Source organism: Halichoerus grypus, chromosome 5 (genome assembly GCF_964656455.1).
Source record: "Halichoerus grypus chromosome 5, mHalGry1.hap1.1, whole genome shotgun sequence".
NCBI classification, from domain to species: domain Eukaryota; kingdom Metazoa; phylum Chordata; class Mammalia; order Carnivora; family Phocidae; genus Halichoerus; species Halichoerus grypus.
In genome coordinates, this window is record NC_135716.1 from 133,511,827 (window position 1) to 133,623,677 (window position 111,851).

At 38.0% G+C, this 111,851-nt stretch overlaps 2 protein-coding genes and 1 non-coding gene across 3 annotated transcripts; 1 reads left to right on the plus strand and 2 right to left on the minus strand.

Moving 5' to 3' along the window:
- Positions 1–13,063: 13,063 nt before the first annotated feature.
- IL23R (interleukin 23 receptor) lies at positions 13,064–76,519 on the minus strand. The gene is made up of 10 exons (XM_078071730.1): positions 76,424–76,519; positions 72,914–73,210; positions 67,885–68,008; positions 54,492–54,652; positions 49,653–49,798; positions 43,126–43,282; positions 23,537–23,626; positions 20,533–20,638; positions 17,753–17,843; positions 13,064–14,052 (listed from the first exon to the last, which is right to left on the minus strand). The coding sequence occupies exons 1-10, from the start codon at positions 76,491–76,493 to the stop codon at positions 13,399–13,401; spliced, it is 1,896 nt and encodes a 631-aa protein (XP_077927856.1). The 5' UTR covers positions 76,494–76,519; the 3' UTR covers positions 13,064–13,398.
- Positions 57,721–57,820, minus strand: LOC118526454 (U6 spliceosomal RNA). The gene has a single exon (XR_004912631.1). It is a non-coding gene; the product is annotated as a U6 spliceosomal RNA (small nuclear RNA).
- LOC118526424 (large ribosomal subunit protein eL42-like) lies at positions 59,601–59,918 on the plus strand. The gene has a single exon (XM_036077673.2). It carries the CDS (start codon positions 59,601–59,603, stop codon positions 59,916–59,918), a length of 318 nt encoding a protein of 105 aa, XP_035933566.2.
- Positions 76,520–111,851: the final 35,332 nt, after the last annotated feature.

Here is a 111,851-nt window from a genome sequence, read left to right on the forward strand (position 1 = left end):
AAGCTGTATGGTAAAGTTGGTGTCTATCAACCCAGTCTGTTTTTATACCTTTATGATGTATTTTAATGTCTGAAAATTTTTATAAATGGAATCATATTAATGGATCCTTTTGCAGTGTGCTTTCTTTCCCCACTCATTCTTATATTCTTGAGTTTATCCCTGTTGATACATGTGGATTAACTCTAGAACAAGCTTGTATATGAGCACAAGGAACCATGTATACAGCTGCTCACTGTGGCAGTTAGTAATCGTGAAAAAGTCAAAACTACTCAGTGTAGGGGAATGGATGAGCTAGTTCCTATAATGGAATGCCAGTCCACATTTAAAACAGAACTTCTGTGTTTTACATGGTCCAGAGAGGTTATGTGAAATGACACGTACCACTCAGGCGGGTAACGGGAAACCTGAGCCTGGACCCAGGACTCTGGGTTGAAACCTAGTGCTCTTTTTTTTTTTTAATTAATCTTATATTTTGAAATAATTTCGGACTTAAAGAAAAATCATGAAAACAATACATACAAAGAATTCCTATATACCTTTTACCGGATTATTTTTAACATTTTGTCACTTTGTTCCCCTCCCCCCCCGTCCCCTCCTCTTTCTCTTGATGCAATTTCTCTCTTTTTTAAAAAAATGTTATCCGAGTATAGTTGACACAGAATGTTACATTAGTTTCAGGTATACAATATAGTAATTCCCCTTCTCTGTACACTATGCTTTGCTCACCACAAGTGTAGCTACTATGTGTCACCATACAACGCTATTACAACATCACTGACTATATTCCCTGTGCTGTGCCTTTTATTCCCATGACTTATTCATTCCATAACTGGAAGGCTGTTTGTTATAATTTCTTTCCTAAGCCATCTAAGAGAGGTTGTTTGCATATATTATGTCCCTTTAGCTATACTCCAGCATGTTTTTCATATAGATAAAGATACATTTTTAAGTATTCATATTACAGGTATCAAATGCAGGAAATTTAACATTGATACAGCATCTTAAAAATAATCTACAGTTTGTATTAAGATTTTGTTGAAATGTTCTAATAATAATCTTGACAGCAAATCTCCCTTCTTACTTGCCTTTGATATAGGATTCAATTCAGGATCATCTGATGCATTTGGTGGTCAAGCCTAGATTTTAAATGATTATTATTGCTGAATCTGAAAATAGTTCACGGGTGTGCCTTTTGTAATTCCTCTATTACACATATCTGCTGACTTTAATATATTCTTGGTGTAACTGCTATATTCTTTGTGCTGTACACATTATTATTACCAAGAAGATTCTAGCCTTGCATGGCAAATGTTAATTTAAAGAAACAATTTAAACAGCACCTCCCATATGTTGAAGAATTCATACTAGGACACAGTGCTAAATGAGGGACATGGTGGGAGTGAGGTGACCTATGTTCAGAAGCTAGATACAAGATGCAGGATCTCTCTGACTCAGTCTCCTCAGCTGTAAAATGGTGATGATAATGCCTCACAATTTGTTGGGAAGTTATGTAAGGCATGGGAAGCACCTGATATGAATTTGTAGAACTCACTTATGGCAGATACTTTTTTTCAGTTTGTGCACTGAGATTTAGTGTTATGGCAACTAGTAGCCCTTAAGTCTATTCACACTAGGAGACGTGAGAGGTGACAGGTCATTTCTTCCCCAGTTTATGACAAAGTTACCTGGTTCCTGTGCAAACACAGATAAAGTGCTTTCTCTTTTACGTGTTATACCACATAAAACTTGGTTCTGTGCAAAAGATTTTTGTTTATGTCGGCATAGAAAAGGAAATTTGCATCACTTCACTTGAACATTTTGGTTAGCCATGCTTTACTTACATTCTGAAATTCAGTCATGTAATTTATTTATTTATTTATTTATTTTTAAAGATTTTAAAATCTTTAAAAGAGGTAGAGAGAGAGAGCACAAGTAGGCAGAGAGGCAGAGGGAGAGGGAGAAGCAGGCTCTCGGCTGAGCAGGGAGCCCGACATGGGGCTCAATCCCAGGACCCGGGGACCATGACCTGAGCCAACTGAGCCCCCCAGGTGCCCCTTAGTCATGTAATTTAAAGGGATTTTCCTCTTCTCAGATAACGTGCAATATCTTTATCGAGACATAATTATTGAGATGGAAAGATAACAATTATATACATTTATAAAAACAAAAACATTAGAACTTGGTTTCTATTTTAGTCTTCCAAATAGGATGCAAAATGAATTGATAATGCAATCTAGTGGTCCTTCATAGGCTTTTAAAATTTATGGTGTTTTCTTTCAGCTGAATTGCATTTATTGCCAATTCCTCTGTCTGTAATTGCAAAAAAATTGATGTAGGGAGAAGTTGTCAGGATAGCTTGAGATTTAACCCCAGTAACAATTTACCCCAGTAACAATCAAATACATCTTTGTGTTATAGTCCCTATTCAATACCAGGTAAATTAGGATTCAAGATAAAACAAACGCCATCATTGCTAATCATCACTAAAAGAAAGTGATATAGATTCTAGGAGCAAAATACAGTGCTCTTTTCTTTTGAATTCTAGGGGATTATAATAGGACTCTCAATCATAAATAACAGAAATACAACTCTAAGAAGCTTAAGCAAAAAGACTGTATGATAAATGTTTCTCACATACTATAAGTCATGGAGGTGATTGAACCTTATTAAAATTAAAACCAGGGATTCAGGTGCATTTAGGGTTCCCATTCCATCTCTCTTTGCCCTTTTCTGTTCATCGGTTTATTCTTTTTGCTCTGTCTGCAGACCATCCTCCTTTTATTCTGGCCACACAGAGAAGAACATGACTGACAACAGCTTCTGAACTTTGCATCTAAAATTCTGTCACTGGAGAGAGTCTGTTTTTTTCCAAAATTCCTGAGGAGAGCCTTTGATTGGTCCAGCTTAGGTCAGGTGTGCACCTCTAGCCCAATTGTTATGACCAGAGGCAAGTCCTGGGGCAGGACTCATCCACATTGAATGAGGATACCTCATACCAATCAACTGCAGCCAGCTGACCAAGGTGACACCAAAGGAACACGTGGAGAAAGAAAGGGGTAGTTTCCAGAAAACAGGAACTGGGGAGACAATATATGATCACCATAGGGGTATACTCCATCCATTCTTTGAAAAAATAGTTTCTGATGGCCTATTGCATCCGTTATGATTAATTCAGATATGGATAGCAAGACCAACAATAATAGTCATTTAAAAACATTATTCTCGGGCGCCTGGGTGGCTCAGTCGTTAAGCGTCTGCCTTCGGCTCAGGTCATGATCCCAGGGTCCTGGGATCGAGTCCCACATCGGGCTCCCTGCTCGGCAGGAAGCCTGCTTCTCCCTCTCCCACTCCCCCTGCTTGTGTTCCTGCTCTCGCTGTGTCTTTCTCTGTCAAATAAATAAATAAAATCTTTAAAAAAATAAAAAATAAAAAAAAATAAAAAAAAATAAAAACATTATTCTCAGGGTGCCTGGCTGGCTCAGTCTGAGGAGCATGTGACTTTTGACCTCGGGGTCATGAGTTTGAGCCCCACAGTCAGTGTAGAGATTACTTAAATAAATAAATCTGTAAACAAACAAACAAACAAATAAAAATATTAGTCTCATCTAAAAGTGAGAGATAGGGGCGCCTGGGTGGCTCAGTTGTTGAGTGTCTGCCTTCGGCTCAGGTCGTGATCCCAGGGTCCTGGGATCGAGCCCCGCATCGGGCTCCCTGCTAGGTGGGGAGCCTGCTTCTCCCTCTCCCACTCCCCCTGCTTATGTTCCTTCTCTTGCTGTGTCTCTCTCTGTCAAATAAATAAATAAAATCTTTAAAAAAAATAAAAAAATAAAAATAAAAATAAAAGTGAGAGATAAGTGCTCCAGGACAGCTCCTCAAAATCATCTGGGACATGGCCTTCTTCCATCTTTCCGCTCCACTATCCCCAGTGCATGGCTTCTATCTCCAGATCACCTTAAGGTCCCAGATGGCTGCAGGAGCTCTAGCTATTATGCCCAATTGCCAGTCAGGAAGGAGAAAGGGGGAGGGAGAAGGGGGGTAAAGATTTATCCATTCGTCTCCCTCCCCCTTTAAAAAACCTTCTTGGAAATCCTTCTAACAGCTTCTGTGTATATTTCATTGAACAGAACTCAGTCACATGGCCACACCTAGTGGCAAAGGAGGCTGGAAAATGTATCTTTTAGGGGGGTGCATTGTTGCTTCATTACTGGAGGAGTTCTGTTAGTAAGAATGTGAGAATGGATGTTGAATAGACACTTCGAAGTCTCTACCACATTTACTATGAGACAGATACTGCTGAATGGGAACAAGATGAGTATGATATGTAAATCGATACCCATAGCCAGTCCCTAAGGAGGCACAAGATGAGGGGAAGAGTCCAGTGCTAGGTGGAGACATCAGCCTGACCAGGGAACTATGTACCTCTTTTGTTTTATGGAACCAAAGGAGAGAAGATGGGTGAAAGCAAGTTTGTAGCTGGGGTATAGTGAGGTGTCTGATTGATCCACAATCTGTTGTGTCTGAGAAGAAGAGGTGATGGAAGAATCGCTGCTAAATAATAATGAACAAAGGCAAAAAGTTCTTTTTATAAGAAGGAACAATTAAGTGGGTGGTTCTCAACCCTGGCAGTACATAAAATACCCCTGATGAAAAAGTATCAATGAGGATGGCATGGTGAGCAGGCTTTGGTAGTTTGTTGTTGTTGTTGTTTTTGTTTTTTAAGTTCTCCAGGTGATTCTAATATTTAGGTAAATGAGAACCACTGGTCCATTTCTAAACAGCTAATTTCCTGTAGGTTGTAAAAGAGATCTGGACTAGGAGTCAGGAAAGTGAGAATTGTCCCCTGCACACACCAAGCCAACCCCAGCTTCATTTAGAAAATGAAGATTTTCTAGATTGAAACACAATTACATGGCATTTGAAACAACAAATAAACGAATAAGTACATTCTATGCATTATCTCTACTTGGCTATTTTAGGTAGAATTTACTGACATTTCCTTAAGCCAAAGTCCCTATCAACTGTGAGAATACCCAGTCTTTTGGAATTCAGCTGTTGTTTTTTACGAGCAAGCTATTTAATTAATGTTCTATAAGGTGAAACCCCTGTTTGCTCATTTTCTTTAATACATCACGCAATTCATCTGGCCCCGATTATCAGCCAGAGAGCTGTCTAATTAGTGTGGTGGCCCAAAACCTTTCCTCCTGAAGAAATGAAAGATACTGTTTGCTCACTGAGGTGTTGTTAACTCTGCCATATACATCTCTTTGAAATAACAGTTTCAGTCAAAAGTAAAAAAGGTGGTTGAAAAAACTGTCATGTTGAAATGATCTGAGGAATAAAAGAAAACTGCACAGTCAAAAGGAAAAATGCTTATGTTTACATCATATTGCTTTCTCATCAATTAACACAGTGGCAGTTTAGAGAGAAGCAACAATGATGGTGATAAAATAATAGTGTTATGGAAGAGCTTCAGAAAATACACTGAGGTCTGAAAGTTCTTGGACACCTTCGTGTAATATTGATTTCCTTCTCATGTGAAGCAGATGGAATTAATAGATTAGACCATTCTTAATTTATTTTTTCTTTTAACAAACATTTGTTGAGCATCCCACTGCTTGGCAGGCACTGTTCTAAGCATTAAAGATTTATGGGGAGAAAAAGAAGACAAAATTCCTGCCCTCTTGGATCTTATATTGTAGGTGACAGTGAACAGATTAATGTCTAAAAAGTGCAGCGTACTTGATTTTAAGTGGTGGCGAGTGCTTTGATGAAGGAAAAGCAAAGGAAAATAGGAAATATGGGCTGGGGGGTGGGGGGTTGCAATTTTAGATAAAGTGACCAGGGAGGGCCTAAAGGTAGTGTGTTCATGAGCAATGCAACAATCTTGGGGAAGAGCATTCCAGGAAGAAGGAATAGCAAGAGCAAAGGCCCTGAGGTACTTGCTAGGTGGCCAGTGGGACAGACAGAGGTAAACTAGGTAGGGCCTCGTAGGTCACTATAGTGACTTAGACTGCTGTTGTTTATGGGATAGAAAGCTGTTGGCAGGTTTTAAACAGACAAGTGTTGTTTCAGCAGGATCATCTAGGTACGTACAGTTGTGCTATTGAAGATGGACCTTAGAAGGCTTTTGCAATAACCCAGGCAAGGGATAATAGTGATTGAACTAGGGTGATCAAGTTGATGTGGTAAGAAGTGATTTAATTTCTGGATATGTTTTGAAGGTAGGGTGGATAGGATTTCCTGACAGAATAGACATGAAGAGTGAGAACAAAGTCAAGGATAATACCTAGATTTGTGAGCACTGGAAAAATGGCAATACTATTTACTGAGATGGGGATGTCTGTGAGAACAGAAGGCTTGGAAGGTCATCTCATATGGGTGTGAGGCCACGAGGATGTGCAAATGGATATGTCAGACAGACAGTTGAAGAGTCTGGAATTCAGAATAGAGTCCGGACTAATCTGTTGTCATGATGTGTAGATAGATAGTGCTTAAAGCCACAGGAATTGATGAGGTCACCCAAGGAGAAAGTAAGGCCTGAGCTGTGGGGTCTCCAATGTTTATGTGACAGAGATACTAGGGGAAAGCAAGACAGGAGGCTGAGAATGAGTAGTCAGAGAAAGAGGTCATGGGCTTGTGGTGTCCTTGGAGTGAAGTGAAGAAAGTATTGCAGGAAGCAGAGAGGGTCAGCTAATCGCATCTTTTTTAGCAAGGTACACCAAGGTCAGTATCCCTGTCCCAGAAAATTAGACAAGGAGAGAACACCTGAAACTCCAGTGATTGCCCAAAGTCACAGAGTTGGCATGGGGTAGATCTGAAATTCAAAAACCCTGATTGTTTGACCTTAATCCAAGGGAAAATAAAAGGAGAAAATAAAGGGAAAATAAAAGGAGAAGGTTTAGTCCAACTGCAGGTATATTTGTAGTTCTACATGCTTTTTTGCAAATTTTTTGCTAAATGAGGATTTCCATTGCTTAGTAAAACAAAAGAAACAAAGTGGAAATTTAAAAAAACACAAGACTTTGAAAGAGGTTTTTAAAAATGAACATTTCATTGAAGTGCTGAAGATAGGTTGAATCTATCATGTATTGTGTTTCCAAGCACTTCTGGGTTTGTCTCCACCCCGCCCCCCCCCCACCCCCCAGCATTACAATTGCTTTTCTGCATTGCTCTGGGCTTTAGCACGCTCCCTCCCATCCCTCACAGGGTTCTGCATAGGCTGCCTGTGTTCAATCAAATGCAGTCTCCAAGTAGCACATTGAAGGGAATGTGCAATGAATACTAAAAAAGGAAACATGAACCTGCAAATACGTGGCAAGCTGGCAGCTTCTTAAAATCCTAATCTCCTCATTTAATGAAATACAAGTGATTTTCAATTTCAACAACTAAGACAAAATAAATCTTCTACATTGACTACCAAAGTAAAATGAGGGCCGAACTTCATTTAAATCCAGATAAGAAGAGGTTTGGGATAAGTATCACATCATCTAGTATCCAGTGAATATCAAATTCTGCATGTTTACTAGGAAGTCCTGAACACAAGCAGGAGTAGGGTGGGAATTGAGGGTCAGTGCTATTTACTAGGTGGACAAGACTGGCCCTGCACTACCTAACAGTGCATCTTTGCAGGTTCTCTCGTGCTCTTTCCTCACCTCCTCTTTACTCCATACATCTACCACCTACCAACATTCCCTGCTTCTTTCTCCTCTCGTGTACCTCATATTCCCATACTTGCTGTGTCCATTTAGGCATCTATCCCTCCCCCCACCATTCTTATGTGTATGTAAGGATCATCTATACAAAAGGAATTATTACAGGAATGGGTTTAATAGTGAAAAATTGTAAACAATCTAAATGTCCGTAAACAGAATAGGAAAATATATTAAAACACATTTATTCTATGAAATACTATTTAACTGCTGAGAGGAATAAGATAAAGCTATATATAACAACAAGTGAAGATTTCCAACATATATTGCTAGGTGAAAATAGCAAGTCACAGAGCAATACCATATGTTAACCATTTGGGTTAAAAAAATGGGAAAGAAAGACATTAACTTGTTGAGAGTCACTACTTTAGATGATGGGGGTGAGGCACAGGAAGCAGGGGTGTGAAGAGGTACTGTCACTTTTCACTCCATTTACATTGGTATTACTTAGATTTTTTAAAGTGTTTTTTCATGAATTAGTGTGTAGCTTAAAAATTAACTTTAAAAATGTCACTGTTGTATTCTTTCTCACTTCTAATAATATTCTCAAGTAGGATATGAACAGAAAGAAAACAGTCAGGTTTATTGACTTCCGTATCTCACACTTGGGCTCCAGTGTTTGACTATGATTTCCTTCCTGTGCTCTGACAGAGTCACTAATTTTAGGTATGCCTTTATGGTTAGAAACTGCATTTTGTTTTGCTTGAATTTTTGAACCAATAATCTCAGGAAAGAACTATGTTTCTGTAATACTTGTGTAGTATAGTGTTGTTTTTTTTTTTTCCTTTTCATAAAGCTAGGCCAGAATCCTCTTACCATCCCAAATAAAAAGAGACCATTTAAGAATAAGTTCCTAATTTGTTGTTAAATGCTAATTATGAGAATTAGACAGTAAGTTGTTTTCCTGAATATAAGCATAAAGGAAATGCATCTTCAGAAAATTGATGGAAATACTAGATATAAAAGATGCAGAGTGTTTATCCTAAATTAAGTTGAAAAATGAAATTAGCAAAATGGCTAAAGGAGGTTTAACATGAAACATTAATTGGGATTTAATGGTATAATTTTAGCAGTGGGAAAGAGACATAATAACATTCTATCAATCCTTTGTTGGAGTTCCTTGTAACATTGCCTTAACTGTAGCTTCCAAGAATGTGTTACACAATCCACTCTATGAATCAGAATCCAATTATTTTATATTGGTTTTTCATGCTTTTACCCAAGAGAAATTCATAAATTGTTTTTAATCACTTCTTTTATTTTAAATCAGTAGTGTCTGCCTAGTGGATAACATTTCCCATTAAAACATCACCTCCTATAATTGGTATAATTACTTTGTAAAAAGATAAACCGCAACACAATTTGACAATCTTTGGGTTTATAAAATCTAATTATGTTCACTACACAATATTTTATTCTCAGCGATCACAAAAAGAGCAAAATCTTGAACAAAACCCAAACATTTATGATAAAGTAATTGGAAAGAAACAAGTTAATTATTGCATATAGAACTGCCTCTGTGAGCAGTCTTTGAGAGAGAGATCCTTTTTATGCAGCTGTTCAGGAAGTAAGGAGGTTTGAGGGTGTTCTGGTCCCCTTCACCTGGGCTGGCAGTCTTCTGGCTGGAGATGGAGGGTTTGGTACAATCCCCAAATACAGGTTTTTCAAGGAGGGCCAGGACCCAGGTCACGCAGGTTTGGAAGAGAGAATCCCCAGCCTGGGATTTTCATCCTGCAGGCATAGGCTGATGCAGAAGAGGGTTGTTGGAGACAGGCATGACCTTCAACATCTGTTTCAGCAATTGCTTTCATCTATTTTAAATTTTGGGCTTCTGCAACAGATTTCATTTGGAGAAAGGGTATCAGTTGCTAAAATTTATTTTTGAAAACCTCTTCTCTATGCCACGGTCACTTGCTGCCTCTATGTCAAAGGGAGAATGACTGGAAATATAAGAAAAGAAAAAAAGCTGGGAAAATGCTTTGATTGAACCAGGAGGGCAAACAGTAACCCACATTACATGAGAACCACATGCTAAAACTCATAAGCCTTTTTATATCATCAATTGTATATCTAACTCTGGTAAAAACACATTCCTAATTTAAAAAATGATAAAACACACACACACATACACCAAGAAAACAACCCCAAACTATACTTCACTTGTGCCTCCCCCTATTGCTTCTATATAAGAAAAGGGAGGTAAAGTGTGAGGAAGATTCTAGAACAGGAGGAAATTGGATGTCCCTTAATCAGCTTTAGTATTGTCTGGAACTGGGGTTCCATTTTCCTTCAGCATTACTGAAGATTAATCTGCTTTTCTGTTTTTGTATTTCTCTCCCCTTCTTCCCTTTCAGTGGTATGTTGAGAGACTTTTTCTGCCTCTTTCTTTCTTCCTCCTGCTCCTTAACCCATACCAATAAGCGTGACATCTCCATTTAGGAAGCGGCAGCTTACAAACATTGTGAGACTCAGAGAAAGAAAGTTAATAATAAGCCAGATGGAAAGATAAAAAGATATACATTTGTCCCCCAAATCTACAGAAGATTCTGGCTGAGAATGGAGAGGTGGCAAGGGGGTGGGATTAGGGCCAACTTGTACAGGAGACAAAGAAGTAGAGATATTAGCCACTGGAGAATTTTTCAATAGAAGGAATTTAAAGTGGCAAGCTGATTCTCACACACTGGCTCCTACCTGTGATTCAGACGGCAACGTCAGTGTCCTTCCCTGGGAGAGAGCTTCCCTGACTGCCCAGCAAAAAGTGGCCATCAAATCACTCTCCACTATTTTACCTCATTTTACCTCTCTACACAACATTTATTATTATCTGGAATTTTTCTTCTTTATTTTTTCTGCCTCTCTCCAGCCCTATCCTTATCCCCTTCCCGACTAAAATGTAAGCTCCTTGAAGGGCATATATTGTCTGTTTCTTGCCCCTAGAATATAAGCCGCAAGGCTGCAGGGACTTGGCTGGTTTTGTTGACATCTGTATTGCTCAACGTGCCTTGCACATTCAATACTTCAGGGGATAGTTGTTGAATAAAAGAATCACGGAAAGAAAACCGTTTCTTACTGACAAGGTTGCATTGTGATGAAACAATTGAAACTTTCCCTGAGTTGGAGCAATGGCAGGTACGTTGCCTCCATTATAGGGATAGCCTCTGTGTTTAATCCATTGGGACCAACAAGGGCTAATGGCAGAGATGGAAGTAGAAGTATCTTCTCTGTGCTAAACAGTGATGTGGGTATGGAAGAGACATCATAGGAAGAGAAAGGAACCTCCTTCTCACTCCAGGGGATAAGAAGAAGTTCTAAAGGAAGCGCTCACTACAGTGGAAGCATACGTAGATCAAATAATGCTGCAGTCCCTTAAGCTTGACAAAAGCTTTTTTGATGTGTGGCAGATTACAGTTATACTGAAATACACTATGAAAATATTCTTCCTATGTTAACTGATGTCTTCATCAGGTTGGTAAACACCAAAGATTTGTCTCAGTCTTTTGCTATTTCTATCCCAAGTACGACCTGCCTTTTTGCTTCATTATATTCTCCCTTCAAAGAAGAATAAAGGAAAGGCATATGATCATTTACAAGTCATGCTTAATATTAGCATTTCATTAGTGATTTAAAATATATTCCTTTTAGAATATGTAAAGTACAACAAATATACACATATTTTAGGATAAATAGAATAGAAATTCATAGCAAGGGAAACGTTTTTTACATTGTGAATAGTAATGTTCCATTTTGGAGGAAATGGCTTTAGTACATGATATAAAGTAAAAGAAAGATTGTCAATACAAAAAAAAGTGAATTATAACAAATTGCTTATATGCTGGACATTAAAGTATTCATAGATAGAGCAACCATATGATTTATCCTCCAGATGGGATGCTTCTAAGAGTGAAAGGGTGCACTGGTCATAATTAACACTGGGGCAACAGACCATAAACCAGCATAAACCGGGGAGTATGGTCATCTTCCTCATGGGGACACTTAATGACAACACAACTGCTTTTAGGGTTTTTTTACAAAACAAAATAGCTTGTTCATGTGCTAAACACACAGTAGGCAACTGGTCCTTTTTTTTTGATTAACTGCTCAATTTGTTATAATAAAATTAAACTATTTAATCTGAATATAAATTATTATTGTTGACAACTGTTTAGAAGAAAAAGAGAAACTCAGTGCATAATCTACCCTATTTTCAAATTATTCTGATCATTAGAACATTTTTTTCCTTAGACCATAAAAATTAATCAGAATAGAGAAGTCTGTGGGAGGCCTGGGTGACTCAATCCGTTAAGTGACCGACTCTTGACTTTGGCTCAGGTCATGATCTCAGCGTCTTGAGATTGAGCCCCATATTGGACTCCTCACTAAGTGTGGAGCCTGCTTGTGATTGTCTCTCTCCCTCTGCCCCTCCGCACCTTGCTCACGCACTCTCTCTTAAAAAAAAAAAAAAAATAGAGAAGTCTGCTGAGTACCATTTTCCGCTGAAAATATGCATTTCATATTTTAAGATCACCTATCTCTCAGTATTGACCTGGGTGGCAGATACAGTTCACTTCCAGTCCTAGACCTTATTGAGTGTAGCTGTCAGGAGCACCATGTTGAGAGGATTCTGAGGTTACCTTAAGGCTTAGCAGAAAGGCTTGTGGTAATCAGTTAGTGATGTCTGCAGGAGACATGGGCTATGGGGCAATGGTAGGTGTGGCAAGAATTGCCATCCCACTTTTGGACAAATACTTGTTTTAACAATAATTTTCTGACATATATCTAATATATAGTTGATTACAAAAGGAATAATTACACCTTGCTGATACTGCATCTGCTACTTCAGTTCTGCCATAGTGTAATTAATACACCAACTACACCACAGGACGACAGTGCCATCACGCTTAACTTGAATGAAGACAACAGTTTCATCATGTCATCACATCATTGTTTTATAACTCTCTTAGTCCAAAATCAAAATAAAGAAAAATCAAATCCCTAATACCTGAAAAGAAAGTAGTAGAAAAAAATAATACAACAAACATGCTAATTAATGCTCTCTGATTCTATTCTTATTTTGTTGTTGGGGACTATATTTTTACCTACCCAAGAGAATTTTAAGCCATAAAATGAAAATTAAACTTGCTTTTCCCCTTGCAAACAAACACTAATGTCTCAATTTTTTTTGAAAGATTTTATTTATTTATTTGACAGAGAGACACATAGCGAGAGAGGGAACACAAGCAGGGGGAGTGGTAGAGGGAGAAGCAGGCTTCCCACAGAGCAGGGAGCCCGATGTGGGGCTGGATCCCAGGACCCTGGGATCACGACCTGAGTCGAAGGCAGACACTTAACGACTGAGCCACCCAGGCGCCCCATAATATCTCAATGTTTAAGAACAATTTTCAACGTTTATTTCACCACCACATATCTTGTATTATTTATACTTCGTACAACAGAGAGATCTGTTCTGTGCCTTGCAATGAGGGGAAATAAAAAGGATATAATTGTTGATACTTTTTAAAAAATACAGAAGGTGTACCTAATATTGGTGCTTCCTTTGTGACTATGAAGTATGTTCCATCTTTGGATCTTAACTCTCTAACTTTAAAAAATAGGGCAGAATTAAACTAAAGAGGAGACCCAACTTCAGATTGCAAGGCAGCTTTCCTATATTAACTTTGACTATGCAGCTCTATTTTTCCAAGAGTGAAATCGTATTGAAGTGGTTTTCCAAAATATTTTGTGGAAAATAAGAATTAATAGATGGCAACTCCTCATTCATGACCCCCAAACAGGAAACAAATTCATCGGGCAACAGGGTCTGTTCTGGAATAGTTTCATTGGGTGAAGCATTTTCCAAAAGCATGGCAGTTTCTCCCTCAACTGAGTTTTGTATGTCCAGAGGACTGCATTCTCCTTGATTTAAAATGAGGCTTAATTCTTCAAGAAATAATGTGTTGCTTAGCGAATTCCTACTTGAGACAGAAAAAGCAAAATTAGGGTATCTTTTAAACCTGGCATTTTCCCCCAGGTCTAAGGTATCAGCCGGTGGTTTGAGAGTTGAGGAAGATGTGTCATCATTTTTGCTGAGATGGTTTCCTCCAGTGAGAAAATTTGAAATCTGGGGTTTATACCCAGTGCTGAGACCAGGAATATACACAACTGTAGTGTTGGTGAGTAGTGACTTCTGCAAGCAGTCTGTTGTCTCCAGGGATCCCGTATTCTTTTCTGTCTTGTAGTCCGTGGGCTTGTTTTCTTCTGGGAGAAAGATTTCTATCTCTGTAATCACTGGATCAACATATAGGACCTGCTCGCTGGAATTATTATTCATAAATTCACTTTTTTCCTAGGAAGAAAGATTTTATTTTTATTTTACAAAAGGCATTTAAAGGAGCTAACTGGATAATTAAATAAGGACTGGACTCCTGCTTTCCCTCAGCTTTCCTTTCCCCTCCCTCTTCTGATATTGTTTCTCTTCCCATACAGTTTCCTCCTTTTGTTATCCTCCTCTATTCCAAGTCTTTATTAAATTCTCCCACGAAGAGACTGAAGAAAGGAATAATAAAAATAATCCCTGTTTTGCGCACATGTCTTGGTTTAAAAATTTTAAAGAGAAAGATGTATCTTGCATATTAACTTGCATATGATTTCAGGGCCTTTTAATATTTGGAAGTTTAATGTGTTGGAATATTTCTTAATATCATGGAGCATTACTACAAGAAAATATCTCGTTGCTTAAATAAAAGAAAGGAAGGTGGGAGAATCCTGTTTTGCTTTTATTTTCAAATAAGGTAGTAATAAATGCTTTGTGCTGAGGTTCTAAAGGTGTGCAGCTACTTACAATTCAGACAGGAACAGGAGGGTCAGTGAAGAAGGTTTTCATTTGTGTAAAAGCCTGATGACTCTTCTGGGTAAGAAAATGACTCGAGGCCTCACACCTGATGGCTGGCTTCTGAAGGCAAATAACTCCCACCCAATGCTGTTATAAAATTATAGCCACTTGCTATCGACTGAATGTTCGTGTTCCTACAGAATTCATATGTTGAAGCCCTAATCCCTAGTGTGATGATATTAAGGGGTGGGGCCTTTGGTGGGTAATTAGGTCATGAGTATGGAGCTCTCATGAATAGAATCAGTGCCCTTATAAGAAGATTGTGATCTCTCCTTCTGCCCTGTGAGGATACTGCAAGATGGTGGCTATCTTCAGGAGAGCTCTTACCAGGAACTCAGCCTCCTGGTGTCTTAATCTTGGACTTACCAGCCTCCAGGTCTGTGAGAAATAATGTTTGTTGTTTAAGCCATCCAGTCTATGGTATTCTGTGATAGCATTGCAAGCTGAGTAGAACACTACCCCTTAGTCTTTTGGCAGAAAACAAAACTTCATCTGAAGGTTTCTTTCTAATTCCAGGAGCCCAGAATGGGAAGGAACTCTGGCAAAAAGAAAGACCTTGAATAAAGCAGCATGAAGTGTCATTCAAATTTTCTTCAGGCTCAGCCTCCTTAGGGAACATGCCAGGTTTGGGTTGGGAAGGGCAGACATGTAGTCAAAGGTCTGATGAAAGTCAAAGAAACTAGACATGCAATAAGAAACGAAGAATGCAAGGTGGCTGTGTTCCGTAGAAGGAGGTATTTTCCTTACTTCAGGCTGGCAACTGAGTGATGTGGGTGGGAGTCAGACTGCAGTGAAGGACACAGAAGAGCAACAGGGACCATTCCAGAATGAAGGCAATAAAGGAAGAAGAGGACCTGACCACAACAAGGTCAGGGACAATTCTCTGAGCCACAGAAAATCCGCAGTCCCCTTGGATAATAATTAGTGGAGGAACAAGATAGAACTACCAAGTGGAAGGAATATAAGATTACAGTATTTATTATCTGTAGTTTGATGAACGTATGCTTGTCCTTCAGTTACTTGTTAACTATGTACTTAGTCACATATGTGGGTTCAATTGTTCTAAATCACCCCTCCACTATTAGGCAACATTACCTCCTTCAAAATCAGCCATGTGCACACCCTTTCTCACCTTCAAGTATCCAGAGACAGGAATCCTCCCTTCTGCCTGAGGCGAACCTTTCCATCTCACCCCTTTAGACCATCCCCTCCCCCCTCTTCACAGTCTTGTTTGATCAATATTCCCTCTTTGTAATAGTCCCTCTTAAGCCTGTCCAATTTAGTATAAACATGCTTCTGACTCACGTCCCTCCGAAGCTACTATTGTTCATTCACTGCACGAGGATATGAGAGCTGACCACATGTCAGCATAGCTCCTTTCTCTACTCCCTTTTAGAAGAATGTCTTCATTCTCAACCTCTGCTTCTTCACTTGCTAATCACTTCTCAACTCACCAGTGACCTCCCCCTTGCCACGTTCCATGGAATGTTATAGACCTTCTACAAAGTGGTCAGCACCATGGGTCCTTGCTTCTTGACGCTTTGCTCTTAACCACATGATGCTCATTCTCTGACCTTCCTCTTCTGCTTCTCTCCTAGGACCTTGTCTATTCAAGTGGAAAAGGCCTTAGTTACTCCTCATTGTCTTTAGCAGTAGTTTTCAACCCCTTAACAGTGTTCTCAACCTCAGCTGCATAGTGGAATCACTTGGGAAGCTTTGGATAATACTGATGCCTGGGTCTCTCCATGCCCTCCCTCTCTCAGAGATCCTGGGATGTGGCCCAGGCATCAGGATTCCAATATGTAACCAAGGCTGAGAACTACTACCTTAGGGACTTCTCTGGGGTTGGGTAAGGAGTTGATTAATGGGCTCATAAGAGTGCCAAACAAAGCTACTTTTATTTGTTTTATAAATACTTGTCTTCCTCACATCTTTAGAACAAACTGTTTCTAGGGGTGTCTGGGTGGCTCAGTCAGTTAAGTGTCCAACACTTAGTTTCAGCTCAGGTCATGATCTCAGGGTTGTGAGATCAAGCCCTGTGTTGGGATCTGTGCTGAGCATGGAGCCTGGTTAAGATTCTCTCCCTCTCTCCCTCTCTCTCTCTCTGCCCCTCCCCCTCCACTCGTAAAAAAAGAAAGAAAAGAACAAAGGGTTTCTAGGGCAAAATTAATTTTTTTTAAAGTTTGAACGTTGTTGTCAACAGAATGAAGTCTGAGTTCCATAACAGGACCTTCTATGATCTGATCCCAGTCACCATTCCAGCAATATACCAACCACTCCTCACATCAAGCTTTTCAATAAAGCAACACCTAACAAGCTCTTCTCACTCTGTGCTTTTGTTCATGCTGTCCTCTCTATTTTGAATGTTTTCTGTTTCTCCTAAGCAACTCCTTCTCATCTTTCCATGTGCTTCCTGTATACCCCCATCATGTTTGGTCTCATTTCTGTCACTGCACTTACATCGATGCACTGCAATACTTGGATGATATGTCTGTCCCATCAGCTGGGTTTTGAGCCCCTTAATGGTGGAACCAGACTGCCAAAAAGTAGAAGGAGCACACATAGCAGAATCTTTTCCCTTCTCCATAATCAGCAGCAGTTCCTCCATAATTGGCAAAGTCCCCTATAGTCTCCGGGTCTTCCCAGCACCCCTTTCTCTTCTTTTTGAGATGGAAACCTGGCCCAGCCCTGGTGACACCATCTCCCACAGTCCTCTCACATCTATTTTCTCAAATCCATTGGACCTCAGGAGTGAAGCAGATCTCACCTGCTTCTCCAATTTCATGTAAAACAGAAGCCTCTTTGTGTCTTTGAGCCTCATTTTATTGAGCTTTTCTACCCTTCTCCTTTTGTCCCCAAAGTCATCTATCAACTATTGGCCACCAGGTGACTGACACCTGGCCCACAAGCTTCCTCTTCTCTTTTGAATAGCGTTGTTTCTTTCTTCCTTCTCTCTTTCCTTCCCCTAACTTCATGCCCTCATCTCTCTTAAGTATAATTTGAAATATGTATAATTCTGCCTTGACATATGTTTATACAATTATGCTAAAATGTACACACATTTATATATTTGAACAGAAATTCTATTCTAATTATTGGATTGCACTTTTACTCTTAGCCGCCACTTAGTTTTTATTTGATGGTATTTGGTTACCTGTAGCATTTTTACAACATTACTGTTTTCCATATTAGGAATATCTTCATGAAGCCACTTTGGTATTAGCAATAAGATTCTTCTTTTAATTCTAGGAAATAAAAATGACACATTAGAAAAAGCATTTTACTTAAAGATTGGTGCAGGCCATCACATAGGAGGCCAGGAAATCAACTGGAATGGAATGCATAAAACTTCCTGATGCAGATTTCCATCTCCTACTTTAGAAAGTTAAGTGGGAAGTTGATTCAGTATCTTTTCAGATTTCCTCCTCCCTCTATTGCTCTGCTTTTCTCTAATGAGCCAGAACATTTCAAAACACTCACACTAGATTCAATAAGTGGGAGAACCACCCTGGAAGTAAAACTGTACGCATGTTAAATATGGTTAACCATTATAAGCAGATATCAGTGTGGAAAGGTTTGGAAAATGTAAGGGATATTTTGCAGAGCTTTCCAAGTTGACCATAGCCACAGAAAAATATTGAAGAAGAGAATGCTATATAATAAAAAGGTATAATTCTAGCTCCTCTAATTCTGAATTTGTACTGATTCCATATAGGGTTGAGGTGATAGGGGTACGTCCAAACATTGTTTATGTGGATAGAGTAGGAGGCTGAAGAAGTTGTCTTGCAGTTGTGTGGCACAGTGAGAATACTGGTTTTTCCTTGGGCTGTGTGTTTATTAAGGACCACTGGGGTGGGGTGATGGAAAGAAAAGGGAGAAGCTGTGAACACGCCACCTCTTCCCCAAGCTACCCTTGGCCCTGCCACTGTGTCAGAAGCACTTTCTGTATTTATAGTACAAATTGACTTGAGCAGAGGTTGCAACAGGAACTTAGACTAAACTGATCTCTAGCACATTTTTACGTGTAAACAAAGGACCTGTTAGCAACAGGTCAGACTTGTTTATCTGTTTAAGCAGGTTTTCTAAGGACTTCTACTGAGTAACAACCAAAATGCTGAATGAACTTTGCTCACTCGATTTGACCTTGAACTGTAGGGTAAAAATAATTTCTTTACACATATTTATATAATGTTTTATGATTCAGCTTTTTTACTAGTTCACACTCTCTTTCTATACTTAAAATTAGACCAGATTAGTAAGTTCATGCTATTACAGAAAAGTTTTTATACAGCCTGCTGATAACAGTGAGAACATCTATATATATATGTGTGTATATACACACACACACACACACGTACATATATATACACATATATATATTTACCCATTTTTGGTTTCAGTTTAAAATGTTCTCCAGTTTTGTTTCTGAAGTAAGGCTTTTATAAGTAATGTATAGTTATAGTAAATAACAGTGTCTGTTTATATATAAAATAGTTGTATTGAAATGGTCTCGTTTCATTTATCTTTTTAAAAGGAATACTTATTTAAATAATTAAATTAGCAAAGAATTGTCCTATTTTCTTATTTGTCATTGCCAACTGGAAATTAATTTTTAGGTTATTATAACAAGCTTAATGCTATTTAAAATTTCACAGTATCTTTGGACAATAACATAAATACTAATATTTTTATGTCATACAAGTTCAAACATTAAGAGGGGCTTTATAATCAAGTATGTTTTTAAAACTACCTGAAACGAAGTTTTACATTAGTTTGCCCACCTCATAATGATATCAGGGATATATTTATTAATGGGTAATTTAAATTTTGAAATATCACTAACTTCTGAAGAAAAGCCAAGTAAATTTAAAAAATCACAAGTGCACCTTACTTAGAATAGCTCATTCTAAATCTTCCTACTGCCTTTTGATTATAAATTTAAAAGAAAGAAAAATAATCTCATGAAGCAAGTGATGGCAAGAAGGATAAACTCAGTGCCATCAGTTAAAGAACATTCGTACGGTTAAAATTTGTGAGTTGTTAGCTGTGCAGGGAGACGGCCACATCAAACAGCTGTCTATTCACAGACCAGAAATACTCAGCGCATCTAGTGAAATTTAGAAAATGGAAGGCTTCGCTTTCCTCAAAGCCTCATTTATCCGTAACTAGGCATTGATCTTTACTAATTCCATATTGGAAAACAGTGACCGAAGGCCAAGGAGAACGGTCATGGGAGCTGGTTGCTAATACACCAGCACACCTGGTATTAAAGTGATGAATTCAGATGCTGCCACACTTCTCCTCACACTGATTCAGAGGATTTGTTTGGGTAGGATTTGAGGCAGGTTATGACCTAACCACTTTAAAGAATCCAGGCACAGTGAGCAGGCTGTGTGGCGAAGGAGAGAACGTGGGTTGTGATGTCAGCCGGGTCTGGGCTCTTGACTTAATGCTTAGTGACCGTGGGCCGACCACTTAACCTCTTGAAGCCTAAAGTTAGTGATCTGTAAAATAAGCCTTTGGGTTTTCCCGGCAGGGTCATCATGAGGATTAAATGAATGACATGTGTCAAGAGTTTGGCATGGGTTGGTAATCATTAAACACTGTGCATTTTATTTTTTTCTTTCTCTGACTAAAAATGTTGATGGGTTGGGGCGCCTGGGTGGCTCAGTTGGTTAAGCGACTGCCTTCGGCTCAGGTCATGATCCTGGAGTCCCGGGATCGAGTCCCGCGTCGGGCTCCCTGCTCGGCAGGGAGTCTGCTTCTCCCTCTGACCCTCCCCACCCCATGCTTTCTCTATCTCATTCTCTCTCTCAAATAAATAAATAAAATCTTAAAAAAAAATGTTGATGGGTTTTCCTAGTAAATAACTGAATTGACTAGGTTTGCTATATATGGTCTAAATCAGAAAATAGAAATTCTACAGAAACCTACCCAGTTCGGAGTGATTTGTTAAATATCCCAATCAAAGAAAGAATTGACAACATAACAGCAAAGAAGACCATTCCTGATAAAAGTCCAATGTCTTGTTGCCTGTTGTCTGAAAGAAAGAAAAAATAACTTTAGCTAAGCATTAGTGTCCGTGCGATGTCAGAATCATTGTTCTCTCTACTCTGTGCAAAGCAAAATTCATTGATCTCAAAGGAAAAAGGGAAGGGGTGAACAAAATTAACTTTTACCTTGGGCTGTGTGTATAGTGACTGTCCTTCCAAAATGCACGACAATACCTTTTTTTCTGAGAAAATTGGGCCGCACGTATCTGGTATCAGTGGGTTTCTAGAAGTGCATCTCTGGCAGATGTGGTCAGCATTAGACATTTTTTCTGAGCTTGTGCATGCATATTTTATATAAAAGGGTTTAGTGATGAACCTCATTTGTTTTGTCTGACACAAGTGAGAATTCCCAATTGCTGGTAACAGAGTCTAAAGCTGGCCACAATCACAACTGAGGTTTATTGGGTTTTCTTTTTAACCTTTCGAGCAAGACAGAAGTTATGTAGAACTTGTCACCATTCTTCAAAATGTATTGTTCATGAATTTTTTCTGCCGAGAAAGGACATTTGCTCTACTTAAAACAATATATGAGAAAGAAATTCAAGTTGCTATATATCTTGCACTCACATTTTATCTTAAAAACAATGCTTTTCTTGCGTTTTGAAGCATCGCTTAATCACCCCAAATCTTTAAGTAATTAATATGATATATTCAACTATGTTACCTACTAGGCTCATCACATTTTCTCCCTAGTTTGTAAAAAAAATCCTGTTTTCTATTTTTTTTTTAAAGATTTTATTTATTTGTCAGAGATAGAGAGGGAGAGCACAAGCAGGGGGAGTAGAAGGCAGAGGGAGAAGCAGGCTCCCCGCTGAGCAAGGAGCCTGATGTGGGACTCGATCCCAGGACCCTGGGATCATGACCTGAGCTGAAGGCAGACGCTTAACCGACTGAGCCACCCAGGTGTCCCTTGTTTTCTATTTTCAAATATAAACTATCATTGAGACATGACTATCACACTGGAGTTCTGAGTGATGATGGATATTGGCCTCCTTTCCATCTCTCATTCCTTCCTTCCTCATTCCCTTTAGCAAATATTTATCAGATACTTACTATGTGGCAGACACTTCACTGGCCCTGCCCTCATTATTTCCCAGCTGCACCTGACATGCACCTGGGGGTCTCCAGGCTGCCTGGTCCCTCTCCTAAAGCCAACTGGTGAGCAGGGGCCAGGCCAGTGTAGCTTAGCTTACTCCAAAGTCCTGGGGGTGGGGGTGGGGGATTCTGGGTGGCTCAGTCGGTTAAGCATCCGACTTTGGCTCAGGTCATGATCCCAGGGTCCTGGGATTGAGCACTGGGACCGTCCTGTGTTGGGCCCTGTACGGTGGGCTCCCTGCTCAGTGGGGAGTCGGCTTGAGGATTCTCTCTCTCCCTCTGCCCCTCCCCCAGCTTGCATGTGCACGTGCTCTCTCTCTCTCTCTCTCAAATAAATAAGTCTTAAAAAAAAACCAACAACAAACACCCCCCCCCCCGCCCCACCAAATCCCAAGGGAGATATGGAATTAGTGTTTTTCTTGGACTAAAACTCTATTGCTGAAGATCTCATACAACTAATGGTGCCACATACCTTTGGGCATTAGTGCCTGGGAGAGAATAGAGAAGTCCCACAATAACTGGGGCCAGGCTGCCAGGCATAGGGGTCTAAGGATATAGCAGAGTCATCAAGAGACAACCGGAGGTATGTGGGTTCACATTGGGCTCTGCCTCTTACCAGCCCTGTAACCTCAAGGCATAATTATAAACTCACTGAAACTCAAGTGCTCTGTAACATATCTTCTGTAAAATAGGGATCATAACACCTATCTAATAGGGCTTCTGTGAGCTCCTGGCCTCCCCAGTTCCCACAGAAATATCAAGGTGCAGACCTGGTAGGTGTCTGTATGGGGCCTAAGCACTTTGCTCATTGATTTACATGTACACATTCAGAGTGGCCTCACCTTGCTTCATGTTTCTTTATAATACTCAACTGCCACCTGACTCTTCTCTTGTTGTTGTTCTGTTTATTGTTTTTCTCCCCATCTGTCCAAAATGGAAGCTCCATGAAGACAGGGCCTGTGTTCATTTTTTTTACTGCTGATTCCCTACCCAGAACAGTGCCTGGCACATAGTAGTTGCTTAATGAATATTTGTTGACTAAGTGAATGAAAGTCCCAAGAATGTCAATGTAACCTGCAAAAATTCTCGTACTATTCCTGCCAGATTTCTATGCAGGGAGATAAATGGTCTACCAGTGGTCAGAGGTGAAATAGTTATGCCTAAAGTTTTTCAATTTGAAATTTCTATTTAGAGTTATATTTGTCCATTGCACAACCTGATCTCATAACTTTTTATGCCTAAAACATTTAGGTAAGCTAATCAAAGGAAAATACTAAGTCATACTAACAAAACAGGAGCTGGTTTATACAAGAGAAAGAGCACAGATTTCAGAATTTGAAAAATAGGATTTGAATTTTAGTCTGTCACTTAGTGTGACCTTGGACAAGTTCCTTAGCCTCTCTGAGCTCCAGTTTTCCCATCTATAAAATAGATATATGACACTTGTCTCATCTGATTGTTTTGAAGATTGAATAAATGATTTATACAACCTCCTAGCACATGGTAGACACTCAAAAAATGTTTTTTTTAAGAAGGAGTTTAGGGGTCTTGAGCCCCAGCACCCATTGAAATGAAAATGTATTCAACCCATAGCAAAAGCTGGCAAAGTCCACCTAAATCATTCTTTAAATTCAGTTTTAAGTGGATCTTTATTGATTATTTTCCTATAGAAATCATATAGCATATCTTATTATCAAGAAATTTATGCCTGACACATGATTTTTCAGTTGGAGGATTCAAATGGATGATTAGTAAAGACTACCCAAAAAACCCAAGTAGTATTTTCTTACCAGAAGTAAGGTGTCCTTTAAAGATGGACGCAGTTAGATGCCCAGAATTCTGAGTATCATGTTGGAATGATTTCCGTGTGACCTGGGGAACTTCAACAAAACGAAAATAGGGTGAGCTTCTTACATTTTGCATTCACGTTACCCACATTCTTATAAGGGTTTCTTCACTTGTTTGGAGATGATTAAAGTACACTTTAATAGGCTTGAAAGTTGAATAAAAGCAAAGGCCTTCAAGTATGTGTTGTGTCTTTTCTTCTCCTTTTTATTTAATTGGGCAAATCCTAAAGAAGGAAACACTGAAAGGACAATAAAAACTACCTAGGGTTTTTAAAACTTCAAGGTGTGTACTCTAATTTCATGAGGCTTCTAGGCAACAAATACCAAGGAGCTTTATTTAGTTCACTGACCAAAAAATGCACAATAACTGGTCTCTACTTGATTCCTTCCAACAGATGATGCAATAAAGTTTAGGTTTCCTAAAGAGCCTCCAAGATGTGTCACTTTTGTCTTTGCACAATCTTTGACATACTGTTGGTGAGCAGTATCTTGGCTCCATAGAAGAAGCCCAATTTTGATTAGCAGACACTTTGAGGTTATAACACAGGGGTGGAATGCTATTAATGACTTCCCTCTGCTCCTTTCCCACTGGCTAAGATCCTGGCCAGTCCTGTCTAGTCATAAAGACTGTCAGGACACGGCTAATGAAAGCTTCTGACTGGGGTGTGGTGAGCAGCCTTGGCAGCTAACTCGCTTTCAGTCTGAACCCAAAAGAGTCCTGGAGCTTTCTTACTCATCTCCTCCCTCCTGAGAATTAAAAGCTTCCAGAGGTGACTTCAAGGACACTATTCTTCCAGCTGACAGAGACATTCCTGAAAATGGTTCTAAGCTCTGGATTCCCAAGAGTGCCTCAAGCCCTATTTATTCAGTTATTGTGATTTTAGTGTTCAGATTTTTCTTTTTGAAGAATTACTCATGGGGCCAGGGAGAAATCACGACTTGAGGCAGCTTTAACTGCCACCATGGTATCACAGGCTTGTATAACAAGCTAAGTGGCCCAGACAGCTCTCTTTGAGAAAAATATCATGGAGTTTCAATAAAAAGATTCCTATGGTCTTTGGAAATTTTTGAAAAAGGTTGACCTGGGTGCAGGCATGGGCTCAGTAGTTTTCTAAGAACAATGGGTAGGGAATTTTAGAAGATGAAAACATCAGAAGAGCCAAAAGTTCTTTTCTGTGTTTTTATTCTGTCTTCTCTACAGTGAGAGGAAAATGTTGCACTGTGAATTGTGACAAATCAGAAATTCTTTTTGGCTTCTCAATGCTTCACTAAGTCTCTTTTGTTTCCAAGTATGTGGTTCCATCAAACTCTGGGAGCAAGGTTATGCCCCAATGGTCACCAGCCAGGTTTATTCATCTAAATTAGTATTTTGTAGGCTGATGTTCAGTCTTCGGGAGCCCAAGCAGGAGTCTGCATCTACATTATTTTGAAATTTTAAGACTAGACATATTACATTAAAATGTAACACAATTTTCAACTTGGCAAGATCATGGGTTTATAGCATATGTTGCTAGATTATTTTTGTTTTCACTTTCATTATTTTATAATTAGCATTTTTATTTAAAAGTAATATGTGGTGCTGTGGCTTTTAATGCAGGTTAACTTAATTCTGTTGTATAAAGTACAGGTGATTATTTAGCAGTGAAACTTCAGTTATTAACTTGTTTCACATAAACATAATGTTCATATCTAACTAGGGCTTTATTAGCCCTGATAGGGAGAATAAACACAATCATCCTTTAGGGTCTTTTTGTTATCATAGTTTCAAATCAACCAGGTGCATTAATTTAAATTAGATTAAAGTCATTTAAAAGAGATGATTAATTATCAGAGGGTAATTTCACAAAGAATCAGATATCTGAAGTAAGACAATTTGCAAACAAGATTGTCAGAGAAGAAATCAAGCCAATGACAAAATTTTTAAGCATAGGACTGAAATGAAGCTGTATAGTGTATATTTTTCATGGTATACTGCCACCAAGTGGCTAGGGTCATTTCTTTTAAATCATACCTAATACTTACATTATAAAAGCAGTAACCTTAATAGAGAGAAGAATTTTAAGAGGAAAAATAAAAGGGAGAGAAAAAGAACCATCCCTGATCCTATCCTCTTAATCCACTTGCCGTGAGTATTTTATAGTATTTCCAAGTATTTTGACACAGAAAAGCATTCGCAGACGCAGAATGATGTACACACACACACAGAAACTTTGTAACTAAAAAACATTTATGTCTATCAGCTCTAATCATCAGTGTGTTGCCTAATGTGCTAGAAAAATCTCATGATATTTTCATTATTAATTTAATATCTATGGTGCTATATTCATAATGAGACAGTTCTGTCCCTGCTTGTTTCCCTCACAGCACATACCTGAGTATACTCAGAAACTCAAATTATCTCTAATTTGGTAAGAATTTTTATACATCTTATACAAACCGGTATCAGACTTTAGAATTAGTCTTGCCAAAGACAGTGCATTTAAACGAAATTTAGAGAGAAGTTAGAGTAGTTTTTAAACAAAAATATGTAGTCTCCTATTCTTGAACAAGACTAGAAACATATAACATAACTACATTCTGTACCCTATCAAATGCCAGCCTATTTTAATCAAATCTGCTCAAAAGTACTTGGTTTTAGTCATAATGTATTTCGTCTGTATCTGAGGGATGATACCAAATCCGTCTCCTGAGTCTTTTCACTCTATGCCTATACCATGAGGCAAAGTGTATTTTATTATTCTTTTTAAGTGACCATTCATTGAGTACTAAGTATTCTCCAGGTAATGTACTAGACTTTACATGCTTTCTCTCATTTAATCCTTACAACAACCTAATCAGGCAGAAAATACTATTATCCTCATTTCACGGATGAAGAAACAAAGGTGTAAAAAGGATAGATGGCTTAACTGAAGTCACCTAGGTAGCGGTCAAAGAGTGAAAATTCCCATCCAGTCCTGACACGTAGTTTGTGCCGGTCACTGGCTCCATTAATTAATAACCTCACTTCCACAGCAGGATGGCTCTGGATGGGGCAGCTCAGTCAGTCCTGCTACAGCTGCCCCCATGCTGAGACTTACCCATTGCTCCTCTGGGGGCTGGCCACGGTTTGTTAGAGCTGCTTGGCCTTTTAAGACTCCAGCCCACACCACAATGGGCTCTGGTGACCCATGCAGCACGGATTCCTAGAATCTTCCAGCCTACAGTTACTTCCCTTCTGAAAGCCAACTATTTTCTTTGATTATACAAGCAAGGCACACTAATTGTAGGATGCTTGAAGAGTATGGAAGAGTATGGAGAAGAAAGTACAATTTTATATTTGTTCACAGACTAGAAGCAATCATTTTTTTAAAAAAATATTTGTTAACAGTCTTTTGTGTATCTCTGTACCCTAGTGAAGATCATTCTCTTCACTAAGTGTTGTGTCTTGTTTTTTTCTTTCTTTCAATATTATGTCATGAACATTTCCTCATTTTATTAAAAATTGTTCAAAACTGTCATGCTAATAACGATTTAATATTTCATCATGTTTGTACTGTATTTATTCAGTCATTGCCCTGTTGAGAAACTGTCTGGCTTGGTGGTTTCAAATGCCATCTTTGGATTCAGACAAAACTCACTTCAAATCCTGGCTCCACCACCTGGAGTTGCATGGCTCTGGGTAAGTTGCTTAACCCCTCTGTGACCAGTGTCTTCATTTGTAAAACGGGATAATAACAGCACTTCACCCCTGAGATCTATGGGATAGTTCATATCAAGCACTTAGTACCGTGCCTTACACAGATTGGAAGCTTAATAAGCATTAGCTATTGCTATTATTGGACTTTTAGATGGTTTCCAAATTCTTATTATATAATTAGTTTTTGGATAAATATCATTGTACATAAATCTTTTTTCTATATCTCTCCTTATTTCCTTTTTTTTAAAAAAGATTTTATTTATTTATTTGTCAGAGAGAGAGAGAGAGCACAAGCAGGACAAACTGCAGGCAGAGGGAGAAGCAGGCTCCCCACTGAACAAGGAGCCCGATGTGGGACTCAACCTCAGGACCCTGAGATCATGACCTGAGTGGAAGGCAGATGCTTAACCGACTGAGCCACCCAGGCGTCTCTCTCTTTATTTCCTAAGGCTAGATTTCTGTTAGCGGAATTACTGGTCCAAAGGGTATGGACATTTATAAGTCTTCTTTATTTACTTTTGCCTTTGCCAATCTTGGTGTCAAAGCCATGCTACCTGAGGCCTATATCTTAAAGGCTTTGACCAGAGCTGACACAAGAACCTTTCTAGATCCTTCTTTCAGTAGGTTCTAGATATAAGAGGTGTCATATTAATAGAGACAACGGGTGTTTTTCAAATTATTTTTCTTAAAACACAAACATCTCTTTTTGTGTTCTCTCTTTCTAATCTCCTTCTTCTAATAATCTCAGCTGTTTCACAGTGTTTACATGCTATTTCCCCAGGCCAGTTTAGTTCTAGGGTTGGAATTCAACATTATTGGGCTAAGGGTAAGGATAAGGATTTGACACTAGTCTGAGTCAGTTGGCAAAGCAGAAGACAATGGGCAGACGTATCGAATAGGCACCGGAAGCACAAGGCAGGGAAAATCATATGTCAGAACAAACTCATTACCACACCTAGAAAAATAAGTCAAACGATGAATCATTTAATGAGTTACAGTGTCATCCTTGTGTATTAAGGATAGGAGGGTGTGCTTAGATGTATTCAAGGGATTATCTTCATGCTTATGTTCCTAGGCTCTAAGTACTTAGTATGTATAGGGAGAAGAAGGTAAGAAAGAGAAATATATGTATTGTGATCACATGTTTAAAGAAAAAGATTAAGAAGAGGAAAAAGTAAAAAGCAGCGGCAAACCCAGGAAATTTTCCTAAGTGACATGGAATACACAGAGGCATGGGTCTGATGTCAACGTGTAACAAAACTCTATGTGCAGGAATGGGCAGCTTCCAACTCTTAGTAGTTTAAGATTCTTCAAAAGTGCAACCTTGCTCTCAAGCTAGCATGTGCCTATTCCTGAGTCTGAATAGTCTAGTGGACATTTATCATTTTTTAGTTGCCCAGCACCTGGACATACTTCTTTGTGGGCATCCTAAAATAGGTAAGAAGCAGGTAAGGCTTCCCACTGTGGAAGCCTCAATGGAACAAAGACTCCCTCTCCCCATTGCCAGCAAGTAGCTACAAGCAGATGACTTAAACCTACCCGATCAGATGCTTTCCTCCCTCCACTGACACAGAACACTCAGCTCCAGGAAATTTCTTATAGCAGCATCTATGTTCAGGGTCTGGTAACAGTAACACCATGGGGAGTCCAAGCAGGGCACAGGGCAGGCAGTGGCCGTGTGCCAGCTGCAGGGTCCTCACCAGATTCTTCATGGGCTGCAGTTTTGGCTGTGGTTCTGGCTCCTGCTCTCCCTTGTATCCTACTTAGTACCATTTTGCCCGCCTTTCTACTGGTTTCTAGCTATCTTTCCAGTAATTCCTTTTCTGTTGAGAGAATCAATTTATTTATTATTATTTATTTATTTTTTTTGCTGGCATCAAATCACAATGACAGTAAAAATTGCAGTAATAGGTGCTGGGGTTAGATAGGTGAGGAGATGTGGTAGGACAAATAGTGATCATCCTACCTCCCCCAAAATGTCCATGTCCCAATCCTTGGAACTTTTGAGTTTATATACATATTTATATAATTTATATAGCAAATATTTATTTGTTATATTTATATTTAGCTATATTTATAATTATTTTCTGTGGTTTTATTAAATATTTATAAATAAATATATATTATATAATTTATATAGCAAATATACATTTATATATATATTTATATAATTTATATAGCAAAAGGGACTTGAGATTGGGAAATTATCCTAGATTGTAGGGGTGGGTCCAAACGAAATCACAAGAGTCCTTACAAGAAGAAGGCAGGAGGTTCAGAGAGAAAGAGATTGGAAGACACTATGCTTCTGGCTTTGAAGATGGCAGATGGGGCCACAAGCCAAGAAATGAGGGCAGCCTTTAGAATCTGGAAAAGACGGTGAAACTGATTCTCTCCTAGAGCCTCCAGAAAGAACATAGCCTTGCTGATATCTTGACTTTAGCCCAGTGATACCGATTTTAGATTTCTCACCTCCAGAATTATAAAATGGTAAATTTGTATTGTTTTAAGCCACATAGCATGTGGCTTATGTTTGTAATAACTTGCTAAACAGCAATAGGAAACTGATACAGAAGATTATTACTTTGTCATAGAAAAGCATAATCTTTATTCTTTATTAGTGGATATCGTGAACCTCAGAGAGATTGTAAAACTCTTATGCATTATTTTTTTTATTCTACAGAACTCTGATTCTTCATTAGGAATAGGACATGAAGAAGATTAAATAAATCCAGATGATTAAACTGATAGTATTTCAGGGAACACTGTGTGTCTGTTTAACCTGGTTTAGTAATCATGAATCTATACATTTATAATCCATCTCAATGTGAATGAATCCGAAACCTCTAATTACAAGTAACAGAATTTTTGAAAAAGTACAATTCTGTGTACCAGCCTCTAATCTGCGTTCTATTTAATATCACTTATATTTAGTTCCATTGACATAACTTTTGTTTTTTTTTTCCTCTTGTAGTCCCTAAAAGTTCTGAAAAATTAATGAGACTCTTTAAGGAGTCATTAGTAATGCAACAACCAATGGTGTTGGGTGAGAACAAAACACAGTGTGGTTTAATATCTTGCTCATACTTGCCTTCCTCTGGAGAATTGTCAAAAAAAGAATAATATGATTTCTCTGGGAAACTTTCCTACTTCAAGTAGCAGTTCAAGCAAGTTAATTAATCATTATGAAATATGACTGCCCTTCCCTCAGGCCTCTGACTTGTCATTAAAGGGATTATGGAGCCTGTGCCTTTCCTTCATTGCAAAGAGACTTTATACAGCAGAGCTGGACGACACTCCTGCTCAAAAGTCATCTGTTCACCTTTTTTTTTTTTTAATCAGTATTATTGAATTTAGGGAACTGACTTTCACATTTTCAGTGTTGGCTTTCTACACTCACAGATTATCTTCTCCCCTTTGGGGCTCTTTCTGTACTGCTTAAAGACCCCAGGAATGTTTTATAGTGACTTTCCAGGTTGGTAGCCTAGAAGCTCTGACTTCAGCAGCCCTCAGTGGTTCTCAGAGCTTCAACCAAAGCTTCACATCCAGAGGCAGGGCAGGGTCTGGGCAGAGGGGGTAGCATGGGACATGATGGTTCAGTGGCACAACGGTCCTGCATCCTGTGCTTCTGGGGATCCTGGGCTGCCCAGGTGGGCTGGGGTGCTCAGTAACTCAGGAAGCAGTGGGCAGGAGGAAGAGGAAGCAGAGGGGTGACCAGATAGTACTAGAGATAATGGCCTGAAATTCTCATGTACCCACCCTGCTCTGACCCCCAAAACCAGTTACTAAGGCAATAGCTTGGGCAATCAGGTCTCCCCATTTCTGTCCACATTTCCTGCCCACACCCTACGTCATTTTTCATGATGCTTCTCTCTCTTAAAGGGTGTGCCTAACCCCTAGAGCAGTGGTCCTTACACTTCACTGCAGAAGTATCACTTGGCTAGAGGCTCAGCAATCTGCATTTTAAACTTGTACCCAAGCATTTCCAGTGCAGATCGTCCGCAGACTCCACTCTAAGAAGCACTGCTTTCTAGACATTTTATTGGACCAGGACCAGCTGGAAAAACACATTATGAATTGCCCATGGAGGTCCTGTCTTTAAGAGAACCACTTTTTCCACCTATACTTTATCTCAGACTGCTCCATCCTATTCCCTATTCTCCAGGTTCCTGGAGTCCTGTGGTTTCATTTTCATTGCCATAACACAAACCTGCGTCCACATCTTGTATTCAGGCCAATATAGAATTAGTCGATAGCATCCTGTGGTTCCCTCTTTTCTCATGTATTTGCATTTTCATAACAAACATTACATTAAAAGTGAACTTCTCCTGGCATTGTCTTATTTTTAGCTAATGTATAGAGGAGGATTTCGTTCAGTGGCTGAGGGGAGGAGGTTGGCACAGGACGCTCTTAGGTCTCTGAGGAAGACCAGCAAAGCTATAGTGCAGGTGCTGGAATTGCCCTGGCTTTACTGTTACCAGCTTTATAATGTTTGGCAAAACTGCTTAACCTCCCTGGGCCTCATCTTCATCTGTACAATTGAAATAAAACTTTTATAGGGCTTTAGTGATAAGTAAAGGACAATTCATATGTAAAATGCTTACCACAGTACCAAACACATGGTAAGCATCCAATAGATGTTAACTATTATCTATTTATATTATATTATTTATATTTATATATTTTGTAGATAATATAATACAAATTATGTATTATATATAATTCATATTTATATCTTATAATTCACATATACTATATATAAATTATATAATATATAAGTTATATTATACTATTTTATTTTCTATTATTTGCATACACTATTTATCACCAGGATAAAAAGTATGCATCTCCAATCTAGAGAAACTTCTCCTGTGTGTTTGCTAAAGCCTGATATTATATTCTGAGGTTTATTTCTTTCTTTCTTAGTATAAGACTTTGCTTTCCATCAAAGCCCAAATACACGGGGTGCCTGGGTGGCTCAGTTGGTTAAGTGTCTGCCTTCAGCTTAGGTCATGATCCTGGGGTCCTGGGATGGAGCCCCACAAGGAGCCCCACATGGAGTCCCCGCATCCAGCTCCTTGCTCAGCAGGGAGCCTGCTTCTCCCTCTCCCTCTGTCTGCTGCTCCCCCTGCTTGTGCTCTCTCTCTCTGTCAAATAAATAAATAAAATCTTAAAAAAAAATAAAGTCCAAATACTCTAAGGAAGAAAAAGAAAATAAGGCTAATAAACCATTTAACTCTTACTATAAATGTGTTTGTTTGTTTGTTTGTTTTTTTGGAGACTAGGTTTTTAAAGACCAAGGAAAGCGATACAGAAGAATGCTGGGGGGTTTGCAGGACAAGCCATATCTACTGCATGATTTGCCCTGCAGTACCATCTCAGCATAACTTTGAAAACACATTGCTTTGAGATAAATCGCCTCAGTGATACATACATAAGGATTTTAGAAAGTAAAATAACAAATTCCTACAGAAGGATCATTATTGTCTGAGCTGTCTTTCTTCATAAATAAATGAACCTTTAATTAGTGGGAAAACTGGCTGGTCAAAAAGCCCCATTATCAAACAGGTTGGTTAATTAAAGTATTACAGAAATTATATCTTTTAATTTTTTCAATTGTGAAGCACTTCAAACTTCAGTTGTGAGGTTTGATTCTTACTGCTTTTATTTATAAGGTATTTATAGTGCTATGTAATTTATTTTTTTATGATCATTTTTACTGTCTTCTCTAAAAGTCAGAGATCTTTGTCTCCTTTGTTCACGGAGATTCTGCAAGTACATAGCAAGTGGCTGGTGCATGGTAGAGGCTATTTGAATATTTCATGAATGACTAAATGAACGACTGTCTTTTCCTAGATATCTTTTTAAAAAGCAATTAATATTAAAGATTTATTAAAAAGCAATTTGGCAACTTGCATCAAGCATCTTAAAATGTGCTTAAGTCTTGATTCAATAAAATCTAAACACATAAGGAGAGTTTATATAAAGAGCTATTCCAAGAAGTTTATTGATAATGGAAAAATTGGAATAACCTAGATATTGTTGAAATAGGGAAAGGATTCAATGTATTATAGTACATCCATACACTGTGTGGCCATTAAATAGATTTTTTAACTTAACAAGGGAGACTAAGTAAGAAAATCAGGATATAAAACAATATATACACCACAACACCAATCATTTAAAAAATGACAAGAGAAAGACACATACCTATGATTTTACTTATATGTGGAATATAAAAAACACAACAAATGAACAAACAACCTCTCTCTTAAATACAAAGAACTGGTGGTTGCCAGAGGGGAGGTGGGGGGGTGGATGGATAAAATAGATAAAGGAATTAAGAGGTACAAACTTCCAGTTATACAATAAATAAGTCATGAAGATGAAAATTACAGCATAGGGAATATAGTAAATAATATGATAAAGATGTTGTATGATGACAGATGGTGACTACACTTATGGTGATTAATGTGTAGAATTGTTGAATCAATGCCATACACCTGAAATTAATATATCATTGTATGTTAATTATACTTCAATAATAAAAATATGTGCACAGGAAAAAACATTAGCTAAAAAAATGTAAACAGCAGTTATTTCTAGGTTGTAGATTACAATAAATTTGCATTGCTTTTACTAACAAAAAAAAAGAAATTTCGAAAAGATTTAATATTAGCACTTTCCCTACACATAGTCACCATTTTTCATTTAATGTGTCTTAGAAGAAATTTGTACCAGAAGTTTATGGTTCCTCTTAGCTACGTATTAAATTGGATAGATGCAGGTTTTCAGGGATATTTAATTTTAACTAGCATTTTTGCCTCTTAAGTGATTTTTTTTTCCCATTAGGAAACAAAGACTTTACATTTAGACTCATTGTAGGGTGGCTGTGGTTTCTATTTTCTTCCACCTGAGATTTAGGACCTTTGCCTTTAAAGGAGAACATTTGTGGTCCTATATTTAACTTGTAGAATATTTTAATAAGCTGTTCCTTTACTTTGATGTAATCAGTTAAAGAAAGAAATTGATGAAATTGCTGAGAGCTGGTGATGACTAAGAAAACGTGTGTTCTTGTTTAGGCACTATTAGTCACTAGCAATGTGCTATTTAGCAAGTCATGCCTCAGTTTTCTCATTTGTAAAATGGTGCCAAGTTGACTACCAAATATGGCTGGTGTAAAGATCAGACAGGCTTATACATAGTAGTACTTTGCAAGTGGTAAGTAAATATTAGTTATGAATTTGAATCATCTTGATGGACAATTCTAAATTTCATTTAAAAATAACTGACTTATCGAAAAAAGCAAGATGGCGGAGGAGTAGGAGACCTGGATTTCGTCTCCTCTCAGGAATTCAGCTGGATAGGGATCAAACCATTCTGAACACCTACAAACTCAACAGGAGATCAAAGAAAAGAAGAGCAACAACTCTCTGAACAGAAAAGCGACCACTTTCTGGAAGGTAGGACGTGCGGAGAAGTGAATCCGAGGCGATATTCGGGAGGATAGACGGCGGGGGAGGGGCCTCCGACGGCCGCTTCTGGCAAGTGATAGAGCTGCGGAGCACAAAGTCGGAACTTTTAGAGTCTGCTCCGCTGAGGGACGTCACTCTGGTGGCGAAGTGGGGGGTGGAACCCTCGCGGGACAGTGTGGTCTCAGGACCCTCGGGGTCACAGAAAGACCGGGGGTGCCTGAGTGCGGCAGAGCTCCCAGGTATCGGAGCAGGGAAGCCGGCTGCAGAGACGGAGCCCAGGCGCGGGCTCTCAGCTCGGGGTTGTCATAAACCGTGATCCGCGGCACAGTCGGGCCACTGCTCCTCCAGCAGGGGCCCAACAAGTGGCAGATCCGGGGAGACTCACCTTCTTCCCCCGGGAGGAGAGGTGCGGGAGCGCACCGCAGGGATCTGCTGGGTTTGGAGACTCCACCCGGGGTCGGGTGCCGGATAGAAAGGCGCGGTCACAGGCCGGGTGAGCACGGAGTGCGGCCGGAGACCGGGGAGACGGGAGTGACTGACTGCTTTTCTCTGGGGGCTCGCTGAGGAGCGGGGCCCCGAGTTCTCGGCTCCGCCGGGGCGGAGACTGGGAGGCCGCCATTTTCACTCTCCGCCTCCAAAGCTGTACGGAAAGCTTGCAGGGAACAAAAGCTCCGGAGAGCAAACCCGAGCAGATTACTTAGCCCGGACCGGCAAGGGCGGGGCAATTTTGCCTCCGGCAAAGACATTTGGGAACCACGGCAACAGGCCCCTCCCCCAGAAGATCAGCGAGAACAGCCAGCCAAGACCAAGTTTACCGATCAATGAGAACGGCAGAACTCCAGCGCTAGGGGAACACTGCACATAGAATTCATGGCTTTTTTACCATGATTCTTTAGTCTTTCAAAGTTAATTATTTTTTTTAACTGTCTTTTTTTCTTTTTTCCTTTTTTCTTTTTTTTTGAATTTTTCTTTTTCCCTTTTTCAACCAACATCTTATCAATCCCTTTTTAAAAAAAAAAACATTTTTATTTTTCATTTTTAAAGTCATATTCTATCCCTTCATAGTAGTTACCCGTATTTTTGGCATATATATCTAAGTTGTTCTCTCTTTAAAATCTTGAGATAGTTTCTTCTAACAGATCAAAATATACTCTAAATATCTAGTGTATGGTTTTTTTCTACTCCCCTGCCTGATCACATTCTCTCCCTTTTTTCTTTCTTTCTTTTTTTTTTTTTTTAATCCTCTTCTTTCTTTTTTCAAACAACTTACCAAATCCTTTTTTAAAATTTTTTATAATTTCCATCTTTACAGTCATATTCCATCCCTTCATCATATCAACCCTTATTTTTGTACATATATAAGTTTTTCTTTCTTTAAAATTTTGGGAGGGACTTTCCTTTAACAGACCAAAATACACCCAAAATCTAGTGTGTGGCACTGATCTATAATCCAGCCTGATCATATTTGATCACATTCTGTTTTTGTTTTGTTTTGTTTTGTTCTTTTGTTTGTTTTTATCTTTATCTTTTTCTTTTTTCTTTTTTTCTTTCCTTTTCTTTTTTCTCTCTTTCCCTTTCTTTTCCCACTGCTTCAAGTCTTTTCTGATTTGTTTAGAGTATATTTTCTGGGGACGTTGTTACCCTGCTAGCATTTTGTTCTCTCATTAATCTATTCTCCTCTGCACAAAATGACAAGACGGAAAAAATCACCTCAACAAAAAGAACAAGAGGTAGTACCGACTGCCAGGGACCTACTCAATACAGACATTAGTACGATGTCAGATCTAGAGTTCAGAATCATCACTTTAAAGATACTAGCTGGGCTTGAAAAAAACATGGAAGTTATTAGAGAAACCCTTTCTGGAGAAGTAAAAGAACTAAAATCGAACCAAGTAGAAATCAAAAAGGCTATCAATGCGGTGCAATCAAATATGGGGGCGCTAACTGCTAGGATAAATGAGGCAGAAGAAAGAATCAGTGAGATAGAAGACCAAATGATGGAAAATAAAGAAGCTGAGAAAAAGAGAGATAAACAACTACTGGATCATGAGGGCAGAATTCGAGAGATAAACGATACCATAAGACGAAACAACATTAGAATAATTGGGATCCCAGAAGAAGAAGAAAGAGAGAGAGGTGCAGAAGGTATAATGGAGCAAATTATAGCAGAGAACTTCCCTAATTTGGGGAAGGAAACAGGCATCAAAATCCAGGAAGCACAGAGAACCCCTCTCAAAATCAATAAAAATAGGTCAACACCCCGACATCTAATAGTAAAACTTACGAGTCTCAGAGACAAAGAGAAAATCCTGAAAGCAGCTCGGGAGAAGAGATATGTAACCTACAATGGTAGAAACATTAGATTGGCAACAGACTTATCCACAGAGACCTGGCAGGCCAGAAAGGACTGGCAGGACATATTCAGAGCACTAAATGAGAAAAATATGCAGCCAAGAATACTATATCCAGCTAGGCTGTCATTGAAAATTGAAGGAGAGATAAAAAGCTTCCAGGACAAACAAAAACTAAAGGAATTTGCAAACACGAAACCAGCCCTACAACAAATATTGAAAGGGGTCCTCTAAGCAAAGAGAGAGCCTAAAAGCAACATAGACCAGAAAGGAACACAAACAATATACAGTAACAGTCACTTTACAGGCAATACAATGGCACTGAACTCCTATCTTTCAATAGTTACCCTGAATGTAAATGGGCTAAATGCCCCAATCAAAAGACACAGGCTATCAGATTGGATTAAAAAACAAGACCCATCGATATGCTGTCTGCAAGAGACTCATTTTAGACCCAAAGACACCCCCAGATTGAAAGTGAGGGGGTGGAAAACCATTTACCATGCTAATGGACACCAAAAGAAAGCTGGGGTGGCAATCCTTATATCAGACAAATTAGATTTTAAACCAAAGACTGTAATAAGAGATGAGGAAGGACACTATATCATACTTAAAGGGTCTATCCAACAAGAAGATCTAACAATTGTAAATATCTATGCCCCTAACATGGGAGCAGCCAATTATATAAGGCAATTAATAACAAAAGCAAAGAAACACATCGACAACAACACAATAATAGTGGGGGACTTTAACACCCCCCTCACTGAAATGGACAGATCGTCTAAGCAAAAGATCAACAAGGAAATAAAGACTTTAAATGACACACTGGACCAAATGGACTTCACAGACATATTCAGAACATTCCATCCCAAAGCAACGGAATACACATTCTTCTCTAGTGCCCATGGAACATTCTCCAGAATAGATCACATCCTAGGTCATAAATCAGGTCTCAACCGGTACCAGAAGATTGGGATCATTCCCTGCCTATTTTCAGACCACAATGCTTTGAAACGAGAACTCAATCACAAGAGGAAAGTCAGAAAGAACTCAAATACATGGAGGCTAAAGAGCATCCTACTGAAGAATGAATGGGTCAACCAGGAAATTAAAGAAGAATTAAAAAAATTCATGGAAACCAATGAAAATGAAAACACAACTATTCAAAATCTTTGGGATACAGCAAAGGCAGTCCTAAGAGGAAAGTATATAGCAATACAAGCCTTTCTCAAGAAACAAGAAAGGTCTCAAGTACACAACCTAACCCTACACCTAAAGGAGCTGGAGAAAGAACAGCAAATAAAGCCTAAACCCAGCAGGAGAAGAGAAATAATAAAGATCAGAGCAGAAATCAATGAAATAGAAACCAAAAGAACAGTAGAACAGATCAACGAAACTAGGAGCTGGTTCTTTGAAAGAATTAACAAGATTGATAAGCCCCTGGCCAGACTTATCAAAAAGAAAAGAGAAATGACCCAAATCAACAAAATCATGAATGAAAGAGGAGACATCACAACCAACACCAAAGAAATACAAACAATTATAAGAACATATTATGAACAACTCTATGCCAACAAATTAGATAACCTGGAAGTAATGGATGCATTCCTAGAGATGTATCAACTACCAAAACTGAACCAGGAAGAAATAGAACACCTGAACAGACCTATAACCACTAAGGAAATAGAAGCAGTCATCAAAAATCTCCCAAAACACAAAAGCCCAGGGCCAGATGGCTTCCCAGGGGAATTCTACCAAACATTTCAAGAAGAATTAATACCTATCCTTCTGAAACTGTTCCAAAAAATAGAAATGGAAGGAAAACTTCCAAACTCATTTTATGAGGCCACCATTACCTTGATCCCAAAACCAGACAAAGACCCCATCAAAAAGGAGAATTACAGACCAATATCCCTGATGAACATGGATGCAAAAATTCTCACCAAAATACTAGCCAATAGGATCCAACAGTACATTAAAAGGATTATTCACCACGACCAAGTCGGATTTATCCCTGGGCTGCAAGGTTGGTTCAACATCCGCAAATCAATCAACGTGATACAATACATTAACAAAAGAAAAAACAAGAATCACATGATCCTCTCAATAGATGCAGAAAAAGCATTTGACAAAGTACAGCATCCTTTCTTGATCAGAACTCTTCAGAGTATAGGGATAGAGGGTACATACCTCAATATCATAAAAGCCATCTATGAAAAACCTACAGCGAATATCATTCTCAATGGGGAAAAACTGAGAGCTTTCCCCCTAAGGTCAGGAACGCGGCAGGGATGTCCACTATCACCACTGCTATTCAACATAGTATTGGAAGTCCTAGCCACAGCAATCAGACAACAAAAAGAAATCAAAGGCATCCAAATTGGCAAAGAAGAAGTCAAACTCTCACTCTTTGCAGATGATATGATACTTTATGTGGAAAATCCCAAAGACTCCACCCCAAAACTGCTAGAACTCATACAGGAATTCAGTCAAGTGGCAGGATATAAAATCAATGCACAGAAGTCAGTGGCATTCCTATACACCAACAACAAGTCAGAAGAAAGAGAAATTAAGGAGTCGATCCCATTTACAATTGCACCCAAAACCATAAGATACCTAGGAATAAATCTAACCAAAGAGGTAAAGGATCTGTACTCAGAAAACTATAAAATACTCATGAAAGAAATTGAGGAAGACACAAAGAAATGGAAAAACGTTCCATGCTCATGGATTGGAAGAACAAATATTGTGAAGATGTCAATCCTACCTAGAGCAATCTACACATTCAATGCAATCCCCATCAAAATACCATCCACTTTCTTCAAAGAAATGGAACAAATAATCCTAAAATTTGTATGGAACCAGAAAAGACCCCGCATAGCCAGAGGAATGTTGAAAAAGAAAAGCAAAGCTGGCGGCATCACAATTCCAGACTTCCAGCTCTACTACAAAGCTGTCATCATCAAGACAGTATGGTACTGGCACAAAAACAGACACATAGATCAATGGAACAGAATAGAGAGCCCAGAAATGGACCCTCAACTCTATGGTCAACTAATCTTTGACAAAGCAGGAAAGAATGTCCAATGGAAAAAAGACAGTCTCTTCAACAAATGGTGTTGGGAAAATTGGACAGCCACATGCAGAAGAATGAAACTGGACCATTTCCTTACACCACACACAAAAATAGACTCCAAATGGTTGAAAGACCTCAATGTGAGACAGGAGTCCATCAAAATCCTAAAGGAGAACACAGGCAGCAACCTCTTCGACCTCAGCCGCAGCAACTTCTTCCTAGAAACATCGCAAAAGGCAAGGGAAGCAAGGGCAAAAATGAACTATTGGGACTTCATCAAGATAAAAAGCTTTTGCAAAGCAAAGGAAACAGTCAACAAAACCAAAAGACAACTGACAGAATGGGAGAAGATATTTGCAAATGACATATCAGATAAAGGGCTAGTATCCAAAATCTATAAAGAACTCATCAAACTCAACACCAAAAGAACAAAGAATCCAATCAAGAAATGGGCAGAAGACATGAACAAACATTTTTCCAAAGAAGACATCCAAATGGCCAACAGACACATGAAAAAGTGTTCAATATCGCTCGGCATCAGGGAAATCCAAATCAAAACCTCAATGAGATACCACCTCACACCAGTCAGAATGGCTAAAATTAACAAGTCAGGAAATGACAGATGTTGGCGGGGATGCGGAGAAAGGGGAACCCTCCTACACTGTTGGTGGGAATGCAAGCTGGTGCAGCCACTCTGGGAAACAGTATGGAGGTTCCTCAAAAAGTTGAAAATAGAGCTACCATATGATCCAGCAATTGCACTCCTGGGTATTTACCCCAAAGATACAAAAGTAGGGACCCGAAAGGCTACATGCACCCCGATGTTTATAGCAGCAATGTCCACAATAGCCAAACTGTGGAAAGAGCCAAGATGTCCATCAACAGATGAATGGATAAAGAAGATGTGGTATATATATACAATGGAATATTATGCAGCCATCAAAAGGAATAAGATCTTGCCATTTGCAACGACGTGGATGGAACTGGAGGGTATTATGCTGAGCGAAATAAGTCAAACAGAGAAAAACATGTATCATATGACCTCACTGATATGAGGAATTCTTAATCTCAGGAAACAAACTGAGGGTTGCTGGAGTGGGGGGTGGGGTGGGAGGGATGGGGTGACTGGGTGACGGACACTGGGGAGGGTATGTGTTCTGGTGGGCGCTGTGAATTGTGCAAGACTGTTGAATCTCAGATCTGTACCTCTGAAACAAATAATGCAATATATGTTAAGAAAGAAAAAAAGAAGAAGAAGAATGTAGCAGGAGGGGAAGAATGAAGGGGGGGAAATCGGAGGGGGAGAAGAACCATGAGAGACGATGGACGCTGAAAAACAAACTGAGGGTTCTAGAGGGGAGGGGGTTGGGAGGATGGGTTAGCCTGGTGATGGGTATTGAGGAGGGCACGTTCTGCATGGAGCACTGGGTGTTATGCACAAACAATGAATCATGGAACACTATATCTAAAACTAATGATGTAATGTATGGGGATTAACATAACAATAAAAAAATTTAAAAAAAGAAAAGCTAATAGGAACAATGTTCCCTGGGTTTTTGCATATTAAAAAAAAAAAAAAAATAACTGACTTATCAACTAAATTCTCACTGTTATAAAATGGCACCTAAAGTCCTAAGAACTTTTAGCAATATAAATTTAAAAAAGAATATTTAATTTAAAAACTAACTTTTAAAAAGGAACTGATAGGGCGCCTGGGTGGCTCAGTCAGTTAAGCATCTGCCTTCAGCTTAGCTCATGATCCGTGCGTCCTGGGATCGAGTCCCACATCAGGCTCCCTGCTCATCAGGGAGCCTCCTTCTCCCTCCCCCTCTGCCGCTCCCCCTTGCTTATACTCTCTTTCTCTTACTCTCTCTCTCAAATAAGTAAATAAAATCTTTAATAAAAAATAAAAAAAAAAAGGAACTGATGGCATTGCAAATTATTCCCTTGATAATGCATTTCTAAGATTTGGGCATTAGGGGGCGCCAAAAGAATTGTTTAGTCTGCCATTTCATTCCCTCTGCTGATGTGGCAGCCATCAACGTTTATAATGTATGCCAAAGTGCTTAAAAAAAAAAAAAAACAACCTCAGTTCTAAGATGCTATATTATTATAATAAAGATGGTATTAACAATCCTGTGATTATAATTAAGTGCTTCAGCTCTGAAAAGAAAAATTTCAATCTAAGATATAAGCTCCCTATAATAAACATCATGAGGTTAATGGGAGCCATTATGGAGTATTACGACACTTAATAGATTCACTTTGTTTGCTTACTATTGAAGTCTATTTAGCCAAGATTTTATTGAATGACATGTGTAACTGGATAGAAAATTAAACTAATCATATTAAGAGCAGGGAAATATCTAAACAATAGGTCAGCTAGATTTTGCTGAGAAGAGAATTAAATAATCCCATTAACTTTCTGATTACTTTGCACACAGTAGGTAATCAATATTTATTGATATGATTTGATTTGTGTCTCTCTTAGGAGAATATATTTCATCAGAGTGGTCTAAGGAGTTTAACGTAACTCTTAATAATGTGTTTCAAAACAAAGTCTTAGATAATTACATGCTTCATAGTCAGTCCGTATGTTTGTAAGAAATGCTTACTCTTGAGCACCCCCACCCACCCACTCCCTTAGACTGGTGGACACAGACCCTCTGGGAGCAGGGACAATGAACATTCATACCAGGTGGTTTTAATTGGGTTTTATGCCCAAGAATGTTTGAAACCATTACATAAATTGTAGTCAGCCTTAACAAAATCAAAACAAAATGACAATTTAAATGTAACCACCTGCCTGACAATAGTTTTGTCAATTTTGTTACGTCAAGAAGAAAGTATATGTATATATATATATATGTATATATATATATGTATATATATATATATATAGAAAAGACAGAGGTCAAAAGAAAAGCCTAAGAGATTAAATATATAAATACACTCACCTGTTTCAGCTGTTCTATGAGAAAAGGGTGAACTCCAGGGCTGCCAATACTTTTTACCTGTTTCTTGGCATCTCACTTGAAATATATAATTAATATTTGACTCCAAGGAGAACTCTGACTGTTGCTCATATGTAAAATTGGTGTCAAATTCTTTAACCTAAAATGAATGAATAACTACGATGAAAAATACAGTGTGCTTTGAAAACAAGCAATTATTGCATTTAGACAGAAATGTATGGAGCACCTATTATGTTCCAGGCACTCCTTTGGACCCTGGGAAAACAAAGAAGAGGGCACTTTATATAAAACATGACCATAAATAATCAAATACATGTTATTTAACATTAAAAGTGAAATATACATTGCTTTGTGTTTGACAGTGCTCTCAAGCTTTTAAATCTCAAGTCAAGTCCAAAATGTAATATATTCTTAGTTTTGGAGTAGCTGATTTTAATGGGATGGAAGAAGTGGGGGACCTAAGAGCAATCGTTGGAATCTAGACTCTCTTTCACCCTGCCCCTCAATCTCTCTCTCTCATTCCCTCTGCAGTTGGATATTTACATCAATAATTCTTCATGAATGATGAAATAATTTCACTTTCTAGTGATGACTTTTGGAAAAAATTATTCATAAACTAAGCTCTTAAATTGGTCCTCATTGTAGACTTTTGTTGATTCTATAGAGCCTATTATTATATATATATATGCTTGTGTGAGAGAGAAAATAAAACATTTAAGAATGTTGAGCTATGAAAACCCAATGGAAGATAGTCATGAACATAGCTGAGGTCTAAACTTACAAATCATTTTCTGGGGCACTATGATTTGCTATAAAGTGTAATGAAAGACAATCCCTTAACAAGCTGGTTCAAATAGGAGAGAGAAACCAGGGTATTTACATACCTTCCGTATGTTGTGATAAGTGGATTGACTGAAAAAAAGTAAAGCACGATTGAAAATAACCATAAAATATTTCTAGAAATGCACTTAGGCAACAACCAGGAGGCAACAGTTACCAGACACTCATGAAAAAGAAAGTTGAAACTGTCAAAATTAAAAAAAAAAAAAAAAAAAAAAAGAGCAAACTATCAACCCTACTGAGGGATTCTTCTGTGAAAACCCAATCTTTTTTTTTTAAGACAATTCTTTTTTTTTTTTTTAAGATTTTATTTCTTTATTTGACAGAGAAACGAGAGAGGGAACACAAGCAGGGGGAGTGGGAGAGGGAGAAGCAGGCTTCCCGCTGAGCAGGGAGCCCGATGTGGGGCTCGATCCCAGGACTCTGGGATCATGAACTGAGCCGAAGGCAGACGCTTAACGACTGAGCCACCCAGGCGCCACCTGTGAAAACCCAATCTTAACATAAATCTTTAAAACCTTTAATGTATTGAAAATGTAAAATTCATGAAAATATCTGTTTGGGGGATGTCATGCTCCATCTAAAGTACCATTCAGAGTTTCCATAAGCTATGTCTCCACCCTTGGTCCTTGGAATTTTCTGCCATGTAAGTATGACAGGCAGGCATCTAGGGTCTCTTGGGATCCAGGAAAGATTTTACTCGTAGCTGAAGTTTGACTTTCAAATGCACTCTGCTTCTATTTGCTTCTCTTGGAAGGGAGTTGTTATTCTCTAATATGTCTCTTGCCATTACATTTATAGATAAGTCCCCTTGAAGAAGAGAAATACACTAAAGCACAGCCAGAATTCTAAAATGGAAGAATTTTATAGAACTGTTAACAGACTTGTTTCTACCATGAGGCAAGCCAGGTGATTAGGGTCTTGTAGGCACAAGATGATACCTCAAGATATTTTCGGAGGCTAAAAAGAAACATTGAGAGAGGTAATTGAGTGCCTATGTAGAGGGTATGATCTTGAGTGCAAGAATGACTTTATGTTTTATAGCAGTTAATTTCTACTTAAAGCCTCAATTCTGAATGGAGGTGAGGCATAGAAACTTATTCTCCATCAATCTGAGGTACCCTCTTCTCTTAGGGTTGCATTAAGTTTCTGGGAGCATCATTGGGTGGAGGGAAGGAGAATCTCCTACCGAGTCAGGCAGTTCTCTAATCCCCACTTCCTCCAGCCCCCTACCTGGGGCAAGGCCCAGGGTGAAGGGGTCCTTCTCAGGGACCTACCACTGTCTAAACTCTTCTGGTTCCTTTTCCTAACTCCCTCCACCCTTCCAACTTCCCCTGCTCTCTGCCCAGTTAATCTTTACCTAGTGTTTGGTGGAGGAGGGAGTGGGGTGATGATTAAGAAACTTAGTCGTGACTAACCACAGTTCTTCCAAGTCTTCGTCTTACACCAGCATTTACACTTTTGAAATGTGAAGGTCAGAGGTTTGACCCTTTGCTATCTGTGTACTGTTCTATTAGCCTTACCTGGAAAAGAATGAATGCTTGGTTTTATGCACTCCATAAACTAAGAATCATTTTTACATTTTTAAATGGTTGTATGAAAATCAAAAGAATATTTTGTGATGCATGGGAATTATATGAAATTCAAATTTCCGTTTCCAAAGTTAAAATTTTACCATGCCCATTCATTTGTATATTGCCTATGGCTGCTTTCACACTACAAAAGCAAAGTTGAGGAGTTGGATCAGAGACCTTATGGCCTGCAAAGCCTAAAATGTTTACTCTCTGGCCCTTGAATAAAAAGTTTGCCACTTTCTGTGCTGATAGTTCTCTTGCAAACATGGTGAATGTTTCTTTTTTTTTTTTTTTTTTTTTAGATTTTATTTATTTATTTGACAGAGAGAGACACAGCGAGAGAGGGAACACAAGCAGGGGGAATGGGAGAGGGAGAAGCAGGCTTCCCGCGGAGCAGAGAGCCCGATGTGGGGCTCGATCCCAGGACGCTGGGATCATGACCTGAGCTGAAGGCAGACGCTTAACGACTGAGCCACCCAGGCGCCCCAAACATGGTGAATGTTTCTAAAACCCACTGAGTTTTCGGTAAGAAGTATAGCAAGCATCTACCCCACAAAGTGATACAATACAAGAAGGGCAATGATTCTCTCTAGGCCCAGGGAAAGTGGCTTTATGACAGGAAATAGAGTGGCAATGATGGGCAGATGAAGCTGATTTTTTGGGAAAACACTAAAAAGTACAAAGAAGATTGTGCTGAGACTTGAACGTGTTGAGCCCAACTGCAGATCTAAGAGAATGCTGGCTATCAAGGGATGCAAGCATTTTGAACTGGGAGGAAGGGCCAAGTTCTAGTTCTAAGTTTCACATTTTGTTTTATTATGAAGACAATAAAATCTTGAGGTTATGTTAAAAAAAACAAACAAACAGGTTGCCAATACCCTAGTCGAGCTTAATTAGAGAAATGAGCCACCATTAATCCACTTACTTGAATGTGCAGCAAAGACTTTTCTGCCTTACCGTCACTACTGTTGGGCACTTATTAAAGGCAAACAATAATATCAATAGCTAAGGTTTCAAATATTATCTACATGAACTACACATTATAAAAATCAATGGAGATACAAAAAACGATTATGGAACAGCCTGCCTTTCAGGGGCTTATAGTTAAAGGATGAGAAAATAGAAGAGTGAGCCAGTAAATACATACACAATGTGGTAATGCTCCTGAGATGGGATACACAGAAGTGGGCAAAGATTACTGGTGAAGATTGTGAGCTTTATTTTTAACACAAGTTTGAGGTGCCAAAGAGAAGGTCCATGAAGATAAGCAACAAATAGATGAATATTTTCCCCGTGGTGTCACCCTTGCAGGATCACCTGAAGGACTGGCTGGTTCCCGTTAATACCTCAAAGTCTATGTAGCTTAGTTAAAGGGGGATGAAAAGCAACCTCAATTCAGTAATTTTAATTTTTCGGGAGGGCTTCCTTTGCTCTACCAAACTTGTTGCATGGCTCTCCTGGAGGTTAAGATAAACAGTAACAACAGCTAGTATTTACTAAACTTGAAGTCTATTCCAGACTCTGAGCTAACTTCTTAGATTATTTGATTGTCCCCACAACCATATGAGGTAAGTTATTGTCTTATTCCTACTTTAGGTATGGGAATAATGAGGCACAGAGAAGATAAGGAACTTGTCCACGGTTGCATAACTAGAAAGTGGCAGAACCAGGCCTTAAATTCTAGAACCTGTGTTCTTAGCCACATGGCTTTCCTGCATGGCTGCCTCTCTCTTTGAAGTAAAGAGCCTCCCTCAAGTAATATCTGACGGAGGCACAGGTGAAGTAGAAGATCAAACCTGTAGTCCTTTATATCTCCTCCTCTCCTTGCCTCTGACTTCCTGTCTCCCTACAAGGAGGCAAAGACAACACTTTATGCATGACCCAGATGAAATTGATAAGGTAGTAAATGTTAAAAATCAAAGTTTCATTCTGGCTCTTACTGACTTGGGTCATCTGGATAGAAATGGTAATTCACATTTTTCTGTTCAATGGTTATATTTAGAGGAAACATGGTAGAAGGGATAGGATACAGATTTTGGATTGAAGCCTGTTCTTTCATTTCCCAAATATTTTTGGGGTGCCTAAAGTGACAGAGGGTCTGTGAGAGGCATTTAGTTACTAACAGTGTAAGTGTGAAAAAACCTGGCTTGAGGTCTTTCGAGCTCTACATCCTCATTTGTGTAACGGAGCTGATACTTACCTGTCCCAAAGGATTGTTATGAACATTGGATGAGATAACAAATACTCTTTCAACTCCTTGATTTGCCTGCTTCTGAGTTACCAAGTCTCACAATGGCCCTAGTAGCACCAGCAGGGGGAGCAGAGAACAAGAGTTTGAACCAGAAAACGGTTTCTGAAAACCTATTGAGTTACTGATAGTGTAATTACTTTCTATTTTCTAAACATTCTCATAGCCTATAATCTCCTCCTAATTATGCCAAATAAGGGAGTTTTGTATTATCAATATCATCCTATGATCATGACACTAAACAAAAGGCCCCAGGTGTCCTATTAGAATAAAATCCTATTGACTCAATATCTAAGACTCAGAGGATTTCAGTTGGGTTGTTTTCAAATTTACCTAAATTCCACATTTGCAAGAAGATTGACTGTGGAGTTGTGTTTTGTTTTTATCCCGCTTGTCCCAGGCTTTAAGCACGGGCTTGCTGGGCACACAGATGCCACAACTGTTTAGTCAGTGAGTCCCACAGGATCTTCACTTGGTAATTGACCAAATGATGCGGAACATGGGCTCACATCTAAATGTAATCTAAACTGTAAAGTTCATATCACATTTCTGATTTAAATGAAGGGCGGTAAATAAACAAGTTGATGTCAGGGATTTATTTTTAGAGAACAATCTTTAAAGTATGTCATGAAATCAGTATAGTTTTACCTTCACCTTCTTGACACTCTAAACACATTGCTCTGCAGCAAAACTGATGGTTAGCATGACTCCAAAGATTAGTATTAAATATATACCATTTTTTTAACTCCCTGAAAACAGATAAAGTCAAACATGTTACATAACTCTTAATTAAACAAAGCTAGAAACTCCACTCCTTAATTAGTTTGACTAAATGGCAGTTTATTGTACTTAAAAATAATAAAATGGCATTTCTTTTAAAATACACCAAAATTGGAGCTTTTTCCTCAGACTAGTGTTCTTCCATAGTTCAAATTAGTTTTTGTTATAACGTTCACAGGTGCTGTCACGTGACGTGATTTCATTCATGAACTTGTACCTATGCCTCTCCTAAGTCAATTGGTAACTTACCATTGGTATTTAAGGATAGTTAGTTTGTCTAGACATTCACTTTTTACCTTAGCCTCATATAAGACTGAGGCCTATATTAGTAACAAATCTTACATTTTGAGTTGCATTTTTAATTTAAAAAGAGACTCTCATAAATCTGAAGTCCTTTTTTTTGAAGTTATTACTGGAGATGCCTTTAAATTTCAGCATGGAATGCTTACATCTTATATATCATCACTGATGTAAATTTCACTCTAGGAGGCACAGAATTACAAGGAGCCAAATAGATCCCTCTTAGTTGGACACTTGTCTATTTAGCAACTTAAAAAAGGTAAGAGGACATTTTTAGGAAACATCTCTCCATTTGGAAGCATATGGTAATGATTATTAAAACTAGAGTGGTTTAGGGCCCCTGGGTGGTTCATTCGGTTGAGTCTTGGCTCTTGGTTTTGGCTCAGGTCATGATCTCGGAGTCATGGGATCTAGCCCCGAGTCGGGCTCGCACTCAGTGCAGAGTCGGCTGCAGAGTCTCTCTCTCCCTATGCCCCTCGCCTTCTTCCTCTCTCTCTCAAATAAATTAAATAAAATTAAAAAAAAATAAAACTAGAGTGGTTTAAGGAGCGCCTGGCTGGCTATCGGTAGAGCATGCAACTCTTGTTCTCGGGGCCATGAGTTCGAGCCCCATATTGGACGTAGAGATTACTGAAAAAAAAAAACAAACCAACAAGCTAGAGTGGTTTGAGTATCAGACAAACAGATAAAAACATGTAAAATAGATCATGTGGGTTGGCTTTTCTTTCATTCACTTATGGGCTAAAAAATAGTGGAAGTTAGCTTACCTTCCAAGTTTGGTTTGTTGTAGTCCTGTATCTCATTTCACAGGAAACCTTTTCAATTTTTGTTTGACTATGCCAGTGAATTACAGTCTTAGGCACTGTAGTATTTATATCCTCAGCCCTGGAAATGATGGATGCGGAAGGTATCACTAGAAAAATAAATAAATAAATAGTCAGCAGTTTAAAACTTGCCTTGGGAGAGATCAATATCTTTTCATCAATATATAGACAAATTAAAACTAAACAATTTCATGATCTAATTAACAATTAATGAATTTTTTCTTGTTTTCTAAGCTATTATGTAGGAGAAAACTTGTTAAGTGAAATTCTATTCAACCTATTTTCCATTTCTTTTAAGTGGCACTCTTATAGTCCACCTTTCCCCCACCCCCTATTCCCTTCTAATCCTAACTAATGAAATTCCAAAGCCTGGCCTTATTAACAAAAGAGAGTGAAAAAGAGATAAAGGAGATATCTTTCTTCCTGCATCTGTTTAGGGAAAAATGATGTTTTGCCTTCTAAATTTAGTTCAGAGAATCTGATTTGATAAGATATTAAATTGAGACCTTTCACAATAATATTTTTATTCTCTTGTGTCATAGGGAAACTTATGTGAATAATTAAATCTATTGCTAACTTATTTTGTTCTCTATTAAAATAAATCTGTACTTGAAAGTATGATTTGAACAAAGCAAGTCTCCTAAGACTGTAAGACTTTACAAATTATTGCCATGCTCTGTGATAATAATTTTCAAAAGGAAACTAAAATTCTGATGGGTTATATTACTATCGTTTTGTTGTACTAGGAGTAATGGTGTAACTGGAATCTCTGTATTTCTAAACTGTATTAATTCTGTTCTGCATGGAGCACTGGGTGTTATGCACAAACAATGAATCATGGAACACTATATCTAAAACTAATGATGTAATGTATGGGGATTAACATAACAATAAAAAAAATAAAAAAAAAAAAGAAGTCTCATTAGTGTTGGTTCAGAAAGTAAAGAATAAAAATTTCAAGTTATGAATCTTTAGAGTTGAAAAAAAAATAAACTGTATTAATTCTTATACATTTGTTCTGTCTGAACAGAATGAAATCACTGGCGTTTCCCATTTCTCCTATGGCACCACAGAATGATGAAAACCTATGGTTTTGTTAGACATATTATTTAACAAAGAACTGAAGAGCCTACGTATGTGTTTTTAGGGACCATTATTATAGCTTAATATTCTCTATGGATTAGTTTCCTTTTCATTTACTCTAGATGTATAAAGTATTCTTTGGGAATATGATTGTTTTATTATTAATGATTTATTATCTAAAATTATATGCCCTGGTATATGATTTATAGAGAAATATAAAAATTACAGATTTTCTGTTTAGTAGCACAGTGCTATAATAAAATCCTTGGGCTAAAGCTAACATAGGAAGGAAGTAGCAAAATCAGTCTAATTAAAGAGCTTACTGTACTTAACTTCTATTATCTGAATGCCACAGTTGATTTCCTTTTGGTAGTGTAGGCTTCTTGTAATAAGGATCAGTATTTGCAGATTTCTATAGTCAGGGAAGTGTTTCCCAGGGCTCTGAGACCACTTGGGACCATTTAAGCACCCTGAGGCTAAATTACCCACCCAATCTTCTCTCTCATCTCTGAGTCTGGCCTGCTCTTGGTAGAGTAGCACAAGCATTCCTGAGACCCTTCTGCAGAAAGAAATACTCTGGGGACGAAGCAAAAGTCTGTTTAGTCCTATGAGAAATGCAGATGGAATAGTAAGTCCTGTTTAGGATAGAGTCTTAGCACAGGGCAGGTCAATGCAGTAGAGAACTAAGCTTTTAGGTTTGCATGACCTCATATGTTTTCAAATAAACATGCTATATAATAAATACTTGACTATGTACTTTGTTAAATGACTCAAATGTTGAATGTTTACTCTCATTGCTTAGGTTTCAAATGTTCCCATCATATCTTAGGTTTTTAAAAAACTGTCAAATCCATCATAGATGCCATGTGTTTAGTTTTCACTTGTATTGAAATGAAGAACCAGATTTATAGTTGTTTGGTATCTTCCCAACAGCATATATTTACCTACATGAGAATTAACGTTCAAAAATGGCAGCTGGAAGACACTGCGGGGCATTTATTTCTCCACAGGAGAAGCTGAAGCATCCCTCTCACAGTCACTTAGGCACAGTGTTACTGCGCTATGAGCTCGGGACTGCCTTTCAGCACAGCCTCCCTAACTTAATTAAAACCCAATCCTGTAGCTGTTATGTGAAAATTGTTCTCAGGAGAGTCCTCTGTCCCCAGCTTCATAGAACAGTTCATTTATCTAACGTGCAGTGCAATGTCTCATTCTTTTTTTTTTTTTTTTTTTAAAGATTTTATTCATTTATTTGACAGAGAGAGAGACAGCGAGAGAGGGAACACAAGCAGGGGGAGTGGGAGAGGGAGAAGCAGGCTTCCCGCGGAGCAGGGAGCCTGATGCGGGGCTCGATCCCAGGACCCTGGGATCATGACCTGAGCCGAAGGCAGACGCTTAACGACTGAGCCACCCAGGCGCCCCGACAATGTCTCATTCTTAAAAGTGTCACAAATGAGTATAGCTCATTTATTATATAGCATGTTTATTTATCTGGTGGCTTTGTTGGGTGGAACATCCTACATAATCAACCTGTTTTCCCACCTGAGTTTTGAAGAGTCTGTTTTGAGGTTTAGAAAAGAAAAAACAGGTGGAAGAACAACTCCAAACAAGAGGCTCCCCGGTTCGCAGTGTGAGAAGTCAGATTTGGAGGTGGTGGCCAGATGAGATTCTCCCTTTGTGGGAGGCGGGGTGGTGATTAACCTTATTCGCAAGTCAGCAAGTCTGCAAGGAAATCTGGCTGTCCTCCTTACTAGCTGTGGGACCTTGAGCAAATTGTTTTATCTCTTTCTTTATCTGTAAAATGGGCACAGTAGTACCATGTATGATTGTCTCCAGAATTAAGTGTGATTTGCATGCTAATTGTCTGGAACACTGTAGGTGTTTAATAAATTGATTGATGATAGTTAAGATCATAAGATCACAATGGTAATAATAGCAGTAATACTACTACTAATACATTAGTTCTAAAAAATGATATTGCCAAAATGATACAGAACATGGTAGCCTTTAAACATCATTAATCCACTGAGGGGAACCTGTTTTAAGAAAAGGACATTTTATGGCATCCTACCTCTAATGGTAAATTTACAAAAACATGTGCACCATGGTCAAGAGAACTATACATGGAGAAATATATCATCATAGTGAGCGGTGTTTGTTTTCAAATCCAATATTCAGAGCATAAGGACAGACTTTTAGGCCAATCCTGTTAGCTGGAATAGTTGAGTTTGGCTGAGGCAGAAGTTGAGAAGTTGAGATATTAGTTCCAATGAAAGACCCCAGTGGTCCCCAAAGGATACCCAAGAAGGTGTCACATCCCCTATATCACTAATCAGCAGGGAAGTTGTCAGACACATAGCATGCTTTTAAATAAAGTTTGAGGATAGAAGATGAGGATTTGGAATTAGAGCTTCCTAGCTCCAGTCTCAAAATTTTTAATGTCACCTAGCCTTGGTTCCCTCAAGTAGAAATTACAATCTCTTCTACTAGGGTTGTTGTGGGAGGTTAAATGAGGTAATTTATGTAAAAGCAGTTAGCACTGAAAAAATGCTCCATAAACGTGAGCTTAACTGAAATCATCCTTAATAATAAAAACAGAAATAATTGGTACTAGGATGTCCAAACAGAGGGTGATTCACTTGGTGCTCTTTGGCTGAACTTTGGCTTTAGGACTGGGATGTAGCTGTAAAAGGCTCAGGGGCAATTACATTTTGGAATTTATCTTAAGGAAAAAGAAAGCAGGGGTGCCTGGGTGGCTCAGTTGGTTGAGCAGTTGCCTTTGGCTCAGGTCATGATTTCAGGGTCCTGGGATAGAGCTGCGTTGGGCTCCCTGCTCAGTGGGGAGTCTGCTCCTGCCTCTCCCTCTACCCCTCCCCCCCCCATGCTCTCAGGCACTCTCCCTCTCTCTCTCTCAAATAAATAAATAAAATCTTTTTTAAAAAAAAAGGAAAAAGAAAACTACTATGAAAAAATTTATCCAAAAGGTTGTTCATGGCAGTATAGTTTATAATGGTGATAATTTGAAAACAACCTAAATCTCCAACAATAAGGGACTAATTAAAGACATTCATTAAAAATTATACTGTAGATTAAATCAATAGAAGTATTTATTCTATATTATAAGTTTTAGAAGGCAAGGTCTAAAATATCTGAAGCAAAAATGTTAACATTTGTAAAATCTGGCTGGTAAAAACAGAGATGTCCACATAATTCACCATTTTTTATGATTTTTGTAAAACTTAAAAAAAAAAAAAGCCCATAACTTCCAAAATAGTATGTTCAGTAGAATCATTTATTATGCTGTACTTCTCACAATGTAAGACTCATCACAGTTTATTATAATCCTTGTTTCTTTCCATCTTCCCTGGTAGATTTGCAAGATATTTAGGGCAGCAGATACCTTGCTTATCTTACTCTCCCTAGCCCTTAGAACAATGCTTGAACATAAGAACTTCTTGATAAATATGTGTAAAACCACAGGCACCCCTGTAGAAATAAGACTGGAAGGATATACAACAAAATGGTAGCAGTACTTATCTTTGAGTTGTTTTGGGCTGGTCAATAATGGGTAATTCTTGTTTTCTATATCATGACCTGCAGGAACTTCAGGGGAACTCCTTTCAGATCTAGACTTCATTCGTCTAGGTCAGCACAAATAAATTGTTTAGTTGTAAAGACATACTATTTCTCATCCTTTACCTATATCATCCAGATTAATTTGCAGTTGTTTTGACTTCTCCGTGCCCAGTGCATTTGCAGCTTGGACCCAAACCAAATATTTCTTGCCACCTTGCAGTGAATCAGTGGAGATGTTAATATAACTTGAAGAAAGATATTGTTGCTCTTCTTCTGTCTCTAAACTTAAAAAAAAAAAAGATTATGATGACCAGTTGCATTTAGTTTGAATGAGTTATTCCTCAATTTTTTAATGCTACTTTTTTAGCCTGCTTTCAAAATACAAAAATGATTTCATTTTGAAAATTTTAAAAAATAAATTCAAGACTGTTCAGAGTCACACTATGACTTTCATGGGCCCTAAGTCGTTTTGCCTTTACGAACTCATTCTTCCATCAAGAAAAAAATAGTATATATGTGTGTGGGTGTGTGTACGTTTATATAGATACATATATATGTTCATATAGATTATGTTTTACAACAGTTGATATAAAAGCAAATATATTAATATTACATCTTAAACATTTTCTTTGACCTAATGGTTTATTTTTTCTTCTGATTTTATTTTATTTATTTTTTAAGATTTTATTTATTTACTTGACACAGGGGAGGGGAGAGAGCAAGCACAAACAGGGGGAGCGGGAGCGGCAAGCAGAGGGAGAAGCAGGCTCGCCGCTGAGCAAGAGCCCGATGTGGGGCTTGATCCCAGGACCCTGGGATCACGACCCAAGCTGAAGGCAGCCACTTAGCCAACTGAGCCACCCAGGTGCCCCTTTTCTTCTGATTTGAAATTAAATTAAGCATTTTCATGGACTCCTGAAAGTATCATGGGCCCTGGGCACTGTACCCACTATGCCTACTAGATAAGTCGACTCTAGACAGAGCTTGAAATAAATGAGTACCCTCTGGGAAGGAGCAATGCATAGGAACTCAGTACAAGGGCTTTGAGTCAGACATTTCTACCAGGTGTAGAGTGAGGGGTAAGAATGGCAGGAAGGATCAGGATAGGGTGAGAGATCTGGATGGGGTAGAGAAAGACCGATCTTCTGGGGGAAAACAACAACAACATCAACAACACCCCCCCCCCCCGCCCCCTGGCATGTTCTAAAATGAATAAATGAAGTGGCATGCCATTTTCAAGGAAGTTCAGAAAGTTCATCCTTTGGAGCATGAATGTGCAAGAAGTAACTTCAAGTAGAGCAGACAAGATCAAAAAGACTTCCTGTGGACTTTGAAACCAGAACTGACCAGATCTGGGGGCTGATTAGGTAAGGGGAAAGGAAGTCATTTGCTGCCAAAGAGGATGGAGAAGATAGAGGGGAGAGGCACAGTTTGGAGTGAGAGATAGAGCTACTAAATCATCACTTCAAATTATGTTCATTTAAGTTTTTATCATTGAATGAGTGAGGATCTCTAATCAGCCAATTTAGCTTAGTGAAATTTCAAATGTCATTGTTGAGGCTAAAATTTTAAATTTTATTAATTTCCATTGACTTTGGCTAGCAAGTTTGAGCCTCTTTGCTATGTCTGTTAAAAATTTCTGGGGCACCTGGCTGGCTCAGTCAGTAGAGCATGCAACTCTTGATCTGGGGGTCCTGAGTTGGAGCCCCATGTTGGGTGGAGAGATTACTTAATCAGTCTTAAAAATTTCTACTCCACAATATTTTTAGGGGGTAGGGGCTGGAAGTAGTGGTGAGGGGAGTATTGGGAAATGTTTCTTCCATCCTTTTCTGGTTTCTGGTTTCTGTGAGGAGAAACTGTCCTCAAAACTCCCCTGTTCTGTCTTGTCCCTCCCTCCCTCATCCCTCTTGAAGGTGGGCATGATTCTACTTATGAAGAACTGGACTGCATACCTCACAGTCCCTTCCTCTCTCCCGTTTTCCCTTGGGAGTCAGAAGACCACAGAAATGACCTTTTCTGGTCTTCTCCAATAAGCTGTAAGATTTAGAGGAGTTGGCCCTCAAGTGGGGATGTGCAGCTGTCTAATATTGGCTGTGATTGAGGGCAAGGGCAGTAAATCTGTTTAGTCTGGGAAGATCAGTATTAGAAAGTTCACTGTTGCCACATACCAAAACCATGCCCTCCATTAACAAGCTTCTTCAGTAATAAATATTATAAAATATTTTAAATGTTTAGTTATTTAAATATATATTTTAAAATATTTAAACATAACTATTTTTATATTTCTATTTTCACCTATTGGCTTTTTGATTTCTCTCAGTTGGTTTAGAACTCATGAGGAAAATCTGCAGAGATAAATATTGAGCCACCTCAGACTCTTATACACCATTACCTATAGTCAGATCCATTCATAACATGAAAGTGGTTTTCACTAGACTTCACTAAGTTTGCATTTTTTGAACCCTTTGAACTACCAACTCTTTTTATTTCCTTTTCTTAAGCTTCTCAGTCAGATTTTCTACATCCCTGGTAACTACATCCAAATTACCATTTCCACTTGTTCTTTAAGCTTTTTGTTGTGATTTCTGCCTTCACTTTTCCCATGAAACTACTCTTCTAAAATGGCATCCTTTCCAAGGTGAAGTCCTCTGAATCCTCTTTGTAGCATCCATCCCTCTTCATAACTTACAAGTCTCCCTTCCCTTGGCTACCCAGACTCTGTCTTCTGGGTGAGAGAGCCTACATCTTTTTCTCACACCTGCTTAGTGATATCTTTCCTCCTCCAACCCTCCACTTGGGTTGCCCTCCCTACTCCTCTAACCCCACCACAGTGAGGGTCAGCTCTTAGTGCTTGCCTTTTCCCTCAGCTCACTCATCTTCCTGGTTTCAATCACAACAATGGACAAAACATTCCACACATACAGCTACTGAGTATCTGCACTCTCACTGGGAGCTGCATTTGGAGATCTGCCTGAGACCAGAACTGTAGCATATTTACAACTTGTAAATTCTTCTTCTTGCCCATTTCTCTGTTGTTGTCAACAGCATGCTGCCTTTCTGATATCCTCAGTTTGCCATTTTTAACAACTTTTCCTCCATCACTTAAGAGCCAACCAAAGAAGGTGAAGTATTTCCTTAGCTATTATTTTCTTATCTTTTGTTCCTGTTTTGATAGCTGTGGCCATGGTCTAAGCCTTAGCTCTATATTATCTGTTTGGTATATTACTTGTAGATTCCTACGTTAATTGTATTACATGTGAAACCTAACTTAATATACATCTACTAACTTGGAGGGAAATAACCTTGGAATTTGAACAAAAGTGAAAAGACAAGTACCCTAAATTCTTACATTTAACAAACAGAACGCTTCACGAATTTGTATGTCATCTTTGATTAGGGGTCATGTTCATTTTCTCTGCACTGTTCCAATTATATATAGCATTTGTGCTGCTGAGGCAAGCACTGCTTGGTTTCTTTATCTAATACCATCAACTTTTTTCTGTCCTGGGGGACTGACTTGATAGGATTTATGGGAAAGGAAGAGTTGAAAAATCACAATCATTTCATCTCTACAGCTGCACTTCAGGTCCTGTTACTACTATGCATCTATATAGCAATGCCCCGAATTTCTCCAGCCCCACAATACCCCAGCCCAGATTATAACTTGCTGGCCACTATGATCTGTTAGAATCCAAAGTGGCATGCTTGCTGAGACACAGAACTCCAGAGGGGAAAAGAGGAACCAGCCTCACTCTACCAAGCAATAAATGCATTTATGTATCAAAATACTACAGAATTTACATATCTGTATTTTAAACTTATTGCCACCACCAGAGCAGGATAATCTCAGCAGGCAACCAAGGAATCTCTCTAAGGCTGACAGGGATACGTGGATAGGGGTGAGGGGTCTACCTGGAATGAAGGTGGCAGCAGCTACTCTAGTTCAGCTTAGGTTTTTAACCCTCAGTGCATATTTTCCGGTGCTGCCTCTTTCCTCTCAACAGCAGGGAGATCACTATGAACACCAGGAGAGGACAAGGACATATCATAGTGATGAAAAGCAGAGGGCTTGGGTTTTAGAAAAAAAACCTAGGTTCAAATCCCAGCTCTGCCCCTCAATAAAATGTGGGACTTGGAGCCAGTTACTTAACCTCTATGTACTTCAGTTGACTCATCCGTACAACAGAAAGAATAACATCGATGTAATCATGAGTAAATAAGATAAGTGAGTGAGATAAGGAAGCATGGAGCCGATGGCTTAACAACAATAAAGGGCTTATTAAACACACAATTATTACTGTGGATTAAAAGGTATTTATGATAAGACTTTTACACATTCTAAAGAATACAAATGAAACCTTAAAAGTTGTTATATTTCAACAAGCAAAATTTCTTTTATATTACTTGTATCTGAAATAAAATCCTTCCATTAAATTCAGGTGTTTGCATAGTTCCCTTATATATTTTTTTGAAATAAGATGGAATGTAAATAAATTACAGAGAGTTTGTTTTAAGGTATGCTAAACTCATGCTCAATAAGATTTCAAATGTGAAAATAAGAAAATGGCAAATATGGGTTAAGTAGCAAGTAGGGCATCTCTGAGTATTTTCCAGTTAGAGAAAACCACATGCATGTCCTTGGTTTGTGGCTAATTCTTTTATCTTTTATATTGAGACCACAGTCAAAATGGAAATATATTCTTAAACCAACATTAACCATAGTTATTAGGTAATTTAATTCTGCTTTTAAAGTCTAACTTCATGTTAGCACCTAGATCACAAACACTGTTTTAGATGAAGAATCAGTAATAATGAATAAATGACTATAACTTTGGGGCTATTTTAACATAAAACCATATATTACAGAGTTTTCAAATTTCTTATTTCTATTTCTGGTTTCAGTGTGCTTACTAATACATACCAGATTGTTTTTTGAAGGGAGTCAGCATGATTTATATGTCTCTGAAGTTTCCTATGCATCTCACCCTAGTTGTTTTTAATAGATTTTCAATAAACACTGACAATTTATGATGATAATGGTGAATAGTGTTTTCCATTTATTTAGCCACTCATTCAACAGATATTTATTTAACATCCACTATGGTCCAAGCGCTACTTTAGACACTGGGAATACAACAATGGACAAAACAGATAAAAGTCCCACTCTTTCTTTCTGAGCCCATAGCGCTCTCACAAACATGGTAAATGGCGAGAACATTCACCATTCAAAACATGGTGAATGTTCCTAAAACCTGCCGGACTTTCTGCAAGTGTGGCAAGGACCAACCCCACAAAGTGACACAGTACAAGAAAGGCAAAGATTCTCTTTATGCCCAGGGAAAGCAGTGTTATGGCAGGAAGCAGAGTGGCTATGGTGGGCAGACTAAGCCGATTTTCTGGAAAAAGCCTAAAACTACAAAGAAGATTGTGCTGAGGTTTGAATGTGTTGAGCCCAACTGCAGATCTAAGAGAATGCTGGCTATTAAGAGATGCAAGCATTTTGAATTGGGAGGATATGAGAAAAGAAAGGGCCAAGTGATCCAGTTCTAAGCTTCATATTTTGTTATATCATGAAGACAATAAAATCTTGAGGTTATTTTTACTTCATTTGGTTGCAGTTGGTCTTTTAAGAGGGAAATAAACTAGTGCCATCAATAAAATTCCCCTTGTGAGGCAGTTTATGCTTGAAAAAACAAAAACAAAAACAAAACAGATCAAGTCCCAACCTTCATGGAGCACACATTCTGGTGGAAACAAATAAATATATGATATACCATGTGGTGATAAATGTTTAGAAGAAAAATAAAGCAAAAAGGGGTTAGGAAGTGCTAGAAGTAGGAGTGGGGATTTTTTTTCTTTTTTTAAGGAAGATGAAGATGAGGAAGGCCTGTCTAAGAAGGTGACTTTCCTTCTCTCTGGAGGAAGAGCTTTCTAGAGATATGCAAAGACACTGAGGCAGAATCTTGCTTGTCCTGTTCAAAGAACAGCAAGGACATCAGTGATGTTTTTTGGTGTAGGTGAGGCAGATAGAAAGAGATTAAAGATGAGATCAGAGAGTCTGGAGGAGGGAGAGATTTCAAAGTTATTATAAGGTCACACCATTGAAGGACTCTGGCTTTGATCTGTGAGAGAAATGGGAGGTTTTGAGCAGAGGAGTGACATGATCTGAGCTGCATGTGAAAAGAATTACTCTGGCTACTTGCATATAATAATAACTGTAGGAAGGCAAAAGTGGAGGGTAGGGCACCAGTTAGGAAGTTTTTACTAACCTGGATGAGAAATGATATGGTTTGGCTCAGGATTGCAAAGTGGATAGTGAGAAGAGGTCAAATACAATAGGTTTTGCTGATTAATTTTGTTAAGGGCATGGTAGGGAGGAATCTAGGAGGACTCCAGTGATTTTGACCTAAATAATACGAAGATGGAGTTGCCATTTACTGAGAAGGGGAATGCAGTGTGGGTAAAAGAAACAGGGTGTTTCGTTTTGAACATGTTAGCTTTGACATATCTTTTGGATGTCTAAGAGAGTGCTGAATAAGATGTTAGATATATGGTAGCTGTGGGAAGGGGAGATGTCTAGACTCAAGGTAGATAAATTAGGAAGTTTTACACTATAAATTTGCATTATGTCTTTTAGGTAATGAGTATAGATAGAGATAAAAGGAGATCCTAGGAATAAAGCTATGGGGACCTATTACTTTACTAGAAATGAAGAGGGGGGCGCCTGGGTGGCTCAGTCGGTTAAGTGGCTGCCTTCGGCTCAGGTCATGATCCTGGGGTCCTGGGATCGAGCCCCGATTCCGGCTCCCTGCTCAGCGGAGAGCCTGCTTCTCCCTCTCCCTCTGCATGCCACTCTGCCTACTTGTGCTCTCTATCTATCTGTCAAATAAATAAATAAAATCTAAAAAAAAAAAAAAAAACGGTTAGAAATGAAGAGGCATCAGCTAAAGAGTCTGAGAAAAAAGCATCCAGGAAAGTTGGAGGAGTGGTGTCCTCTAAGCCAAAAGAAGGAAGTGAAAAGCTTAATTAAATGCTCCTGATAGGAAGATAAGGACTGAGAGAAACCACCGAATTTGCTAATGGGGAAGTCGTCAGTGACACTGATAAGACCTGTCTCAGTGTACAGCAAAAAATTGACTAAACTAGATTCAAGAAAAGATGAGAGAGGAAGTAGAGACAAAAAGCACAGACAACTCTTGAGTTTTGCCATAAAGAGGAGCAGAGAAATAGGATAGTGGAGAGAGGAAGGACCAAGGGATTTTACATTTTTCAAGAGGGCAGATGCTGCAGGTTGTTTGAAAGTTGGTGGGAATGATCCAGTAAAGATAGAAGAGGTGATCATGCAGAAAAGAGAGGAGCATTGTTGGAGCAATTTTCTCCAGGAGACAGGAGGGGTAAGATCTAGCACACAAAGTAGAGAGTTGGCCTCAGGGCAACTGTAGTTCATCCACAGTAGTAGAAAGGAAGACCAAGTATATGGGTACAGATATCAATGCATCAGTAGATGGGGGAGGCTTATGGTATTTCTCATTGCTTCTGTTTTCTCAGTGAAATTAGAAAGCAGGTCATCAATAGAGAATGAGGAGGGAGAAAAGCCGCGGGAGACCAGAAATGAGAGAACAAGTAATGAAATAATTATTGGCTTAGTGGAGGAATGACTTGGCCAGTGATAGGTAGCAGGATACTGGGTGGCTATGTGGGCCCCAATGAGATTAATGGTTATGAATATAAAGTCGCATCAGTCAGTAAGTCTATGTTTGTCCCCAGCCAGAATTAGCTTTCCTAGTATAGGTGCAGAATCAGTGAGGACATGGATTTAAAAATATGAACTGCTTAAGTCCTAGAAGAATTATTGAAATATAACATCACAGCCTTAAAAATATTTGGAATCATGCCAAAGAACTCTTTCTGATTATTAGGAATATGCATATAGAGGAGAAGAAGAAATGGCAAAAACAAACAGGTCATATGAATTGACAGAATAGGCAATTGACCCTAGGGGGTCTAAAATGATATCTCATCTAAAAATAATTGCCCTACTGGCCTTTCACAGTGCCTGAAAATTCTATCATTGGTGTTATTCTAATAACTTTATGACCTTGTCATGCACAGAGATGGTGCCTATCCACAAAAAAATCTCTAGAGTTTAACATAGTAACAAGAAGGCACAAAATGTTAAATAAATATTTGCTAAATTGGCTTGAATGGAATAGAATGAAGGGCCATCATGCATTCATTTTTATTCAGCAAGTATTCATTGAGTAGAAGACACTACAACAGACATTGCAAGAATTTCTAAGAAAGAACATATTTACATGAAGCTGTTGAGGGTAATAGACAATAGTCAGTAGATGTTTATTAGCAGAGTTTCTTCTTCTTTGGTTTCTCCTATCACCACTTATTGTATAAGTATATATATATACACATATATATATATAGCAAAATACAGAGGGTAGAGGAAGGTATGTGAATGGCCACGCAGCTCTGCTGGTGGGGTCACCACAAAGATACTAGGGGGAAAGAAAGCTCTTGAAGCAACACAGATAAATTCCTCTGTTTTACAACTTCAACCCAACACCGGAAGGGAAGGCCTGATGATCTGTAGGCTGCAATAGAGGGAATGCCACCTTTCTGCCACTAGTGGAACAAGTGGGTGGACTGAGGTAAAGTACCTCTCCTGTATATGTGATTTTACTGGAAAACAGAACCACATGGGTTGGAAGTGAAACCTTGCAAATGCTGATCTCTATACCTATCTGCCAAAGTGGAAAATACCCTAAGAACCAAGGATCCAGAATAACCTTTTTAAACTACCTCAACCATAAACTTTTTCCTGGGGGGAAAGACCTTTTGATAGTTAGAAAAATTAACTTTCTTTTCTCTATTTTTTTCAACTCATTGGTGTGTTTTTAATTAATTTTAAGATGAACAGATGTTTATTCCCTTTTCCAATTTGTGCCTCTATGAGCTCATTCTTTGAATTTGCTACAGAAGAACATTCGCTTTTATGCTAATCCTTCACATCTTTTAGGTCCTTTTTAAAATATAAAATTCCATTAATCTGGACTTAATTCAGAATTTGAGTTAGGTTTGTCTGAGTTTGACTATAATTTACTGTTGGATTTTAGAAAATATGGTGAAAAAGTTTTTCTAATGGGTAAGACTTTGTATTATTATTATTTAACTAGACTGTGAAGGGAGAATGTGGGAAATGTCTATTTCTACTTATCAGAGTAATCACTCAATAAATATTAATTGAGCAGTTACAATGCACCAGGCCTCATCCTAGGCTCAAGTGATACAGCAGTGAACAAAATAAAAATTCTTGCCCATATTGAGTTTACATTTCTAGTCTGAATGAATGAGTTTACTATTGACATATGCACAACTGCTAAAAAATTAGTCTTATTTGTATTTTTTTAGTTTATTTTTCTCCAGGAAAGTCTTGCTTTTAGAGCACATTTAACATCTCTTTCTAGATAGTCATCTGCTTAAAGTTACTGTTACTTGAAAATAATGTAGTAAAATTATTGTTTATAATATCCTGTAAATGATCATTTTTTAATGGCCTTATGTTAATCTCCTCACCTAAATCAGTCAGGTTTTGATGTAAGAACAAATCAAAATCAAACAAGCCTAGGATGTCAGCCTTGAGTGTCACCATAATACTCTGCCTTTTTGTTGTTGTTTTTAAACATTTCCTATTTGCAAGTCATTTTTTATAGCTTGTGTCGTATAAGCTTTGGAACACCCAGTATGGTATTATCCTCATTTCACGGGAAGATACGGCTTGGCAAAGCTAAATAACTTTTCCAAGATCACACAGGTAGAAATTATGCCAGATACTGTTAGATGACAGTGCTAGATTCTATCAACAATGCCGTTCTCCTAGGTTCCCATCCAGATAGAGTAGACATGTAACCCAGTTCTGGCCAATGAGATGCCAGTGGAAGTCCGTGGGGGGACGTTCTTCTTCCTTCACCACTTTTCCTGCCTGGGACTTGGATGAGAAGCCTAGAGGTGCAGCTTCTGAGGATTAAGGCCAACACACTAAAGCTTATAGAGGAGAAAGGTGGAAAAAGCCTTTGGGATATCAGTGAGTAATCATGCCAGCTCTGTAATTCCTACCACTATGGCTTGATATAAGTAAAGCCCCATCTGTTTAAGTCACTGCACTTAGGTTTTCTGATATTTGCATGATAAAAAACACCTAACGGATAAATTTCAGAACTGGAAATCAAAAGTAAAACTCAACACAGCCCCCACCCCCTCTCCATTCTTTCCAATGGATAGTTCTGGAAGCATGCTCTTTTATAAATGTATTCTTAATACTTTCAAGGTGACTTTTTGAGTACTGAGAACAATCTCAACACTCATAACTACTACAGGTATTTCTCACTTTATAAGCTAGATGTATTTCTCAAAAAAGCCACGTGTAAATAATTTAAACATATGTAACTGAATGCATTAATGGATTTTAAGAAAAATCTATAATAAATAGGCAAAATACTTGGAGAACATTTTTTTTTTTTATGATACTAAATAGGAAATTAGGTGGTGGTTGGCAAGTTTTTGTTTAACAAATATATCTTCTCAAATTGTGGTATGCCTGTTCCAAATTTATAATGCAATTTTATTGTCAGGAACTTGAGACAGCAAATAAGTGGGACCTGAAAGAATTAACTCATACCCACTAGGTTGGCAATAACCAATAAGATAATAATAAGTGTTGGCAAGAACGTGGAGAAGTTGGAATCTTCATATACTTCTGGTAGGAATGTAAAATAGTGCAGTTGTTTTAGAAAACAGTATGGTAGTTCCTCAAAAGGTTAAACAGAATTAACGTATGACCCAGCAATTCTATTCCTAAGTATATGCCCAAGAGAAATGAAAACCTGTGTCTACCGAAAATCTTGTACATGAATATCTCAGAAGCATTACTCATAATAACCAAAAAGTGGAAACAACCCGAATGTCCATCAGCTAATGAATGGATAAAGTAAATGTGATATATTCATACATTATTTGGCCATAAAAAGGAATGAAGTACTTATACATGCTAGACTAAGGATGAAACTTGAAATCCTCGTGCTAAGTGAAAGAGACAGTCGCAAGAGACCACGTATTATATGACTCCTTTTATAAGAAGTGTCCAGAGCAGGCAAATGCTCAGAGGATGCCTCGGGATGGGAAAGTTGAGGGAAATGGAGTTATTCCTAATGGATACAATTTACTTTTGGCATAAGAAAATGTTCTAAAATTGTGGTGTTGGTTGCACAACTCTGTGAATATACTAAAATCATTGAATGCTATACTTTAAATAAGGCGAATCGTATGGTATGTGAATTATACTCTATAAAGCTGTTATATTAAAAAGAAAGAAAAAAACCAACCAGTGAGGATCAGTGGGCCCATGAGGTAGTAAAAGTTCCAGGAGATAGTAAAATCCTCAAGGTACCATGCTTTCTCTGTCAATCTGGCACTATCTAGCTTTTCTGTGAGCTTCCATTGTGGGAGCTGCTTCCATACTGCTTTCATTTTCAAAACTAAAGTTGACTTTATAAGGAGACTCTTAAGTTTTCTTGTCCTCTTTTCATCTCAAAAGGACTACTTTGCCCTAGAAGCAGAGGGTAAAGGTTAAGTCTCTGACCTGTGTTAGAACCCTGGCTTCCTTACCATCTTAGCTAAGTCACTTGGGAGAGGTAATATGAGCACTGTAAAATGGGGACAGTAATGATAGTTATTTCACAAGGTGGAGTTGAGGACTGAAGATGTAGTGCACATGACAACATAACCTATGCCTAATCTCCATGTTTCCATCATCTCTTTGATACCCGACCTTGCCTCTGTGTAACCCCTGCTTAGAATGAAAGGTGTGAGCGTCTTGCCCGTGGCATATAGCTGGTGACTGCAGGCTTAGCAATGTATTCATAAAATCTGCCCCGTTTTTACACAGAATTTCTTGAATGGAGAAGTGTTACCTTTTATATTTCAATCAAAATTATTCTGAGTATGTCACAGGTGGAGAGAGAGAGCACGATTGGAAGATTATTCTCTTCTACTGTGATGAGACCTGGTTATCGTCTTTCAAACATGCTCTGTGATCTGGTTCCCATGCCACATCAGCAAAAAATAACTAAATTGGGAAGAAGGCAGTCAGGCCAGCCCAATTTCAAATCCCACCTCACCCTCTCTGTAGCTATGTGGCCCTGGATGTATCGCCTAACCCCATCGAGCCTCAGTCACTTCGTCTACAAAAATCAGAAAAATAATCATATATACCTCACAAGATTGTGTAAGGGATTAAATGAAGTAACACATATAAAGCTTTTGGCTGAATACTTGGCAAATAGTAAGGGCCCCATACATGCTTTTTAAAAAATAAGTAGTTTGGGAAATTTTTTGAGAGTTACAAACAGAAAAAAAGTATACTTCAAATACACCATTGAAAGCATTCTTAAAAAAAAAATAAACTAAACAAAATGAGAAACATGGGTGGGTGACCAACTTAACCTTTTTTTTTTTTTAATTGATGGTTTTATTTCCAACTTTAACACTAACAGAGGATTCCAAAACAGACTAATATATGTGAGAATAGTTTAAATGTAACAAAGAAAGAATTCAGCTATGTACATTGGAGGGAAGGGGATTTTTTCATATCAACCTCTTCCGATTTTGCTGTTTCTGAACAAGTATACATGTTTTCCCAATTTAATTTAGTACAAAGTAGTACAACTTTGATGACCAACGATTTTTCTGTAAGCATAAAACTTAAGAGATTTTGGCTGTGTGGTCATCTTGGCTCCTGAAGTCTGGTTATGGTAAGAATGTGACAAAAGAGTATTTCCTCAAAGCCCTTCTGGACTCCAAGTAGAAAATTATCATTTTCACTCAGTTATTACTTTCACTTTTAAAACTGAAAGTCCTGTGTCCTGGGAACTTCCTTTAGTCTCAGACAAACCAGAAGAGATGGTCAGCCTGTACAGACACCAAATTTAAGATTTCGAGATCATTATTAATAACTAATGGATTCCATGAATTTAGTGCTAATGGTGGACGTGGCGCTGTGCTACATGCTTTAAAAACCAAATTCCACTGAAATAATTAGAAAAATCTGTGCATTAGGTTCTGTTCTTATGCCCGTTTTCAAGATAAAAGAAAGGCAATTTGGAGAGGTTGACTAAGTTGCCTAAACCCTAGAAAGAGGATAGAGCTGAGATGAAAGCAAAGGTCCTTTTAAAACTATTCTGTGCTATATTCCCATTAGGTTTCTGCCCCCAGTTACATACCAATGAATCAAAGGACAGAAAGTTTATAGACCGCGTTGTCCCAGAGAGTGAAAATATGAGTGGCCCTAAAAGGGTTTGGGTAGCTTCACTGATGATAATTAGGGAATTGGGGGAAATCAGTGTGTACATTTACTGTTTATGGTTCGTTTTTTTGGATCCCTGCTGGAGGCAGAACACTGGCTGGACTGGAGTAGAATTGCTCATGTTAAACTGTTGTAGGAACCTACCTCTTCACATACACCACATACTTTGTGTCTATGTAGGTGGGCTTCCCGGAATTCCAGGTACAAGTCATGTTGCCTGAGTATTCATAAATGACACAGGTTACCTTGTCAGGAACATCTGGTGGATCTGCAACAAAATGTATCACTTAGAAGCCACCCTAGAAACATAAAGTTCTTTATCAAGTAGTTAGTTGATAAACTTTCCATTTTATTTAGGAAACCAGCCCAATCAGCACTCAGTACCTCCCTCATTCCATCCCGTTCACCTCACCTTACTACCTACTTTGCCATCAGGCATCGCTACTCTCCTTTGTAATACTTTACTATATTCTCCACGCCTCTGGGGATACTAATATGATCAAGTTTCTCCCATCCCCCCCCACAAAAAAAATCACTCCTCAAATCCTCTATCCTCATCTACCACTGTATCTCCTTTTCTTAACAGCTAAACTAAGGGCCCTATATTATACTGGTCTTTTACTTCATCTCCCATTTGCTCTTGAACCCCAGACAATGAAGAGTCAGACCTACAATTCCATCAAAACCCTGTTGCTAAGGTCATTAATGACTTTCTAATCAACGAATTCCAAGATATCTGTGCAATCACCATTGAGCTTGACTTCTACAGCATATGTAAGTAAACTATAATACACTCTTAAAATACATCCCCCAAAAAAGTTGTAGATGATAATTTAAGTAAGCACTAGAAATATGTTTAATTAAGGAAGTTCTGGCCATATGATAAAGTGAAAAATGCAGGTTGCAAAATAGTGTAATATAGTGATCTCATTCGAGAGAGAGACAGAGGGAGAGGGGTTGGGAAGGAGGAGAGAGAGGGAGAAAGGGAAGAGAGAGAGAGAAACTAGAACTTGAAAGACATATTTCAAATTATTAAACCGGGGTTGTTAGTAGTGAGATTATGGGATTATAGAGATAATGGGTATTTCCTTTCTGCTGGTCTAAATTTTTAAAAACTTTCTATGTTGTATGCAATTTGATTTTATAATTAAAAAACAATTTCAAGCAGTAAGAACATACTAAAGTACTTTAAAACATTTTGATGAGTTGTAACATTGAGTTACAATGGGGAGAAACTGGAATCCAAATAAGTGAAAAGAAATACTTAAGTTTTATTTGAGTCTTAAAGGAGGTAGGTCTGGAAACATAAATTTAAGTCATTTTGAATATTGATTGAGTTGTGGTCCCTCACTGATTACAGTGATTTGTGCTAAAGTTATTTTTCCCTTCTGGTTTTAGACAGAATACAATTGATTTGGCCATCATAAAAGACAATGGTCAATCTTTTGGGCTATGTTATTCCACAGCATTCTATATAAAGTGAATGCTCAGAGTTATAAATGACTCGTGGTTAATTAACTTTGCAAAAGATCAAATAGATTATATACTCACATGCGAATAAGTGCAATATTTGTTAATGTGAAATATATAAAGATGGGAGTATGATTAGTTATGAGAGTAAGACCGGGTTGTTGTTAATCTCATTGCCAGTTTATCCAACGTCAAGGAGAAAAACCCGCTATCCAGCCAGGTATCAGAGAATACTCTGAAATATACAAGGATGAGGCTTATGTGTTTTTTTTTTTTCTACCAATCCCATCCCTCCCCTATTATTGGAGCACTTACTAATCACGGGCCAGATTTCTTGTTAATTCAGAGTCTAGCCAAGGATCATTTTCTACTGAGAGTTTCTTGAAGGTAGAATCCCTCTTCTTTGAATTTCTAGCATTTAAGACATTTTTGGTGCATGGCAACCACTCAGTAAAGTTTTTCTCATAATTTGATTGGCTTGATTAATAAAATGATAATGAGGAGAATTTAAAATGAACAGAGGCACAGTGCTTCTGGCAAAGATCACTGCAATTCTTTTCCCAAAGAGAGCACAGGCCAGCCTAATTGTGCCAGGAATGATACTAGATAGCAATGTTAAAGACAAATATTCAGGGACTTTTATTGGATAAAAAGTATGCTTTCCTCACAATAAGTAGAAATCAAAGATGGTCAAAATTTAAGTCAAAGATATTTAAACTTTTAAATAAATGATTAAGTGGAAACAGATTGTTCCATGTATGGTTTACTTTAATTTGGTATTTTTAAATGAATAAAGACATCTTATAATATTTTATCCCATGATTGGTGTGAAACTGATAAAACAAAATTCCCATAATATGTGTGCATTTAATCACAGATGAGATTCTTGGAAGTGTTTAAAATGATGACTAAAAATGGAAATTGTGATAATAATAGTTTATATTTCACAGGTTACATATTAAAGTACAGAAGCTTTTAAATATATTTGGATTTCTCTTCAGGGAAAGCACTGACTCATTTATTTTCTCTCTCTTTTATGCTTTGTTTCCAGTCTAAAAAAAAATACACATAATCATTTTATTCAAAACAGTGATGATAAGTTAACATAGTAAAGCTCACAGGACAAATATCCTGTGATCAAAGTAACCCAGTGAAAGCAATGTGATTTCTAGAGTACCACAAAAACCCTCAAAAACCTTTTTTTGACCTACTTAAATAGGAAGTTTTGTTTGCTAAGAATGCAGAGCCCAAGAACATAGGGGCTCTTGGGTCCAAGAGTTAGAGTAAATTCTTACCTGGCATTTATAATGTCACACTCATAACCAGAGCCCTGTGTAAGAAGTTACAACTCACAAAGTAAATAAATGGAAAGAGTGATGTTCTTTCTAAGCAGCCAGCAGCAGAGAATCTAAATTCTTCTATGATGTCGTCCCAGAAGGGGAGCAAAGGCTGTTCCCTGACCCTAAACATGACCTGGTGGTTGTGTTTGGGGGCAACACTAGAAGAAGCTGTTGGGGGTAATTTGTCACTCAAATTGCAACTTAAGGAAGGAGGCCATACTTCTTTTGCCTCCTTTCTTCCTCTGGCTCAAATTAAAAGCTAACCTTTGCCCATAACTGTGAAAATTGCTTTGCCCTCCAAAGAAATTGTATCTTCTCTCAACACCCCACCTCCACCCACCAAAGGATAAATAGTAAAATATTTAAGCATTAAGTGTTTATGTTTCCTGAGGATGTGGACAAGCTAAGGAGTCCTCATACATCAGATAAGATGTCCGCCTATGGCTTCAATTCCCATAATTTAGGGCAAGTTTAGTATGCTATTATCAGTTTAAGTCATGAGTTGGCCAACTTTATTCTTTGACCCCAGAAGTTACTGCGGTCCTTCCTCAGTTCACCTCTACCACCTCCCATAGCTCTTCTTTCTTTTGAAAATCATGCAAGATCAGGTTCCCAGAATTAAGTACGACAATGGCCTTATTTAGAACAAGGAAGCCTCTTGCTTCTCAGGTGTTCACTCTAGGGGCAAGTGGTGACCACCAGGTGGTCTTGCTCTTGCTAGTTAAGGTCTGGAGATGAGGAAGAATAAGAACTCATGTTTGATTGTCAAAAGTATGGATGAAGGGAACATGACAAAGACCCCAAAGCCCTCTATTGTTCTTCACTGAAGTTGGGTCCAGATGCTCTAGGGAATGAATCTTTGGGTTAAAACAGTGCTGAATTTATTGATCTATTTCTCATAATACTAGAACCAAGAATTAAGTATATAACTATACAAGTGAGCTCATATTACTATGATAACTTACACATCTTCAGAATACTATAAATACAAATTGAATTTAGCAATTATTTTTAAGATGAACGTGATTTTTTTCTTTTTTTTTAAGATTTTATTTATTTATTTGAGAAAGAGAGAGAAAGCCTGTGTGCATGTACATACTGGAGCAGGGGGAGGGGCAGAAGGAGAGGGAGAAGCAGATTCCCCGCTGAGCAGGGAGTCTGATGCAAGGGCTCTATCCCAGGACCCTGAGATCATGACCTGAGCCGAAGGCAGCCGCTTAACCGACTGAACCACCCAGGCGCCCCCTAATTTTTTTTTTCAATAATTACTGTTACAAAAAATGATTCACATTTGAGGCATTGGGACTAGGAGCAGGGAATTATATCAGAATCTCTTCATGTTTTATCAAAAGCATGCAATTTTAAGTGCATTTAACACACTGGTGTACTTTAAAGTGTATTAATATGCTTTCAAATAGTTTATTAAAATTTGGTGCTTACTACAGCTGGAATAACTGGCCTCATTTTACAGACATGGAATCAAGGCTCAGACAGATTAACCGGTCCAAGATCACACAGCTCGTAAGAAGTATAGCAGGAACACAAAGCTAGTTTTGCAACTATTTTTTTCTCCCTGAATCTTAGCCTCAAAATTTCTTGATGGGATCTGCTTCAAGGCAGATGATGTTAGTTTGGAAAGCAAATAAACAAAAAATATAAGTGTAGAGCCGATGAAAAGTACAACACTTAAAATCATGTATGCTGTTTGGACAGGCTAGTGTTAAAATTTTGTTTTTTGAATGCATCAGCAACATTTAAAAATTAGTAGAGTTGATACTGAAAGTTTATATTTCTGTCTTCTTTCAAAGACTCAAAAGATTTAGGAATACAAGATCCTCATAAATGATGGAGTTGGGCAGTGGCTGTCCCCAGTAGACCATCTATGTGCTTTCCTCTCTGCACAGATCCCATTAGCCTCCTTGACTCGTATTTTACCAATCTGGCCCCTGGAAGCATTTGGGTTTGCAATTCCTATATTAAACTCATAAAAGAAGTAAACTATATTAATTTGTCTCTAATTTTAGACAAGATTTTATTTTTTTATTATTTTTTAAGATTTTATTTATTTATTTATTTATTTATTTGACAGAGAGAGTGTGCACAAGCAGGCGGAGCGGCAGGCAGAGGAAGAGGAAGAAGCAGGCCCCCCGCTGAGCAGGGAACCTAACCTCCCCGCTGAGCAGGGAGCCCAGCTGAGCAGGGAGCCTGATGAGGGGCTTGATCCCAGGACCCTGGGATAATGACCTGAGCCAAAGGCAGACACCCAACCAACCAATTGAGCCACCCAGGCACCCCGACAAGATTTTAGGCTAGTTTGCTAGATGAGCTTTCATTTGAATTTTGAATGCACCCCCAACACTTACATCCAGAAGAAATGTCTTTTCCACATATCAGTGTCTCTTGAAAATATCCAGGACATTCAGCAGTGCAGTACATAGAGGCATGTGGCTCCAGAAAGTTGTTATACCAAAGCCGAGCTGTCGTTTTATTAATTCTTGTGATTTGAAATCTTTCTTTAATGCCATTTTTATAAAAATAAAGTTTCCTTGGTTGGCAGTTCTTGATTGCTGCTTGACAGTATATAGAGATATTCATACCCATCTTAAAAATTGTGGCTGGTTCTACCCAGATGTGGCCAGAGCAGTTTATATTTGTAATTCCTGGAAACAAATAGATAAAATTTTTAAAATTCCATGTAAAACATTAAAACAAGAGATTCAAAAGAATATACTGTTGCATTTAAATTTTATTCTTTTCTATTAACTAAATGATTTTCATTGGAAAAAAGTTTTAGGGTTAACTGTATCTTTTAACTGATTAGTTTATTATAATGTGCTTTTTACCGTGCTTCTCTTGATGCTCAGCAACATGATACAAAACTAGAGTGAGCCTTTAAGCTACTCTGTCTAAAAAGCAAATATAATTAGCTCTCCTATTTTAAAGTAGAGAACTGAGGCATTATGAGGCTATGCCATTTTTCAAAGGTAAGATTAGAAATAACACTTGGCACTGCAGAATCCAAACCCCATTCTCAAGCTACTCAATCAATCTTTCATTGTTCTGTAGATAATGGCTACTTTATCAGAAAATTAGGAGTTTAGGGGCGCCTGGGTGGTTCAATTGGTTAAGTGTCTGCCTTCAGCTCAGGTCATGATCTCAGGGTCCTGGGATAGATTCCCCAATGAGGCTCCTGCTCAGTGGGGAGCCTGCTTCTCCCTCTCCCTCTGCTGCTCCCCCTGCCTGTGCTCTCTCCCTCTCTCAAATAAATAGAATCTTAAAAAAAAGAAAATTATGAGTTTAATGAATAAAATCATACTCTTACTAATGACAAAAATCTATTGCTTGATAACCACTTAAAATTCATCATTAATTGAATAATATGGGAAAATGTTCAGAATATATTTTGTTAAAAAGCAAATTGCAGAACAACATATTTAATATAGGCTCAATATCAGAAATAGAAGAATGAATGAAAAGAAATACACTAAGATATTAACAATGATAATCTCTGTGTGTTAGACTAATTTTTTCATTTTTAATTTCATTTTTCTGTGTTTTAAAAATTATATAGTGAATGTAATTACTTTTATAACCCAGAATAATAATTTAAAGTCGTTTTCATAAGCTCAAATGACAGTGCAATGCAGTATCAGTTAAATTAAATTCACATTAAGGAAAATTTATTATTGTCTTTTTCTGGAAATACTTGCATTAAAATATCTTAAAATCTTATCAAAATAGTGATAAAGGTAAGTATTTGATTTTAAAAGGTCCTATCTTTAGACTTCAATACTTAAAGAATTAACTTGTTGTATAATACAAATGTAATTGAATATTTCCATTTACGTAATGAACATTATGTATAAATTATAAGTATTTAAATACTGAAGTACTGATAAAATAATTCCATCATTATTAAGAGGATATTGAAGCCAAAGACATGAAAAGGAAGTTTTAAGAAAGCATCCGACTCGGGGCGCCTGAGTGGCTCAGTCGTTAAGCGTCTGCCTTCGGCTCAGGTCATGATCCCAGGGTCCTGGGATCGAGCCCCGCATCGGGCTCCCTGCTCTACGGGAAGCCTGCTTCTCCCTCTCCCACTCCCCCTGCTTGTGTTCCCTCTCTCGCTGTGTCTCTCCCTGTCAAATAAATAAATAAAATCTTTAAAAAAAAAAAAAAAAGAAAGCATCCGACTGCTTTAAATAAGGTCAACAATTCAATTTTAGACAAACTGAATCCCCAGGACTTTAAAAAAATATGTGAATACTATCATGGAATTATTATGAGTAGTGTTTGAAAAAAATAGAAAATATGAAAAATGTCAGAAGACTTCAGATTTGGACAAATGGTGTCCTGGTTTTCAAAAATAGAATAAAGAAGAACCCCAGAAACTTTGGACCACTGAGCTTTACTACATTCAGGAAAAAATTAGTAAGTCAATGATTTCTCAGTACCTAAAAAAAATCAGTAGTCAGTGGGAATCAACACAGATTGTGTAAGAATAAGTTATACAAATATGTTAATTTCTTTTTTTTAATAGGGTTAGTACATTGATCAGAGGAATGTTAAACTTTTTAAAAAATTTTTTTTAAATTTCAGCAGAGATATTGAAAAGGGGGAACTTGAAAAAAATGTAGTCTGGATGATATTAAAACTATTCATAGATTGAACAATACATAAAATAATTTCTTTTCTCTTTTTTAAAGATTTTTTTTTAATTTATTTGAGAGAGAGAGAGAGAGAGCACACGAGCAGGATGAAGGGCAGAGAGAGAAGCAGACTCCCTCCTGAGCGGGGAGCCCCGATGCAGGGCTCAATCCCAGGACTCCGGGATTATGACCTGAGCTGAAGGCAGATGCTTAACCAGCTGAGCCACCCAGGCGTCCCTATAAAATAATTTCTAAGGGACAGCTTGAGGGTCTCTAATGCCATATCAGAGGGGATTGACTCATTTCTCTACACTCTATATTAGTTACTTGAATGTAAAAACACAAATCCTACTTATCATTTGCATATTTCAAGAAGCTGGAAAAAGTTAGCTAGTGACCTGTTTCTTCTAAATCTTCTTGGATAGCTGTAGTCTGACTCTGGGAGTGTCTGATACCTGCTGGAGGGATTCTAGTTCTGATGATAGGGCTACCTCTACATCTCCAATATAATCGTGTTCCAACCTGCAGAAGACAGTTTCCTTTTGTCATTATTCTGAGTAACTTGCATGATTTGCAAAGCTTTCTTCAAGGTCTAGAAACCTACCTTGGTGTTGCTTGTCTCCCAATAAATGAATTTCTGCCACCTGCCCAGGACACAAAACCCTCGGTCGAAACTCTCAAATGCCAACAGCTATCCTGCCTGAATTTCTGATGATCCCCCTCCTGGATTCCTCAAAGCTGCTTATGCCTGTATCTGTAATAGTGCCAGATGTTTGTGTGAATTATAAGATGGGAAGAATAATAGCACAATACCATTGCACAAAGTTGTGAGGAATAAAAGGCTTAGCACAGTGCCTGATACATAGTAACTGTCAACAAATGGTTTGTGGAGTTGAATTAAATTCAAATGTTTGACAGATTATCATGTAACAGTTATAACAGTTCAAAGATAGAACATGCCAACTCAGAATAATTAGCTTCTTCATGGAAATGTTCATATATGAGTTAGAGGTTTGTTCCTTAGGGATGCTTGAGAAAGGAATCCTGCCATTAAGAGGGAGGTTGGATTCTTTTATTTCATTCACGCATATAATTTTTATGTGCATATAGTTTTTCCCAATCTAATAATTTTTGATTCTTCAGCGATCTTAGAATAATGCCTTGAAAATAATGAACACTCAACATTTTTTTGAATAAAAGATAACAATAGGTACAAAAATACTATACCTCCATGACACCAGTTGAAGAATATATAAAGAGCAATTACCACATCCCATTGAATTGTGACCTGATTCATTCCCGAAAGCAAGAAAAAGCTCTTTGTTGCCCTCTAGGAAAGAAAAAATATGAAAATTGTTTAAATTACAATATTTTAATAAAATAACAATAATAAAAGGCATTCCATTTTTTCCTAACAGTTATTATTGCCTTTAATGAGACCATTTCAATATGAAGAAACTAAGGAAGGAGGGAAGGAAAAAAAGAAGGGGAGAACAGAAGGGAAGAGGAAACAGGGCAAAGAAAAGTCAGTGGTGTGTGAAGAGGTATAATACAGGTGGAGGAATAAAGTGAAAGAAAGGCCTTTTATACCCTTCAAATCACTATGAATTACCTTAGTAGGACATTTTGACCCTTGATAAAATACACTTTCTTTTAATCTTGTCTCTCTCATCAGAAACCTCTGCTCTAACTCTTGATGATAAATTCTCCTGGCCAGATTTCTGTCCCTAAGAAGCTCCAGAAGTATCAGTCTTTGATGAGTTAAACTTGGGAAAAGCCAAAAATTGCAGAACTTCCAGAAAGCATTCAAAATGACGAAAGATGAAGTGAGACAAAGTCATAGGTGCTCTCACCAGTTAAATTTATAAAAAAGCCTTTTCATCGGTAGACAGTTCAAAAGAAACACATTATATAAATTCCAAACAGTATTGCCATAAGTTTACAATTAGAGTTGCATTATTTAATTGGTTACCGACATTATTGAGTAATCAGTTACTCAATGACCAACATTATCTAGTTATTTTTATCTGTTTAATAAAACCTGAGCTTTTCATATAAAACAGCAAAACAAAATCGTGACTCGTCTTATAGCATAAAATATCTGATAACATTTTTTTCTTAAAGATTTTATTTATTTATTTGAGAGAGAGAGAGCACGAGCAGGGGGAGGAGCAGAGGGAGAGGGAGAAGCAGACTCCATGCAGAGCGCGGAGCCCGACGTGGGGCTCAATCCCAGGACCCTGAGATCACAGCCTGAGCCGAAATCAAGAGTCAGGTGCTCAACAGACTGAGCCACCCAGGCACCCCATATGTGATAACATTTTTAAAAACTAGGGTCCCCATGACCCCCATGAATATAGGAATCCCTTTCATAATTTGTTAGCAATATTAGGCCTTCTTTTTATAAATAATAATAATAAAAAAAAGCCTAAAATGTTCCTGGTTAGAAGTTAACTACTCACCCAATAGAATATATGCAATAATTATTATTTAAAGTGATGTGCTATCAGACAGTATTTTAGATTCAACTTTCATCAGTAACCACTATATGAAATATCACAAGAACCTATAAGAAAAAACAACCTGGCCCATATATTTCCAAAAGAAAATATAGCTGTTTTTAAGTATTTGGGTGATCATTGTCTCTTTACCTTTCAACTTGCTGGAAGCACATAATTCCACTTCAGAGCCAGGTTGCTATCTTGTGGCCTGCGTCATGTCCTCCTTCCCCACTGCCTGCTTGTTAATAATCACTTCAGATTTTCAGCAACGAGGCAAATGGAAATGTCAGCAAAGCCCTGACCTACATTTCAGATTCTTGAAGAGGAACTCAAAAACTGTCCAATTCGAAATGACTGGCTCACATATCAGTACTTGGGAAAACCCAGATTACTGAAAGTGAACTGCTTTGTCAGTACTTTTTTTCTCATTTTAATTTAAAATGATCTGTCTCATCCAAGAAGTAGAGCACATACGTAGGCTCTATCTGTCAAAATATAACACCAAAATATACAAAAATATAATGCTTAGTTTTAATTTGCAATTAACATAGATATTTATTAGGAACCAGTTTCTTAAGGCAGTTTAAATGCTACTGTTGACCATTTGTTTATTTACCAAGCGTTTTGAGTATCTAATATGTGTCAGGTATTGTTCTGGGCATTAAAGATATAATGGTGATTAATTACTGAACAGTTCTTTTGTTGTATTGTTTAACTATCACCCATGCTTTAACAGGATTCTACAAGCAAATAAAAAATTACCAAATATTTGGTGTGTTTATAGTTGGTGTCACCAGAGGCTTTTCCCAGCCTACTCTTTCCTCCCACATCCTTTATTGCTTCTATGTGAATCTCTTTCTACTCTATTTCTTTTTATTGTAAATGACAGTTAAGTTACTTGTTTCAATGAAATTCTTTTTTATTTTTTTATTTATTTTTTATTTTTTTTTAAGATTTTATTTATTTATTTGAGAGAGAGAGAATGAGAGACAGAGAGCATGAGAGGGAGGAGGGTCAGAGGGAGAAGCAGACTCCCTGCCGAGCAGGGAGCCTGATGCGGGACTCGATCCCGGGACTCCAGGATCATGACCTGAGCCGAAGGCAGTCGCTTAACCAACTGAGCCACCCAGGCGTCCCATGAAATTCTTTTTTAAAAAAAATTTTTTATTATGTTATGTTAGTCACCATACAGTACATCATTAGTGTTTGATATAGTGTTCCATGATTCATTATTTGCATATAACACCCAGTGCTCATTACAACATGTGCCTTCCTTAATACCCATCACCTGGTTACCCCATCCCCTCACCCCCCTCGCTTCTGTAACCCTCAGATTGTTTCCCAGAATCCACAGTCTCTCATGGTTCATCTCCCCCTCTGGTTTCCCCCCCTTCAATTTTCCCTTCCTTCCCCTAATGTCCTCTGTGCTATTCCTTATGTTTCACATATGAGTGAAACCATATGATAATTGTCTTTCTCTGCTTGACTTATTTCACTTAGCATAATCCCCTCCTGTTCCATCAATGAAATTCTTAAAACCAGAAACTCCATCCTGCCTTTTAAATGTTTATATCTTTGGTATCCAGCACATTAGAATACTCTGGGGAAACATCTGAAACATTTCTATGCTCAGATTTATTCTAGACAATGAAAATTAAAATTTTTGTGGGTGAAGGCTGGGCATCGATTTGTTTAATCCTAAGTGATTATAATGAAGAGTCAGGGTAGAGAACTACTGGAATATAAGAATAAGAGTGTCTTTGAAGACCACACAGAAGAAAGGACTGTCACCTGGGTTTTAATGATTAGTAACAATTTTCCAAGCTGTAAAGGAGAGGGTGTGGGAAACATTTCACATACAGGAACAGAATGTGCAAGTAATAGAGATGTTTTGGGACTGGCTAGTTGTTTCTTTAGGTTTAAGGGAGTAGGATATAAGCTGGAAAACTAAGGTCAGTGGCAGAATGTAATTAATTACTGGGCCTTGTATTCCTGCTAAGTAGTTTAACCTTTGTCTTGAAGTCAGTCAGAGATAGCCAAGATTGGTAAGCAGAGAAATAACATAATCAGATTGGATTTTTAGAAGATAATTCTAATTATTGTGTGGAGAGTTGAATGAAGATGAAGAGCCCAGTTAGGAGGCTATTGAAAAGCAAAAGCTAATGCGGGTCCAAAGCAAAGCCGAGGCAGCCAGAACTGAGAGGAAAAATGGAACTGAGAGCTATGTGGAGGAAGATTGGACAGGCCATTGTGACGAGTAAGGGAATGGAAACCCCTGGAGTTATGTAGTGAAAACACATGTGTGTATGGGGGGATAAGAATTCAGGAGCATGAAGAGTGACTCTGGTGGTGATTTTTGTTGACCCAGTAGATAACAACGTTAACTGAGCATGCAAATGGAGGAGTCGTGGGGAAGTGATGAGTTTGATTCTGGTTATGTTGATTTGGAGGAGCTTACAATATGTTCAGAGAGAACTGTCTGGTGGGCCATTGTAGATACAGATAAACTTGGGAGAGAAGTTTGAGCTGGAGATCTAAATTTGGAAGATTTCAGCATGTCAATGGTATTAAAACTAAGATTAGAATAAGAAAACTAAGAGAGCACATCTAGAATGATAAGGGAAGGAAATAGGTGACGAGAACCAGAAAATCTTACCAAAGGACAAGGAGAGATACAAGGAGTGTGTGGCCAACATCAAATGGTCAGAGATTAAATATGGTAAGAACTAAAAGAAAGTATTGGATTTGACAGTAGTCTTCCCTTAGAACAGTTTCAGAAAAGAAATGGAGGTAGAAAGGGGATTGAAGTGAGTTAGAATAAAAAATAAAGAGGATATTGGCTAATCTTTCGGGAATTTGAACAGTGAAGATGAGATTGATAGAGAGCTCAATGCAAATGAGGATTCATTTATTTTTTTAGTGGGGACCAGTGGTGGTTCTTCTTCTTTGGTGAGCAGTCTGTTCTCATCTTTAATCCGTTTCATTGGTTGGTTGTTTTTCTTACTATTGAGTTTTGAGAGTTCTTTACATGGTTTGGAAACCAGTCCTTTATCATATATATTTTACAAATATTTTGTCCTAGTCTGTGGCTTATCTTTTCATTTTCTTACCAATGTATTTTTTTTTTAAAGATTTTATTTATTCATTTGAGACACAGAGATACAGAGAGAGCATGAGCAGGGAGAGAGGCAGAGGGAGAAGGAGAAGCAGGCTCCCCGCTGAGCCAGGAGCCCGATGTGGGGCTCTATCCCAGGACCCTGGGATCATGACCTGAGCCGAAGGCAGATGCTTAACCGTCTGAGCCATCCAGGCACCCCACCAATGTCTTTTGAGATCAGAAATTTTTTAATTTTGATCAAGTCTAATTCATTATTTTATTGTTTCATTTGTTTTGTCCTGCTTACATTTTCATCAACGGATTAATACATAATCTTGTCTTATGTGTGTTTCTGTTTAAAGACACCTTACTTAATCTATATTGTTGATTAACATTGAACTCAGGGCCAACAACACTATAATTCATGCCTGAACAAAGCTCATCTAACACATGAAGTTTCTTTGTAATGTACATTGTGGCCTTATTGTACTTATGAACACTAGATGGTACTTCAGGACTATGCTTGGGGGTCATTTTGAACAGTAAAATCACCAAAAAAAAGTGCAAAATGGGGGGAAATGTGGCACTAAGAAGACCTCCCAAAAGACACTTGTTTATAGTACGAGAGCTCAAACAAGTATTATTAGCTGGGAACGTGCACATTGGCTGACTCAAATTTTTCACCACTCTACACATGTCTGCAAATTACTGACAAATGCTACAAGTATTGATTTGGGGGTTACAAGTAAATTTTAGCTGGTCAAAGAATTAACAAATGTGGAATCAGGGAATGATGAGGATCAACTATATCAAATCTCATATGTAAGTGGTTTGACTTCATTTGCTAATCAAAGACGCACTGTCTTGGCTTTTTCTCCACAGACAAGATTGCCATCTGGGCATACCAGGACAGTTTAATTTAAACGTGTCCCAGGTTATTATAAAGAACACTCCATTTTATTTTCAAAATTATTCTAGTTTAGAAGATATATTGTCACTCTCTTATAGGCCTACAAGTAATAGACTTTGTTTCCTAAAACTATTTTGAGTTTTCTCTGGTATTTGGTAAAAGTTTGGAATAGTTGTTGGCTAAGGGGAATGAAAAGGGCGATTGAGTATAAAATGCATGATCCTGAAAACATCATATTAAATTAGTAATCATATTTTGAGTTAGCACATCATCAAGGCAAATACATCATAATGGAACATTTAAGATTTTTTCCCAAATTTTAAAAAATCCTCTTTAGGGCACTTAAGGCTAGAACAGAAGAAAACAGCTAGAACTGTAGTACTTATGTAATTGTGCTTTTCTATAAATTGACCTGCCTATTGTGGATTGAAAATATCTCCAGTTTCGCTATCCAGAGGCAACAAACATTGTCATAAACTAACTGGCTACTAGAAGGAACTCCTTGAAGTAGTTAGGATCTCCCAGTTTAAGTAGCATAGCTGGACCAAGACCTGGAATGTTAAACTGGTTGCCCAGCAACACTGGTCTTCCCATTGAGGAGCAGGCCTAGAGGGCTCTACCTTGCCTCAGGACACAGATGCCATATGTTGGTGGGAATGAGCAGAACAGGGAGTGGACTGTTGACTCCTGAAATGGGAACCTAGTGACTTTTGACTCTGAAGAGAGATGGAAAACCTACCACCTCTATATGGGGAAGTGATACAGCAGCCCTCATGTTTTTAATAGGGCTGGTAATCTGGTTAGAGAAGGGGAGTAGGAAACTAGTCCTGAGTTTGTGCTTGCATAGAGGGTACACTGTTTTTACTTAGATTACAGCATTTCTTTGTGGTAGCTTTGGTAGGAGTGTTTACACACGATAATTCAGTCTCTCACCCCTGAATATTATCGTGTGTAAAGCTCCTCAGACATTCCATTGGAGGCACCAGTAAATTAGCAGATCCCATTAGATAGACTTAATTTGGGAGGCTTAAGATTTTGTAGAGTGATCTAGTAATTCTGTATGAAATAAAGAAATCAATATCATGGAAGGGTAGGGAAACTGATGGTGATGGGTGGTTGGATGAGTTGGTTTTTGAAGCAGAGAAGATGGCAACAGCTCCTCATAGGGGCCAGAAGAAGTCCCTTGATATATGGGTATGCTCGGATAAGATACTTTGTACATATCTGCCCAATTCTTGGTAGAGAGGGTGCAGTGGTACAGCCTAGGCTGTCTCTATACCTGGGTGAAAAATACGTGTCCCCGTTTGAGAAGGCTTACAGTACTATAATGGGTAAAGTGTGACTGCATCTGCACGGGTGGGTCCCCAGAAATTGAGGAAAAAAGCAGAAAAGCCCACTGTGAACTGTGGATGGACATGTACAGTGAGTCACCCTTCATAGCCTAGTTAAGATCATTTCTGTATATACTGCATTAAGGGGCTTGATCCTGGGGTAAAGAACTCTTCTGCGCTCTCCTATATACTATAGACCGTATGTGTAATTGAAGTGAAGACTTATTTTGCTAATTTATTGTGACGTCCTGCCTTTCTGTTGTTATAGGCCCAATGAAAGGGCTGCATACTCCTGAGTGCCTTCCATGTACCAGCATACACGGTACTTGGGGCTGTGACTACAGAGAGGATGTTAATGGCTTTCAAGGACCCTTCAGTGGGAAAGAAGATTGTATTTAAAAATTAAAATGCAAAAGAATAAAATGCTAATGGGAAGATATGAAAACAGTTGAGGGAGCAGAGAGGAATATACAGCAGCCTCAGGTCCACACTTTTGCAGCTTCAGGCCTGAATGCCAACTCCTGTAGGATAAAATTTACCTGACCTGGGTCAAGGACTCAGGCTGCTTCTTGCATGTTCCCTCCAGTTTGATCATCCTTGTGCCTCTGAACTTGATTTTATGGTATCAGCATATCTCTTCCAACTGCCTCTCCTGCTGCCCCCATCATCCTTCAGTGGGCGTGCACCATGCCGTGCCCACTTTGCTTCACCAGTGGTGTGCAACTCAGCGTCTGGGCCGGCCTTGCTTTTCAACACTCACAACTCTGAGTAATTATGAAAAGTACAATTTTAGGTTTGCAGCCTTTATTTAAGAAGGTAACAGAAAATGTTATTCATTTCAGAAAGCTTTTTATCAAAAGTACTGAACTTATGTTTCTAACTACATGGCCTTGAAGTTACGTTTTAATTATCTTGAGGGTAGTTTTACCTGGAAGAACTCATTCTTCAACTATGCCAGATAAATGAGGTGTCATTTTGTTAATTTTCTCAACCACTAAATTAATAACCCCATCATTCATAAAGAGATATGTAGACTCTTTGCAGAGAAATAAATATCATAAATCTTATGACTCATCCAGAGGATGGTACCTACATGCAGCTGCCCGATTCCTCTCAGCATCAAACGCCCAGTGGCACGTTCAGCTATGTTGGAGGCTGACATATGCACAGGCTGAATCATCGCTATCTCCTGTGAGGTGTGCATTAAAAGTCAGCTTTACCTTATTTCCTATGAGTGCGTTAGAGACTTAAGAATGCTTAGAAGTGGAGATGATTTCAAAACCTTATTTCTAGCTCTTGGACACATGTACACTTTTAAGGAAGTCAATTTCCTGAGTCTCGATTTCCATCACGTGCCCTTTCCTAAATTTGATGCCTCTGAGAATGAGTCTGGGTATAAATAGCTGCAGGTGCTGTAAACACTTAAGGCTTCTCTAGTCTTTGCCTGCATTTTATATATATTTTTAGAAATGTGAAGCTTACCAAAATACTTGTATTTCAGCCCATGTTGAGATCTCTGAACGTTAGCCAATTTGGGGATATTTGGATCCATTTTGGAATTGTCTTGAGTGCCAGGCATCAGAAGCAATATGGGGACTTATGGTTCCTTTTTTTCTTTTTCTTTTTTTTTTTTAAATGTTATTTATTTACTTTAGAGAGAGAGAGAGTGAGTGGGGGAAAGGCAGAGGGAAAGGGAGAGGGAAACTCAAGCAGACTCTGCACTGAGCTCAGAGCCTGGCGCAGGGCTCAGTCTCACGACCCCGAGATCATGACCTGAGCCAAAATCAAGAGTCTGATGCTTAACCGACTAAGCCACCCAGGCACCCCAGTTATTTTCTTAAATGTAAATGAAATTTTTGATAGACTATCGCAGTTTTTCTAGACACATTGTATAAAATTCATGTGTTAAAATTTTACTTGCTTTTTTTCAGATTTAATGTACTTCATTCCATAAGGTAGTTCATGGTATATTTGTTCCTATTATAGTTTAGTTGAACCTGTTTCATCATCTAAAATGTTTAATAATTTCTATTGTCTATATAAAAGGAAATAAACTTTTTTAGACTTATGTTTAATATTTTAGATATTAATTAAAAATATGCCAGTGGGTACATATTTTTAAAAGCTTCTTCTAAGAGTATTTAAGGAAAATATTTGGAAGACCACTGTATTAGAGATCAACTATACAAGCCAATCAAAAATCATGGTGGAAAAAAATATATCAAAATATCAATAGTGGTTTCTTTGGATTATTGAATTATGGTTATTTTTTCTTCCTTTTGCTTTTCTATAACTTTCCATTTTTTAGGATGAATATATTATATATGATAATTTTAAAACATTGAAAAAATACTAAATACAGGCAACCATGTTAGGACCCCTCACTCTTGAGAGCTTTTTCTGTGTCTTCACTTAATAAACTTTTATCACTTTATTCACACACACACACACACAAAAGAAAAAATTCTAAATACATTAAGGACAAGGAAAACTTTAAATGAAGGGATATAAAGGGGAGTTTCCTTCCTAGTTGATTCTAAAATATGTGACAGCTGGAGGCAATTATTGATAGTCTACTGATGTACGCATTTCATTTATGCAAACTTAATTATAAGGGGCAGGAATGAGAAGAGTTTTTCTTCCTATAGAAGAAAAATGAATTCTTTCACACCTTTTAATATAGACCTTAAGCCTTTATGACTCAAAGAAAAGAAGGCCAATGAAAAATGCAACAATAATTATTTTTTAAATTGAAGTAAAATCAACAAATAAAATTATATATGTTTCAAGTGTACAACATGATGATTTGCTGTATATACATATGCATATACATACGCATACATATAAAATGATTACAAAAATCAAGTTAATTAACACATACTTTTTTTTTTTGGTGAGAACACTTTAGATCTACCCTCTTAGCAATTTCTTTTTTTTTTTTTAAGATTTTATTTATTTGAGAGAGACAGAGAAAGATAGGGACAGAGATAGCGAAAGAGAGCATGAGCGGGGACGAGAGGGAGAACCAGGCTCCCCACTGAGCAGGGAGCTGGACACAGGGCTTAATCCCAGGACCCTGGGATCATGACCTGAGCTGAAGGCAGACGCTTAACTGACTGAGCCACCCAGGTGTCCCTAAATTTCAAGTGTGTAATACATTATTATTAACTATAATCTCCATGCTGTACATTCAATCCTCAAAATTTATTCATCTTATAACTAAAAGTTTTCACCCTTTAACCAACATCTCCCCATTTCCTCCACCCCATAGTCCCTGGCAAATACCATTCTCTTTTTCTATGAGTTTGACTTTTTTTTGGATTGCCCATATAAGTGATACCACACAGTATTAGTCTTTCTCTTTCTGGCTTATCTCATTTAGCATAATGTTCTCCAGATTCATCTATGATGCAAAGAACAGAATTTCCTTCTTTCTCATGGCTGAATAATATTCTGGTGTGTGTGTGTGTGTGTGTGTGTGTGCATGCACGTGTGTATCATATCTTCTTTACTCATCTCATCAGACACTTAGGTTCCATATCTTGCTTATTGTATATAATGCTGCAGTGAACATGGTTATAGGTATCTTTTCAAGACAGTGATTTCAGTTCCTTTGGATTTATACCCAGGAGTAGGATTGCTGGAGTATATGGTAGTTCAATTTTTAATTTTTTGAGGATACTTCATAATGTTTTCCATAATGGCTGTCCCATTTTACATTCCCACTAACAGTATATAAGGGATCCCTTTTCTCCATATCCATAACATTTGTTATCTGTTGTCTTTTTATAAAAGCCATTCTAACAGGTGTGAGGTGATAGCTCATTATGGTTTTGAGTTGCATTTTGTTGACAATTAGTGATGTTGAACACCTTTTCATGTACCTGTTGCCATTTGTATATCTTTTCTGGAAAAATATTTATTCAGTTCCTTTGACTATTTTTAAGATCAGATTATGTGTTTTGCTGCTATTGAGTTGTAGGAGTTCTCTATACATTTTAGATATTAACCTGTTATCAAATACATGGTTTGCAAATATTTTCTCCCATTCCATAGGTTGCCTTTCCATTTTTTTTATTGTTTCCTTGCTGTGAAGAAGCTTTTCAGTTTGATGTAGTCCCACTTGCTTACTTTTGCTTTTGTTGCCTGTGCTTTTGTTGTCATATCCAAAGGATCATTGCCAAGGTCAATGTTGAGTTTGTCCTCCATGTTTTCTTCCAGGAGTTTTAGGGTTTGGAGTCTTACATTTAACTCTTTAATTCATTTCAAGTTAGTTTTTGTGACTGTGCAAGATAGGGGTCCAATTTCATTCTTTTGCATGTAGATATCTAGTTTTCCCACCACCATTTATTAAAGAGACGATCCTTTTCCCATTGTGTGTTCTTGGCACCTTTGTCAAAGATTAATATATACATAAGTTTAATTCTGGGCTCTTTATTCTGTTCCATTGATCCGTATGTCTTTTTTTTTTTTTAAGATTTTATTTATTTGACAGACAGCGAGAGAGGGAACACAAGCAGGGGGAGTGGGAGAGGGAGAAGCAGCCTCCCACTGAGGGGAGAGCCCGATGCGGGGCTCGATCCCAGGACCCTGGGATCATGACCTGAGCCAAAGGCAGACACTTAACGACTGAGCCACAGGTGTCCCTGTGTGTCTGTTTTTAAGCCAGTATCATATAGTTTTGATTAGTATAGCTTTATCCTGTAGTCTGAAATCAGGAAGTGTGGTGCCCTCAGCTTTGTTCTTTCTCAAGATTGTTTTGCCTATTTGGAGTCCTCTTTGGTTCCATACAAATTTTAGGATTCTTTTTTCTATTTCTGTGAAAAAATGCCATTGAAATTTTTATAGGGATTGCACTGATTCTGTAGATTGCTTCAGGTAGTATGGACATTTTCACAATATTAATTCTTCTAATCCAAGAACACAAGACATCTTTCCATTTATTTGTATCTTCAATCTCTTTCATCAGTGTCTTCTAGTTTTTAGTGTACAGATCTTTTGCCTTCTTGGTTAAATTTATTCCTAAGTATTTTATTGTTTTTGATGTTATTATAAATGGAATTGTTTTCTTAATTTCTCCTTTAGATAGTTTACTATATAAAATGCAACTCAGTTTTGTATATTGATTTTGTATCCTAAAACTACTGAATTTGTTCTAATTGTTTTTTGGTGGTGCCTTTAGGGTTTTCTTTTTAAGATATATTTTTTTAATGTATTTATTTGACAGAGAAATAGAGAGCACAAGTAGGCAGAGTGGCAGGCAGAGGGAAAGGGAGAAGCAGGCTCCCCGCTGAGCAGGGAGCCTGATGTGGGGCTCGATCCCAGGACTCTGGGATCATATAATACCATGAAATTTGCAAACAGAGACCATTTTACTTCTTGTTTTCCAATTTGGATACCTGTGATTTCTTTTTCTTGCCTAATTGCTCTGGCTTGTTGACTAGAAGTGACAATAACAGGCATCCTTGTCTTATTCCTGATCTTAGAGGAAAAGCTTTTCACTGTTTTTTGTTTGTTTTTTTAAATTTTTTATTTAAATTCAATTTAGTTAACATATAGTGCATTATTAGTTTCAGGGGAGGAATTTAGTGATTCATCACTTGTATATAACAGCCAGTGCTCATTACATCAAGTGCCCTCCTTAATACCCATCACCCAATTACCCCATCCCCCCCACCTCCCTTCCAGCAACCCTCAGTTTGTTTCCTATAGTTAAGAGTCTCTTATGGTTTGTCTTCCTCTCTGTTTTCATCTTATTTTATAAAGCTTTTCACTCTTGAGGATGATGTTACCTGTGGCTTTTATTATATTGAGATACATTTCTTTTATACCTAATTTGTTGAGAGTTTTTATCATGAAAGAATGTTGAATTTTGCCAAATGCTATTTCTACATCTATTGAGATGATCATATGATTTTTATTCTTCATTCTGTTACTGTTTCTTCAGTTATTCTTCATTCTGTTACATTTATTAATTTGCGTGTTTGGAACCATCCTTGCATTCCAGGGATAAACCCCACTTGATTATGGTATATGATCTTTTTAGTGTGCTGTTGAATTCAGTTTGCTAGTATTTTGTTGAGGATTTGTGCTTCTCTGTTCATCAGGGATATTGGCCTGTAATTTTCTTTTCTTGTATCCTTGTCTGGCTTTGTTATCATGGTAATGCTACCCTCATAAAATGAGTCTTTTCCACTTTTGTGGAAAGAATTTGAGAAAGATTAGCATTAATTCTCCAAATGTTTGGTAGAATTCACAAGTGAAGCCATCTTGTCTTTTCTTTGTTAGAAGATTTTAGATTACTGATTCAATCTCCTTACTACTTTTAGGTCATTCATATTTTCTATTTCTTCATAATTTAGTCCTGGTAGGTTGTATGTTTCTAGGAATTTATTTTTTCTAGGTTATCTAATTTGTTGGCATATAATTGTTCATAGTAGTCTTTCACGATCCTTTGTATTTCTGCAATATCAGTTAAAATGTTTCCGCCTTCATTTCTGATTTTATATATTTGAGTTTCTTTTTTCTTTATCTAGCTAAAGGTTTGTCTATTTTGTTTATCTCTCAAAAATCAGCTCTTAGTTTCACTTTTGATCTTTTCTATTGTATTTCTAGACTGTTTCATTTATTTCTATTTTGATCTTTGTTATTTCCTTCCTTCTGCTAAACTTGTGCTTAGTTTGTTTTCTTTTCTAGGTCCTTCAAACGTAAAGTTAGATTATTTACTTGTGATCTGACCTTTTTCCTAATGTAGGTGCTTATTGCTATAATAATAATTTGAATAATGAAACTTATCATTGATTATTATTATAATTATATTGGCTTTGATGGAAAAGTTATATCATTTGCTAAAAACATAGAAGTTATTAGAAGAAAAAGTTTTCCTTATCCATTCACTACTGTCAATTGATGGGAAAAATATTTATGAATTCTTTCATGATGTTCAAGATATTTTTAGAGAATTTTTCAGATAGAAAAAAATATAACTCAGCATGATCAAAGCACACATTCATCACTCTGTTTTGCAGAATCAGACCCCCTCCTTCCCCTGGTTTTCACATGTAATTCTGATAGAGGCTCACATTGTAAGGGTGACTTTAGGCTGTTCAAATTATCAGAGATATCAATAAGATATTTTAATGTTCAAATCCATTCATGAAAACAGTTTTGAAAATTGAAGTTTCCTCCAGTAAGATTTAGAGTCCTATCAACTCAAATGAAAGAGTGAGGACCCCACTACATGAAAGCTAATGATCTTCAGTGATTTTCATTGCCTCTGCTCATCTCCATGAAAGGAAAAATCTAAGACTTAAGAGGACTTTGGATGATACAATTAACACTTGAAAAGAATCATTTAAATACTCATCTTCAGTTTGCAAATGTGTGCTCAGCGTTGTTTGTTTGTTTTGCTGGTACATCTAAACAGTGACTAGATTATGCTTTCAGGGCAACCATTTCAGTGCACCACTCATGAGCTTCTCAAAGTGACAAGTCAGTTAAGTGCTAAAAAGAGTTCAGGAATGGGCTTGAAAATTCAGTATGTAAGAAAACATACTAGTGAACATCATCATCCAAGTTACACATTCCATGAACAGCTCTAGGAGAAAATTCAGTCATGGAGGTTCACAGCAATCATGGGCGGCCTGAATCCCACTCCTGTGTTCATGTAGTGTTCAGATTAGCACTGCTCTACTTGCTTTAGCCTTATCTGGAAAAGTGACTCCAGAAAAATCACATTTCTGTTATGCTAGTTTTATTTTTCCTAATACACATTAAAATAAGCACATGGCTAGAATATATCACTCGAGCAAAGATCTAGTAGAAATGAAGGAGAGGCTATGGAGTTAATTTGAAGAAGAACAGAAAGAACAGTAGGAGACGGGGGAGGTGGGGAGAAAAAGCAGCTCTGGGATGCATTCAAGGACCAGGAAGGAGGTCAGTGTGGAAGGAGCAAAGTAAGCAAGGAGGAGAACAGTGAGAGATGAAAACAGAAGGAAATGAAGTTGAAGTAACTGCAGTGAGGGGTGATGGGCAATAGTGTATGGCTCCATAGGGCCTTCAACTCTTCTGATGATTGAGATAAGAAGTCATTGGAGTTTTTTTTTTTAATTCAATTAATTAACATATAGTGTATTACTAGTTTTAGAGGTAGAGTTCAGTGATTCATCAGTCTCATATAATACCCAGTGCCATTACATCATGTGCCCTTCTTAATGTCCATCACCCAGTTATCCGATCCCCCTACCCCTTTCCCTTCCAGCAACCCTCAGTTTGTTTCCTGTGGTTAAGAGTCTCTTATGGTTTGTCTCCCTCTCCAATTTCCTCTTGTTTTATTTTTCCCTCCTTTCCCCTATGATCCTGTTTTATTTCTTTCTCTTTTTTTTTAAGGCTTTATTTATTTGACAGAGAGAGAGAGAGCACAAGCAGGGGGAGCAGCAGACAGAGAGAGAGGGAGAAGCAGGCTCCCCACAGAGCAGGGTATTTTTTTTTTTATTATGTTATGTTGATAGGGATTGCATTGAATGTATAGATTGCTCAAGGTAGCATAGACATTTTTACAATATTTGTTCTTCCAATTCAGGAGCATGGAATGTTTTTCAGTTTCTTTGTGTCTTCCTCAATTTCTTTCATGAATGTTCTATAGTTTTCTGAGTACAGATCCTTTGCCTCTTTGTTTAGGTTTATTCCTAGGTATCTTATGATTTTAGGTGCAATTGTAAATGGGATAGATTCTTTAATTTCTCTTTCTTCTGTCTCATTGTTAGTGTATAGAAATGCAACTGATTTCTGTGCATTGATTTTTATATCCTGCCACTTTGCTGAATTCCTGTATGAGTTCTAGCAATTTTGGGGTGAAGTCTTTTGGGTTTTCCACATAGACTATCCTGTCATCTGCAAAGAGTGAGAGTTTGACTCCTTCGCCAATTTGGATACCTTTAATTTCTTTTTGTTGTCTGATTCTGAGGGTAGGACTTCTAGTACTATGTTGAACAACTGTGGTGAGAGTGGACATCCCTGTCGTGTTCCTGGCCTTAGGGGAAAAGCTCTGTTTTTCCCTATTGAGAATGATATTTGCTGTGGGTTTCTCATAGATGGCTTTTATGATATTGAGGTATGTTCCCTCTATCCCTACACTGTGAAGAATTTTAATCAAGAAAGGAGGCTGTACTTTGTCAAATGCTTTTTCTCCATCTATTGAGAGGATCATTTGGTTCCTGTACTTTCTTTAATTAATGTAGTGTATCACATTGATTGATTTGTGGATGTTAAACTGACCTTGCAGCCCAGGAATAAATCCCATTTGGTCGTGGTGAATCCTATTGGCTAATACTTTGGTAAGAATTTTTGCATCCATGTTCATCAGGAAGATTGGTCTGTAATTCTCCTTTTTGGTGGGGTCTTTTTCCAGTTTTGGGATCAAGGCAATGCTGGTCTCATAGAATGAGTTTGGAAGTTTTCCTTCCATTTCTATTTTTTGAAACAGCTTCAAAAGAATAGGTATTAATTCTTCTTTAAATGTTTGGTAGAATTCCCCTGGAAAGCCATCCAGCCCTGGGCTCTTGTCTGTTGGGAGATTTTTGATTACTGCTTCAATTTCCTTGCTGGTTATGGGTCTGTTCAGGTTTTCTATTTCTTCCTGTTTCCATTTTGGTAGTTCATACGTCTCTAGGAATGCATCCATTTCTTCCAGATTGCCTAATTTGTCAGCATATAGTTGCTCATAATATGTTCCTATAATTTGCATTTCTTCAGTGTTAGTTGTGATCTCCCCTCTTTCATTCATGATTTTATTTATTTGGGTCCTTTCTCTTTTCTTTTTGATAAGTCTGACCAGGGGTTTATCGACCTTATTAATTCTTTCAAAGAACAAGCTCCTAGTTTCGTTGATCTGTTCTACTGTTCTTTGGTTTCTATTTCATTGAGTTCTGCTCTGATCTTTATTATTTCTCTTTTCCTGCTTGGTTTAGGTTTTATTTGCTCTTCTTTTTCCAGCTCCTTTAGGTGTAGGGTTAGGTTGTGTATTTGAGACCTTTCTTGTTTCTTAAGAAAGATGTATTGCTATATAATTCCCTCTTAGGACCGCCTTTGCTGCATCCTAAAGATTTTGAACAGCTGTGTTTTCATTTTCATTTGTTTCCATGAATTTTTTAAATTCTTCTTTAATTTCCTGGTTGAACCATTCACCCATTCATCCTTCAGTAAGATGCTCTTTAGCCTCCATGTATTTGAGTTCTTTCCAAATTTTCTCTTATGATTGATTTCCAGTTTCAAGGCATTGTGGTCTGAAAATATGCAGGGAATGATCCCAATCTTTTGGTACCAGTTGAGACCTGATTTGTGACCCAGTATGTGATCTATTCTGGAGAATGTTCCATGTGCGTGTGAGAAGAATGTGTATTCTGTTGCTTTAGGATGAAATGTTCTGAATATATCTGTGAAGTCCATCTGGTCCAGTGTGTCATTCAAAGCCCTGTTTCCTTGTTGATCTTCTCTTTAGATGATCTGTCCATTCCAGTGAGTGGGGTGTTAAAGTCCCCTACTATTATTGTATTATTATTGATGTGTCTCTTTAATTTTGTTATTAACTGGTTTATATAATTGGCTGCTCCCATGTTAGGGGCATAAATATTTACAACTGTTAGATCGTCTTGTTGGATAGACCCTTTAATTATGATATAGTGTCCTTCCTTATCTTTTATTACAGTCTTTGGTTTAAAATCTAATTTGTCTGATATAAGGATTGCTACCCCAGCTTTCTTTTGATATCCATTAGCATAAATAGTTTTCCATAGTTCACTTTCAATCTGGAGGTGTCTTTAGGTCTAAAATGAGTCTCTTGCAGATAGCATATTGATCGGTCTCGCTTTTTTATCTAATCTGATACTTTGTATCTTTTGATTGGAGCATTTAGCCCATTTACATTCAGAGTAACTATTGAAAGATAAGAATTTGGTGCCATTATATTACCTATGTACAGTCACTGTTTCTGTATATTGTCTCTGTTCCTTTCTGGTCTATGTTACTTTTGGGCTTTTTCCTTAAAGGATCCCGTTTAATATTTCTTGCAGGGCTGGTTTAGTGATCACAAATTCTTTTAGTTTCTGTTTGTACTGGAAGCTTTTTACCTCTCTTTCTATTTTGAATGACAGCCTTGATGGATAAAATATTCTTGGCTGCATATTTTTCTCATTTAGCACCCTGAATATATCATGCCAGGCCTTTCTGGCCTTCCAGGTCTCTGTGGATAGGTCTGTTGCCAGTCTAATGTTTCTACCCTTGTAGGTTATGGACCTCTTGTCCCAAGCTGCTTTCAGGATTTTCTCTTTGTCTCAGATTTGCAAGCTTCACTATTAAATGTCGAGGTGTTGACATATTTTTATTGATTTTGAGGGGGATTCTCTGTTCCTCCTGGACTCGAATGCCTGTTTCCTTCCCCAGTTTAGGGAAGTTCTCTGCTATAATTTACTCCAATATACCTTCTACCCCTCTCTCTCCCTTTCCTCTTCTTTTCAGATTCCAATTATTCTAATATTATGTCACTTTATGGTATCACTCATCTCTTGAATTCTCCCCTCATGATCCAGTAGTTGTTTATCTCTCTTTTTCTCAGCTTCCTTATTCTCCATCATTTTGTCTTCTATATCACTAATTCTCTCTTCTGCCTCATTTATCCTAGCAGTTAGAGCCTCCATTTTTTTTTAAAGACTTTATTTATTTATTTGTTAGAGAGAGAGAGAGAGAGAGAGTGGCAGGCAGAGGGAGAAGCAGGCTCCCTACTGAGCAAGGAGCCTGATGCGGAACTTGATCCCAGGACCCTGGGCTCATGACCTGAGCCAAAGGCAGACATTTAACCGACTGAGCCCCCAGGCATCCCTAGAGCCTCCATTTTTGGTTGCATCTCATTAATAAGCTTTTTGATTTCGACTTGATTAGATTTTAGTTCTTTTATTTCTCCAGAAAGGGATACTCTAGCATCTTCCATGCTTTTTTCAAGCCTAGTTAGTATCTTTATAATAGTTATTCTAAACTCTAGTTCCAACATCTTACTTATATCCATACTGATTAGGTCCCTGGCAGCCAGTACTGCCTTTTGTTTTCTTTTTTGAGGTGAGTTTTTCCATCTTGTCATTCTGTCCAGAGAAAAATAGATGAACGAGAGAACAAAATACTAAAAGGGTAACAATGCCCCCAGATAAATATACACTAAACAAATCAGAAGAGACCTGAAACCAAAAAAAAGTAAAAAGTAAAAAGTAAAAAAAGGAAGAAAAAAAGAGAATATAATCAGATAGGTGAATGGAACAGAGCAATACACTGGACCCTGTGTGTATTTTGGTCTTTTTGTTAGAAAACTAGATCCCAAAATTGTGAAGAAAGAAAAACATATATATGTATGTATATATATATATATACACATACAAAAAAATAAAATTAAATACATTGACAGGATAGAATGTAACTGTAAAAATGAAAATTAAAAGGCAAAAAAAAAAAAAAGGAAGAATATAATCAGACAGGTGAACAGAACAGAGCAATGCACTGGATCCTACCTGTATTTTGGTCTGTTTGTTAGAAGAAACTACATCCCAAAATTGTAAAGAAAGAAAAACTTGTATATATACAAAAATAAAATTAAATACAATGAAATGATAGAATGTAACTGTAAAAATGAAAATTAAAAGACAAAAAAAAAGAAAGAATATAAACAAATAGGTGAAAAGAACAGAGCAATACCCTATATCTTGGGTGTGTTTTGGTCTGCTTGCTAGAAGAAACTACATCCCAAAATTGTAAAGAAAGAAAAACTTGTATATATACACACAAAAGTAAAATTAAATACAGTGAAAGGATAGAATGTAACCGTAAAGATGAAAATTTAGAAAGACTTAAAAAATAGTTGTTAAAATAAAAAATTGGTTGAAAAGGGAAGAGAAAAAAAATTAAAATTGAAAGAGTAAAGAATCATGAACAAAAAACCATGTATTCTTTATACTATTTTCCCCTAGTGCTAGAGTTTTGCAGTTCTGTATGATCGGTAAACTTGGTCTTAGCCAGATGTTCTTGCTTATCTTCTGGGGGAGGGGCCTGTTGCTAATTCTCAGGTGTCTTTGCCCCAGGCAGAACTGCTCCGCCCTTGCCAGGGGGCCGGGCCAAGTAAGTGGTTCTGGATTTCTCAATGTGGCTTTTGTTCCCTGAAGATTTTCCACACTGCTTTAGAGGATGAAAATGAAAATGAAAATGGCAGCCTCCCAATCTCCAGCCCTGGAGCCGAAAGCTCCAGGCCCCACTCCTCAGTGCGCCCTCAGGGAAAAGCAGTCAATCACTCCTATCTCCCTGGTCTCCGTCTGCAGTCTGCACTCCAGGTTCACTCAGCCTGTGACCAAGCATTTCTATCTCAGGCATGTGACCCTGCTTTGAGTCTCCAAACCCTGCAGACTCCTGTGGCCTGCCCCCACACCACTCCTCCTGGGGGGAGGGAGGGGAGTCTCGCCACAGTCCTGCTGCCTACTGGGCCCCTGCTCAGAGAGTGGTTGCCCAACCGACCTGGTTCATGGTTTATGGCAACACCAAGCTGAGAGCCCACTCCTGGGCTCACTGATTACAGCCAGTTTCCCCATTCCGATGCTTGGGAACTCTGCTGCACTCAGGCACCCCCGGTCTTCCTGATACCCTGGGGATCCTGAGACCACACTGTCCCACCTAGGTTTCTGCCCCACTATGCCACCTGAGTGTCTTTCAGGCAGGGAAGTCCCTCACCAGAGCAGACTTCTAAAAATTCTGATTCTGTGCTCCACTGCTATATCACTTTCTGGTAGCCCGCTGATGGAAGCTCCCTCCCCCTGTGGTTTATCTTTTAAGATGTCACCTCGGATTCACTTCTCCACACCTCCTACCTTACAGAAAGTGGTCACTTTTCTATTTGTAGAATTGCAGCAATTCTTTTCTTCGATCTCTGGTTGAGTTCACAGGTGCTCAGAATGATTTGATAGCTATCTAGCTGAATTCCTGGGACCAGACAAAACTAAGGTCTCCTACTCCTCTACCATCTTGGACCCAACCTCCATTGGAGGGTCTAAATAGAGGAATGACAATGATTTGACTCCAGTGATTCTGGCCTAAGCAACTAGTAAGGTTGGGGTAAAACTTGAGATGGGGTAAAACTTGAAGAGGAAAATATTTTGCAATGGAATGGGGAAGGGAATTAGAAATTTGTTTTGGGACATGTTAAGTTTAGAGTGCCTAATATGCCTCCAGACAGAGATGTTCAGTAGGCAGCTGGTCACATCAGGCTAAAATTCAGAGGAGAGGGAAACAGGTGGGATATAAAATTTTGAGTGTCATCTGCACACAGATGGAATTTAAAGCCACAAATATGAGTGAGATTACCAAGAAAGTAGATATAAACTAGAGATCGAAATGGGGAGAAGCCCTAGGACAGTGCCCAGAATATTGCTCTGCAAAGATATCAGGAAAAATAAACCAGGGCAAATTTTCCACCAACTATCCAAAGAAGGTTATTAGGGAATGCATTTATTTATGATTGGAAAAATAATTAACTGCCTATATCACAAAGCTAAAGAATCTTGATGCTAACATAGACCTTAACCTAAGGGATGATGACGTTCAACCTGTTGACCTTTTGGCAACAAATACGTTGACCTTTAAAAAAACTAGCTGACTGAGTCATTCATCAAATTCTAACTTAGGCGTTTAATTTCAGTCAAATGATGGGCAATGATTGAAATATGAACTTCCTGTCTAAAGTAGGTGAATTAGAATAAATTGGCTTACTTCAACAAAAAAATAAAAGAGATCTAGTTTTAACTCAAGGGTTTAGATGGGGAACCACACAATTTCACAAATATTTATTCAGTGCGTGTTATCACTTGAAAGGGTAATTGGGGAAATACAGGTAATTTAAATTAGACACTTTTTCTTCAGAAAGATTGCAACAGAAAAATGGACAATGAGCTAAGTAAAACATGATAAGAGACAGAGAGAGGCAAGCACACCTCATGGAGGTTCAAGCTTAAGAAGTTGCTTCTCCATTGGGTGCATCTTAGAAGCTCCATAGAGGACATGGCATTTAAGATAGCCCCTAAAATATGGGTAGAATGGGATATTGACAGGTAGAAGATATAGTATGAGCAAAGGCCCTGAGGTGGGAAAGCTCAGGAGTATGTTTCACTGGTGGGTAGTCGTGTCCCCAAACCACTGTTATTATTATCCATATTTCTTTCATTTTTTTCCTTCCAAAGTACAAAAGAAAAGATTGTATAAGTAATTATTAGCTTGAATCCACTAAGAAAATAAGTGTATATTTGCACACTTATGTTCAATGCAGCATTATTCACAATAGCCAAGAGGTAGAAGCAATCTAAATGGCCATCAGTGGATGAATGAATAAGGAAATTGTGGCATATACATGTAATGGGACATTTTGCAGTCTAAACAGAAGAAAATTCCATCAGATGTTACAACATGGATGAACTTTGAGGACATTATGCTAAATGAAATAAACTGGTCACAAAAAGACAGATACTGAATGATTCCATTTCTTTTCTTTTTTTTTTTTAAAGATATTATTTATATATTTGACAGAGAGAGACACAGCAAGAGAGGGAACACAAGCAGGGGGAGCGGGAGAGGGAGAAGCAGGCTTCCCGCAGAGCAGGGAGCCCGATGCGGGGCTCGATCCCAGGACCCCAGGATCATGACCTGAGCCGAAGGCAGACGCTTAACAACTGAGCCACCCAGGCACCCCCAAATGATTCCATTTCTATGAGGTATCTAAAGTTTCACAGAAACTGAAAGTAGAATGGTAGTGCCAGGGGTAGAGAGGAGATGGAAAAGAAGAATTGTTGTTTCATGGATATAGCATTTCAATTTTGCAAGACAAAAATGTTTGAGAGATCTATTGTATAATAACATGCATTTGGTTAACACTACTGCACTCCATTCTTAAAAATGGTTAAGATGGTAAATTTTATGCTATGTGTTTTTTACCACAATAAAAAAAAAATGTGAATGTGCCCATACTCCTTTGACTGTAATTAAACCCAACCCAAATAGCTTAGTCAAACAAAGGAGAATTTATTTGTTCAGAGAACGTAAGGAAGGGTAAGGATGCAGCAAAGCCTTAATAAAAACTGCCAACCAGGGACCCTAAAAAACCACTAGGTGTCGCTCTTTGCCTCCTGACTCCTCTTTCTCTCTGCAAACCTACTTTCTCTACAGGCTGATGATAACTCCCAAGTTTTACACCTTAGACTTTCTGCCATAGAAAGAGTGCCTGACATTCTCCCTCCAAGTTCAAAACATTGAGAGGAGTTCTAAGTAGCCCAGTCAGCCTCTGGACCAACTGATGACAGAATCTTGTAAGAAGATATTACAGATCTTATAAGAAGTTGGTAAGTCCTTTGGGAACCATATGATTGGGAATGGAGTGGGGTGACAGGTATATCAGCTAGCTATTATCACTTTAATGCTGTATAACAAACATCCCAAACTAGTGGTTTAAAACAACTGTCATTTATTTCCATGATGTGCTGATTGGCTGGTGCAGCTCTACTTCAGACTGTGGTGACCAGGATATCTGTATTCCACACCCTGGTCATCCTCCCTGGGGCCAGTAAGCTAGCCAGAGCTCGTGGGAGGCCTCTGAAGTTTAGACTGAGAACCATCTTAATGCTGCCACTCCTACTCTCATGCCATTGGTCAATGTAAATCACACGGCTAAACAATAAGTCAAGGGGCAGAAAAATACTTTCTGCCCACGGTGAAGCTCTAGTCAGAGTGGGATGCAGAGGATTGGGAAGGATGAGGCTGAATCATTTCATCCACCATAGGGGGTAAATGTGAGAAACAGCTCTCAGAGAAAGACTGGATACAATAGGTATCCCATATAGTATTATTACATAGATACAAACATGGTAAAACCAAGTAGTAGATTTTATCAATCCCAAAATGCTAAAGTAGAGAGCAATTAGAAGCGAACTGGTTAGTCTTACAACATAACAAGTACTATACTAAGAATTTTACAGATAGAATCTCAAAGAAGAAACAGAAAAGCTATATTTAACCTGAAACAATGTCATTTTGCCTATAAACTCTCTTAGGTTCTAAAGAAAGCATCCTTGAGGATTCTGAGTTAATGTCTCTTTTTCCAGTTGCTGCTTCTTTAGGAGTAGATCTTGCCTTGATCTATCTTTATGTCTGAGAGAGAAAGTCACCAGCATGGTGCTTCCTTTTCCTCCTGGTATTGGGAAGTCAAAGTGTTCACGCTTGTAAACACATTTAAAAAGGCGATGTCTAGTATAAATTAAGTTGTCAAATTTTTACTTTCTCATTTGAGAGACTAAATCTTGGCTGATGAATTTAAGTAATTTGTCTTCTTTAGACATCTTTATACTTTACACATTTCATACAGCCTTGTTTATAAGAAACTTTATATTTGGCTGAGATATCCTTCTTCACTTAATACTGATCAGTTGTTAAAAAAAAGAATGATTCAATGTGTTAGAGTTAAATGTTTGTTCACGTTTCACTCTAAAGCCAATAGAAAACTATTAAATCTAGAGCATAGTATTTTTCAGTGGTAAAGAACTCTCAAAGAGTTTCAATACTTCATATTGTATATTATATCTCTTATTTTCTGGATGGCAAAATTATAGATACATTCCTTTTTTAAAAAAAAAGAAACAAAATTTCAAATTGGAATTACAAGAGAAAATAGTAAAGCTCAATAACTTTGTTATTTTATTCCAACAAAGTGTATATTTTCCATTACAAAAAACTCTGAAAATCTAATTCCCTTTTCTTGAACAGTCTGTGAACCACAGTAGATCATAGTAACCACGTTATATACAGCACATTGATTTCTTATTAGATAACTCTAAATATGTGCAACTTCAGCTCTTTTTACTTTAAGTCATTTTCCCATTATGAATAAAAGGCAAATCACTTAAAAACAAAAAAAGATATTTTTATCACTTTGGCATGCTTGTATAGTCAGAATTTTTTTTACTATACCTGATAGAAATCCAACTCAAACTACCTAAGTAAAAAATGAGAATGGGGAAAGAATGGGGCATGTTATAGAACTAATGAAATTTCTATGGGGAGCAGATCACTTCAGGTATCTCAGGGAGAGGACTTCTAACTTGACATGACCAGGACTCATTCTTTTTCATATCATTCATCTCTCATCTGCTTAATTCTTTTAGACTTTGCTCTCTCCAAGTATCTTTCACATAGAAGCCCAGATTACAACCTTATTTTATGCCTCAAGAATGAAGGAGTGGTCTTCCTGAAAAAAATCTCGAAGAAGGACTCTGATTGCCCTATCATGGGGCCTTTACTCATCCTTTAGAATAATCCCTTTTCCTAGAGAGATGAAGTACTATGATTGACCAGAACAGGGTGGTGTTCCTATCCCTGTGGGCTAGTATCCCTGTACTATAATTGACAGTCCAACCACAGCTAATTGGGAAGAGGGAAGGGCAGTTTCCCCAAGCAGAAGGGTAGCTGTTAGTAAATGAAGATGAGTAGAGGTACTCCACACTGATTAAACAAACAAACAAACAAACAAACAGTCTTCAGTCTTAATTCACTAGAATCTGAGCATGTTGAACCTCTTGGTTTTGGTCTTCTCTAGATATGTCTGAAGGTCTGGTGAGCTTCTATCCTAGGATTTGTTTCCATCAAGGACCTTGGTGCCTGTTTGGAAAGATTTCAATCCAAGGGAAGGGAATGTCATGGCACAGAAGTATGGTTTAAGGACAATGTCCAGGATAAAGGACGAGAAATGATTATGAATGTAGCACTATTTCTATCTCTCAGATTGGTTTTTGGCCACGACCCCATAGATTCATGCCTGAGTCCTAGAGTGAAAGGAGTATAATAAAAATGTGAGTCAATCAGAAGAGCTGTTTTACAATGATCTCTGTGGGGCACTGAAGTGCAAGAAGTCAGCAGTATCCATGACAAAATTTCTGTAGTGACCTGAGAACACACCCCAGTGTAGACATCCGCACTCTCAGCATTAAGTACCACCAGCATTAGCAAAGACATTGGCAGGCACTGGTAATCAGCCTGGCATGGCAAGGACTTGCAAGGCAGCAGAATCATTACTTTGGTCATTACATGCATAGAAGACATGACCACATTAAGCCAGAATAGGAGAGAAGCTGTTGATTAGGCTAAGCTGAGACGTTCTTCTGTCCCACATGATATTGATGGGGCATGCAGTCATCTTATTTGGAATATCAAAATGGCTCATGCATGGAGCTCGTAGCTTGTGCTGGCTGGCATTTGGGAAATCAGCTGGGACTGTTAAACAGAGTGCCTCAGTTTTCCTCCTTGTATGTTCTCCATGGCTTGGCCTGCTCAGAGCATGTTGCCTGGTTTCCAAAGAGGAGTCTCTGAAGCAGAGAAGTTAGAAACTGCAGATATTTTAAGCCCAATCTTAAAACCTGCACAGCATCACTTCTTCCACATTCTATTAACTAAAACTAACCACAAAGCCAGTCCAGATTCAATGTGGGAATGGTTTACATAAAGTGTGAGTACTGGGAGGTATAGTTCATTAGGGGCTATTTCGGCAAACTATACCACAGCCAGAGAATGCAATTTTATGGCTTTTTTAATGATCTTGCTTTTCCTACAAGCTATGTAAGAAATACATTATAGCTAAAAATATTATTCACTTATTCACATATTCATTATTTCATTCAACAGATGTTTAATTACCTAATATGTGCCAGACCTTGTGCATGGTAGTGAAGGCATTAACATGAATCGGACAGTTAGTGAGATGAACACAGACATGGGAATAAAAAGCTACACGCAGTGCATAAGGGCTAGAAAAATGAGGGCCATGGGAACACACAAAAAAAGAGATGGAACAAAGTGTCAGGGAGGATTTCTTCCTAAAAGGCAACAATTAAGTTGAATTTCTTTTTTTTTTTTTAAGATTTTGTTTATTTGTTTTAGATAGAAAGAGCACAAGTGTGGGGGAGGGAAGGGGACAAACAGATTCTGTGCTGTGCGTGGAGCCCAACACAGGGCTTGATCCCACAACCTTGAGATCATGACTTGAGGCGAAATCAAGAACTGGACACCTAACCAACTGAGCCACCCAAGTGCCGTCTAAGTTGAATTTCTAAAGATGCATAGAAGAGGCATTCCCAGGAGGAGAAGCATATTAGAAAAGCAGAATAAGGTACCTTTGGGAACCTGAATGGGATGAATATAAGTTGAGGTTAGTGGCCAAGGATCCTGTAGCCCATACTGCAGAATTAGGGCCTTATCTACTGGGGCATGGGAAGCCATTTAAAAATTTCAAGGGAGAACAGGGCATTAATATAATATTATTTTAGAAGGGGCACTCTGGGCTGCACTGTGGAGTATGGATTGGAGATGGCTGAGGATGGGGGCAAGAAGATCAGTTATTTAGGAGACTGTGGTAGCTGTCCCAACTAGAGAGACAATGAGGGCTTAGCCTTAGGCACTGTGCAAAGAACAGAGAGGAAGAAGAATTAGGGAGGAATGAGATTTGCTGATTGATTGAATGTGGAAAGTAAAGGAGAGGGAGAAATTTATTGGCATATGACCCGTATTAGTTAGGATAGGCTAGGATACACTATGCTCACAACAAACCCTGAAACCTCCAGAGCTTACGGCAGAGGTTTTATCCTTACTCATATGGAGTCTCCTCCATCTTGTAGCTATGCCATCTGCAATTCATGGCCTCTAAGGTTGCCATAGCTGAGGAAAAAAGACATTGAGAGGAATACCATTTCTTAAATACATTGGCCTGGAAGACACATGCATCACTTCCATTCTTATTTCACTGGCCAGAACTAGATGGATGGCCCCAACCTAACTGTGAGGGAGGTGGGAAAAGGGTTAGACACATATGGATATTTGGTGCTGTTATCATTACCAGTGTGGATTAGTAGTATGGACTCTGAAAACATATTGCCTGAGTTTAAATCCCAGTTCTTCTACCTACTAGCTATGTTGCTGTGGACAAGTCTCTGTTTCCTCGTTTGTAAAATGATATTAACAATAGTACTTACCTCATAGGCTTGTTTTGAGCATTAAATAAGGTGATGCACATAAAAGACTCAGTGCCTGGGACAAGGTAGGAACTCAATTAGTAATATGATTATTCACATTAAAATGATTTCAATATTTCATTCTCAATGACCAGGTAAAAGGGAAAAGGCTGTGGGATGGAACAAGTTTGGGAAGGGATATACATTACCTTCTGGGGGCACCTCAGTGGCTCAGTCAGTTAAGCGTCTACCTTCGGCTCAGGTCATGATCCCAGGGTCCTGGGATTGAGCCCCGCATCGGGCTCCCTGCTCAGTGGGGAGCTTGCTTCTCCCTTTCCTCGCACACCTTGCTCGTGCTCTCTCTCACTATCTTTCTCTCTCTCAAATAAGTAAATAAAATCTTAAAAAAAAATAACTTCTGGACATGTTGAATTTGCAGTGTGTGGGACCTCCAGTGGAGATGTTTAATAGGCAATCAGAAAATAAAACTGGAGCTTTGGGGAGTGATGGGGCTAGGAATATAAGTCTAGGAATTGTCAGTAAGTGGAAGATGATGAACATTAGTCATGAGTGAGATTGCTTAGGGGAAGTGACTAGGTTGAGGGAAAATAGAAGTTTGAACACAGAACCCTGGATAATATCAACATTTAAAAAGTGAGGAGAGAAAGAAGAGCCCACTATAGAAACAATCTAATCAGTAGGAGGAAACCAAAAAGAAAGTAGAAGGGGAGTGTGAGAGTATGCAATCCTTTTAGGGCTAATAACAATTTACCAATATTTAATTTTGCATTTAGTTCAAAAATAACGATGGCATTTTATACAAGCTTTTAATTACATTTACTTAGGTTTTTAAATGAATCATTGTAATTAGCTTAAGAAGAAATGTGAGTATAACACAAGAAGTGAATAAAAAAATGGTTATTTTATCAGCATTTATAATTATTCTTGGCCAGAATTTTGTTAGGAAAACAGCTCCTCTTTTACTAAGAAAGATCTTTCTGTTTCTATAATAAAGAATGCTAATATAAAGAAACAAATCAGACCTCAAATAGCAGCAAAGAGTAAAGAGACATACAAAGAAAGTCGTTTAAGTATTAATTCAATAGTTTCACTGGACTGTAATAGTAATTTCATGACTGTAATAGGTGTAAAAATGGTCAGGGCCAGGGGCAGAAGGGAAGCATTGGAGAAAACCTTTCTGAAAACCCTACAATGTAGTTGTAGCTTAATCTCCAAGGGCACATTTTGAGGAAGTTGTTTAGCAGCCATTATCATGGGATATTTGGTGTCATTTCAAGTCAGTCTTTCTTTCTTTTTAAGCTCTTTCTTTCTTTCTTTCTTTCTTTTCCTTTGTCTTCCATCTAAACTTTGGTATACTGCCACCAAGTGGTAGGAGGATGTATACAAGTAAGAGACTATCACTTTTTTCTTCATTTTATTCTATTGAATCTACTTCTGAAACTGTGTTTTATTTACCAAAGTTACACACACATGCACAGACACACATGGTATTATTTATTGGTCCTTATGGCCAACTCTGTTGATGTCCTGCCTATACTCCCTCAGTCCACTCTTTAGGTCACCTGCAGCTTCATGGAGAATTCCTTTCTATGTCAATGGCATCTTACCTCAGGCATTTGTGCTCTCTGCCTGGAGACTTTCTCTGGTTTCAAGAGTGAGCTTAGCCCATTTGTGGGCAGAATGGAAGTGCCAGGGATATAATGACACAGAATAACCATTAATCAATGAGGGATGGCTGTTGCAGATAAATACCCTAGCTTCCTTACCCATGGAAGAGAAAATTCTGTTGTGTCTTCTACATCAATTCCATCAACTCTCAGAGCTACCCACGGGAACTGAGCTCCAGTTGCCAGGAGCCGTGACCCACTCATTAACATATTAAATTTTCTTCTTTTCTTGCTTTACTTCCTCATCACACTTTATAAGATAACTTGCTGAATAAACTCCTTGTACCAAAACCTTTGTCTTTGCTTGTTCTGCTTTTGGAAGAACCCAAATAAGACAGTGGAACGCTTTATAATGATCTTTATATTTTCATTATCTATTCACCTTTAATTTTACTTTTGAAGCAAAAATTCTTCCCAGCACTGTATCCTAAGTTATGTTACTCATTTTCAAACAATCTAAAGATTGTTTCTCTCTTAGCAGACTGTCAAATTTGTCTTGAATCACAGACAGGATATTCACTCTGCTTGGGTTCTCCCCATGAAGCACATGTATAGCTTTTGATTTTGTTATGCTCTGAGGGGCAGTAGAAAGATCCTGGCTTTGAAAGGAAAAGAAAAATTAACCTCTCACTACCTAAGGAACTTTGTCAAATTACTTAATCTATCTGAGTGTCAGTTTTTTTCATTTATAAAATGGGGATAATAATACCTCTTTCTTAAGCCTGTGGGGAAGATTGAATGAGGTTATGCCCTAACACAGTCCCATTAAAAGTGGCTTATTCCTTAATGAAATAATGGAGATAAAACATCTAGCAACATACCTCACACATGTGTCTTTGCTCTTTCTCCCTACCCCCTTTCTCTTAAAGTTTTACCTTCTTTCTCTACATGGTACCAAAAAGAAAATAACAAAAGAGATATCTACAACATATTCTTATTTGTATAATAAAACCTTTCATGATTATTTTTTCTTATTTATAAATAATTTATTTGCTCTTTAATCCCCTCCCCCTCCCATTCAATTCATTCTGATTTCTCTCTCTCTCTCTTCTCTTCTTTCTACCTTTCCTACCTATACTCCTCTGCCCACCTTTGATTGTGGTTTGTCCCTTGTCTGTGAGGACTATAATAATAATATTTTTCTCATTTAGTTTTAAAGTATTTTTTTAAGTAGTTTAAGATACTAAGACAGATTTCTGAGAACTTTTTAAAAAAGTAACTGAATCCCTTTGCAAAATTTCAAAGAAAATGTATAAATATCTTTTTTTTTAAGATTTTATTTATTTGACAGAGAGAGAGAGAAAGAGCATGAGCAGGGGGGGTAGCAGAGGGAGAAGGAGAAGCATGCTCCCTGCTAAGCAGGGATCCAAATGCCAGGCTTGATCCCGGGACCCTGGAATCATGACCTGAGCCGAAGGCAGACACTTGATGACTGAGCCACTCAGGTGACCCAAGAATATAGAAATATTTCAAAATCATGTTAAACTCGCTTTCTATTACTGTTCTACAAAAGTTGAAAACTGATTTTGGAGTTATAATAAGGTTCCCAACACTAAGTTAATCTAAGCAGGAATTCTATGTTTAATTCAGCATTAGAGATTCTATGTTAATTCAGTTGGTTGAATCCTCGCTAGTTATTGCAATAAAAATATTTATACCTGATTTTGAGTCATAGGAACAACTAATCTATTATTTCCACTCTCAGATACAATCTGTACTTAGGAGTCTTGAAGTCAAAATTAAAATGTCTTGCTCATTTCAGATTTTTCCTGCTTTAGGATTAAAACAGATGGTATTGTATTTGTAAACCATCTTGGAGAGCAGGCTAATTGGAGAGGCTCCAGCTCTTATTCACAGAAGCGTGTCTTGGCCCCTCCCTCTGGAAAAAGTGCCTCAGCCTGAAAGAAGAGAACAGAAGGATTTTAAAGGGGTTTGCTGGAAAATTATCAACAATCTTTCTTTTGTCTACTTTCAGCTTTTCTATTTTTCCCTGGTTTATCCTTAACTTTTGAAATCATTAAGTTATTATTGTATTTAGCTTTATGTACTTTTGTAAAAACTTTTTTGGGTGTTAAATGGAAAGACATTTTAATTTTTTTATTTTAAAAAGGCTTTTGACTTTTCAAATCTCACAAGAAGAGGCCATATTGGCCATATTGAAGTTTTTAAATAACTTTTTGGCTGCAAAAATAGTACATATTCCTATATATTCTCTATGTGTTAGTCTTCGTGCATTTAGAAAATACAAGAGTATAAAGCAGTAAAAATATTCCAAGATACAATTTTACCAACCTAAGATAACCATCTTTTAAGACGTTTTATCACAGATCTTCTGTGAACAGAGACCCATACTTTATTTTGTTAAGAAGAAAATAATTCTATATGTAAAGTCTTACAATATGTTTTTTTCAACTAACACAAATATCATAAACATTTTCCTATGTCATTAATATTCCTTTATATCATTTTTAATAGATGCATTATATATAACATCATATGGCTAGACAAGAATTTAGACAAGAAAATCTAAAAATAGTAGTAAAGATCTAGGTTTTGGAAACAAATATAACTGGGCTTCAATTCTGAATCTGCCACTTAATAGCTTTATGATTTTGACCAAGATGCTTAATGTCTCTGAATCCAATTTTTAAATCTATAGAATAAAGAATAAGTCAATGTGTGTGAAATTGAGATTTGACAATAAGTAAACAAATAATAGATGCCATTATTCTAGTTTTAATTTTTCACACTGTTATAAAGACTATTGTTACATTTATATCATTATTTCTAATTCTTTGTGTATTTCTATGATTAATTTCTAAATATAAATTTTTGGAAGTGGAATTGTGGGGTCATAGATTATATATTTTTAAAGGTTTTCTGTAAATTGTAAGTTACCATCCTAACAATTTACTCTTGCGCCAGGGGAACATATGTATACATATTTCTCTGCTCCTTTCTCCAACTTACCAATATAAGGGAGAAATTCATATCTTGTTGGTTTAAAGCATATATAATGCCTTTGAATACTTTGTTGATATTAAAAATATAATTAATGGTCATTTGTAGTTATTCTTTTGCAAATGGACAGTTTATATCCAACACATATTTTGTTTTCATTATGGGTCCTTTTCTTAATGATTTGTAAGATTTTTAAGATACTCTGTGTTTACATATGTTGGGCAGTTTCCCAAGTTCAATATGTTTTAAAATTTTGTTATGATGTTTTTTAACATGCAGAAATTTTAAATATAAAGTCAGATCTAACAATCTTTTACTTTAAATATTATGTTTTTGCATGGAAAGCAGGAAAAACATTTTAAGATGCTGTTACAGTTGTGGTTTTTAATAGGAGGAAAGGATTTATGGAGAAAAAGGTCTAGAATTTGATAATTGAAATATTTGAGAATATGTATTTTCTTAGCACTATAAAATCAGGTGCTGGTAGCAATCTTGAATTGTGTTGTGTGGACTTTGTGAGGAAAGGGAGAGGGCTAAGGGCACAGAAACAAAAAGTTTTAAGTATCTGCCTTTTGCTAGGTGCTGTGCTTGGTGCTTCAGATTGGTAAATTACTTAATTCTCAGCTTAGTCCTATGAGATCATTAATCTCTTAACTTTACCATTTCCCTTTATTTGACAAATATTTGTTGAGCACAGTATCAGTTTTTAGACTTCCTCTTATAGAAAGTAAAAAATAAATAAATAAATAAATCCAAACTAGTTTATGTGTTGCAGAAAAATAATCAGACTGGTGAGAAACCAAGTGACACTCAGAGAAGTAGGAGAACTCGGGTTTATTTTAAGCCAGCGGACCCAGACGAGCTCGCACTGGAAATTCTGAGCCCCAGGCAGCGGGGTTACAGGGCTTTTATAGGGGAGCGCAGGCAGTCAGTTTCCAAGGGCCAAGGGCCATGCTGACTGCAGTTAGGTGGGTTTAAACTGGGTCCCCCATGGGAGGGGAGGCTGCTTTAGGCAGGAGCAGTGGTTATGGAGCTTGTGGTGGGAAGCCTGTTCACAGAAGCAGAAACGGCTGGTTATGTCTTGCTCCCAGTGGGGCTTCTGGTTATCTCTTGCTCTACTGACTGAGCTAGCAACTTTCCATCCTCTAGGGCCTGCCGGCCTGGGCCTGCTCTGGGTAATTTTCCTCTTCATATGCACAAAGAGAATTTATTTCATCATGTGAGCTGACAAGGGCTAGCAGTAGCTCTAGCATCAGTGGTAGCTTTACCCTGGGCTCAGATGATACCACCAATATCCATCTGTCAGTTTGTTTCCTCTGGATCAGCTCCATTCTCAGACTATTTATGGTGGCCCCCAAAGCCAAAAACAGACTAGGAGAAGAGAGAGAATCTGCTTTCCTGGAGGCTCCATGTCCCAGAATTGAATTTTCTGGGTCCTAATTGGCCTGCCCTGAGTCATTTGCCTCTTGCTGAGCCAATCATTGTGGTCAGAGAGTTGTGGCCAGGGGTCTCATTGGCATTGCACAGATGAAGTGCTTCTCCTTTGGAGCCACAGTGTTGAATTAGTTCTTTTAAAGTGCCTGTGCAGGGGGAGCAGCATGAACAAAGACAAAGGGATAGGAAAAACCTGGAACATCTGAAGAATTTACATTAACTGATAAGGTTGTCACTTTGTGTATAGTAGGTTGGCTGAGGCAAAGCTGGAAAGGAAATCAGAACTCAGTTCAACATAGACAAGACTCAGATGATACAAGGTTCCATATTCTATGCTGTGTAATTTTGACTGTATTCTGAAGGCAATGTCAAGCCCAGGAAGGGAATGAAGGGAGAAGAAAACAAGAAAGAATCTCAGGGAGTGAGCAGAGAAATAGGAGTTCATAAGGGAGGGTAAGAAGGAAATTGTCAGTAAGGCAGGAGAAGTAGCAGAGAGTGGGATCCTTGAAACCAAGGGATGGGAACGTTTCAAAGAACCAGAATTAAAGTGTCAATTTCAAAACAAAGATCAAATAATATAGGGTCTGAAAGATGTCCATTGGGTTTGCAAATGAAAGAGATGGAATTAAGGGGTGATTAAGGGACCAAAGAGCCTATTATCTGGAAGAAAAGAGGTAATGAACTAAAGGGATAAGAGGTTGTGATCAGAGATGATCTATCAGACCTCAAGATTTTAGACTCATAGTTTTAGAGGATAAAGAAGTAAAGGTAGCTTTTTTTTTTTTTTAAGATTTTATTTATTTATTTGACAGAGAGAGAGATAGCGAGAGAGAGAACACAAGCAGGGGGAGTGGGAGAGGGAGAAGCAGGCCTCCTGCGGAGCAGGGAGCCCGATGTGGGACTCGATCCCGGGACCCTGGGATCATGACCTGAGCTGAAGGCAGACGCTTAACGACTAAGCCACCCAGGCGCCCCTAAAGGTAGCTTTAATATGGGAAGTTAATGAGTTTAGAGGCAAAACTTTTGTCTTCATGGATTTAACATGGAAAGGAAGACTGAGAACATTCCTAAATTAGTACAAGTGGGAAATGGCTAGAAATTTGTTAGTAAGTAGGTGTGGAGAGATAGATGGTTGACATGAACCTCATAAAAGGAGGCCTCTCCGAAGGAAGAGGAATAATAATGGTATGAAAGGGACAATAAGAAGGCTGAAGAATATTGACACGTCTCCCAGACCTCATGGTTTGTGTGAGAGGACAGAAGATGGAAGTGGACAATCACAGGCTTTTCACCATTTCAGAATGGGTAAATAAAAATTTAGATACTTGCTAAACCAAATAAAGTAAGTGTGCAGGAAAGAATTTATAATAAAGAATCTCTTGCCCAAAGAGAAGTTCTGGCCTTTGCCCTTGGCTATTCTAGGGGGTAATCTTTGGGTCCTAGGGATGTTGTGCCTGATAGAATGTCTTTGTTTGCTCAAGGGCCTTGGGTCATACTGAATAGCCTAACAGTGTTATTTAAGATGGAGGGCTGGCCACACCCATATGTCTTAAGGTGGGGGCTGGCCACTCTAGAAAGACCAACAATGTGACTTAAGGTGGGTGCTTTAGGTCAACATGGCTGAGATTAACCATGCAGGCAATCAGTCAAACATCCCTATGTGATGAAGCC

Excerpts from the sequence above, each read along its gene's own strand:
- LOC118526424 (XM_036077673.2), top strand. The coding sequence starts at position 59,601 with ATGGTGAATGTTCCTAAAACCTGCCGGACTTTCTGCAAGTGTGGCAAG.
- IL23R (XM_078071730.1), bottom strand. The coding sequence starts at position 76,493 with ATGAATCAGGTCACAATTCAATGGGATGTGGTAATTGCTCTTTATATA. Across the intron at positions 49,799-54,491 it reads AATTAATCTGGATGATATAG|TGATACCTTCCGCATCCATC; the intron begins GTAAAGGATGAG and ends TTATTTTTCTAG. Across the intron at positions 23,627-43,125 it reads TCATAGAACAGCTGAAACAG|TTCCCCAGGTCACACGGAAA; the intron begins GTGAGTGTATTT and ends GTTTTGTTGAAG.